Source organism: Panthera tigris, chromosome C1, assembly GCF_018350195.1.
Source record: "Panthera tigris isolate Pti1 chromosome C1, P.tigris_Pti1_mat1.1, whole genome shotgun sequence".
Taxonomy (NCBI): Eukaryota; Metazoa; Chordata; class Mammalia; order Carnivora; family Felidae; genus Panthera; species Panthera tigris.
The window spans coordinates 75,221,875-75,327,786 of NC_056667.1; the positions used below are offsets into that span (position 1 = coordinate 75,221,875).

The window sequence follows — 105,912 nt, forward strand, 5'->3', positions numbered from 1 at the left end:
ATACATATGTATAATACATAATTTCAATATAAACTCTATGTGCTAAAGGATTCACATTAAAAAAATTTTTTTTTAATGTGTATTTATTTTTGAGAGAGAGAAACAGAGTGTGTGGGGGGAGGGGCAGAGAGAGAGGGAGACAACAGAAACCGAAGCAGGCTCCAGGCTCTGAGCTGTCAGCACAGAGCCCAGCGTGGGCCTTGAACTCACGGACCGTGAGATCATAACCTGAGCCGAAGTCAGACGCTTATCCGAATGAGCCACCCAGGAGTCCCAAGGATTCACATTTTAGAAGCTGAAGTTTTGGAGTTTTTTTAAATAAAACAAAAATTTTAATGTTTATTTTTGAGAGAGACAGAGCACAAGGTGGGGAGGGGTAGAGAGAGAGAGAAGGAGACACAGAATCCGAAGCAGGCTCCAGACCCTGAGCTCTCAGCACAGAGCCAGATGCAGGGCTTGAACCCACGAACTGCGAGATCATGACCTGAGCCAAAGTCGGATGCCTTACCGACTGAGCCACCCAGGCACCCCTAGGGCCTGAAGTTTAATACAAATTACTGTATACTGAAAGTCAGAACCAGTACAAAAAATAGAAACTTTAGAAAACACATTCAACATTTAATGGGAAGCTCTGTGCTAGGTGTTGACGTAGGGATGAATAAAGACAAGGTGGTGAAACAAAGCTGTAAAGAGATAAACGGCAGCACACCATGGTAAGTGCTGTGTGAGCGCAGGGAAGGGAGCATTACCCTTGCCCGGAGCCTGCAGAGGTTTCACAGAGAAAATGACTTTTGAAATAAGCTTTCAAGGAATGCGATAGCCCAGCTTGCATTTTCTTGTAGCTAACAACAAAACAATATAAACCACTTCCATACAACCCACTAGAGGGGTTGCAGATATTCTGTCACTAGAACCTTAAGAGAAGTAGGTATTGCTGTCCTAATAGATGGATGGAGAAACTGGGTTCAAAGATTAAGAAGTTCAGGATCAGAGATGGTAAAGAGTAGACCCAGGACGTGAACCCAGGTCTGTATCATTCTAACTCCCTTACCATGGTTCTGCACTGCCCAGAAAGATCTACTTCAGCTCCCTATTGCCAACCAGTACAGGATCAAGTTGTAACTCTCTGGAGTCCAAGTGTGGGAACTCACCCTGAAAGCCCATTGAGAATGTCAAATTTTGGTCTATAAAGAATCGGGTAAATGAAAGGTCAAGGTGGTGGCTCTGTATATATGGTTCACCCGGGCCGCAGTGCCCTCTCTTTTCTCTGAGATTCAATCACATTTAGTTCAAAATGGTTTATTCGGATTCGTGTGCTGCCAGATTCCCTCTCTCAAGCTCTGTCAACACCTTGAAGTCAGGGAATGAGCCTTATACAGTAGTCTCCCCTTAAGGGAGGTTTTGCTTTCTATGGTTTCAGATACCCATACTGTGGTCCAGAAGGATATGACCCTCCTGACAATTTGTCAGAAGTTAATAGCAGCCTAACATTACGTCCATGATGCCTACATCACTCACCTCACTTCATCTCATCACGTAGGTATTTTATTAACTCACATCATCACAAGACGAAGAAGGGGGAGTTCAATACAATGTGATATTTTGAGAGAGAGAGAGAGAGAGACCATATTTATATAACGTTATTACAGTATATTGTTGTAAGTGTTCTATTTTATTAATTTTTGTTGATTTCTTACTGTGCCTAATTTATAAATAAAACTTTATTATAGGTATGTATGTTTAGGAAAAAAACATACTATATAGAGGGTTTGGCACTATCTGCAGTTTCAGCCACCCACTGGGTGTATGGGAGCATATTCCCCACAGATCATGGGGTCTACTGTACTTCTTTGAGACCCTCAAGGTCCAGCACTCACAGGAGTTGGCTGATTATGGGTTCACCTGGTGTTTTTCCTAGGGCTTGGTGAGTGTGGATGTTGATTTGAGTTAGGCTGACTGAGGCAAGTGACCAGACTTAGAGTTTGTGTTCTAAAATAAGAAAAGGTGACCTAAGCAGGATAACATAGTGGTTTGCAGACTAGTGCCTCTCAGACTTCAGAGTGCATGTGAATCACATCACTGCATGTAGACCTACCCAATGCACCCTATTAAAAAGCAGGTAGCAGACAAAAGTATTGTAGTTAAGCATCTGGGGGAGGCAGGAGCCTCAACTTGCAGGGTTCGTGTCCCATCTCCAAATCTTGTTGCTCTTCCTCATCCTTCTGATTTCAGGTCTATGAAGAGTACAGTAAGCACATATTTATTGTAAGCTACCATTGATAGCAGCTACCGTTTATTGCATATTTATAAAGTGCTTGGCACTGTTCTTGCTGCTTTAAGCATGTTATCTAATTCACACAGCACCCATACCCATATTGCCGATGATGGAAAAATATAAAATTAGCAATAACTCCCACAGGAAGAGTAGGGATTTATTCCTGGTGCACCCCAGTCCAAAGTCTAGAGTGGAGTAGTTCCTTGCCACTTGGTAATGAGGGAGCGTTTCAGGGATTCCTAAGCTTGAGGTCAGGGTGACAATGGTACAGGAGGACAGAGATGCTCAGAAAGCACTTGCAGAATGAAGCCCTGGATGGGAGGTTTGTGCCCTTAGAGTACTCGCCTCATTGAGTATTTAAATCCAGGTAAGCTATTTAAGAGGCGGAACTACCTCAGATAATATCTGGTAGTTTGCAAGGTGCTCACAATTTTAGCAATTTGCCACAGTCAACTCTGCCTTTTCCAGAGGAACTTTTCAGGAATTTTTCCACCTGCTATCTAGGAGAAAGGCCCCACCCTTTCTCCTAGACTTTTGTGTTGATTTAGGTGAATTAAGACTGTTGTTAGAGTCATCTAAAGCCTACAAGGGTTTAAGGTTGACTTCCACAACAGTACAAGAGCTGGAAAAAGTGTGATAATTCTCCAAGCAAGTAGGGGGAAAATAGTTAAAAGCTAAGAGAACAGCTTCTGGACAAATTTTCTTTTCATTTTGACTTGGAAATAGAAATGGGGTAAAAGGAAATACCTGCTCTCTTAAGCCTTCCTGTGTAAGAACAAATCAACTACTGAAAGACAATTAGAAACATCAGCCTTTTCCTGACTGCCAGGACAGAGCAATGGGTTAATTTTAGGTACTCTTAGAATAACTGATATTACTAACGCATCCCTGGAGACTTTATATAACTTAGTAATCTTGTCTGTACATTTTTCACTGGGCAGAAGATTTTCCATACAGATAGTTGTCAACTTCTAAGAAGACAGACTTTGCTTTTCAATCCTGAAATTGGGTGGGAGGAGAACGAGAAGAAAAACATGCTTCAGATCAATCAGTAAGGGAGAACCCCTCCCCTATACTCTTTAAACAACAGGTGGTTTTGACGAGCACCGTCAACACTTCTATACACAGCTCACAATTGTAGGCGGAGCGCTCAATTTCAGCGTCCCTAGAACCTACTGCTGAGAGACAGGGGAGCCCAGCTGTCAGTGTCCAGGAACATGGGGGTTCCTGCTGGAGAGGAGCCGGGTGTCCTGGGGCTCGTGGGCTTCACGGTGCACGGATACGGGCTTTAACCTTTCTCCTCCGTCTCCCTCAGTGCGCCCCTTCCCATTCTTGTGTTCTTATGGGGTCCTTCTGTTGTCACGAGGGGCGGGAGACGAGGAGGAGGCATTATCCCTACCCAGACCCCAGTCTAGTAGGGGAGTTGCCAGAAGGGCTATTTTTAGTGGTAGCTGCTCCCCTCTAACACCCAGGGGAGGAGCTGCGGCAGTGGAGTGGCCACAGAGCGCAGAAGAGCCTCGGTTTCCCGCGCCCAGTTAGCGATGGGGGAGGTATTAGACGCAGCCCGCTCCCCAGGCAGAGGCCGCCAGGTGGCCGCCTCGGAGGCCGGAGCGGCCCCGCGGGAGAGCGCGGGAGGGTTCGTTTCCCACTTGGAGAAGAAAGCCTCCGGCGGCCGGCGGCAGCCTTGCCGACCAGTCCCGGCGCGGGGTGGTCTCCGCAGGGGAGGAAGTTCCCGGGCACGGCGGCCTGCGTCACAGCGGGGCTGGGACCGCGGGGCGGGCGGCGGCGACCCCGGGGCCGGGCGCTGGGCGGCGCTGGCTGCCGCTGGCCCGGCTGCGCGCGGGGCGGCGCTGGAGGCGGCTCCGTCCGCGGCCGGGGAGGCGGAGGGGAGGAGGGCTGCGGGGCTGGGGCGGTAGCTGCGTCCCGGCTCGGAGCCCGCGAACAGGACGAGGAGGAAGACGCCGCCGTGGCCGCGGCCGCAGTGCTCCGGGAGCCACTCGCCCCGAGCAGCGGCCCCGCCGACGACCCCGCTGCCGCTGGCCGCCGCTGAGTCCCACCGGGAGACCGCTCGCCGCTCCCCAGCGCCCTCCCCGCCGGCACCCTCGCGCCCAGAGGTAAGGGCGGGGACCGCGGAGGGATGGAGAGGGGCGGCCCGCCGAGGACCGCGGGGCTCGGTCCGCTAGGTGCGCGGGAGCCACCGCTCGCCCCGCCTCGCTCGCGTCCCTGACTGCTCCCGCTCTCGGGCGCGCAGAATATGTGGTCGCCTGCCCACTGTGTGGTCCTTGGAGCCACCCGCTGCCAGGGCTCGGGGACCCGCCAGCCCCTACCCCACCCATCCCACGCCAGCCCCAGCGGCGGGGCCGGGGACCCCAGCCTGGCGCCGAGCACAGAGCGGCCGCCGCAGGTCCTGCGGACTTGGTGGGGGGTGGGGGCACCGGGGGTGGAGGACGAGGAGGAAAGGCGGCCACCACCGGGGCGGTCGTCCTTCTTCCCTACCTGAAAACCTCCGGAGACCCCACAGCCTGGCCCTTCTGGTCTGCTCTCCCCAAGCCCCTGAAGTTAGCACTTTCAGGGAGAGCAACGCGATGGTGTCCAACGCGAACGAGAGCGCGGCGCCTGCCCCTTTGCGGGACCGGAGGGGAGAGAGGGTTTAGCCGGATCCGGAGGGCCAGGTGTCTAGGCCGGCGGTTGAGACCCAAGCCAGGGTCGCCGGTCCTTCCCCTCCCAGCAGAGAGGTGGTTAGGGATGGAGTTAGCAACACCGGAACCTTAGGATGTGCTCTGTAGACTCCAATTCCTTTCTTTGCTGCTCAGACAGTTCTTTCCTCCCCCACCTTACGCCTGCCGGTGTGCATCAGATTATAGTTCCTTCAAAAGCTCACACCTTACCTAGCTCTGAATAACCACAGACACCCAGCCCACGTCCCAGGACGGATATTTCAAAGTGTGAAGACCAAACTTCACTTGGTTTCAGATTCTTTTTAAGCATTTGAAACTCGGCAAACCAGTTAGAAAAACACCTGCAAGTCCCCATCCTCCTTAAAGTAAAAAAAATAAGAATCTTTGTGGGAGTGCAAATGCTGGACAAGGGGAGGCTTGAGTGACCTTATTTGTCGCAGCTTTATGGAGGAGGAATTAGTCACATACCTCTTATAATGTAAGAAATGGAGCCTCAACCAATGGGCACATTTCCAGACAGGTATGGAGTGGTGTCCTAAGGCATCCATGAGGCTACTTCATGGACAAGTCAGGAAAATGGCATCTAGATGGGACAGGAGGCAAAGTGATGGTAACCCTCTTGTTTAGCACAACACTGCAAAATCACCCTTATGTGTGTATACATTTTTTTCTTCATTTTTTAATTATTTTTGTAAACCCAAAATGTAAGTTGAACTTCCCCAAATTTGCTCAGATCGATAAACCATGTGCTGGATGTGTGGACACAGATGTATACAACTCTAATCTAGTATTTGCATTTCTTCTGACTTGCTCAAATAATGAAGACCAAGAGTGTAACCCCGATTTACTTTGGAGTGATTCATTTAAATCCTGTCTTGAGGTCAGTTTGTTTTTGAGGGGTGGGACCAGCTTTGCAAGAATGGATATTTTTTGATGGTTCGCATGATGGATTGACCACAGATCAGTCCTACCATTTAACAATGGTATCAAAGATAGCAAGCACGTTTAACGATTTCTTAGTAACAAAATTATCAAAGTCTTTGTTAACAGTACTATTCTCTTATTTCCCAGATTGACTAAGTACTTTGTTTAATGGCATGTTTTAGAAGGGAATGCTTTTGGGGGGGGAGGGCTTATTAGAGAGTGTAAGGGAAAAGACTGAATGATTTTCCACTTATGTGAAGTTTCTCTTTTTAAAACAATACGAAGTTAGCAATTTTTAAAAATTCCTGAGGTGCCCAATTTTTACCGAGTTGTTTTTATGATTTTCCAATAGTCTGTAGCATTTTTAAGTTACAGTCACCAATAACATTATAATATAGCCCAAGTTTAGAAGCAAATAGGGCGGAAAGTTATACATATTTTTCCACGCATTGTGTTAATGATTTAATATGGTACATTGCTATAGTGTAGCTGCTCTAGGTACCTAACATACACTATACTCAGATTCTTACAACAAATGTTTAGGGAGATGGTGACTGTCTACATTTTACAGAAGAGAGTTTGTGACTTGCCCAAGACCAGAGAGCTAACTTAATGCCTGAATGAGGCCAACTCTCCTTAGCCTTAATGATGTACTTTTTTATTATCCAAAGCGGCCTTTCTTATTTCTACATAAATTTACTGTTAATTTGCCGTAATGACTATATGAGGAAACTGAGATTAAAGAAGTAAAATCACCTGTCTATGGTTTTCCATGTAACTAGTATAGAGTAGACTTCAAATTTGGAATCCAGGGCCTTCTGTTTCTCAAACCTGTGTTCTTGCCATTGATCTCTATTGCATGACTGATTAAGAACTTAAGGAAACATTTTACTCTTTTTCATCAGCTGTTCTCATCCACTTGACAATGATGTTCTCAGATAGGCTGCAATACACTCTCAAGTTTTTATATTCCATCCCTGAAGTGCAGGCTGTATCTCCAGCCCTAGATCGCTATATGAAATGTACCCATAACCAATGAGGGTGACATTACTATGGAAGTATCCTTGAATCCACTTAATTTTTCTTAAAATATAAATCAGTCTAGATTGGCATGGGGGAAAGAGCATGGCCTCAAGATGGGAAAAGCTGGCCAAAAATTTGGCTCTGCTGTCAAGGAGGAGTGTAAACTAATTCATGCCGTGGAACTTTTCTGAGCCCCAGTTTCCTTATGTATAATGAGGTTAATAAAACCTGCTTAGTTGGATTATTTTGTGGACTAAGTGTAACAATCCATATAAAGGACAGCTCCTGTCACCTGGTAGGTGTTCAGTAAGTGGTAAGGATTAACACCCCTGTATCCTAGCACTGATTGAAATTTCTGCTGTATTTAACTCCATGTATATTTTACATGCACCTAGTGATTAGTCATTGCTATCAGTGATTCATTCTTCAACTATACAAATATCTAATCAAGTGTTTAGCATCTTTAACTTTTGAATCACATCCTTTTTTTGTAGTCCTGACTTAAAAACATTTGCTCACCTAACACAGTTTTTTCTTTGCTCCATTCTGCATTTTTTTTTTTTAGAACTTCACTAGCCATATTTCAGTGAGTTGGAATTTGTAATTTTTGGCAAACACACTTTCCTGTTTTCTGCCTCTCCTGATTTCTCAGCCTTGCTTATCACTCAAGGCACCATGACAATCCCAGTATCTTCCTACCACATACCTCACCCTTGACCAGATCTCTACTAGCTGTATTTTCTTCAAGGCCCAGCCTAAATGCTGCCTCCTTCCTGAGCCCATATACCTCCCATTGCAAATCCTTTCTCAGTTGAGGGCACCTGGGTGATTCAGTCGGTTAAGCGTCCGACTCTTGATTTCAGCTCAGGTCATGATCTCATGGGAGAGTGGGGCTCTGAAGTCATTCTTGGCTTTCTCGTGTTCTGCTCCTTGCTCCAGTTCCCTGGGGATCATAGACTGGGCTTCTGGTGTTCAGTCTCAGAAGCCACGAGCATTAGAGGAGCTTGGCTTCTTTGTATATTGACTTCTTTCAGCATCTGGAGCTCATCGGCTCTGTACGCTCCCTTCCCCTCAAACAACTCATCCTCATCACCTGTAGCTTTTGCTTTGACTATAGTGTTCTTTTTCCTTTCCTTCACCCTCAAACCTCCAGTAATATATTTATTTTTCAGCATCTTTTCTCTTGATTTTTGGAGCTGCACTGAAGCCTCCCTCAGGGCAGAGGCCATATCTGCCTTGTGCATGTCTGTATCCACAGCACCTGCACAGTGCCTGAGACATAGCTGCTCAAGATACAGTCACGGGATAAGTATATGGTATATGTGACAGGAACATTTCTAACCTACCAGCTGGGGATGTATCTTTTCCACTTTCTATTGCTTTAAATTCTGATTATGAAATTTGATAGTGTAACTAGAAGTTATCCTTCTTAGGGTCATGAAATATGTATATGGAAATAATTCTATGTGTGATTGGAAATTAGGAGCAAAATATGAAGTCAGGACTCCAAAATAAATCCTGGACAAATGTCACTAAATAAGCTAAATATATGAAAGGTCATGAGTCCTATGAGTTCATTCTGTGTATTTGAAGACCTTGTCGCATCAATACAAATTAAGTAGTCTTTCTTAAATATTGTTGAGGCTTAGATAATTGAAGCCACTTTAAATATGGTTTGAGTTTTTTTTTGAAACGGGAAAAATATAATCCAACTTCTGGAAAAAAATATTATAGAGGATTAATCTAATAACACCTTGATTTTTTCAAAATAACTGTGAGAATAGCTTCATTAGGAAAACACCATCAGGCTAATTTGTATTATTTCCCTTGACCTTAGGCCCAGGATAATGTTATTATCAGCAAAGTTAGGAAATACTGTCCACCATACACAACTTTGTAGTTAATGCAAAGCTATGTGGATCTGTGTAATCAGAGAGTGGTTAAAGTTGAGGAGCTAGCCGGAGGTATGTCTAGGCTTTGGATTGGAGTTGAGGGCTTAGGCATTTTATCTACGAATCTGGATGGCATAACAGAAAACATGTATCTGATATTTCTTTAAATGGCTCCATGGTGAATAGAGTAGCTTGGTGTTGAAGCAAGGATTGGAAATGAGCTTGGCAAAATTAAAATAAAATAAAAGGAAATAGTCAAAAATAAGCAATAAAATATACTTAAGGAAAGCATACGATTATATCTTGAAGAACAATAAACGAGCCTACCATACGAATATGCCAGAGTTTTGTTTGGGTATGTTCATTTCTGTATCACCAGTATTTAGAATAGTGTATTTGTTAACGTTTTATTTTAGTCTGACATATAAGAAAAAAGGTTTCTGGTATGTCAGCTTGAAAATTCATTCTTATTTCATTTTATAAAAGTAATGGATGGTCAGATACAATTGTGAGACCAAATACAAAATGTGCGTTAAAGGTTACTAGACTCTTGACTTACAGTCAGCAATTAACTGGGTCACTGGGTAGCTGGTTTCCAAGCATAAGTCTTATCCCCACTCCACATTATACAGGAGGCTAGCAAATGCAATAGTGATGAAAAAATTAAAGACATAAAAGATTAGAAAGGATGTAGCAAAAATATCTCTCCCTATAAGCTTTGTGATTAGAAATTAGGATTCCAGAGGCACCTGGGTGGCTCAGTTGGTTGTGTCTGACACTTGACGTCAGCTCAGGTCATGATCTCATGGTTCATGAGTTCAAGCCCAGCGTCAGGCTCTGCATGACAGTGCAGAGCCTGCTTGGGATTCTCTCCGTCTCCCTCTCCCCCACCCCTGCTCATGCTCTCTTTCTCTCAAAAAAATAAAAAAAGAAGAGAAGATTCCATAATCTAAGGAATCTACAAAGCAGCAACTAACAATAAGTGCCCCACTAATCTCTAACTGAATTGCAGGTATTCAAAATTTACCAAAAAAGCTTAGAAGTAAATATGTTGTCAGTCACTATTTCAGTCAACCCTTGTACGTAAACATGTAGATGATTTTACTTGTCCTGAGAGTGTACCTAACATTATACTCACATTAATAACATTTTACCTATCAGGACGCCTGGGTGGTTTAGTCGGTTGAGCTTCTGACTCTTGATTTGTGCTCAGGTCATGATCCTAGAGTTGTGGGATCAAGTCCTGTGTTGAGCTTCATGCTAAGCGTGGAGCCTGCTTGAGATTCTTTCTCTCTCCCTCTCCCTGACTCATGCTCTCTCTGTCTCTAAAATAATTTTTTTTTTAAATAACATCTTACCTATTGACTTTTTTTTCTGCTTGATAGCTTTCCCCATAATGTGATTGCAATAAACAGAGCAGCCTACTGTTGACCTAATTAAGGATTTAGGGAGCAAATCAATTAAAGCTAATGATTGCTAGCATCTCTATTACTTATGAATGCCATAATCTGGCTTGTAGGAGAGGGAGCAAACCGTTGATGCCACCTGGGTACTGTCTAGTGTGTATCACATATGTCCTGAGTATAAAAAATCTTTATTGCTTCAAATTTGGAACATAATCTTAAAAGAACAATTATAAAATGTCATATAAGAATACAGATGCTCAGTGACAAGAGAAGCCATATTGTTGGTAGTCGTATTTACTAACAACTAAATCGGAAAGTTATACAACATGTCAGAATTTTAATATCTCTAGAGGCCAGGAATCTCTTATTACTCCGCTTGTTTGCTTTCAGTTATTTATAATTTAGGAATACCAAAAAGCAGTACAAAAGCAAAAAAGCTAATTGCCGCTTTTGAAATAATACATGGGGCTGGGTGAAGAAAAAAATAACTTGCTATCCGGGTAGGATATGTAAGCAAATGATTTTACAGCCTCATAGTGAGAAAAGGTCATCTCAAAACTAATTTTTCTTTCGGGGCACCTGGGTGGCTCAGTCAGTTAAGCGTTCAACTCTTGATTTCGGCTCAAGTCATGATCTCATGATTGAGCATGGAGCTTGCTTGCAATTCTTTCTCTCTCACTCTGTCTCCCCTCCCCCCATAAATAAAGAAACTTTAAATAATAATAATTATTTTTCTTTCTCAGTTATCAGTTATCTATTAAGCTCTTTGAAAAAGTAATTGTATCTCAGTATATGTTATTTATCATATAAATCGCATAAGCTAAGCGCTGGGGATGACAGTATTTAAAATGGGAAACTTTACTTTTTGAGATAAAATTAACTTTATAAAACGTGTTATAAAACAGTGTTTATAATCATTATTTGAATGTTATGAAGAATAAATTATGTTTGTATATATGATATGTAAATTTAAATTATCACATGATAGTACTTTGTCAAAGATTATTCATTATCTAATTGGTTTAATGTTCGTTTATTTTGAGAGAGAGCACATGTATGCACATGTGTGTGCACAGGGAAGGGGCAGAGAGAGACAATCCCAGGTAGGCTTCGTGCTCGATCTCATGCAGCTCAGAGCCTGCAGCCTGCAGCCTGCTTCAGATTCTGTTTCTCCCTCTCTATGCCCCTCCCCTACTCGCACTCTGCCTCTCTCGCACAAAAATAAATAAACATTAAAAAAAAATTTTAAAAATATATATATATCAAAGAAATACAACATCCATTGTTTCACATTATTGTAGCATTGCCTAAAATTTACAACCATCATTAGAGAAATAGTTATAATGGTTGTATGAATGGTTATACCATTGAATGGTTATAATTCAATTTTGAACATATCTACAAGCACTTAAACTTTTAGTGTAAATAATGATCTGATCTGTGAGATAAATACAAGGAATTTAGTAACTTCCAATTAAATATACATCTTATCAGAGAACATATCAATCATGCGTAAGCTAAAATACATTTTAACAACTTTATTGAGATATGTTGTATACTATAATACTTGCTTAAAGTATACAATTCAGTGGTTTTTAAGTACAGTTACGGAATTCTTCAGTATAATCTAATTTTACAACATTTTCATCACTCCCAAAAGAAACCTGTACCTATTGGCTATCACTCCCCACTGTACCCTCCCACTTCTCTTCCTCCTGAGCTGTCGAAAGACACCAATCTGTTTTCTATATCTATAGATTTGCCTATTGTGCACACATTTCATGTAAATGGTATCCTACAATATGTGATCTTTTGTGAGTGTCTTCTTTCATTTAGCATACATTTGAGGTTTATCCATGTTGTAATATCTATCAGTAGTCCTTGCCTTTGTACTGCCAAACAATATTGTATAGATATACCATATTTTCTTTATCCATTTATCAGTTGCTAGACATTTAGGTTGTTCTGAGAAATACTCCTATGAATGTTCGTATACAAGTTTCTGTGTGGACATAGGTTTTCATTTCTCTGTTGGATAGATGCATGTAGAAATAGAATTGTTGGGTTGTATGCAACTGTGTGTTTAAAATTTTGATGTAAATGAGTTTGATGTAAATGAGTATAATTTTTGCATCATATCCCAAATTAGAATAAAATCAGGGCTGAGGCATTTAACTGGCTCTTTAATGAAAATTAACAAGATAGTTTAATTTGTCTAAGTATTCATCATCAGAAGTATCCACTGAATTTTGAATTTTAATATAATTCAGCCACAGTTTGCAAAGCACTAGTAAAGTGCAACTAAAATCTCTTTAAATTTTGGAATAACAGTTCTGGTTAAGAAATATGAAAAGGCTGCTGAAGACTGACTACATAATTATTTGTATATTTTCTGGTTCCTTATCCTTAGTGACCGGGACACCACCCATTAACGCCAAACTTCCCTTTTGTGCATTTTTTTCCTCTTTTTATTGTAGGGTGGAGGGGGATATTTTTCATATTCCCTTAGTCTAGAAGTATGTAAGTGTTTATTAGCTTCTGCCTAAAAAATGTGAACTCCGTTCATTTGAAAGTCTACAGTCTTGTTAGTTTCTCTCTGGAAAGAGGGAAAGTCACCTATGAAAGTAAAATACCTCTCATTGGTTAACATTTTTTTCAGGCACTGCTCTTTTGCATGGGATGGTGATGGAGAGACTATCTTGGTAAATTGGACCCGTTCAGTCTATTCAGTACTATTCTTTTAATTCACTATCAGACCAAGACCTGGCAGAAATTTCCCCTAACCTTTTCTCTTCACACCCTTGTGAAATCACCCAGACAGATTTCCCTTTTCCCTTCCTTTCAAAGTGAATCTATTTGTTTAAACAGGTATTCTCCTAACACACAAAAGACGAACTCCTGCAACCACTGAACCTTCATTCTTAGAGATGTTCTGAGCAAGTGGGAAGCTAATGCCTCATAGGGGCCTAAAGGACTCACTCACCATAAAAGCAGAACACTATAAATAACCACTTCCAGATACAGGCAAATGAACAGAAAACCCCTGAATAAATTCCTACATGCAATTTTAACTTTTAGACAAATGTAAATATATGCACAAACCCACTGCAACCAAGACACAAAATAACTTAAGGCTTCTGTGAATGTTGTCAAAGGATAATTTTCAAAAAGTTGAACATGACTCTTAATATAGAATGAACATGTCGAGGAATTATTCAGGTTCTTAATAAAGAAGCCAGCTGGTTCAAAGAGCGTTCAAGGAACTATCTGAAAAAAGAATGTTAGAATAACATTTCTCAGTTAGATACAAAAATTAGGTAGAGTCCTTCAGGGCTATTAAAACACACACACACACACACACACACACACACCCACACACACACACACCCACACACACACCAGTGTTTGTTTGTTTGTTTCCTACTGGACAAAAATCTACAAGTCTGGAATTGAATCAGCAATAATTAGCAAGTCAAAGAAAGCTATATTCCCTAAATAACCTTTGGGTGAGCCAGTTAAACGGTTCTTTAATATTACCTTGAAAGAGTGTACTGCCTTCCCTTTGTCTCATTTCTAAGTTTTGGATACTTTGTTTCTTAACGATGCATACGTTTGCTCATCCTCAACTTTCTTTCTAAGGGCTTTGATTGTTCTTAGTAAAACAACAGACATTCAGCCATGGAGTGTGTCAAACACAAAACACTGGCCATAGAAATCCTTAAACTTCAAACATGAAACAGAAACTTTGGGTTCTACCCTTGACTTCTCTTCTAGGGAATCCTTTGTGTCAGTATACCTCTCTAACCTCATTCTGGGGAGGAGTTCTATTTTAACTTCAGCCCCAAGTGCAGCCAATTCTTAGGGCCCAAACTGCTCTCCAGGCTCTCAACTTGGATGACAAGTTATCTAAGTCTCGGAGGGTGAGATTCCTTTCCGATGGCCTTTAGACTTTCACATTGAAGTGCTTAAATTGCAGCAAAAACTCCAAGGCTCAGGAAGAGAAACATACAGGATCTCATTGGCAAACATGACTTGAGGGTCCTTGATCCAGAGGCTGCCCACAGCTCTGCTTCTTTTGAGTCTCCATTGAAACTTCAAGAACCATTCCACTAGGAATTGGCAAACTGTGACCCATGTAGTTTGAGGTCTGCAACCTGTTTTTATCTGGCTCACTTGCTGAAATTAGTTTCTACGTTTTGGAAGGTTGTTTAAAATTTTTTAAAAAGAATATGCAACACAGATTATATGTGACCTGAAAAGCCTAAATATTTATTGTCTCTCCCTTTATAGAACAAGATTACTTATCTCTTCATTTACTAAAAACAAAAACAAAACAAAACAAAAAAACCCCCGACTTCATTGTTAGTATGTAACAAACTTCTTGAAAGGGAAAAGCTCCCTTGTAGGCTAATTTAAAGATTTGCTCTTGGTAGGGACATTTTATGGGAGAAAAGAATGGTTAGAAAAGCATTAGATTCAACATCAGAAGAAAATAATATTGGTTAAAGGCTACTAAACGTGGTTGACAGCCGGTCAACTGTGTGGGTGGTAACTGATTTCCCAGAACAAGTCTTAATGTCATTAAAGTTCATGAGACTCAACTACTTAAGCATTGTATCGAGAGCACATTTCTTTCTGGGAGGAGGTTGCAAGTTATATCAGACAAACAGATTAGGAACAATTTTTCTTTTACAAGGCAATGTATTGTATATTTTAAAAGCATACCCAGGATGCAGTAAAAGAAAAGCAGACTCTAGGAACCTCTGACGCCACACTAGCTCTTACGGTTTAATTTAGGACTACACAAATAAGCAGGAAGATGAAAAATTTGGAAGGAAGTCAGAAGACCATCACAAAGAGGATTAAATTAAAACATTGAAAAACTGAATCTATGTGGAAAAAATGAAAAGAATTGGGATGTTTCAGCTCAGATTAAGAGGATGAGGAGAAATGTTACAATTATTTCCAAGGGTATAAAGGGGTCTCCAAGTGAGTGTGAAGAGTGATTATACATCTCTTCTCAAAAGAGGTAAAAATTTAATCTGCGGAATGAGGATGACATCAAGACATCAGCCTTTACATGAATTTTCATAAAGGTTGGGTCTTTAAGATACTTTAAAAATAGAGTAGCATTGGGGCTCTCTGTCATGGGTTGAATATGGTCTTGCCTGAAGGGTTAGCCAGATAATCCCTTGAGATCATGTATTTTTCATTTAAGACTATATTGGGTGCAAACCACCAGACCTGCTATCCTTTGAGGAGATTAAAAACCAGCCATTATCCCTGAAGACTTACTCTGTGGCAGAGGAGGTAAGATAAACAAATACGTGCATGGCAAAGGTAGGGACAGTACTACCACAGGGGACAAGGAATATTTGCATGTATTGAATTATCCAGAAAGGGAAACAATTAAAAATATGGCTCGGAAGGCGAAGACCTGGACTCGGGGACGGAGCCATCCACATCTGAGGAAAGAGCAATCTAGGCAGAGGGAACAGCAGGTACAAAGGTGTATCCTTGGCATGATGGAGGAACAGTGAGAAGGCCAAAGTGAGAGGAGGGCACTGAGCAAGGGGGAGAGTAGTAGTTGTTAAACGAGGATGTTGTAGGCTCGTGGAGTATCTTGTCCACTTCTTCTAAAAAAAAAAAAAAAAAAAAATTTATTTTTAAGTAATCTCTACACCCAGTGTAGGGCTTGAACTCACAACCCAGAGATCAAGAGTCACATGCTCCACCGACTGAGCCAGCGAAGAACCCTCCCCTTTTTAAAATATTTATTTTTGGGAGAATGCAAGAAGGGGAGGGAAAGGGTGAGGGGGACAGAGGATCCAAAGTGGGCTTTGCGCAGACAAACAGCAGCCAGCCCGATGTGGGGCTCAAACTCAGGAACCATGTGATCCCAACCTGAGCCAAAGTCATGACACTCAACCCACTGAGCCACCTAGATGCCCCAGCAGCCGCCCCCCGCTTTTTTTAAAAGATTTTATTTTTGTCCACTTCTACTCAGGTGAAATGAGGAGCCATTAGAGGATTGTGAGGAAATGAGGGTCAAAATCCGACTTGACTTTTAAAAGGATCACTCTGGTGGCAGTGTAGAGAAGCCCTTAGCTAATTTTTTGGCCTCAGGGCCTTTCACTCTTAAAATATTATTTGGGAATGCAAGCTGGTGCAGCCACTCTGGAAAACAGTATGGGGGTTCCTCAAAAAAACTAAAAATAGAACTACCCTACGACCCAGCAATTGCACTACTAGGTATTTATCCAAGGGATACAGGTGTACTCTTTCGAAGGGACACATGCACCCCCATGTTTATAGCAGCACTATCAACAATAGCCAAAGTATGGAAAGAGCCCAAATGTCCATCGGTGGATGGATGAATGGATAAAGAAAATGTGGTATGTGTATACACACACACACACACACACACACACACACACACACACACACACTGGAGTATTACTCTGCAATCAAAAAGAATGAAATCTTGCCATTTGCAACTACGTGGATGGAACTAGAGGGTATTAAGCTAAGTGAAATTAGAGAAAGACAAATATCATATGACTTCACTCATATGAGGACTCTAAGAGACAAAACAGATGAACATAAGGGAAGGGAAACTAATATAAAAACAGGGAGGGGGACAACACAGTAGAGACTCATAAATATGGAGAACAAACAGGGTTTCTGGAGGGGGTGTGGGAGGGAGGATGGGCTAAATGGGTAAGGGGCACTAAGGAATCTACCCCTGAAATCATTGTTGCACTATATGCTGACTAATTTGGATGTAAATTTTAAAAAATAAAATGAAGTTATGAAGCAAATCATGGAGACCCTGATAGGAATCCAGGACTCCAAGCTCATAGGCCAGGGTTCTGTCCTCTTCATCAGTAGCTACCAAACATATGAAGGGTATGGATTGTTAAAAGCACAGATTTCTCTTAACTCTTAACTCTAGAGAACAAACTGATGGTTACCAGAGGGGAAGTGGATGGGGGGATGGGTGAAATAGGTGATGGGGATTAAAGACTACACTTTTCATGATGAGCACTGAATAATGTATAGAATTGTTGAATTGCTATATTGTACACCTTAAATTAATATAACACTGTATGTTAACTATATTGGAATTTAAAAGCTTAATTAAAAAGTGGAAAAAAATTTTAAAAATTATTGAAATTTTTATATAGTTAAAAAATTATATAAAGACAAAGAGCTTTGTGTGGTTTATATCTGTAGATATTTACCATATTAGGAATTTAAAACTAAGTTTTTATTTTAAAATAACATTAATAAAGCCACTACATGTTAACACAGAGAACATTTTCTAATGAAAATAACTATATTTTCACCCAAAAAAGAGAAAATGACAGTGTTTACATTTTTACAATTTCCTCAGTGTCTGACATTCAGTCTGTTCACTATCACATATCATGTAGCTTCTAGAAAACTCCCTTGTATACTCATGAGAAAATGAGAATTAAAAAAGCAGGTAATGTGTAGTATTCTTTGAACTTACTGATTTCCTGAAAAGGCACACTTTGAGAAACAGAGGCAGAGAAGAGACTAGGTTATAGGAGGCAAGCAGGTAAGCACGGAGACTATTAGGAAGCTGTTGCAGTAAACCACACGAGATCTGCTGGTGGCCCAGGTCCTAGCAATAAGTGTAATGAGAAATGTTCCTATTCTGGAGATACTGTAAAGGTGGGACCGGTAGGTTTGCAGACACAATAGACCTGGATTTGAGAGAATAAAGTCAGAATTCAAGGTTTTGGACAGAGGAACTGAAATGTAGAAGATGTGGGAAGAGCAGATTTGGGGGTGAAATGAAGGATTGTTGGACTGATTGATTTTGAAATGCCTATTAAACACTCAATGGTAAATGTCAAGTCTGCAGCTGAATATCTAAAGCTGGGATTTAAGAGAGGGATTTTTTAATTGCCTTTACATCCCTCTGTACTTTTTTTGTTTCAAGTTATTATTTAAATTCTAGTTAGTTAACATATAGGGTAATATTGGTTTCAGGAGTAAAATTTAGTGACTTACATACAACACCCAGTGCTTTTCACAAGTGCCTCCTTAAAACCCACCCGTCACCCATCTAGCCCATCCCACCCCCACCTCCCTCCATCAACCCTGCATTTGTTCTTTATAATTAAGAGTCTTATGGTTTGCTTCTCTCTTTTCCCCTTCTCCCCCTATGTACATGTTTTATTTCTTAAATTGCACATGTGAGTGTAAGTTTTCTGAACATTTCAGAGTCTAAAATCTATTATTTATTCTCTCAGAATTGAAAGTTAGTTTCGCTGGATACTGAATTCTAAATTAACAATTACTTTTGAGGGCACCAGGTAGCTCAGTCAGTTAAGCATCGGACTCTTGATCTCAGCTCAGGTCTTGATCTCAGGGTCATGAGTTCGAGCCCTGCATTCAAAACAACAACAAAAAACTATTTCACTAAGAATTCTAAAGTTTTTTTTTTTCTTAACCATTATCTTCTGGTGTTCAGTGTTGTTACTGAAAATTCTTATGCTGATTTGAATTTTGTTTCTTTGTATGTACCCTCTAACCTCCTCTCTCACAGAAGCTTTTAGGATCTTCTCTTTATGCCTAAAGTTCTGAAATCTCTTGATGGCACAGGTATTTATATGCATTCATTGTGCTGGACACTTTAGTCAGCCTTTTTAAATATTGAGTCTCATATCCTGCAGTTTGGGGAAATTTTCTTGCAATAATTCCCTGCTCATTTATCTTTTTACTCTTTACAAATAAGATTTCCATTTTCAGCTATCAGACTCTTTACAAATAAGATTTCTGTTTTCAGCTATCAGATCTGGAATCTATATTTCTGTTTTTTCTTCCCTTTGCCTTTTTGAATTTACAGTGAATTTCCTCCAGTTGCAATCTAACCCTTAGATTGACTTTTTTATTATCTTATTTTTAATTTCCAAGTTTCTTCTGATGTGATTATGGACACAGTATCTTCTGCTAGTGCTCTGAGAATATTAAATATAGGTTGGAGTCTTTTAAATGTGATCTGTTACAATCTGCTTTGTGTGTTTCTCCTGCTTTTGGTTTTTCTGTGTGTTCGTTCACTCTTGATTATGTGTTTAGATCTGTCTTTCAGGTTGGAGGCATTCCCCAGAGATGGCTGGTAATCTGTAATGGTGTGTTCATATTTAATAATGAAGCATAGAAAGCTGTTTAGGAGTACTGCGTAAGTTGTAGAATTTTTCTACCAAAGAGCTTCATAATAGGTGTTAAGATGTAAGCAGCCCTTTTCTGGAAGGCTTCCAGTTAGACGTCATTGTGCCAGGATTACAATACCTCACATCTCACTGCCTCTCAAGATCATGTCTACATCATCTTTATCCCTCATGCAACCCATTAGTCTGTGTGTGTGTGTGTGTGTGTGTGTGTGTGTGTGTGTGTGTGTTTAATAGTGTGTATTGGCTTAACATATAGGCATGTGGTTCTGTTTTATTATTGTAACAAGCACCAGGGCACTAGGACTGGTCTAATACAGTATAGTCAGGAGTAGAGTTTGGTCTAGAACCTTGAATGTCCAGTCTAATGTTCTTTCTACAAGTAATGCTCTTCATACTGTCCATCAGAGCCTCCCTCGGGATAGAAGAGATTTTTCAGAAATCAGACTTTCAGACTTTCAGCTCGTTTCATAAATCTGGAGTAGAGCCAGAAGCGTTGTTTGAAGCACCAAATTTCATTTATTATCTTGTATTTTAACTCTAAAAAGCACATTAAACCACACCCTTGTTGGTTTCAATGTGACATTTTCTTTTCATCCAAAATCTTTGAGTAGAGGGGCACCTGGGTGGCTCAGTCGGTTAAGCGTCCGACTTCAGTTCAGGTCACGGTTTGTGAGTTTGAGCCCCATGTCGGGCTCTGTGCTGACACCTTGGAGCCTGGAACCTGCTTCCAATTCTGTGTCTCCTTCTCTCTCTCTGCCCCTCCCCCACTTTTGCTCTGTCTCTCTCTGTTTATCAAAAATAAATAAATGTAAAAAAAATTTTTAATCTTTTGAGTGAAGCCTGTGTGCCTGGAAAATATGCCATGTGGAACCTATGACTTCTCACACCCCCTAGCTGGCATGCGTTCACCTCCTCCAGTGTGAGCAGTGTCACATGCAACTAAAGAGTTAAGTTATGAATGCAAGTACTGTCAAAATCTCTGCCTCCTCCATCCCTAATAGTGACAAACAAGAAAGGACATTCTCTCTCATAGTAGGAACACAGTCATGTGGATCTATGATGTCAAGAGTTCATCCTCCACATGTCTTGATGTTCCACTCCTGCTATCGTGTATCCCTCACTGGCATGGTTGAAGATCCTGAATACTAAACCTTCATCCCAGCTTAGAAGAGGGGAGGGGGATATGTTAAGGGTAAACTCCTTGCTTTTAAGGACACAACTCAGAATTGACTATTTTTTCTCTTTATATTTCACTGGCTAGAACTAAGACACATGGTCACCCCTGCCTGCAAGGAGGTTGGAACAGGTATTCTCTATTTATGTAAAAAGGAGAGACTAGATATTGGAAGGCAATAAGTGATCTCTCCCACAATGGTACTGCTATCTTATAGCCGAAGGCACAAGGAACATAGAAGCACAGCTGCTGACCATGCTGTAGACCTCAGAAAGGCAGCTGTGTTCGTAGATGAGAGCACTCAGACAAACAGCCTTTCCAAAGTGCTGTGTTCTTCACACTAGCAGGTGTAACTACCTGAAGGTGTGGGGTAGGGATGGGCCTTTGTTCTTAAGTTCAGTTACTCAGTTGACCTTATCATTATCATTAAGATCTTCTTAAACTCAAGAGTTTCCTAAAACTCTGTGTCATACTCCAGAGATGCTAGGTGCTAAGGTCTAGAAGCCACATAGTCTATGGAGGATCTAGCAGATTTGTACACCTGAGACCTCTGCGTTTGCAGATAATCTACTTCAAGAACTGGGGCAGGTTGGCATTTTCATGGGGTTTTGTTTCACTATATCATACAACAAGGACAGATAACAAATGGAATTAGAGATGGTTGATTTGAAAAAACTGGCCTTTTTTTTTTTAACATTTATTTTTGAGAGACAGAGAGAGACAGAGCATGAGCAGGGGAGGAGCAGAAAGAGGGAGATACAGAATCCAAAGCAGGCCCCAGGCTCTGAGCCATCAGCACAGAGCCGGATGTGGGGCTAGAACCCACAAACTGAGATCATGACCTGAGCCGAAGTCGGACGCCCAACTGACTGAGCCACCCAGGTGCCACAGAAACCGGCCAATCTCGAGGCAAGGGAAAAAATTAGCAAATGTTTTAAAGAGGTCACCACAATTTGGGAGTACTTTTTAGGCACATTCTATGAACATTAGATATAAAGAAACAGAGTAAATAGGATTTTTGAGGATCCAGAATCTTCCCAAGAGAGAAGCCTAGCTAATATTTTCTTAATTAAATAATGAGGTTGATAATTGTCATATTTACTGCCAGGCACTTTTCTAAGTGCACATAATTTAAAGAGGTTGGCACAGAGCTAGATTTCAAACCCACTATGAATTTCTAGCTGTAAAATGTGCATTGTAACCAGTACATCACGTTGAACAAAATGAAAGTAGAGATGACTTTTATTTTTTAGATTAACGTGGTTGTTTATTACTAAACTTAGAGTTCTGGGAATGTGGATGTTCAAAGAGGTAATATATACATATAAGGTAATAACAGGAATATTTTTATTAGTTTTATTGTGGGCATATATTGTTTTGGAATAAGAACTTTATATCACCCTAGATGTGCACAGCAACTGTAATCACTTCACTGAGAAGGAAATTTATAGAAACTACCTTTAAACTTTATATTAAAATACTATTAAAATCATGCCGGTGTCCTGAGTAGGAGCATATCATATCTTTATATGTCCACCTGAGGATGCTAGTGGGCTCAGTAAGCAGTGGCCATTGTGGTTTAGAAGGAAGATGCTTAATATGACCGCATGCCTCTGCAGAAAATTTTAGGGGGTCTAGTCTGCTATAGAAGAGAAGAAAATTTGACACCCAAACTGGAGCCATGCACAAAGGACCATATCACATTAGAATTTTTTTTAATTTTTATTTTTTAATTAGAGAGTGCTTGCACGCGCATAAGCAGGAGGTGTGGGCAAAGGGAAAGAGAATCTCAAGCAGGCTCCATGTTCCGTGGGGAGCCTGACTCAAGGCTTGATCTCACTACCCTGGGATCCTGACCTGAGTCGAAATCAAGAGTCGGACACTCAAACAACTGAGCCACCCAGGCACCCCTAGAATATTTTATACACAAAACCAGAAATGTAGGTGAGACAGTAAGGCGTGTTATCAGTGTGAAGGTCAAATATATTTATGGTGAATCTCAGGAATGTAAGCATATGCCTGAGAGCATGTTTACGTTTACCCAGCTGCGTTGAGAGGGTTTTTTTAATCGAAATATGCTATGCTTTTCCGAAAGCCCCCTTGTGCCACATCCAAATACAAGCAGAATAGATCCCTTATATGAGGGAACCACAAATCTTGAGAACAGTGGTGTTCCTTGATGTTCTTTGGCCACACTACTGTTTGGTTTAACTAACATTTCTGGTAATGGAATTGCCCAAGTCTCCGAATTAGTTTGCTTAGAATTTTTATGTTTCTGCCAGACCTCTTCCTGTTGACATATTCAAACTGAATCAAAATTATTTGTGTGACATCATAAGCAGTGTATAGCATTGGAAAACAGTCTAAGGGTCTGATATATTAATCTATTTGGGAGTGTTTGGAAACCTGGAATGAAGCCTATTGTAAAATATATTTGTTTTTAGAATATAATCTAAAAAGTTAGAAAATTTGTAACCTCCATGATGTATTAAAACAGCCATCCACCATCTCACAGCAAGAATTTATTTAGTGGAAGTGAGGAAGGTGGAGGAACACAGTGTTTTAAAAATAGACAGCTATGTCCTCACCTTTAAAAAGATTCTACCTAGGGGTTCCTGGGTGTCTCAGTCAGTTAAGTGTCGGACTCTTGATTTCAGCTCAGGTCATGATCTCAGGGCCGTGAGGTTGAGCCCTGGATTGAGCTTTGCACTGGGCATGAAGCCTGCTTAAGGTTCTCTCCCTCTCTCTCTCTCTCTCTCTCTCTCTCTCTCTCTCTCTCTCCCCCTCTGCCCCTCCTCTGATCTCTCACTCTCTTTAAAAAAAAAAAAAAAAAAAAAAAGATTATACCTAAGCACCATCACTGTTTTTATATTAGAGTCACCTATGAACAGGATTAAAGAAATCCCCATTGTCTTTCTAAAACCAAGCTGTGGATATAAAAATTGAACCTGTATATTATTCATTATCAAGATGAACGATGTTTATTAAAAATACAGATATGCAGTATGCTGAAAATGGGCACTTTTCTAACAGGAAAATGGACTATCCATACTCTGACTTAGCTGTTGGATGAAGTAGATTTTACCCTTTAAATTCTTTAAAGTTAAGTGTTTGACCAAGAGACAGAAGAGCTAAGAGTTTTAAAGGCAGGGAGTTAGGAGCCACTGCCAATGGAAAAGCAAAGAGAAATTAAAAGAAAACACACACTAATATAATACACAGAGGAGATATTACACCTTGAGTATATTATAAATTTTAAAAAATCTCTGACATTATAATGTAAGTTAATAGGAAATTTTAAGTGATATCACTACCATTTTTAAAGAAATCTTTCTATAGAGGAAAACACCCTTTCTTGCTAACATTTCCAAAATTAAATCTAGAAGGAATTCAACTTTCAATTCTATTGTTTCTGTTGTCCATGGAATGTTAGGTTTAGTGACTTTGAAAAACTGGCTCTAAAAACAGATTCCCTAGGTTGTATTGAGGCTTCTCTGCTTACCACTGTGTGACGCCAGGCAGGATATTTAACCTTCCAAAGACTCAGTTTCATCTGTAAGAGCAAGCTAATGGTACCTAGAGCTTCGGAATGTTTGGGGATTAAATAATATGTCACATGTGAAGTGCCAGACACTGTCTAGGTGCAGAGTAAACCTTAGCTCATATTATGTTGGAAGTGGAGTTTTCCTTTATACATACAGAGATCTTTGCCAGGTAAGATCAGTACTCACCGTTATTCTAAAGTAAAACACCTATAAAATAAAAATAGATTGCAGTTCTATTTACAGTTTAAAAGTATCGTCTACATTCAGAGAATGTTCTGGAGAGGAAAATCATTGCCTTCTTGTCATGTAAAACCATTACTGCTCAGACAACCAGGTCAGAGGCAAGGCGTGCCAAGATGAGCTACACTCTGCCCATGCAGGATTTATAGTTGGGAGGGGAGATAGATGGGTGTATAAATAACCCAGGAAGGGGAGTGAAGGAGTGAGCAGAGCAGGTAGGGAAGGTGTTGATCTTGGACTGCGTATGAAAATACTCAGCCACAGGCTTCCAAAATAGGACACTGCCCTTATGGTCTAAGACCCTTGCAAATCCAGTAGCATGTATTTCTCATGGGAAGGGGGCTGCAGGGAAAGCCTGTCTGTCTTGATGTGGTGATCCGGGAAGAGAGAGGGTCTGAGGTATGTAGTAACTAAGGACGTGATTAACTTATTCCTTACAGCTATAAAATATAAATTCATAGAGTACTGGAGTCATTTTAAGTTAAGTGAATTCTGCCTTGATAGGCCCAGAGAAAGTTCTGATTTTTCTTTAAGATTTCATCTGATGCTTGGGTTTACGTTTTATCCCAAGAAGAGGAATCAAGATGTTTTCTAGGGGCACCTGGTGGCTCAGTCAGTTAAGTGTTTGACTTCAGCTCATGTCATGATCTCATGGGTTCATGAGTTCGAACCCCACGTCAGGCTCTGGGCTGACATCTCAGAGCCTGGAGCCTGCTTCGGAGTCTGTGTCTTCCTCTCTCTCTGTCCCTCCCCTGCTCGCTCTCTCTCTCTCTCTCTCAAAACTAAATAAACATTTAAAAAATTAAATTAAAAAAAAAAGACGTTTCTAGAGAGATAGGTCTCAGCCTCAGCTACTCAGCTATTAGAATCACCTGAGAAACTTCGTGCCTGGATCTCACTCCAGATATACTGACTTACTTGGACCCAAGTGTTAGTATTTTTAATGCTTTCTAGCTGATTCCAATGTGCAGCCAACATTGAGAGCCACTACTCTACCTACCCAGGGTTTTGTTTTCCCCAAGATGTTCTAATACAATAAGTTTCACAAGACTGGCTCAGCCCGGATTCTGTGAACAGAGTTTCCTATTGGCAGTTTCCAATTTCATATCAGTCCATGTGTTTTCCTTTTGGAAACACATAACGTTTTCTGCTGTTTCAGTAAGTGACATTGGCTCAGACCTTAGGCTCTATCTAAGTGGAGCAACAGAGGGCTTTCTCCACTAGCATTCTGCTTCCAGAGAGTCTTACCTATTTTCACATCTCCATGGCATGACCAACTGACAAGTTTTGTTCTAGAGCCTTCTGTTCAATCATTTAATAACAGGTTCTTCTGGTCTGCCCTAAACGTCTCATATAAGCAGTGTGAAGTCTGTTTTTATACACAGAGGTGAAGCATTGTTGTATTTGGTACCTCAGTCTGTCCATATGCTTCCAGGTTCTTGACTCATCTGTTAGACTCATTAATTCCTTTGTTTATCTCTGTTCATGTAATATTTCTGTATAGGTTCTGTTTCCACTATTTTTTCATTCAGCAAATATCTCTTGAGTGACAAATATGGGCCAGACACTCTCCTAGACGTTACAGACAAAATAGTGTCCAAATCAGGCAAAAATTCCTGCCCTCGTGGGACTTATGTTCAAGTGGGGGGAAACAGAAGAGAAACACATAATTAACAAAAATATGTAGTATGTTCAGAGGGGCTAAATGCTATAAAGAAAAATAAGGCAGGACAGGAGGCACGGAGTGCTGGGGTTGGGCCTGGGTTGTGATACTAAATTGGCTTTGCTGTGTTATCCAAGCAAGAGCTGGTGAAGGCTTGGACCAGAGTGGTAGTGACAAAGATGATGAAAACTGGTTGGAATCTAGGTAAGTTTCAGCAGGGCCTAAAGAAGGCCAGGGACTGAGCCAGGCAGATATCACCAAGAGGAGAATTCCAGGTAGAGAGTACTACAAATGCAAAGTCCCTGAGGCAGGAGTTAACCTGGGACGTTCAAGAAGCTGCAAGAAGGACCAGTGCTGCTGGAGCAAAGCGAGAGTCAAGGAGAGAGGGCTCTGATACTGGTATTGGAAGTGGGAGGGGTGCAGATGGCAGGGGACCTTATAGGCTTTTTGTAAAGATATTGACTTCTTTGTTCTCTAAGCGAAATGGAATTCTTAGAGGGTTTTAAGCAGAGGAGAAACCCGACATTCTAATAGGATCATCTGGCTGCTCCATTGAGACTAATCTGTATGGCTCAGTGGTAGAAGCAGGGAGACCAGTTATGAGACTATTGGGATAATCTAGTTGAGAGATCATGATGGCTCGGACCAGGATAATGGCAGTAGAGTTGAGTCAGAAACAATTGAATCTGGATGTACTTTTGAAGGTAGAATTTGTGGCTCTCAAATAAGTGTCTAATGTTTTTCCACATTCCTCTTAAAAGAGTCTTAAACCCCAGGAAGAGACCCGAGTAATTCTAGTTACAGAAAAGTTTAGGGGTGTCTGGGTGGCTCTTTCGGTTGAGGGTCCGACTCTTGATTTTGGCTCAGGTCATGATCCCACATTGACTCTGTGCTGAGCATGGAGTCTGCTTAAGATTCTCTCGCTCCCTCTGCCCCTCCCCCACTTGTGTATGAGCATGCTCTCTCTTTCTCTAAAAAAGTTTAAAAAACAAAAATAAAAATAAATAATAATTTTTTTTTTTTTTTTTTTAAAGTTTAACTTTCAGGGCACTTGGGTGGCTCAGTTGGTTGAGTGTCTGACTTTGGCTCAGATCATGATCTCGCAGTCAGCGAGTTAGAGCCCTGCGTTGAGCTCTGTACTGACAGTGCAGAGCCTGGGGCCTGCTTTGAATTCTGTCTCCCTCTCTCTCTGCCCCTCCCCTGCTCATGTTCTATTCTCTCTGTCTCTCAAAAATGAATACGCACTAAAAAAATTTTTTTTATAATATTTAAAAAGTTTAACTTTCTGGCTCCTGAATATACCAAATTCAGTATCCTGTTGGTTTTTTAAAGGACACCAGCATTGCTGATTTTTTCTACTTCTGATCTACCATAACTTCCTACATTTTCCTTTGCTTGTGCATTGCTGTCATTTGCCACTGAGTATTTTGACCCAAATTATCAATGATCACTATTGTACGGCTGGTACTTTTCTTCCCTTCTTCGTGGCCTTTACCTGAGTCCCTGGAAGGTAGCTTAGGCAGGAAATAGGAGTAGAGGAAAGAACATAATACTAATTTTTTTTTAATTTTTTTAAATGTTTTTATTTATTTTTGAGACAGAGAGAGAGCATGAGCAGGGGAGGGGCAGAGACAGAGGGAGACACAGAATCTGAAGCAGGCTCCAGGCTCCAAGCTGTCAGCACAGAGCCCGATGTGGGGCTCAAACTCACAGACTGTGAGATCATGACCTGAGCTGAAGTCAGATGCTCAACCGACTGAGCCACCCAGGCGCCCCAAACATAATACTAATATTTTTATAAAGGAACCCAAGGTTCAAAATAAATCAGGCCAAGAACACCTCTTTTTCCACTCCTGTCTTCTCCCAACTCCCTCAACAAAGCAGAAAAAGAAGATTTTGCTCTTTAGCCTACTAATCAATCTCTCAGTGGGCCTTTGATGCCTTCTACGCTTCCCCTGTGCCCCTAAGCAGAGAGCAGATAGCATGAGAAAATGCAGAGTGCTGCAAAAGAAATCTGGTGGTTCTCTTCCCCAAAACGAAGTGCACTTAACTCTAAATTCTGGTATTCACGGAACTATTTCTGTTACCCATTTTTAACAACTGGAAGAATTTCAGAATAAGCATACACTCGTCTTTATTTATTGAGTACTTTTTATGTTCCAGGCACTGTTTTGCACACTGGGAGACAGGAATGAACAAGACAAAGCTCCTGTTTATTATGGAACTGAGCTTATAAATGGGGAGACAGACAATAACACAAGGAAACAAGTGAATACAGTGTAGTGCATCTGACAAAGATAATGCTGTTGAGAAAAGTAACTTAGAATGAAAACGGGAGTGCTGGGCTGCTGTGCTACTGGCAGTAGCCAGTTAGGATTAGTATTTTAAATAGGGTGACCAGAGAAGGCATCTGATAATAGGACATTTGCACAGAAACCTAAGGAAGTGAGTGACTCAGTCCCACATCTGGTGGGAAAATGCTCCTTGCTACCGGAAGTCTTTAGGTAGTTTTCTTCTCTCCATGCACTTCCTAAGTGACTTCATCCTGCCCTGTGGCTTTACCCACTTCCTGTCATGTGATAACTACCACATTTGTATCACCAGCCCAGATCTTCCTAACTTGAGCCTCATGTATCCAGCTGTTAATGGAGCCCCATTGGATGTCCGATAGTGGGCTCAGATTTAACACATCTCTAACCAAGCTCATCACCCCCTCCCCAGACCCGCTCTTGCTGTGGCTTCCCTCTCCCCTAGCAAATGGCAGTTCCATTCTTTCTCAAGTCAAAAACCTTGGTGTCATCTCCCTCTCACTGAAACCCCATATCCGACCAATCAGATTGATCAGGATTACTTATACTGGAGAAAACTAGAAAACGAGGAGACTTGGAAAGTTGGGACAAAGGAATTGGGGTAACGTAGAAAGCAGAGCAGTAATAGCAGTGTCCACAGGACAGTGTTTGGTGTTTATGGAGAAAATTGAAGCTAAGGGAATGTGAGCCCTGGAGGGCAGGTTGATATGAAAGCGCATCATAAGCCAGATGAGACCCTAGGAGAGCTGGAACTTCAGAGTGGTCCACTATGTATGCATGTGTCTCAACATCGAACATTAGCTGGACTTTAGGTACCCACGACAATGTTCACGTGAAGTTCACCTGAGGTAGTTTCTGTCCCCTGCCTCTGGAAACTTTGTGAACCTGAATGGGGAAGCCAGAAATCCAGAGTCATAATTTTTAAAAGACAGTGAATATTGGAACCATTTTGTTTTAGAAAAACCAATTCTCAGGGCACCTGGGTGAGTTAGTCCGTTAAGCATCCGACTCTCGATTTTTGGCTCAGGTCATGACCTCACAGTTCATGAGTTCACGCTCTGCATCAGGCTGCATGCTGACAGTGCAGGGCCTGCTTGGGATTCTCTCTCTCCCTCTCTCTCAGTGCCTCTCTCTCTCAAAATAAATAAATAAACTTAAAAAAATTAAAAAAAAAAAAAAAAAGAGGGGCACCTGAGTGGCTCAGTCGGTTAAGCATCTGACTTCAGCTCGTAGTTGATCTCATAGTTTGTGGATTTGAGCCCTGTGGTCGGGCTCTGAGCTGACAGCCCAGAGCCTGGAATCTGCTTCAGATCCTGTGTGTCTGTCTCTCTGCTTCTCCCCTCCTTATGCTTTGTCTCTCTCTGTCTCTCAAAAATGACTAAATGTTAAAAAGAAAAAAATTAAAAAGAAAAAAGAAAAGCCAATTCTCTTTGTGGGCTTACTGCAGTAGAGCAAATACACTTTGCTGGAACATCAGGGAAGGGAAATCCTGATAATTTTATAGGGGCAAGTGATGGTTAATATCTAAGAGTAGTTAAGTGTGTTGACCAAATTAATTTGAAAAAGAACAATGAAAAGGAAGTAAGTAGCCGCTGTCCTTCTATTTTCATTTGGTATACATTTCCCAGTATTCAAGTTTTCAGTACAGAAGGTTCTTGCTATTTTGCTGCTCTGAGTTCCTGGAAATAACATGGAGATTCCCCCTGAAAGAGTTTGGAACAGTATAAAGTTGAGGACTGCATTTTCAAACCAAGGGGTTAGTGTCAAATGAAAAGTAGGTATAGTCAAAAGTAAAACATTAAAAGCTTTCTGTGGCTCTGGTAAAATTATGTCTTTCCTAGCTGTTTATGATAGACTGGTAAGTCTCTTACCAGTTACACCTTTTTGGAGAGAAGCTGAGTCCTTTCTAACGTCTAAGGAGATCTGACTTCAGAGTGGATTTCTCTCTCAGTGCCAGATTTTAGGCCAGAGTGTGCACATCACAAATATGATTGTCCTGAATTCAGTCCTCAGATACCTAATGCCTCAAATAGGTGTTGTTGCCAGTGGATGACAAGACGAATTTCCCATAAAGGAAGTTGTTAGAGACTGAAATAATTTCTCTCATGAAGTGGAATGAGCTTGGGCACTGGAATTTGACCTGAATGGGAAGTTTTGCTATGCCATTCACAGCCTGTGTAACTTTTGAGAAATTATTTGATGTCTCTTTGCACACTTCCTCATCTGTAGAGCAAAGATAATACTACCTCATGGGTATAATGTGGAAGGTCCACAGATAACACAGTTAATGTCTGGTGGTTAATAGACACAATAATATTAAGTGTTCAATGTTATTGTACTTTTACTTTGAAAGTACTTTACTTTTACTTGAAATGATTCAAAGTTCTGTTTCTTCTGTTTTTATAAAGAATTATTTTTTAGTGTGATACCTTGAGTTAGAACCAAGGCGCCAAACACCAAGGAGTTCTTATTTTGAGTAGTAAAACTCCCGATCGCACTTACCAATTTGGTTGTTCGCTTTATTGCTCGAATTAGTAGCAGTGCTATAGCTCTGCAGTTACTGTTTGCTACAATTACCTCTTACACACTCCTCCCCGCCATCCTATGAAGGAAGATACTATCCTATTCTCCATTTTAAAGAAGAAACGGGCACGTGGGTGGCTCAGTCAGTTAAGTGTTCAACTTCAGCTCAGGTCAGGATCTCTTGATCCGTGAGTTCAAGCCCCGCATCAGGCTCTGTGCTGACAGCTCGGAGCCTGGAGCCTGCTTTGGATTCTGTGTCTCCCGCTCTCTGCCCCCTCCCTCACTCACACTCTGTCTCTCAAAAATGAATAAAGGTTAAAAAAAAAATTTTTTTTTAAAGAAAAAACAAAGATTAAGCACCCTGACCGTCGTTATCCTGATCCCAAGTGGCCGAACCAAGATTCACACTCAGGCACTTGGACTTGAGTGCTGTGCCCCTAATCACTGTAATTCTAAAGGAATACTTTAAAACTCTAGTACTACATTAATATGACTATCTGTTCTTGGCTTAATCACCAGGGATGGATCACCTCCAAAAAAGTAGAGGTTGGGCATGCAGAATGTAACCTATTTTATGTTTGTCTTTTCCTATAATAAAACCAGAGCTCCAGAATGTGTGGAGGTTCCATATCGTTTGCAGAAAAGTAAGTGGGTTGGAGATCATACATATAGCTGAACTTCTAAAGTCATTTAAGATCACAGGTCACTGAAGAAAGTCTCATTTGATCCCTGTAGACCCTTTGAGAGTTAATTCTGGGAGTTAAAGAAAAGAAAGGTACAGAATGTTTATTAGATTAGCTTAGTCCTGATTACTATGGTTCTACTCCCTTGGATATTCTCTTTCTTTAATCTGTTTACATGTTTTTTGCCTGTTGCCATGGTAAAGCTCATTCCATGAGTGAGAGACCTCAGTGCTGAAGGAGGTTTTCTTAATGTTAAATCTTGCATTTTCACTTCCACGTTTTATCTTGGTGTTACTAGGGCAACCCAAATAATTTCATTTTCTCTTTGAAGTTGATGCCTTTAAAGCTGTTATACCCTCATGCTGACTCATTCATGTTCTTACTTTTTTTCTAGTTTAATTCCCGCAGCTACTTTCTTTACACAGATGTTTTCTGCTTTTTTGTAGCCATGATAGATGAGGTCCTGTTGGTATAGTAGTTAAGTATTTGGGGGAATTACAAATCCCACTGAGGATTAGAAAGGAGCTATGGACCTTCTCACCAGAGGACCAAAAAAAAGCCAGTTTAAGCAATAATGGATGAATGTACAATGGGAAAAGACAGTTTCTTCAATAAATAGTGTTGGGAAAACTGGACAGTGACATACAAAAGAATGAAACTGGACCACCATCTTATACCACACACAAAAATAAACTCAAAATGAGTTAAAGGCTTGAATGTAAGACCTGAAACCATACACTCCTAGAAGAAGGGAGATAAGCTCCTTGACATCAGTCTTGGCAAGGGTTTTTTGAATTTGACACCAAAAGCATAAACAAGTGGAGACTACCTCATACTAAAAACTTCTATATAAGAAAGGAAACCATCAACAAAATTAAAAGACAACCTATGGAATAGAAGAAAATATTTGTAAATCATATATCTGATAAGGGGTTAATATCCAAAATATGTAAAGAACTCATATAATTCAATAGGAAAATAAAGCAGTTCTATTAAAAATGGGCAGATGGTCTGAATAGTTCTTTTTTCCAAAGAAAAGGTACAAATGGCCAACAAGTACATGAAAAGATGCTCAGCATCACTAATCATCAGAGAAATGCAAACCAAAACCACAGTGAGATATCACCACTTGTTATAATAATTATTATCAAAACACTTGTTATAACAGTTATTATTAAAACAAGAAATAACAAGTGGAGAGAATATAGAGAAAGGGGAACCTTTGTGCACTATTGGTAGGAACGTAAATTGATATAGGCACTGTGGAAAACTGTGAGGTTCGTGAAAAAATTAAAAATAGAACTACCATATGATCCAGCAATTCCACTTCTGGGTATTTATCTGAAGGAAACAAAAATACTAACTCGAAAAGATACCTACACCCCCATGTACATTGCAGCATTGTTACAATAGCCAAAACGTTGAAACAACCTAAATGTCTGTGGCTGGATCAGTGGATAAAGCAAATGTGGTGCATATATGCATACAATGGAATATTATTTTTCCATAAAAAGAAGGAAATCCTGCTATTTGCAACAACGTGCATGGACCTTGGGGCATTATGCTAGTGAACTAAGTGAGACAGAGCAACACAAATACTGTGTGATCTCACTTACATGTGGAATCTAAAACAAAACAAAACTTGTAGATACAGAGAAGAGATGGGTGGTTATCAGAGGCAGGGGTGGGCAAAATGTGTGAAGGGAGTCAAACTTCCAGTTATAAAATAATTAAGTCCTGGAGATGTAATGTACAGCATGGGAACTATAACAATACTGTTAACAATACTGTATTGTATATTTTAAACTTGCTAAAAGAATAGATCTTAAAAGTCCTCACCACAAGAAAAAAAGTGTAACTCCATGTGGTTAGTGGATATTAACTAAACTTCCTTGGACAATCATTTCACAATATAGACACATATATCAAATCATGTTATACACCTAAAACTAATACAATGTTATATGTCAATTATATCTCAATTTTAAAAAGACATGGTGGATGAAAATATTGAACAAATAGTATCTCTTATCCAAATTTATTTGGGTCTTAGGTTTTGAGTGGCAAGTTGTAAGAGTTGGTATAGCAAGGGATTCATCAAAAAAATCTGTCCCAATGTATTCTGTTTCTAACTTCAGATTGTGAAAGTTAAGGCACCTGTTTATTTCTGTTTTCATTTTTACCTCATCCCAGGGCAATCTCCTGTTTGGTTTTATATCTGTCGTCTGGAAAGCCTCTTGGCAAAGTACATGCCCGAGTTAAATGGCTAGTTGGCATGCATCATTCCCAGTGGTGGTCTGGCTCACAAGCCATTTGGGTTTGAAATCATACAAAAAGCTGAGGAGCAAAGAGGAAAGATACCGTATTTTGAATCTCCTTGTTTAACAGATCTGTTGCCCACACATTTGACTGTAGCTTCTTTTTGTATTTTATCCCTAGTTCTTGACACATAATAGTTGGATAGCAAATGTTGAAAGAGGGAGGGAAGGAAGAGAGATCAAGGGGAGGGGGAAGAAAGAAAAGGAAAGGAGGAGGATATATTCAAGGGAAAGAAGAAAAGGAGGAAATAAGTAGACCATAGGAGACTATCCTCTGACCAAAGACTGAATTTCTTGTGTGTAACTTGGAAGTCAGCTCCTGAGGGGGAATTCTAGATGGATTTTGAAGGGAGGGGGTGTAGCCCAGTGGTAGAGTGCACGCTTAGCTTAGATGGATTTTGAGTGAGGTGACTACACTGCAGGCTGGCACATGTTTGGACAGGTGCAGGAGACAAGAGCAGCCCTAGGCTTTCATGCTTGCCACCTGTGCTCAGTTCCAGGAAGTTACTCAGCAGCCCCCTCACTGGTCATGACTGGCCTACTGAGATTCTAGAAGAATGTTTGCTATTTGTGGTGAGAATTTGGTGAATTCAATACCGAACATAGCCTACCCAGCCAGAACTTTGGGGCATCGTTAGACAGTTAACAAGAGAGTGAAGGCATTGTGTGGGGGATGATTCAAGAGATCCAGTGGTGGGTTGGTTCATGTGTTTAGAAGGCAGTTCAGCAGCAAGGTACAAGGTGAAGCTGAGAAGGTCTACCTTCCTCTACAAAAAGGTTGCTTTGGGTGAATTTTTATGTACACTTTAGAAAAAGACTTGGTGAGTCTTGGTGCCTTTTGGCATTTCAGTTGCCCACTTGGCCTCAGAATCTGGACCAGCTCAGGCTACCCTTACCCTGTGTCTTCAGACACGGAAAATATCAGCTCTAACCTGGTTCAAAATAAACAGAAACAAATAATTTCTGGTGAGTGATGGAAGGCAAAATGATACACCTTAAAGTGGGAACAGAGAGCCGTCATATTATAGACCTTATGTTGTGCCTGAAATGTTCTGGCCCTGGCCTCCAACTTTACCTAGATGACTGTCCCTACCTGCACTTCATCTTTCTGTGCAGGCACCACTTCCCAAGCCCCCAGTAGCTCAGGTACCTCAGTAAATATCAGTGTCCTAAACGTCCACTTCATCAGACTATCACAACTGCGATGAAGCGGTTGTATGTCATTACTTCTGTCTGTCTCTCCACCATAATGTAAGATTCATAAGGACAGGGGTTGTATCTGGCTTACTCACTGGTATGTCCACATCAGTGAGCTCAATACCTTGCAGTTTACTTATTTTTGAGAGGGAGAGAGAGAGCATGAGCTGGGGAGAAGCAGAGAGAAGGAAACACAGAATCCAAAGCAGACTCTAGGCTGTGAGCTGTCAGCACAGAGCCCGACGTGAGGCTCAAGCCATGAGATCATGACCTGAGCTGAAGTTGGATGCTTAACTGACCGAGCCACCCAGGCGCCCCAGTACTTCGCAGTTTAAAGCTACTCTAGGACTTGCAGAAAGAATGAATAAAGCTGCCAGGCACTGTGATAGGTGCTAAGGATTTAAAGCTTTCAAAGACACTACATCCAGCCTTGAGAAACTGTGCTTCTGAAGTAGGTATCTCCAATGATAATTCATCCCTCTCTCAGTTTCTAGAGGGGAAAGACCAAGGGCGAATCACAATGGTATGGCTTTTTCCACCTCACTTCCCCAAATTCTACCTCTTTGACTACAAGTGTCCCAACACAGACTCTGTTTGTATCTAAGGACTGGCATAGAAATGAACCAACCTATCTTTCTACCAATTTCTGTTTCTTTGTTGAAATGGATATTTATTTTGTTTTTGCCCAAACAATTTAAATTTATGTCTATGTAGCCATTTATTAGGTTCCTAAAACATTAGTCTGTTAAGTTTTTAACAGGGGTCATCTGAAAATAGGATCAAACATTACAGAAGGAACGAAAACAAACAAATCCCCACAGTTGTTGTTCCATAAACCTTGATTTTCCCCTGGACCTGAGCCACCTAAAAGATCATCCACCCATTTCTAAGTCCCACTTTACTTCAGAACTTTTTTTTTTTTTTTTTTTTTTTTTTTTTTTTTTGTGAGAGAGACAGCAAGCGAGCAGGGTAGGGGCAGAGAGAGAGAGGGAAACACAGAACCTGAAGCAGGCTCCAGGCTCTGAGCTGTCAGCACACAGCCCAACGCAGAGCTCAAACTCATGGACTGTGAGACCACAACCTGAGCCAAAGTTGGACACTCAACCAACTGACCCACCCAGGCGCCCCTACTTCAGAACTTCTGACGGTCTGTCAGCTTTGAAATGTTTGACTTTTAAATGTAAGTTTTTTCTTGTTTCTTCCTTGCTCTTTCCAACTAAATCTAAGGTTTTAGGTAAATTTCTGTGACCTTTCTATACAGCTTCTCATTTTTTTAATGTTGGTGATCACTACATAAAACCTCCCAATTCAACAACCACTGAACTAATTTTATTCCTTCCAAGCATCCCTAGTCCACCTTTTCATCCTGCTGATAAAACTGCCAAGCAACTTTAGGTAACTAAATGGCACCCTGCAAGTTGACAGATTGTGGGGCTTCAGGGTCTTGTTTTCTAGGTCTTTCTGCCATTTTTGAAAACGCATTTGGCAGGGCTCTCAATGTCTTTGAGATAGTTTTCTCAGGAAGACTTCCTTGGCCCCAAGCCATCTTTCTTTCTAAAATTAGCAACTGCAAGCAAACGATTTTCAAAATACTATAGTTTGTCTACAAAGAGGGCACTGCTTTGGGTCTTATTCCAAGTTGGCTAATGGGTTCTATTCCTCCCACCCCCCTGCCCCCACACCACCATTTTCTTTTTGCTGACAAAGTATTCAAATGAATAAGTCTAGGTCTCACACTTAGACTGGTATTATAACTTTCTTTTTAATTATTCATTTATTTGATGACTCTATACTGAGCACCTATGACATGCCGAAGACTGTTAGGTGATGGGAAAACAATAGAGACCAACATTAATCCAAGAACCATGCAAATGAGTGGCAAATGGAGTCTATGACAGAAGTCCAGAGTGCTCCAAGAGCCTGCGGGCTGGATTTGACCCAGTCAGGGAGATCAGGGTTGGCTCATGGTGCTAGAGCCGAGGTCTGCAGGATGCATAGGAATCTGCAAAGCAAGGGGGGTTGGAAGAACATTCCAGCTTTAGGATTAACACCACAAGGCCCTGCTATTGCTTGAATCTCCTTCATAGTGACTTTTCAAGAGCCACACAGATCACTTGACCTTTGTAATCATGCAATGTATACCACCTCATTTCACTATTTCTTTCTGGTAGTGTGTTGGGGGGGGTAGTTTTTTGTTTTCATTTTTTAACTAAAGACTATTATATTCAGAAACAGATGTACTTCAACAAGTTGATTCATATTTTCCAAGCATTTCTTTCATTTAAATTTTTGGCACATTCTAGGTCCGAGAGGCAAGTAGCCTTTGACCATGTTCTCCTAGAGCCTTCATATAAAGAAACTTTTATTCCCTCCTTCAGTTTCTAAAATGTGAGCCTCTAGTGTTGAATATCATCATGTTAGATTTTATTTAGCTTTGCTATGAGAAAATAAGAGTTGAAAGAGGGAAGTCCTGTAATGTCTAACTTGGAAAAGATAGGCCATTAAATCAATATGTTAAATTTGGAGCCAAACCCAACAAATATTTTTCCTATAGGCAAAAAGCCTTGCATTAAATATTTATTGGTTGGATGAACAAAAACCTAATATTCAAATTTTAGGTGTATTCACATCCATTTTAATATTCTGACAAAAGTATGGTGGTTGTTAATTTCTTTATGTAGAATTGTTTCTTCCTGGGGGCTGGAGGGCCTGGATTTCATTCCATCGTGGATTTTACTGAGCACATCCAACAGGAAAGACAAACCAAGAGCTGACTTTTTCAAAACAACCTTTTTGAAAAGCCCCTAAGAGGATTAACAGTTAATGTTTTTTTTACTGTTGTAAAATCTTCTCTTAAAAGAGAAATTTTAGGGGTGCGTAGGTGGCTCATTCAGTTAAGTGTCCAACTCTTGATTTCAGCTCAGGTCATGATCTCATGGTTCATGAGTTTGAGCCCCACATTAGCATGGAGTCTGCTTGGGATTCTCTCTCTTTCTCTCCCTCCCTTTCTGCTGCTCCCTTATGCTGTCTCTCTAAATAAATAAACATTTTTTAAAAAGAGAGATTTTAAATGGTAGATTCTTGCAAAGATGAGCTTAATAAAAAAGGCCATAAAAATATTCATACTACAAATCTATTAGTCTTTCAGTCTCTCACTTTAAGTCCCAATCTTTTGTTTCCTGAGCAGTGTGAGCAGTGTTACTTTGTTTCCTAGTTGTTAGATTTAACATAGCTGGAACTTTTAAATCTTACAAAGAAAGAAAGAAAGAAAGAAAGAAAGAAAGAAAGAAAGAAAGAAAGAAAGAAAGAAAGAAAGAAAGAAAGAAAGAAAGAAAGAAAGAAAGAAAGAAAGAAAGAAAGAAAGGAAGGAAGGAAGGAAGGAAGGAAGGAAGGAAGGAAGGAAGGAAGGAAGGAAGGAAGGAAGGAAGAAAGAAAGAAAGACGGAGGGAGGGAGGGAGGGAGGGAGGGAGGGAGGGAGGGAGGAAGGAAGGAAGGAAGGAAGGAAGAAAGAAAGAAGAAAAAGAAAGAAAGGAAAGAGAGAGGGAGGGAGGGAGGAAGGAAGGAAGGAAGGAAGGAAGAAAGAAAGAAGAAAAAGAAAGAAAGGAAAGAGAGAGAGAGAGAGGGAGGGAGGGAGGGAGGGAGGGAGGAAGGAAGGAAGGAAAGGAAGGAAAGGAAGGAAGGAAGAGAAAGAAAGAAAAGAGAGAGAGAGAGAAAGAAAGAAAGAAAGAAAGAAAGAAAGAAAGAAAGAAAGAAAGAAAAGAGAGGAAGGAAGGAAGGGAGGAAGAAAAGAAAAGAAAAGAAAAAAGAAAAGAAAAAGCAAGCAAGCTTAGTGGGAAAGTTTTCATAATAAGTTTTTCAGCTGCCTGTTGCACTTTTGCTGACTGTTTTTAAAAGTATCAATCTCTCTAAAGAAGACATCCGAATGGCCAACAGGCACGTGAAAAGATGCTCAACGTCGCTCCTCATCAGGGAAATACAAATCAAAACCACACTCAGATATCACCTCACGCCAGTCAGAGTGGCCAAAATGAACAAATCAGGAGACTATAGATGCTGGAGAGGATGTGGAGAAACGGGAACCCTCTGGCACTGTTGGTGGGAATGCAAATTGGTGCAGCCACTCTGCAAAACAGTGTGGAGGTTCCTCAAAAAATTAAAAATAGACCTACCCTATGACCCAGCAATAGCACTGCTAGGAATTTACCCAAGGGATACAGGAGTACTGATGCATAGGGGCACTTGTACCCCAATATTTATAGCAGCACTTTCAACAATAGCCAAATTATGGAAAGAGCCTAAATGTCCATCAACTGATGAATGGATAAAGAAATTGTGGTTTATATACACAATGGAGTACTACGTGGCAATGAGAAAGAATGAAATATGGCCCTTTGTAGCAACGTGGACGGAACTGGAGAGTGTTCTGCTAAGTGAAATAAGCCATACACAGAAAGACAGATACCATATGTTTTCACTCTTATGTGGATCCTGAGAAACTTAACAGAAACCCATGGGGGAGGGGAAGAAAAAAAAAAAAAAAGAGGTTAGAGTGGGAGAGAGCCAAAGCATAAGAGACTGTTAAAAACTGAGAACAAACTGAGGGTTGATGGGGGGTGGGAGGGAGGAGAGGGTGGGTGATGAGTATTGAGGAGGGCACCTTTTGGGATGAGCACTGGGTGTTGTATGGAAACCAATTTGACAATAAATTTCATATATTGAAAAAATAAAATAAAAAAAATAAAAGTATCAATCTATGTTTATGAAAAGTAAAACAGCCAAACTGCCTATTGGAACAGACAAGGCAACTTTCCCCCATAGGATTGCTAAGAATTTAACTCAAAACTATGGAGCATTTTGGGGCCTGGAGCTAACAATACGAAATGGAAGATGGCCTCTGCCTTTTCAGACTACTTTAAACTCCAAAAAGTGAAAACTAAGTAGGAACCTTCAGCTTTAATGTTCTGAAGGGCAGGAGCCATCCTGTCTTCTTCACCATCCTCTCCTTGCTTTTCTTTTGTTAGAAAGAAAGTTGCCTTCCAGGTAGACCTACCACTGATCCTACATGCATTTTGTCTGGACTCTCTGACCTGCACCGTATGTTCATGGTGCTTCTGCTGCTTAGAACTATTGCGCTTTCTTGGCTCAGGGGGTAAAACTGGACTGGAGATAAATTTGTTTTTGTCCATTGAAGGAAGAAGATAGTCTTCAAAACAGTCATTATGGATTTGCTCAGTTGAATCCTAGACTTAGTTTTTGGATGTCAGGACTGATAAGATGAACTGAAATCTTTTCTCCATCACATATAAATGATATCAAGAGTTGGAGGGGAAACACGCAGTCTTCTCAAGGGTTTAGAATCCTGTCAGGGAAGGGGTGGAGGCTGACATGTACAGTGTGCCTCCTGCAAGACTGTTTCTGGTTTAAGGGAGAGAGAAACGACATGAAACAGAGGTGACCAAGAATGCCAGTGGGATGCAGGGAGCTGGAGCCATGTTTCTCGGAGAGACTTTTAGTAAATTCTGAATGACAGAGATGAGTAAGGCCTTGATATCCTTTATGATCGCTTTTTGAGACTGTTAGATCACAAGTTAGTCTCATTTTAGAAAATGTTTCTGAATCCAAATTTACTTGAAATGCACATAATAAACCTTAAATTATTATTAGTGTCATATAGATGAAGCTGAAGCTCTTGGACAGAAAATCCCAAAGAAAGCAAAGCCTTCTTTTGAGATCTCACTAAGATTTAGGAGGGCACTATTCCAAACCATTATATCATAAACAAGACTATTATGTTTGGATCTGTTTTCTGTCTCTTGTTTCTTAATAGAGCAATGTTCTGATAAGGGAGTCACAAAAGTTGGCCATTGGATACAAGCTAAACCTAAGAAATCATTATCGATCGACACATCCTCTTTAGCACCAGTGACAGAACATTGTGCATTAAAATTTCAATGATCCTTAACTTTGAAATTATAAATTATTCCTGACTCTTTTCTTCTTCTCACTCTCTTCATAGTGCATGTTCTTTGAATAATCACTATTTATAATGTGAATAGTTAATGGAAATAGTCATTTATTGCAATGTCAAACTTTATAACAGGATAATAATAGAAGAAAGAATTTGGTCTTTACTACAAAATGCTTGAATGGGTGTGTGTATCTTTGAGTATGCTGGTATATGGGGACCTGGTTTGATTTACCAAATAGGAATTGAGGGTCCACTCTAAGGCATTGTGTTGTTTTCTAGAAGACACAGAGATAAACAAGATATACACTCCAGCTTCAGTGAAATAGAAATAACCTCTTTAAATGCACCACTGGCACAGGGAACACTAATCAGTCACATTTACAAAGCAGATCAATTACAATTCATGCTTTTATAGGAATTTCTTTAATACACATTCTCCCATGAGAGTCCATGTGGGTGAAGGCAGGTACCTTGTCCTCTGTTTTGTTCACTTGCATTCCCCTAGCACAGGACCTGACATATTTTACACTTTCATTATTCTACAGCAAGTGCATAAGTAAATGAAGGTAATCTGTGCTTGTGAGAGAAAAAAAATGCGCTGTTGATCATCATATATACTAAATTTTTAGTGGATTCAAAAGCTTCTGGCTACAGTATAGGTAACTGTGGAAACTATCATGTGAAGCAAAGTCCTTGAGATGTATGGCCTGAAGTACAATGATTAAAGGGATTTTTCTTTAATATGTGAAAGGTATAATGAGGAAGAGAAGATATGATATCTTCTCTTTAAGAATGAGAATTGCTAGGTAGGAGTAATTTTTGCTTCCCACCACCACTACCACCCTTAGAAAAAAGGGCAAGCTCAATTTGAATATTTTTGAAATAATGTGATTGGGCCATTAATTTAATGTATGACATTGTGGAAATATGCAAGGAGTTAATAATACGGAAGTATCCACTGGGTTCCAAGTTTCACTTGCCTCTTTCGATTCCTTCTGACTGCAAAGTTCTTGCTTTATGGGGCTGTAAGGGCAGTAGAGTTCAAGAATCATTTAAATGTATTAATAATAGGTTTTTAGAAATTTCCTGCTATCAAATAGGGATATGAAAAGAGAAGTTGAATATAGAGAACTTCTCCTTAAACTGTTTGTTTCCTAGTATATTTTAATTGTTTTGCATTTGAGTCATCATGATGTAGTTTTAACTAGGAGCTGTATGGGGTAAGGTTTGGTTAGAAGTCATGGCTCACCCTTGGCCATGTTCCTTGGGCATGAGTCACCTAATCTGTCAACTCAAGTTTTTCACTCTTAAAATGAGAGTTATGGATGAGATGACCTCTGAAGTGCCATTCAGGTTCTAAAATTTTATAACTCATTTCTTACTTCCTTTTAATTAGATATATTTCTATAGAACCATGTAATTATGATCTTGTTTGGTGGACTTTTCTAGAGATATTTTGTCATGTGTGCCACAACTACAGAATAAAATACAATCTAGAGTCACGTTCTCCCAAGAGAGAAGGGTATCATTTTTAGGAATTGGAAAATTTGGCATTTTCTCGTTTTTTATTTCCATCTTTGCACTGCTAGAAGAAAAGCAGTTTGTTTTATTTTGATGATTGTTGTTTTGAGCATATCTTGAGGACTTTATTTTGATTTATGGAACCTTTGGGTACAGCTGAGAAGAATCCCTAAATAAATCAAAGTATTTCTGTGCTCTTCCTCACTTGCACTCCTTTTCCACAGTAGCCTCAGGACACCAGCTGATGTCCTGGCCTTGCACCATGGGATCTTCCTCCCATAGCATTATCCAGAGACACCCTTTGCCTTTACAGTGATTATTTCTAAAGCTAAAGGCAATTGTACTTCCCTTTCTTCATTAAAATTACCATGTATCCACTATTTACTCAGCAAATACTGAGTGCCTACTATATGTCAAGCATTATTTTCTAAATAGTTGAGATACGTCAATGTATAGAGTAGAACTGAAAAGAAAGTACCTGCCCTCATGAAACATATTCTGGTAGGAGACAGACCATAAAGGAGCACAATATGTTTTGGTAGATTGGATGTAGGATATAAGAGACAAAGAAGAATCAAGGATGACTCCAAGGTTTTTGGCCTAAGCAACTGGAAAGATGGAGTTGCCATATTTCCTAGAGATAGGAAAGTTACAAGAAAAATAGGGCTGTGTGGGGTTGGGGGAAATAGGAATAAGGGAAGGGACCTGGAGCTGGTTTGGGACATACCGCATTTAATGTGTCTGGTGAATATCCAGATGGAGATGTCAAGTAGACAGTTGGGTCCATGAGTCTGGATTCAGGTTTGAATTTGTGTTTAGTTTGGATGCTGTTTAAAGCAGTGTGACTAGGGGCACCTTGTGTGGCTCCATCAGTTAAGTGTCCAACTTTGGCTCAGGTCATGATCTCACAGTTCGTGGGTTCGAGCCCCACATTGGGCTCTGTGCTGACAGCTCAGAGCCTGGAGCCTGCTTCGGATTCTGTGTCTCCTGCTCTCTCTCTGCCCCTTCCCCACTCATGTTCTGTCTCTCTCTCTCAAAAATAAAGTAAACATTTAAAAAATTTAAAAAAACTAAAGCACTGTGACTAGATGTGATCGCCAGAGGATGAATGACTTTGGGAAAAGAAGAGGTCCAAAGACTAAGCCCTGAGCACTCCAAAGTCAGAGGTCAAGGAGAAGAGGAAGAAACAGCAAAAGGGTTAAAGAAGGAACAGCCAGGGAAGGAGGAGGAAAACCTAACAGCTATAGCATCTTGAAAGTCAAGTAAAGGATGGTCAGATTATGCCCATGCTGCTTATATGCTCATAGAGCAAATAGGTGAGGCCTGAGCATTGGCCATTAGATAGGTTTAGCAACATAGATGAAGCATATATGTGGATTTCTTCTCTGTAGAATCCATATTGCATGTGCTCAGAAGTTATTGAACTTTTATTTTTTTTAACTTTTTTTTTAACATTTATTCATTTTTGAGAGACAGAGACAGAGCATGAGTGGGGAAGGGAAAGAGAGAGGAAACACAGAATCTGAAGCAGGCTCCAGGCTCTGAGCTGTCAGCACAGAGCCCGATGCAGGGCTTGAACTCATGAACTATGAGATCATGACCTGAGCTGAAGTCAGACACTCAACCGACTGAGCCACCCAGGTGCCCCAGGAATTATTGAACTTTTAAATTCATTTTTGTAATGGTTCACCCCCACATTACTGTAATTTGGAATTGGCTCTTGTTCCCTTGAATGATGTCTGTCTAAAGGTAATGCCATTTTCCAACTGCCAAAAAACTGTGGAACAAAGCAAATGTTGGCTGTATCCAACTGATAGGCATTGGAGAGCAGTGTTAGCAATCAGGTTTGAATCAAATAGAGTAGGTTTCATATTCTTAGAGCCAAGGGTTAATAGAGCAGAATTTGTTCTGTGTAATTAATTCTGGAGAAAATAATAAAACTCTCCTGAGAGGGAGGAGGACAGATTGTTCAGGAAGAGCCAAATAAATGAAAGAAAGAAACTCTGGGTTTGCAACTAACTTTACCAATATTCTTTACCAGAGGATTATATCATATGATGTTCTGAGAAGTAAATTTTATAAAGCCATTAAAATGACTTTCGGAAATAAATATTTCTAATAAAGGAAATGCACATGGATTTCTGCAAAAGGGCAGAGAGGCAGCTCTATAACATAATGTAGAATTTATATAATTTTAACTAGGACTCCAGAATCTCATGATTGAAATGCAATGCCATATTTCCAAAGGCATTTTTTAATTAGGTAAACTAAGCTCTTACATAATAAGTTGGAAATCAAAGTTGGACAAAATTCCAAAATAGAAAAAAGTTAAATAGAAATAAAATTATGCTGATTGATCTCTAGGGGAAAAGACTATATTTAAACCCAAGCAGTTGATTCAGTGGTGACTCCCTGAGCTTGAAACAGTAACTCTTGAAATGGTAACAAATCCATTGGAAGCTACAATAGTAATGAAAGAGAAATCCAGGGTAGCCACTGATAATGCAGGTCTTCAGAGCTGCTGAAATTTTTGAAAGAAGAATACAAAATAAATTTTTGTTTTCAATCAGCAAGCACAAGGTCCATCTGCTCTCTCTTTAGTTTTTGGAGTTGTTTAATCAACTTCTTTATCCCCACCCTTTTGTTGCGTCAAAAATAATTACAAGGATGAGCCCTGTGATATGTTAAAATAATAAAGTCTCTGTGTGTGTAGGGTAGATCTGTGTATGTACATTCATGTGGAGTATGTGTGTACACGCATATATGGCCTGGCCATAAACATGGACACATACATACACTTACCCAAAAGCGGTGAAGTGTGTTAAGAGCTCTAACAAAAGGGCTGTGTCATCTTGGCCGGCAGCTTCTCTAAAAACCCATCTTAGTTAGGTTGTGCCAGTATGGGGAGGCAGTACATACTATTTAAGTTTCTTAGATTCCTTAGTTTGTCTTTATTTTCCACATTAAAAAGACTAATGCCTATGAAGGCAATGTAGCCAAGGACTCAGAGAACATGGCCTTTTCTGAGTGCCTATGCTTTGCTTTCTCAACAAGAGCTGTCGATGAAAGAACAGTGAGCCTCTACCTCAGTGCTTCTCAAAGTGTGGTTGATGGAACCCTGGTGGCCTAAACCGGGAGTCCACAAGGTCAAAACTATTTTGTCATGCTCAGATTTATTTTTATTTTTTTTATTTTTTATTTTTGCCTTTTTCGCTTATGGTGCCAAAGCAGTGGTGGGTAATGCACCTTAGCACGAACCAAGATAGAGGTATCAGACTGTGCTGTGGTGATTACATTCTTCATTAGCATACACTTACAACTTAAATGCCAGTTTTATTTAGTCTCCTCATTGATGCATTAAAATTATTTAAATAACTCATAAGCCTTAGCTACACACTGTATTAATGTGCTGTATGATGAAGGAGAAGAATACATAAAGCATTTCTGGTACATTCCACAGTACAGCAGTTGTCTCAAGGAAAAGTCCTCATTTGAGTTGAAAGTTGAGTTAGCTCCTTTATCGTATTATGTCACTTTTACTTGAATAAAACAACTGATTACTCAGACTTTAGCCTGTGGAAGATATTTTCTTGAAATGAATGAAGTGAGCCTAATGCTTTAAGGAAAACATCTGATACCATTTGCTACCACAAACTTCAAACTTTCAGGTGGTGATTAGAATTTTGGAAAAAATCCCATTCCTTAAAACTTTTCTCATGAAAGCAGTAATGATATTAATGAATGTGATTTTTTTTTACATAATTTGTCAACATTTGGAAGATCTGCATAACTCAGCAATCCAATATTTTCCAGATAACCAAATACCAACATATCATGAAGTTTGAAAAGTTTGTTGATATAGTTTTCAGATTCCATATTGCAACTAACTAGGTCAGTTTGATATCAAAAGTTAATATCCACAATTATATGAAAAGGCTGTTAAGATACTCTATTTTCCAACTGCCTATCTATTGGATTCATAAATTTCGATCAAAATAACATTGCAACAGACAGAATGCAGAAGCAGATGCGATAATCTAGCTATCTTCCATTAAGCCAAATGTTAAAGAGATTTACAAAAGTGGAAAGCCATGCTTCTCTCTCTCTCTCTCTCTCTCTCTTTCTTTTTTTTTTTTTTTTTTTGTTACTGTTTTGGAGACTAGTTATAATCAACATGTAATGGGTTTATTTTTAACTTAGTATATGTATTTAAACTTTCTTGGTTTAAATTTCTAATACAGTAAATATTAAGTGGTGTGATCCACATAAAAAAATGCTCCCTGGGGCGCCTGGGTGGCTCAGTCGGTTGAGCGTCCGACTTCGGCTCAGGTCATGATCTCACGGTTCGTGGGTTCGAGCCCCGTGTCGGGCTCTGTGCTGATAGCTCAGAGCCCGGAGCCTGTTTCAGATTCTGTGTCTCCCTCTCTCTATGCCCCTCCCCAACTCATGTTCTGTCTCCCTCTGTCTCAAAAATAAATAAGCATTAAAAAAATAAAAAATAAATTTAAAAAAATGCTCTTTGAGGTCCTTCTACATTTTAGAGGGTGAAAGTGACCTGAGATCAAAACATTTGAAAGCCACTGCTTTACATTGGTGCATTTTATTCCTGAGATTGGTCCTCACTTCAAAGAATAAGCCCAGTTCCTTCAAAGGTGTACAGGAACTCACCATGAAGGAAACAACCACCAAATCTGTCAAAGAATGTGGACTAGCACACAGGTATACTGCCCTCGTTAGCACTGTCACTGCAGCTGGCTGGGGTCACCTCCAATCTCATTTGGGTGAGCAGAGCTCCATGAACAAGCATCTGAATTCAGTCATTCACTTACTCAACAGCAGTTGTTCAGGCCCAGCTCCTGTTTGCCAGGTGCTGTGGTCAGTGATGGGAATGCAAAATGGAATGAGACAATGTGGCTCAGCCGGTTGAGCGTCTGACTCTTGATTTTGGCTCAGGTCATGATCTTGTGTGTTTGTGAGATCAAGCCCCACATAGGGCTCTGTGCTAACATCGCAGAGCCTGCTTTGGAAGCAGAACTCGGAAGTTAAGATGAGTTAGAGCCTCTGTGACTGTCACTGGCCCAACCGTGAGTAGGAAACACTTGGGGCAGTGAGGTTGTAATGACTCACTGGGAAGCAAAGCGGTCATGAAGTGTTAGGAAATATGAACTAGTCTGAAATGTCAAGGACACTAGGAATCTGCAAAGTTCTTAATTTAGCTTGTATGGCTTGCCTGCAACATATGTTTTGAGAACACACGTGCATAGCATATAGGTTCTTCCTTCAAGAAGCTTGCAGCCTAGTGGTAGTAACAGAATGAAGTTACGGAAGTCGTGTTTTGATAAAATGAGAAAATCGTGTCAAATGCTGCACGGATGTCAAGTAGGCAGGTCACAGATGAGAGTGGCAGCAGGCAGTTGAAATTTTCAACACTGTGTTAAGGAATAAGCCTAGAAGGAAGACAGATTGCCGCTTTAGGAAGTCAGCTAAAGCAACAAGACAGAATGGATAATTAAAATCGTTTCCAAAGATAACCACCTGTGAACTCAAAGAGGCTTGGCTTGGCTTTGGGCTGTTTATTGTACAGCCCTCAATTCAGTATGAGGGAAGGGAAGATCCACAAAATAAACAAGACTTGGGAGAATAAGCAGCAAAACGCAGCCTTGCTCTTGCTCTGTAATTAGGACTGAGTAATAAGGACAGGTGCAGAGAGCTAGATTCTTGGATCCAAAGGTGGCAAAAGGGAGAGAAATTTTCTTTTTGTCCCACACTGGCTGCCCTTATTGCCATAAGAACAGAACATTCCTTCTCACATAGCAGGCTGATGAACTTCAAGTCCCGGACCATAGGAAAGGCAGTGGGACTGAGCCATGAGAAAGGACAACACAGTCTAAGAAGGATGTGTCTCTTTCTCCTTTTTCCTGGAGCCTCAGTTGCATCCTACTCATTTATCTTCTGTCGTTGAGATAGAGATAGGCGTTTCCAAGGACAACTCATTTCTCAGAGCAGAAAATCAGGATAAATGTGAGGTTCATGGTGAAATATGCAGAATACAGAAAATAGAGAAAAAGAAATCAAGTCAAAAGCACAGGCACAGGATGCCTGGGTGGCTCAGTTGGTTGAACGTCTGACTCTTGATTTCGGCTCAGGTCATGATCTTGTGGGTTCATGAGATCAAGCCCCACATGGGGCTCTGTGCTAACATCGCAGAGCCTGCTTGGGATTCTCTCTCTCCCTCTCTCTGTCCCTCCCTACTCGTGCTCTCTCTCTCTCAGAAATAAATAAACAGTAAAAAAAAAAAAAAAGAAAGAAAGAAAAGAAAGGAATGTTTTACAAAGCACGGGGACAAAAAATGGGAAGCAAGAAAGAGTGAAGTCCTTTGCAAACCATCCCCTCCCCCTACCACAACCACAACCACAGCCAATGAGGTCCTTCCATCTTACAAGACCAGGGCCAGGTGGCAAAGCAGTCTACCTTCCCAGGGGGCAAGTAAATGCTTTACAAATAGAGACTAGTAAATAATTAACACAAACCAATGCTGAGATTACATTTAAAATAGTTTAAAGCAGCAACCCAGGATGCGAAGATAAATAACAGAAGCGTTTCAAAGGCTGGGCTCTGTTCTTTCTGGCATCTTCATGTTTTGTTTAGGGGAAGGGAGGGTCCAGGAAATAATGGTCTGCTCTGGCCATGGTCTTTCTGGTCATGCGGAGCCAAAGGCAACCCACTTATGGGATAATAGTCAAGTATTTGCCATTTCCGTGTGGGGCTTATTTCCTCTACCAGTGGCGTTATTCAATGGCTTCATAAAACACCAAGGTGCCTTGACAACTCCTGGACTAATTCAGGTCACTGCTTCTCATGGGTTGAAGCAGCACGTCAAATGCTGTTAATGTGGTGTGTTGTACGTGAAGAGAAATTAATTCACAGCCTTTCCTTTCTCAGAAACATGATTCCGGTGACAGAATTCCGGCAGTTCTCTGAGCAGCAGCCTGCCTTCCGTGTGCTGAAACCATGGTGGGATGTGTTTACCGACTACCTTTCGGTAGCTATGCTGATGATCGGTGTGTTCGGATGTACTCTGCAGGTAGGTGCCTAGACTCACATCAAAATGGGAGCCAGAGCAAGACACTAAGCTGTTGAAACCTTTAAAAAGAGCTGGTGGTATGATTTTCAGCCATGTAAATACTAGTTGTCCTGCTCTACTTGTGTATGGTGTTTGTAGTCATGGAAGGGAGCCCAAAACATACTCACTGCACTTTCATATATGTATATATATTTGTATAAAACTAAATAAACTGGCCATCAAGTGTTCTACTATGATAGGGGCATCCATAAAGCACTAAGAGAGTGCAGAGGAGGGGCCCGTGGCTTGGGAATGAGAGAAAAGGTGATGGTTGTATTAAAACTTGGAGAACCAACTGTATTAAGGGAGACGGAGCCAGGGGTAGAAAAAGATGCCAGGAAGGAGACAGAAAGCTTGAAGTCATGGGTGTGAGGAAGAACATGACACCTTTGGGAAACTGTCAGTAGGGCTGGCACTCACTGGGTGTCATCAGCGTGAGAGTTGAAGCCATGCCTGTGAATGGAGTCACCAGGGAGAATGTGGAGAGAGAGATGACGTCAGGAATACCAAAGTGTGAGCAAAGGAAAAAGGGGTGCCTTTGAGGGAGACTGAGAAGGGGCAGCCGTATGGAGAGGTGGAACCCAGGAGGGAGTGGCAAGACACGTGTGGTCAACGATGGCAGGCATACAACTCACTCACGGACTAAGGAGAAACAAGTAGCACCCGGGTCGTTCGAAATCATAGTTCGAGTGGTTGGAAAAGTGAATGGAAATTAAAGACTGGCGTCAGTCGATCAGCTGAGAGGAAGAAAAGCTTGGAAGAAAGGGAAATATCTAGAAGTGGTGCAGAGTGGAAACAAAGGCCTTTTAAAATTTGATTTTAATAATGGTTAACACATAATGCTTCCTAAGTGACAGGTACTCTTCTGAATACTTGACACATATTTTAACTCATTTCATCCTCATGGCAACAGTGAGATATCGGTACTATTATTATCCCCACTTACAGAGAGACAACAAAGGCACTGAGAGATTAGGGAAACCTCCAAGGTGAGTGGCAAAACCTTTACTGAGACCCAGGCAGTTTGGCCTGCGTGTTAATCTCTAACACCATGCCCCTTTGTATTTGTAGGCTGAAAACATTTGGCCTCTCTCTACCCCCCAAAAAAGGATACCAGTGAAAATTCAGAATTTGAAAGACAGAAAAGACATACATTCATTTATAAATAAAACAAGTAGTTGTTGAAGAACCTACTGTGTTCCAGGCACTGTCCTAGGTGCTAAGAATTATCAGTGCAGGAGAAAAAAGACAAATACCCCAGCCATATAGACTTTAAATTCTATGGGAAAACAAAATAAGCAAAACCAGCTCATAAATTATATATATTAGAAGGTAATAAGGACAATGAAAAAGAAAATACAGCATACGTGGACGGTGTCAGCAGGTGATATTAGGAGTTGCAATTCTCACGTAGGAAGCCTTCACTGGGAAGGTGACTTCTGATGAAGGAAGTGTGGGAGCAGACCGTGCAGATGTCCAGGGAGGAGCCTCCCCGGCAGAGGGAACAGCAAAAGCAAAAGACACATGGGCAGAGTGTTCACAGACTCCTTGCCCTTCTCCAGGAGAACTTGACATTTGACTTCTTCAGCTTTCTAGCTCTGTTTCCCTGGAGACCTGATAAAAGTAGAATGTTAGCTGTGTTACTAGGCAACGTTGCTTGTGATATAAATGACTACTGTTTGGTCAACTGCATCTGGACTGAAAGAATGATAAATGCCTGGTAGGAAACCACACCACCGGACTTCTGTGATTGTGGTGACACCTATAATAGGGCATGTCCCTTGACACACAGAAAGTGTATCTATTGAGTTACACCAGAGATTAGTCTCTTTGGAGCATAATAAGCCTTTTAAGCCAGGGTAAATGCAGACCCCCATGTCCAGTGGATCTCTTTTCCTTGTGCCTGAGATGATCTGGAGAGGAGGGGCCTGGGGAAAGACGAAGTCCTGTGCAGGGTGTGGATCCCACACAGACAGTTAAGAAGGTTCCTCCAAAGGTAGAAAGCCTGATGCCACATTGCTGGCAAGCTGTGATTTTAATCCTGGATCTTTCTAAGTGATTCTGGTACCAGATGAGTGTTAGGATAATCTTAAAGTCCGAATGTTGAGATACACCTAGAAGGACCCCTGGTGATGTTATAAGCCTGAAGCAGGGATGTCCCTGGCATGCTGAAGAAAGCCAGGCCAGTGGGCTAGAGCAGAGTGAGCTAGGCACAGAGTAGAAGAATAAGGCCTGAGAGGCAATAGTTGCAGATCACACAGGGCTTTGTAGGTCCCTGTAAAGGTTTGGGCCTTGCTCTGAGTGAGATGGAACATGTTTTGAGGTTCAGGCACAGGAGTGTCATTATCTAACTTGTATTTCAACAAGACCACTCTAGTTGTTAAGAATACAGTAGAGGGGGCAAGGATAGAAGCAGGGAGGTTTAGAAGGCTAATTTCAGAAGGCTAGTGCAGGGGCACCTGGGTGGCTCAGTTAGTTGAACCTCCAACTCTTGATTTCGGCTCTGGTCATGAGCCAAGGGTCATTGGATTGAGCCCCATGTCAGGCTCTGCACTGTGTGTGGAACCTGCTTAGGATTCTGTCTCTCGGGCACGTGGTGGCTCAGTCGGTTGAGCCTTGGACTGCAGCTCAGGTCGTGATCTCACTGTTCATGAGTTCGAGCTTCACATCAGGCTCCATGCTGACAGCTCAGAGCCTGGAGCTTGCTTTGGATTCTGTGTCTCCATCTCTCTCTGCCCATCCCTCTCTACCTCTCTCTCTCTCACAAAAATAAACATTGAAAAACAATTCTCTCTCTCCCTCTGCCCCTCTCCCTCACTCACATGCTCTCTCTCTAAAAAATAAAAAAATAAAAAAATAAATAATAAAAATTTTAAAAATCATTAAAAAGAAGAAGAAGAAGGCTAGTGCAATAAAATCCAGGCAAGACATGAATCAGATGGCTTGCACCGGGATTGAAGCAGTGGTTCTGGATATATTTTTAAGGAAAAGCTGTAAGATTGGCTGAAAGATTGAATGTGATGTATGAGGGAAAAAAAATCATGACTAAAATTTTTAGGCCTGAACAACTGGAAAAAGTTTGTTTTTGAGCATAAGTTTGAGTTATATGTTAGATATCCAAGTAGACCTGTTAAGTCAGAAGTTGGATAGAAGACTCAGGAAGGAGCTCAGGGTAAGTGAAGGATGGTCATCTTCACAGAGGAGGAGGTGATGGATCCAGGATCCAGTGGCAGGACAACCCTTGATTTGGGGGGAGGGGGCATCTTCCACCACAATGGGAATGATGGCTACAGATGCATTTGGTTGGAGGGGCAGGGGCGAGGCACAGAAAGATGAGAGTTTGCACCTAATAGCTTCTGTGAGGTAGAAAGCAACACATCTGGAGAGAGCTTGTGAGGGTGCGGGAGGCCATAGGATGTGGCAAGAAAGGAGGCCTGGAGTAGGGTCCTTGAGGAGAAGGGCAAATATTTAGAATGGCCAGTTTGGGAAGTCACAGAGGGAGGTGACATAGATCAGCAGGAGGACTCTGTGTCTGTTTTACTTTATTACCATGGCAGGGCCTGGAATCGTTTCTCTTGTTGGCATATCCCATGGCAGGATGAAATGCAGAAAAGAGAAACCACACAGACTATCCATAAAAACTAGTAGTTAACCTGGAACAAAATGAAAACAAGAGCAAGAACCGATGAAAATATCTACAGTGAACATCCTTTAAGAAGTGCACCCATAGCAAGTTCAGAAGGGACAAGTGAGTTCAAGCACAACTGGAGCACCTGTTCCTGTGTCATGGTCAGAATCCTGTTCCTGGAGCACAGCCCTGTTGCATCTTTCTGCTGTGCTGTAGCTCTTGGAACTCCCCACCTAGCACCCCACCCAGCATCACTGCATATCAGATACTGACCTAACCTGGTCCCTTCACACACAGGCCTGTTTCATTCTCATAGTCTTTAGAAGAAAATGGACCCCAGTTATCTAGATATGGGAAGTATAGTCTGAGAAGTCAAGGCTCTAAACAATGTGAAATGCCTCAAAGGAAGATTGTGTCAGAATATGAAGGTTACCAGTCTCAGAATTCGTAGGAGGTGGACCATTTGATTCAACAACATCCCCAAGTACCCACAATATGTCAGGCATTGTGTAGAGTGCTAGACACTGAAAGAGAAATATAATACAGCCCCTGACCTCAGATTGCTAGTAGTCAAAAGACCATAGAAATCTATAAGCAATGCCACTCAGCATGTAAGCACCTCAATGGTGATAGACTTCAAGAGCATTAAACATGGTGTCATATCAGCTGCTGGAAATTAGGAACTTGAGGAAATGAAAATTGAACTCAGTCTCAATGAATAAATATACAAAACTAATATATATATGTATATATACACACATATGTACATATGTGTGTATATGTGTATTAATATATATACACATATATGTGTGTGTGTATGTGTGTGTGTGCGTGTGTGTGTGTATATATACATATACATATACATATACATATACATATACATATACATATACATATACATATATATATATATATTTAAAGGAGTGGAAGGAAAAATCAGCACAAACAAAAGATTTAGTATGATCATTTCACAAAGCCCTCATTGATGAGTATCAATGGCGTTATAGAGGGCGTCTCATGGTGGGTGGGACATTCCTGCATAGCAGAGGAATTGTCGTATCTCCAATGCTAATCGCATCTGCATTGAGTAACCGTGATAAGGGAACCTGTTCTAGAATCTGCATGTATTTTAGCTCCCAGAATGAAACTGTAAAAGTAAATTAGTCCCATTTTTCAGATGAGAATTTTTATCTGAAAGGTTAGGTGACTTGTCCCAAAGCCAAGAGGGATACAGTGGATTTTCCAAACTGCTGTTGATTCTCCAGAATGGGTCTTTCACGAACGCTGTGCACACTGCTCTGGAATGGTATGGAAGCATTACAACTGCACAGATCATATGGCCAAATTTTGGCTTGTGAAACAGGATCTTAAGTATAAAAACAAAGGCAAAATGACCAAAAGGGAAAATAGAAAGTTAGAAAAAGAAGGAATTTCCTGAATTACATTTTAGATTTTCTAAAAGATGATTCACTGTACACGTACTATAAGAAAGAATAACTTTTAACCTATAGTAAACATTAAAGAAACAAGAAATAAAATATGGTATAAATTAAAGTAAAACCATCTCATATATCCATATTACACATGAAAGTAATATTCTTTAGGGGGAGAATTTGCACTCTTATTTTAGTTCTGATATCATAATCCTCTGAAATTGACTTGATGACTGATAACTTCATAAACAAAAGGTTCTCTGTGAAGCTCAAATTTCCCATTCCCAAGGCAATAATTTAAATAATCATAAAATCTTATCATAAAATGTGTTTTTATGCCTTGGGTTTCCCTTTGTAAAATGAAAGTGTGATAATTCTTTCCGATCTTATTTACAAAACAAGTTACTCTTATGGTTCAAAAACATGACAAAGCAAAAAATCAAAGGTAGGGTTACAAGAGTGCTCAGTGGTGGTAAGAGTCTCTTTGACTCTTCAAATGGCTTTGTCCAGTGGCAAGTTGATTATCTGTTTATTCCTATAATATTGTGTTCATATAGGTTTAACACTGCATTTTGAAACTATTGGGGAAAGGAAGAAGTTGTTATCTATCAATAAGTTGTTATCAGTGTTCATTCTTTTTTGCCCTGATGTAAAAGGATTGTCGTCAACACTCTGGTCTTACTCTTCTGACAAATATTTGTCCATTTCCAAGCAAGTAGCTATTTTCAAGGCTGCCATGGAATAAGAGAATGTATAAAGAGCATTCCTTAGATTACATCCGTCCACATAAGAAGCAAATGTAAACTCATTGTGAACCGGGAGACTGTGCATATCCTATTCCTGTATAGTCATACACCCTTAAGGACCAGTAGTGTAAACACCCAACTTTTTGCTATAAACAACGCTATTCAAAAACTCAACACACTCAATAAAATGGAACAAATCCTGAAAGGTCAACACATTGCTTCCTGGAAAAATAAGATTGCTTTAGATCTCTGCTCAGTGACTCCAGGTTATCTTATTATGACCAAATCCAAAACAGCCCCCAGGCAGGCTGTTCCAAATATAGAGTTAGTAGTTAGAAACCAGAAACAGGAACTGGAAGAAACAAGCCCCCTGGAAGCCCAAGGGGACTGCTTTGTGACTGTTACACAAGAAAGACATTTCCTGCTTTCTGAATTAGGAAAGAAAAAAAAGCCAAGAGAATGATTTCAATGACTTGAAAGCACCTACAAAAAAATCCTCGGGGACTTAACCCAATCCCCAAGAGCAGTCCGGCCAGCAGAGTTACACTGGAGAAGAGTTTGGGACATCTGGCTTATTGGTGGGAATTGAGTCCCACCTTGATTTTTTGGTACATATTGAAGGTAAGTTCCACCTCTCTGAGTTACAGCCGTCCATGTCATTTGCACGACAATGGCCTTCAGGTGAAAATGCTCACAGGCAGTTCCCAGGAAAGTACAAGTGGTAAAAATTGTAGACTCCAGAATGATTTCAAAAGAGTTCACTTTAATAATGTGCCCTGAGTTCTGGCTTCTGTCTCCTTCCCCCATTCTCTGTCCCATACTGTCTGGATTTCTAGTTGATCTTTTTCTTTTGTCAAATTTGAATTTAAAAATGGAGACTCAGAAATTCTTACTTAGCCTGTTGTGTTTGGTGAAATTCAGAGTCCTGGTGAAAGAGCAGATGGCACTAATGGGTAGGCTCGAAATGAAACCCTCATCTAAGATCATGTTTTATGAAGTTTCTTTGTACCCTCATGTCATCATTCTGCTCTGAGTCTTTGGGGAATATAAACAGAAATCATTAGGTGGCAAAAATAATTTTAAAGAGCACCCTTTCCCATCTCTGTAAGATGGTGGTGGGTCCTGTAAGAGAAGCACTATTTCAAAGTCCCTGTTACATCTAAGTAACAAAAATATGCCTTAGTTAGGACTTCCTTGTTATGGTGGTTTATTCAGACTGATACTTTTGATCTTCCCTAGAACATGACTCTTGTCATCTTTCACCTTGACAACTGAATATGCAGTGAATCCCTGGCCACCAGAATAATATATGAGTGCCTTTCACCTCATCCTCTTGGGTTTAACATGGGGTATGAATCTAAATGCTTTTCTTAGATCGTCTAATGCCGTCCAATGCTAGTCAGTGAAGGAGGAACATTTCCCTTTATCTCACTATTATTGATTGTTATGATCGTGTTGCCTATTGATTGTTTAATAATACACCTTTTCCCTCAATAGCACAGCACTGATAGGCTTTAGGATTTTTTGTGGGTTTTTTTTCTTCCTATAAGAAGCAAAGGAGATTTAGTCTCTGTTGTTGAGCCTGGATTGTAATGCACCAAGACCTATGTTTAAAGGTCTCTGTTGAGTAGGTTTGCTCTGATATGGAGGGCATGATCTTGTATTTCTAATCAGGGTCCTGAACTTGGAGACCCTCCTCAGTCCTCTAATCCTCCCAGCCAAACACTGACTAGCCCTCCCCTGCCCTCACTTGGTTCCTCTTCAAGTCCCCTTCTTCCATTTCACTGAGGACACCACACTGATGACATGTGGGTCATCTCAGCCACACAAGGGCCCTGAGATCAAAAGATTTGACTACCACTGGGACGGCATTTTAATTGTAAGGCTAGGAAATTTCTAGTTTATATCTGGAGTCCTCTGTTTAAAGAGTGCTTGCTGTGCCTTCTCCCTCTGTGGTAATGTTTTCTTTATAAACTCTTACATTTTTGTTATATTTAAAATTTCTGTTTGGGAACATTTAGCCTTTGTATAGTTAAAAAAAATTACCCAGTATTATTGTTTTGTGCTCACTTTTTAAAATATGTAATAAAACACTCCCAACTAGAAGATTTAACAAAAAAATAAGATACCATTCAAAATAGCACCAAACCTATCATGTATGTAGGAATTAAGCTAACAAAGGATACACGGTAACTTCACAGAAAACTTTAAAATGTCTAGTAAATGACATAAGAGACAATTTTAATTAAGGGGAAGATATTATGTGCCCTTAGCACAGAATTGATATTACAAAGAGGTCCAGTCCCCATGAATTATTTTATGAAATAAAAGCAATATTAATAAAATTCCAGCTTGATTTTTTGAGAAATTTGATAAACTTATACCAAAATTTATATGACAAGTGCTCACATGGGGGGGGGGGGACTAGAATGGCACAGAGGAATAAAGAAAGAGATGGAGGGGGAAGAGGAGGGGAGAAAGGAGGGAGGAAGAAAGGGGCTTTGCGTGAACTGATAATATACTGTGCACTGAAGAATATGGGTAATTCAAGCCTCTGCCCTTGAGGTTCCCCTCTCCCTAACACACACACACACACACACACACGCATACACGTGCGCGTGCACACACACATTCAGCCCACCCCAACTATATAAACTAATTTATTCAAATGTTCTTTATAGAATATGAGTCAGGTGCTCCATTTAAATCTCATCCTTTTTCTTTCTTTCAGTTATAAACTTCTAAGTCTCGTACAAATATTTCTATTGGATTTCATAAGCTGGAAATTTCTTAACTCCAAGTTTTACAAATAGAAGAATCACTAACTCTAAGATTTATCATCCTTTTGTTTCAAAAGCAAAAATCTAGTTGGAAGAACTGCCTAGTAACATAAATTCCATAGGACCATGCCTCATCTGTCAGATTTATCCTATATCCCCATGACCGAGAGCAGTAACAGGCAGGTGTGAGTGCTCACCAGAACCCATCCTGCGGAATGAAGGGGTGAGTGAGCAAGGAAGAGTAGATGAGACATGTTTTGCCATGTGCTAAGTTACAGTGAGCATCCAACAGCCGTGGGAAGGAGCTGAGACCTTTGAATCACAGAGATAACTATACTCATTTGTGGGTGTTTCACACCGTAACTTCAGAGACTGTGACCAGTACAAGAGAGGAACCCACGGCCCCTGTCTGAGGCCTGATGGAAGTACACTGAGCCTAAAGTTGAGAAGATTGAAGGGAACATGAGAATAGACAGCAGACACCTGAAGGGCTGCCTTGTGGAAAGTTGAAATGGCTTAAACCATTCCGTGTGTCCTAGAACACCAAATAGAACCAATAGCAGAAGTTTTAGGAAAGACGATTTGGGCTGAGTACAAACTCAGACTCTCAAAAAGTCAAGAACTTTCTGAAAATGTCATGCAAAGTAGTGAGTTTTCTCTTCTTAGAGATGCCCTTCCAGAAAGTGAATGGCTCAAGAATCCATGTGTCATGCAAACAATGTTCCTTTGTTCTCTACATATAATAAATAGTGCCAAGCAGTGAGGTTAGGTGGTGATAAAACATGACAAGTCCCTGGCAAAAAAAATGGAAAATTTAAAGTGCAACATTAGATATAAGTGAATTGTGAAAAGTAAAGCCATGTTAGGAGAGTGACAAGTGTCCTACTCTAAATAGGGTGGTCAAGGAAGTCCTCTCTGAAAAGGTGCCATTTGAGCAGAATTAAAGGAACTGAAAGAAGGAGGTGTGTAGGTATCTATAGGTAGAAAATGCCAGACAGGAAACAGAGGAGGACAGTGTTCCAGGTACAGAGAGAGAACAGGGAGTATGGTCTCTTGCAGTTTTTCTTGCTTGGATCCTCTTTATAAGGCTTGACATCACTATTAACCTAAAGTGAGCATTACCACTAATGCCTTGGAGCACCGTGCTCCTGCGAAGAGCATGTCTTAGGTTGACGCTTCCAGATTTAAGTCGACTCCGACATCAGACGTAAGACAAAGAATTTAATCCTACAGCATTTGGAAGCTAGGACCTTATGAACTGCTAAAGCAATTAGCATGACCCTTTGTTGACACTTCAGCCACAGTGTGTGGCAGAAAATGTCAAGAGCATATCTCATCACGCCTACTTCAAGTTACTAAAAGACTTCAAGTTGCTAAAAGGCAGGGTGCGTGTCTAATTCATCTTTGTGCTGCCCACCTGCATGTCTTAGACTTGACATGCACTCAAGAAATGTGTTGAGTGGATGCATTAATATGCTTCAGCAGCTCTAAGGACTCAGTGACTGTCATAATAATAAAAACAATTATATGAACTTGCAATTTAAAACTGAACCAAAAACTGACAGAGGAAAGTTTTGTGTGGGGTAATTAATAAGGAGGTGATAAAAATCAGATCTTCCCCCCAAAAGTAGAAAAAGAAGCCAGTAGCAAATAATTTTCCTTTAGTAATATCAGAGAGTAACCACAGCCTTCTAGAACTGGGTAAGACTGGGGAGCACAATCCTTAGAATAATTAGCATAAACCCAGTGACAAAGAAGTAAGACTGGCTCTGTGTCTGAGCAACAAACTTGGGGGGAAAAAGTCCTTTGAGGATGTTTTGCAATAATGGGCTAGAAAGAGATCAACACACCCTGACTTATAGGTGGTTATGTGGCTTCATGTGTTAGAAAACTAGAGTCAAAATTTGTATAGAAAAAAATAGCATGCTGTTAGAGCAAAGAAATTTATAGAAATTGAGGCACCTCAGCAGAGCAAGTTATAGAGTCAATCCAGTGAGACCAATGGAGTATATTTTACAGACTGAAAATTTGTTATGTTTGGCATGTGTGGTGGTTTTTTAATACAATTGTAGTTGACTGTCATGGTGAAAACCAGGTTTTTCTTATCTAGACAATTGCCCATTTATTCAGATGTTGTACAGAGAAGTATACTGCCAGCATCCCAAAGTAAACCATATTATGAGCAGTGATTAAGTTCCAAAAAATATTAATACTTGACCTTCTACCCAGGGATTGGATTTTATGAGCTTCCCTAAGAGTCTAAAAACCTCCATGTTGTTTTGTGGGAAAATGGTTTCTTCATTCTAAACAACCAGTTTTCAAATGGACTTTTGAGGGGTTTTTTATATTCATTAACTCTTTAGTATACGTTAGTCTTTCAGGGGGTTTTAAAAATTAACATTTACTGGTTCTTGAGTAACGGTGATACTTCCATGATATCGGTTTATTCTGTTCTTTGAAGTTTGTAGTCCCACACTAAGTTTCTCTAAAAAATAAAAATAGAATTTCAGAATTAGAGGAGAATTTAGAGGTGAGTTAATATAAGTTCCCATCCAATATAGAAATCTCTTCTATAACATCCTTGACAGATTAATACCTAGTTCCTATTTGAGTATATGTGGTGATAGGGAGAAGTGTTTTGTTCAGTGAAATTTTTGCCATGAAACTGCAAGTAAATCAGTACTGGCTGTTGACTAGGTGCCCGGGACTGTGTTAGGTACTATGGGGGATACAAAATAATTAAGGCTCCGTCTCCTTAAGGAATAGTTGAAGAAGCAAAATAACAGACTTTCATTCTACCGTTTTGTTTGCTGTGCTGTGTTACATGCTAAGTTCTGACAACACAAAACTTGCTCTTGACTCTGAAGGTGTTTAAACTTTTGCAAAGATAAACATTCACGTACATCCTTCTAAAACGCAAGATAATTGCTGCAGTGTGTGTGCATGTGCGTGTGTGTGTATGCGTGCATGCTATATGGTCATATTTCAACGACCAGTTATTACAATGACTACAAAGCAGGAAAAACAGTTAAGTCTACCTGGGGAAATCAAGTTTGTCTACATTCTATATAGGATGATTTAAATTATATTCCTGGGGGAAGAAAGTATTATGCTGTGTTACAGAAAATAAGACTTGTGAGGCAAAGTAAAATTTAATTATATGTTTCCTTCGAAGATTATAGCAAATAAAGACTCTTAGATTTTTTATTTAACAGCACTTCTTCTTCCTAAAGAATAAAGGAGTAAAGGCTTTTCAATATGCATAGTGAGTTTTCATCAGGTAATAATAGCAAGTTCTAAACATTAGCTTTCTCTAAGAAGTAAACTTTGCTAACTGGCAAATTAGGGTCAGCTATTTTTAAATTGAGCTGTGTCTCCCTACTCAAAATATATTAGTCTGTAAGAGCTGGTGAGATTCTTTGCACTGATACCTTAAGCTAAAGCTGTGTAACTTTAAGTTCAAATATGTTAGCTTATGTTTTGCGATATTGATGTTAACTTTTTAAAGTTTTTTTTTTGGTTTTTTTTTTTTCGTTTTTTGGGGGGGAGAGAGAGAGGTAGAGAGAGAGAGAGAGACAGAGAGACAGAGAGAGAGAATTCCAAGCAGGCCCCACGCTGTCAGAGCAGAACCTGATCTGGGGCTCAGTCCCACGAACCATAATCAAGAGTCGGACACTTAACCGACTGAGCCACCCAGGTGCCCCTATGTTAACTTTTAAAATGTAGTTACTGTGGGTGATGTATGGAATTGTTGAAACACTATATTGTATGCCTGAAACTAATATAACACTGTATATTAACAGGAATTAAAATTAAAACCTAATTTTAAAAAAAGAGGGAAAAAAATTAAAATGTGGGTGTGAGATGTTGGGCTCAGAAATGCCTACGGCAAAATGAGGAAATATGGTAGAAACATATCCTTCTAGTTCACTTTTGTGCATGATCATACTGGTTAGTCATTTAGTTTTATATTTTTATAAATTCTGCACTATCAGGGCACCTGTGTGGCTCAGTGGGTTGAGCGTCCAACTCTTGACTTCGGCTCAGTTCATTATCTCACGGTGTGTGAGATCGAGCCCTGAACCGGGCTCTGCACTGAGAGCAAGGGACCTGCTTGGGATTCTCTCTCTCCCTTTCTGCCTCTCCCCTGCTCACTCTCTCTCTCTCCCTCTCTCTCTCAAAATAAATAAGTAAACACTAAAACAAAACAAAAAATTCTGCACCATTAACCACAAATCTTCTGTTTAATAAACAGGCCATCAATTACATCACCATTTTAACGGAAAACATGAACTCTCCCATAGGTTTTTAGGTGAAACACATGGTTTTTCTGAGCCTCAGTTTTATTCAATGAGCCTCAGTTTTATTCAATTGGCATCATTTCCATTTCACAGTTTATTGTGAAAAAAATGGTGGTAAAATAGAAATGTATTCTTTTTAGTCTCTTTAACTGTAGACTTCAAATGCCTTCATCTGGTGCATTTCCTTCAGCCCTAGGTGTGATTAGTTGGGTCTCTGGCAAACAGATTGAGAAAGGTCTAAGAGAAAGGACCAAATTCTCAATTCTTCCCTCTCCCAGAGGACCCTACAGGAGCTATATGGACAGAAGACAAGACCAGGCAAAAGAACATTTGATAAAAGAAAAAAAAAGAACATGTAATAAAAGAACATTTGATAAAAGCCCCACTCTGTCCCCAAACTCACTATATCAATCTCCTGGTGAGCTAAGCCAGACCTCAGATAAGTCACAAGGCCTTCCTTTGCCTAACCACTGAAGGCTATGTGATCTGGGGTAGGAGGAGGGGGAGGGCAGCTCAAGAAGCTGCCTTATCCTCTTTCCCTGCACTTTAATCCCTGCCTGTCCAGAGTTGGAAAGGGCAAGGAAGACACTGAGATCGGGACAGTGGAGGTAGGAGATTGATTGTCGATTCTCCCTAAAGCCAGGGGGAGAACTTGTCTGAGCTATCCTCCCCAGGCCCTCCGAGGAGATGGTCCGCTTCCAACAGAGGCAGTTCCAGAGCCATCATATCACATCAGCTTCAAGAAAGAAGAGAGACTTCAAAGTGGTGACCCCCAAGGGAAGCTCTAAAGAGAGTCCAGAAGAACTCATCTTGAGAGCTCATGCCACTTGAACTCAGAGCCTTCACCCCTTATGAGCACCAAGATTCACTACTTTTCCTTGAATGCAGCTATCTCTACTAACCCCATTTCTCCTAGAAAGAAGGAAGGAGGAACAAAGGAGAATCTTGAGTTCTACGCCGAGGTCAACCACCTAGATAAGTCAGAAAAAGACCCATCACTGAGATTCATCCTATATGGTAAAAGATCCATTTGCCTGGAATGTATGGAACCTTTCTTATCCAAATTAATGATATTTCTGGAGTCCAGATAGGTTAGCTTCCAAAAAGCATGATGATTAAAAAAAAATTTTTTCCTTACTATCCAACACACCTAAATGAGTAACACTTGCCTTGACTTTTGCCTTTCCGGCAAGCCTTCCAGGATGTCACAACAAGGCACAGGCATTCTCTCGTAAACTATACCATCAGTTCCCTCCCATAGATTGACCACAGCCTTGACATCGTTCATTTGATGAGCAATTTATTCTTTGATTATTAGAGTAAATTAGTTTTTGTTTAGTAAAACAGTTTTTTGTTTGTGTGTGGATGCTTCCATTGTTTAGAATTCTGCATCTTTATACTGGTTGTACATTGTGTGGACCATCCAGAGGATTTGTTTCTCTTTGGACCCCCCCCCCCCAGTTTCTCTCCTCTTCCTTCAGCTCACAGTTTATCAGAGAACTGCAGTGTGTCCAGGGATAAGTCATGTTGAGTACAGAACTAGGATTTCAGTCCCTGGAGATTGCTTTAAAAAGAGCTTTCCCTTCATTATTTCAAGAGCATAATTATAAATATTTTAAATTTCTCAAGCAACTGAAACAGTCTCCATTATGAATCATTAACTGTAAGTTCCTAATGTTTATCCACAGTTTTTTTATATTCACTAAATCTTCTCACATGGTTTTGGCTTTAAAATGAATACTTTCCACTTAAATCTTGAATTGCAGTGGATCAAATAATGCACTAGTCCACTTGGCTTATGGGAAAATGCCATGAAGCAAAATGAAAGCAGTTTTGAATCGGACCCACTCCTTCATTTTTGAATTTTCTTTTCTAATTCCTTTTGTATCCTAGAGCAGCTGACCTCAAAGAGGGAAAAGAAAACACAAGGTAAATACAACTAGGATACAGAAATTGAGAGCATCCTTGATGGCTGGAAAGTCTCAGGCTAATCAATGGTTTAAAAATATATAACATTGATAGTATATAGTCATCCTTCCCTCAAAAAGTCAGTATGTCTGTATTTACAGTGGTAAGAGAATCACCTTTGTTAAGTGAAGTGTCGAATGTATACATGATCCTAATGGAGGCGTGATGGTTTCTTTTTCATTTGGGAATAAAGGGATAGTGCCTCGCAAATCTTGGCCCCTTCTTTGTGTATCTTAAATGAGTAAGCACTTAGCTCCAGCTTTATGAATCACTAGGCAGACATCACCTGGCAATTTGGAAGATGTGTGAAATGAATTGTTTCATCTCAGAGGAAAGTAGCTAGAAGCCAAGTATTTCCTGATGCTCACTGGCATCTGATCTTATAAATGCGTGTGCTTGCCATTGTAGTTTGTTTTCCTTAGGTGAGAACATGTGTTTGTCTACTTGCCTCATATTTATTACGTACCTAATTTGTGCCAGGCAGTGTTAATAAGGATGGAGCCCACTTTTAAAGAGCTTCTTGGTCTAGGAGGTAAAATGATAATAAACAATTATGCCAGGTTTCCTTAGGTGCTATGATGGGGGAAAACCAGGGCTTGAAAGACTTCCAGTTCTGTTTAACTGTATACCCTTGTTCTGTATAGTAATGACTCAAGAAATGAGGCTTTAACTTTTTCAGTGGTTAATTCTTCCACCAGACTAGTGGCACTTAATTCCCTCAAGCTTAGACATTTCTGATAATGCTTAACTTGAGAAGATGTACTTGCTGTCAGGGATTTACTCGTGTACAGATGAACCCTTTAGCAAGTGTACTATTGCTGTACCTTACCACCGAGAGAATTCATAAACTCAGATATCCAAATTTTAATCACTCATCCCTCTGATCCCTTGGAGTTATTCTCAAATAAAATAAATTCAACTATGCCTCAGAGGTGCCAGAGGATGACCTTTTTTTCCCTTTTCCTTTTCCTGTGGTTATTGAGAAAATGAGCAACCGATAAAAACAGGCATTTCACTCGACCCTTTTGTGTTTTTAATAAACACCTTAAAACTGGGCAATTTGCTTAAGGCTGGTGTTGTTGGGATTTTTTTTTTTCCCCTCTTTTTCCTCTTACTATCTGGGTGTATACTTCCTCCATACACAGGGTATTATTTCCTGTCCACGATAGAAGTCTTAAACGCCATCCTTGAAGAGAAGGCCGGTGCCCTGCGCACAGGCAGGGAACCTCACACCCTTGCAGCAGCCACACGTCCCCAACTCCTCTGGAGACCGGGACCTGGTTTGTGCTGGTTGAGAGCGTTGCTGCCTGTGGCGCTCAGGGGTGCCTGTGTCTGTGCTGCCGCGGTCACCGCCCCACATACACACGTTCTGGGCTTGTGAACAAGGCATTTGCTGAGAAAGAAAGCATTTAGATGTTCCCCCCTTGAGAACCATCTTTTCCACCTTTTCAGTTCCTTTTCTTTCTCACCAAGATTTGTGTGTACCGAAAATATTTTCAGTAGTTAGCCCTGAAACAAAATCTACATTTTCAGAGTGAATCCTGTCACTGACAGAGGCAAATATTGCATCTCTTGAGAATAGGTGTTTTCTTTATTTTCTAGCACCTTGTTTCTGGGGGAGTAAGTGTGTGCGCTCACTGATGACTTAGAGACGTGAAAATTCATTTCCTTCCCTTGGTTCTCCATCCCTTCTCCAAGGAGGAGGTAGTGTGCCTCAGAGAGGAAGAGCTGCACTCGACCTTTGTCATCTTTTCTCTTTCCCTTCCGAAGTGCAATCCTTTATTCCTGCCTCTGCAACCACGAGGTTCTGACTTGACCCTCCCGTAACCACCACGTCCAGTAGCTTTGAGGGGCAGATGGAGGTGCTCCAACCCCATGAAGCCTTCCCCGCTGACGCCAAGCCTGAGTATTCATTGTACTTACCACACCGTTCATTTGCTGTAGATCCTGCCTTATTTGCACCCCTGCTTGACTTTTTATATGACTCTTTATGTCACTCCCGTTGGATTATAACTACTTTTAGAAGAGCAAACCTTGGTTATGTCTCCTTGATTTCCCTGTGATACTTAGCATAGAGTAGATATTCAAGAAGTTTTAGTTGATAAAACTAAAACTGTTCTATCCTAGTATCTCTGAACAAGTCTGAGGAATAGGTCTTTAGGATCTGTTTCTTGCAAGGTCATTCTTGGGTTACCAGAGATTGTTTTGATCTGTCAGAATGGGAGGAATTTGGATGATTAGCTGCAGGGTAGAACCCTTTGGAATCAACTGTATTTGAACCTACGGAGCGGAGAGAGGATAAAGTTAATCACTTTTATATTGGCTCATCTGCCTTTCTGTGGCTGCCGTCTAACTAACTAGAGCATAACCCAGTTAAAGCACTATCTCTTTAAAGAGTCAACCACAGGGGTGCCTGGGTGGCTCAGTCGGTTAAGCCTCTGACTTCAGCTCAGATCATGATCTCATGGTTAATGAGTTGGAGCCCCATCAGGCTCTGGGCTGTCATAGTGGAGTCTGCTTTGGATCCTCTGTCTCACTCTCTCTGCCCCTCCCCCCCTCTTTAAATAAACATTTAAAAACAAAGAGAAAGGGAAAAAGAAAAGAGAAATAAAGAAGAAAGAAAAGAAAGAAGAGAGAGAAAGGAAAGAGAAAGAAAGGAAGGAAGAAAGAAAGGAAGGAAGAAAGAAAGAAAGAAAAGGAAAGGAAAGAAAAGAAAAAAGATGGAGGAAAAGCAAATGAAGGAAGGAAGAATCAACCACAATCTAAAGAATATGTCTGGATCATAAGTTAGCATATTGGAATGACACCTGCCTTTTTATCACATGCATCAAATGTTCTCACTTCTTTCAGTGATAACATAGTCATAACTACGACTTAAAGTCTAAACCAGAGAAATAATTTTTGGGTTATAGTACAAAGAAAAAGAGTAATGTACTTAATTGTTGAGGTTGTAGGAAAATAAGTACTCTCGTATGCTGTGACAGTGGGAGATGTATAAAGTAAGTCAGCCTTTTTTTTTTTTTGGTGGGGAGAGGAATTTGGCATCATAGATGTGCCTTGTTTGGCACTACCCGAGCAATGTGGTTCTTCATAATGTTAGTCTTAAGACTAAATTTTTATATTAGAATGCACATACACTCTTTTCCTTCTGGAAAAGATACTAAAGCAAGTGTTATACTTCAAAACATTCCCTCTGTTGAGTGTGTATAGCCATGATAAAGTGTAAAAAGAGATAACAAAAATGCATACATGGACTCAAAAACAAGACCAACATTTGTGTGGAGCAGGAACAGAGTACTGAGTGAGGCTGAAGCAGCTGCCAGGCTGTTAGCCAAAAGCAGGCAGTAGCAGCCAGGGGCTCAGCTCCTGCCAGCAAGGGGAGCTAAAAATGCACCGAGCAAGATAAGAGACTGGAGCCTGGTCACTGTTTGAAGCCAAAGGCCCCCACTCCCAAAAGGAAGCTGAAAAGAATGGCGAGTAACGGGATGGCGGACCAACACTTCTGAGGAAACTGTGCCTCCAGCTGGGAGCTGAGCCAGCCTGCCTGCTGTATCCTGACCGGATCCATAGGATCCTGACATTACAGCGGAACGTCAAAATACCGTGATAAGACCTAATGGCGGGTTGGGGGGCTGGGGGTTGGGTGCAGGGAACCGCAAAAGAGCGCACAAGAGATGGTGGGAAACAGTTTCATCTCCCAACCAGCCTACCACCCAGAGCACAGGAAGAAAACTATGCTAAGAAAAGGCTCTCAGCAAAATTAGCCTTTGGAATACTGGTTCACCTGAGATGAAACTAAATTTTGAAACAAACAGTGAAGTTCAAATAAATATACTTACAGTGGTCAAAGAGATAAAGACATAACAATTAAAAAATGGGTACATATGACATAAGAGCAAATGGCTATAAAACATTTAGAAATTTTGAGCCTGGGTGACTCAGTTGGTCAAGCATCCAACTGCTGGGCTCAGGTCATGACCTCATGGTTCTCGGGATGCAGCCCCACATTGGGCCCTGCACTGGCAGCATAGCCTGCTTAGGATTCTCTCTCTCCCCCTCCCCCACTCACTCTCACACTCTCTCTCTCAAAATAATTTTTTTTAAATGCTTATTTATTTTTGAGAAAGAGAGGGCACAAGCAGGGGAGGTGTGGAGAGAAAGAGACAGACACAGAATCTGAAGTAGACTCCGGGCTGTGAGCTGTCAGCACAGAGCCTGACATGGGGCTCAAACTCATGAACAGGGAGATCATAACCTGAACCAAGTCAGATGCTTAATCGACTGAGCCACCCAGGTGCCCCATCAAAATAAATATATATTTTTTTAATTTAGAAGTTTTGGGAGGAAAAAAGTCACTGAGCTTAAAAATATGAAAAATAAGACTGTACTCAGCTGCAGAAAGAAGTAATGAATTAGATAAGCATTCTGAGTTTACCCAGATCCCAGCAGAGAGAGGCAGAGATTAAAAAGCACACACACACACCCATGGGTGATCGATTGAGAGACTCTAACATACCTCTAATAGGAATTACAGGAAAAAATGGAAGAAATGATGGAGCAAGTGTGGAAGTCATATTTAAAGAGATTTTGCTGAAATTTTCCAAAATTGAAGAAAGTTGAGTCCTTAGCTATAGATATTGAGCAGGATTAATCCACACACGTTCAAAATGAAAGTGAAATTGTAGAAGGCCTGGTATTAAAGGTAAAATCTTAAAAGTTATCATAGAGAAGGAGATTGCCCACTAAAGGACAAATGCAGAGTGACAGCAGACTTCACAGCAGTGAAAATACAGGCCAGAAGAAGATGGAATAGTATTTTAATGTGCTGAAGGGGAATTACTGCCAACAGAGAATTTTATAACTTACGAAACTATTCAAGAATGAAAGCAATAGAGTCACCTGGGTGGCTCAGTCAGTTAAGCATCTAACTTCGGCTCAGGTCATGATCTCACAGTTTGTGAGTTTGAGACCCACATGAGGCTCTCTGCTGACAGTGCAGAGCCTACTTTGGATCCTCTGACTCCCTCTCTCTCTGCCACTCCCCTGCTAGCTCATGCACACTGTCTCTCAAAAATAAACAAACATTAAAAAAAAAGAATGAAAGCAATAGGGACATGTTCTGACATACAAGTATATGAGTTTTCTATCCACAGACCTTTATTAAAACAATTATTAAGGGATATACTTCAACTAAAAGGAAAATGAACCCAGAGAGAAGATACAGGATCTAAGAAAACTGGTGAGCACATGACTTAATAAATATGTAAATAAACACAATCACCTCTAGGTCATTTTTTAAAATGTGTGTTTCAGAAGAAAAGTAAAACCCCAACAATAACAAAATGCGATAGTTCAGTGGGTAGTTAAAACGTGCTTGGAGTGGGATTGCAATAGTGAAAAATTTAAAAGTGTATATTCTAAGAAATTATAGGTAGTATCTTTCTAGAAATACAGTCTACACCTTACTAACCCAGCTGAGGCAGGATGGCAAATAAGAGATGTGGAAAATGTTAACAGTGCAAGGGAAGGCAGAAATAAATCCAAAGACCAGTAAATATACAAATATGAGTGAGAAAAATAATTAATGGATTTAATTCACTTGTAAAAAGAGAGAAATGATTTGTTTGGATTTTTTTTTTAATCCATAAAAGACATACCCAAAAAATAAAATCACAGACAGGGGTGCAAAGTAGATTAAAGAATAATATTAAAAAAGAAAAGCTGGTGGGACACTGTCAATATTAGACACATTTAGCATTGCCATCTTCAAGAATGCACTCTTTATCAGAACAAGATACATATGTGAGTTTTAAAAGGTGTGTAAATTCTTGTAGTCACCACCACAGGCAGGATACAGAGGAATCCCAACACCCTAAGGAATTCCCCTGTGCTGAAACTCTGCAGGGAACCCCCAGCAACTGCCCACAACTTCTCTGTCCTGTTTTACAGAATGCCGTGTAAAGTCAGATGGCACATAATTTTTTAACGCTGGCATTGGTTTCAATAGAAAAATTGCCTAAGTGCAATGTGGTCATTGGAATGTTTTTAAATTATAGCATATCCACACTATGAATTCTGGTGGTCCTTAAAATGAGGTAGAGCCCTATGTGCCAATGTGTTAAGGTCTTCAGGACGTATAATGAAAGTGAAAAGCTCGAGGTGCATGAACAGTCTGTATAGTAAGATCCCATGTGTTTATATGTCATATATATGCAAATACACAGATATAGATCTGGAAGAGTGTACACCAGACTTAGCAGGGCTTACTAAGGAATGGCACAAGGGTAGAAAGGGAGAAAGGAGGACTCTACCTTCTGTGTTAAACATAAGTATTCATGGGGCGCCTGTGTATCTCAGTTTGTAAGCATCCATCCAACTCTTGATTTCGGCTGAGGTCATGATCTCGCAGTTCATGGGATTGAGCCCAGCGTAGAGCTCCATGCTGAGCATAGAGCCTGATTAAGAGTCTCTCTCTTTCTCTCCCTCTCCCTTTGCCCCTGTCCCACTTACTCACATGCTCTCTCATGTTCTCTCTCCCAGAAAAAAAGTGTTAAAAAAATGATTAGAAAGATTTATGATAGTGAATAATAAAACTATTTAGGCATAACTTGACATTAAGTATCCAACATCTATGTGAAGAAAGCTGTAAAACACTCCTGAAAGGCATAAAATTGGATGAAAACAAATGAAAACACACCATGAAGGAGGAGAATCAATGCCATGAAGATGTCAGTTCTTCTTAAATTAATTTATAAATGTAATTTAGTCCCAACAAAAATGCCACCAAGGTGTTGTTGTTTTCTGGATCTAGACAAGTTGATTTTAAAGTTCATCGTGAAAGACAAGCATGAGATTGAGCACTTACCACACCAATTACTGATTAGTTGTCTTTCTGCTGTGCTTGATCTTGAAGGGGTTCTTTTTTTTTTTTAATGTTTATTTATTTTTAAGAGAGAGCCACTGAGTGTGAGCAGGGGAGAGGTAGAGAGAGAGGGGGACACAGAATCCAAAGCTGTCAGCACAGAGCCTGATGCAGGGCTCAAACTCGTGAACTGTGAGATCATGACCCGAGCTGAAGTCGGATGCTTAACCAACTGAGCCACCCGGGCGCCCCAACCTTGAAGGACTTCTTGTTCTTATATTCCTCACATAATATCTGGCATAAGTAGATACTCCAAGATGGCTGACCTCTCCTGAGGGCACGCATGCAACACTCCACTTTCATGTTCTGTCTGCCCTACCCCACTGCCATCAATGCCATTTATATCTGTGGCATGTAATAGATAAGCTGGCCCTTCGTCATGTTGCTCTTTGTTATTTCAAGCAGCTTCTCTGAAGCTAAGTGGTTTTGTTTTGTTCTGTTTTGCTTTTACCCTCAGCTCTTTTGGTGTCTCATTCATGCCAATATGATACTTTTTCAACTTGTTACCACAGGTGGGTTCTGCTTTGTACTGCATTGCTTTTCTAGAAATTGTGTAAGTTAAGTAGATCTTATTTTTACATTATACAGTAGATGCTATAATCCTAACAAAGTACTGGGAATCAAATTGCTATTATCAAAGGTATATCATACAATCAAAGATGGAGGAATGAACAGTAATGATTTAAAATAGTGAAAATTACTATTAAAAGGCCCCAATTTCCATTGACCATGCAGGGCATTTCAATAGATGATAAAGTATTTCAACATATTCCACTTAATATTCCACTTAATTCCACTCTTTGTGGATATAAATTTGACAATTACAATGTTAAATATTTGATTCTTTTCTTAGATATGAGCAGCATGTCAGGCATGGTTTAGATGGGTTGTTTCCTTTCCTAAGGCGGCCTGAATGTTTACTTTATTTCTCTTGAAAACACACTGAGTTCCTTCCCCCTACCAAAAACAGCTGTTGTGTTATCTCAAAATAATTTACCAGTGGGAATGTATGAATCCAAATTTCACTGAGCCCACTTCTGAAACCTTTAGGTTTCTTTTCCAGAACTATTTCCTAGATATCACAGTGATGGAAGACTTTTGCATGAATAGTTTTATTCCTCCAGGTTCTTTAATTGCAAGACCTTGAGGGTCATAGTATACATTTTTATCACCTAGATATCAGCTGCTCCTTGGGATCCAGAGCCTAATGGATCAAATTGCAGTCCATAGCCCCATGACCCTCTCCAAGTTCTACAGACTCCTGGAAGGATTTGGTTCTTATGGTTCTCATTCCTACTTCCGTGGAAACAGTTTAGATGACAGACTATTACCATCCCTGGCAAATTCTCCCCATCTATACAGTTTGGATCCAGGCATGAAATCTTCCTTTTTGTTGTGATTTTTACAAAATTTACTCACAAAAGCTGTGTGTGTGTATGTGTGTGTGTGTGTGTGTGTGTGTCTATAGCAGATTATACCAAAGTTTCAGGGAAGATTGAAAGGTATTTATATCTCAAAATAGAAATATGGGGCACCTGGGTGGCTCAGTCAGTTAAGCTCCTGACTTCGGCTCAGGTCAGGATCTCGTGGTCTGTGAGTTTGAGCCCCGTTTCAGGCTCCGTACTGACAGCTCAGAGCCTGGAGCCTGCTTCAGATTCTCTGTCTCCCTCTCTCTCTGCCCCTCCCCTGCTCACACTCTGTCTGTCTCTCTCAGAAATAAACATTTTTTTTTAAATGTAAAAAGAAAGAAAAGAAATAATGAGCATATACTCCAGCCTCCTGCCATGTTGCCTGACCTATTTTGTTTGATTCTAGCCCCTCTCTGCTTTGCTGACTCACCACTTCCCACCTCCAAACCTGTTCATCCCCAGATAAAGTAGGGTTGGCCATTGTTGTTGCCATGGCTTCACCTGACCTTTGCTCTCAGTGATCACATTCTGTGTCCCTCTCCTCCTTGTTTCCAAGCTAACTTAGATATTTTCCTTAATATAGATGATTTTATTCAAGAATTATTCTCATATCCACCTTTAGCATAGTAACTTTGTCACCTTGCTATATTTTGAGTTGGATTCTCTTGCTCATCCTGCTTTTTCAATCTTTTTCTCTTCCCCTACCCCATTTCTTCCCCCTCCAGTCTCTCTTTCCCTTCACAAACACACATTGTAGCTCCTGGTCTCAAGCCATTTTCCTCCAAAGGCATTCTGAGGGTTGCTCCTAAATAAAAATGGTAGCCTTCCTCTGCATTGTGATGTGTGTGTACAAGCTGGTGGTGATGGTCTGAGCCTTAGTGTTTCGTGGAGGGCTTTCTCCCTACCCACCCCCCAGGTGCTCTCCCTTAGTCCTGCACCAGCAGCCTGAGACCCTGATATTCCTTTGAAATTTGTGTTCTAGCCTCTCGGTAAGGCTTGTTTGGTGCTCTAACCTTTAAATTACTGGATAAAGGTAAAGAGAAGAGAGGTATGTAGATTTAAATAGCAAATTTCTCAAAAGAGCAAGAAAGGTGAAACAAAAAATTTTAAGTTCTTATAAGCTGCTGTGTTTTTACAAAAGATACCACAAAAACACCCTTTACCATTTGTTGTTTTTGCTGCTGCCTTATTTTTGTCTGTCTTTCCCTTTTTTACTGTACCTTTGAAAATATAGATTCTTCTCCGGTTCTTCTCAATGCTGTAATGTTCACAAATACTATGTCTATTAAACACGGCGGGGGTAACTTCCTCTCGCCTGTGGCCGTTTTACTATTCCAGTCTTCATGCTCTTACTGTTGGACTCCTTTACCTGCCCTGTTCCTTTTCATCCTTTTCAGTCCAGGTTCCTGGATTAGGCAACCTGCCATCACATTCTTTGGGAATTCTCCTCTAAGTTGCGTCTCTGCTGGAGTCTTCTTTTGAAATGTTCTCTCAGCAGCTCCAGCAGCTATTGTTCTTAGCAAGTGAACACCAGTATTTTTTTGACTCTCTGCTCACTTCTGAATAGTTAACAGCTGCTGAAAAATAGAACACCATCCTTACCCTCCTGGGATTTAATAAGTAGGCACATTTTCAAAATTCTGTCTTTGTGAAGATTGAAAGAGAAATAGGGCATCAGAAGGCTGAAAGGAACTTGGGGAGATCAACTGGGCTGTTTTCTGTGACGCCCTCAAAGAAGAAGCTGGGTGAGATGGGAAGATGTGTGGAATTAGAAGAACACAAGTCTGTAAACAAAAGACAGGTTTAAATTCCTGCACTACCATTTCCTAGCTATGTGAACTTGGGCGAGTCACTTCTGTTCAGTTGGGTTTCTTCTTCTGTAGAAGGGAGAGAATATGACCTGCCTCCCTGGCATGGCAGATGTTAGCCAGTCAGGGACCTTTGTGCAGAATCTAAAACGGTATCCCTGCTGTGTGACCATAGGTAGCCCCAGGAGGATGGAGCTCCCATCCTGCTGAGGGAAACACAGCAGGATTTCACCCCACCCTTGCCCCCTTAGCTCCGCACCCTCTCGTGCCCTGCATATCCTAAAACCCTACACAAGCTCCAGAGGTCTGTCATCTTCCACCATTAGGAACAAGCCTGGGGAAGCACTGGGCAGTGGGACAGTAATGGGGTCTGCTGGTTGCTTGGCAGGGAGTTAGCACTGAAGAAGGTGTCCACCTTTTTACCTTCTAACTGGTCTTGCTTTCACAAATGGATTCTCCCGTGTTTTCATCACAACACTGACAATGCCTTATTAACATACCGGCTCAAATGTGTCCCTCTTGGGGAAGGTCCTCGGGGAAGCGCTCCCTTTCCCTGCTCAGCTCTGGCCCCCACCTACTGCTTACTACACAGACCGTTACAGCGTCCAGTGAGACCACTAATGGGAAAACATCCAGAACATGACCCCAAACTGAACTGCTTACTTGTCTCTCTTCTGTATTCCTTAAGGATAGTCTGGCATTCTAGGCTTCCTCCTATTTTCGAACCCAGGGTTTTCCAAGGTGGAGTGCTTGACCCCCCAGAAGTGCAAAAGATGCTCCACTGAAAAGTGAGATAAAAACAAAAACTTTTAGACAGGCATACCTCATTTTATTGCACTTCCCTTGATTGTCCTCTGCAAATACTGTGTTTTTCACAAATGGAAGATTTGTGGCAATCCTGTGTTGGGCAAGTCTGTTGGCGCCACTTTTCCAACATTTACTTGCTTTGGGTCTCGGTGTCACATTGTAATTCGTGCAAGGTTTCAAACTTCTCCGTTATTATTATTATTTGCTGTGGCGATCTGTGATCGGTGATTATGACTTGCTGAAAGCTCAAATGATGGTTTGTATTTTTTTGACATAACACTTTCGCACTCTTCATAGACTATAGTATAGTGTAAATATGCACTGGGAAACCAAAAATGTCATTTGACTCACTGTGTTGCAGTATTTGCTTTATTGTGGTGGTCTGGAACTGAACCTGCAATATCTTCAAGGTATGCCTGTATTTATTTTAGGCTTAAAGGGAAGGGAATTAAGCTTTTCTAATATTTCACATATGAATTGACAGGACTTTATGGTTATAATTTTGAATAGAAATAAATATACCGGGTGGGCACACTCAAAATTTTTTCCCTGACCTGGGTAAGTGATAAAAATGTTCGAAGACCACCACTCCATTCCCACACCTCTGTAGCCACCAAATTCTGGTAAAATGCAGACCCATTTATTATTCTTCCCTGCTGCTTTTTTGGTTTTTTTGGGTATAATTTATTGTCAAATTGGCTTCCATACAACACCCACTGTTCATCCCAGCAGTGCCCTCCTCAATGCCCATTACCCATTTTCCCTCTTCCCTGCTTCTTTTGATTGACATAATATGTAATTGCTCCCTGCTTTATCTCCCAGGACATAACTTATAAATTTTTTTTAATGTTTATTTATTTTTCCGAGAGAGAGAGAGACAAAGCGTGAGCAGGGGAAGGACAGAGAGAGAGAGGGAGGCACAGAATCGGAAGCAGGCTCCAGGCACCTGGAACCTGATGTCAGCACAGAGCCTGATGCAGGGCTCCAACTCACAAACTCATGAGATCATGACCTGAGCCAGAGTTGGACGCTTAACCGATTGAGCCACCCAGGTGTCCCAGGACAGAACTTTTATAACTCTTGTAGAGAGACTTCCTCTCTCTCCCTAGCCTCATTCTTTCACTGTTACCTGCACAGGGTATTGAAGAAGTAACCTTTTTTTTCCCAAAACATAATTTGCATAAGGTAATTTGTTACTTACAATAAAGTCAGATTGGTATCTTTTTTGTTTAATTCTAGAAATTCAGTAAAATAAAATAAGAATGTGGGCTCTGGGTGCAGGTGGCCTGAGTGACTTAGCCTTTCTGTGCCTTTCTCCTCATCTGTGAAACAGGAATAATAAGAGTACCTGCCTCATCAGATTAAGGTGACAATGAAAACAATGATTACCTGTGACATTCTTAGAATAGGGTCAGTTGCTTATTAAACACAGCAGAAGTTTTCTGCTGTCACCCACTATAATCACCATCCATATCTTCATCCCTCGGAGAGAGATGGGCCACACCCAGACATATGGAACTCTGAACTGGAACTACCAGTGGCAGTTCTGGATTCACCCACTTTCTCAGCAAATACATACTGGTGTTCTCCTTTGTACTGGGCGCTCTGCGAAGTGCTGGATGCTCCACTCCATTGTCAGACCTCGTACTTCTCTCCGGTGGCCTGTATCTCCCATGCCATCAATACGTGGTCACATCCCCATGCCACAGCAGCTCACTGGCAACGGATTCAGTTTCTGCTTCTATAATCCATAGAAAAGGCTTTGCTGTTTATGACCAAAATCACTAAGTATTTTGCTGTTGCAGAATCACTGAATGCTATGGTTTTCCAGCCATTTGACATCTTACAGTACAAATAGATCTTCCCTGCATTATTAATCCCACATGTTATTGCTGTCGATTCCTTGGGTGGTTATTCTCCCTCTACACCGTTTGCTTGTTGTTCAAAGAGTTCCACCTACATAGACTTCTTCATAGGGACAATTCCTCCTGGTTGATTCAAAGAGTACGCTGCCTTACATTCCCTCCTATTCAGAAAGTATGCGCGCACTATCTCTTACCCAAATTTCAATGTCTGGGGCTACTGGACATTTTTAGGGCTTACTATTTTTTTCGATGAATTGAAGTATTGGTACAGGAATAAAAGTTGTTGAGGTAATATTTTGTATAAAAAGCCAGCAAGTTTAAACCTAATTATTTTACTGTGGAACACTTCTGTATTGTTCCATATCTTTCTGCAGAGAGATGAAATGGCTTTCATAAAAGCTTAGTAAATTCCCATTGTAATAAGACCATTTGCACTCCTGTGCATGCAGTCCAGGATATGGGTAGAAAGTAAAGGGGAAATGATAAAGACAAATTCTTCCACGTTCCCTCCTTCCAATCCTTTTAATTCTCATACACAAGTTTATGTCATCTCAGAAGCCATCCGATTCAAGATTGAGCCTGATAAGGGGTGACTAGTTGGCTCAGTCAGGAGAACATGTGACTCCTCATGTTGGGGTCATGAGTTCAAGCCCCATGTTGGGCATAAATCGTACTTAAGAAAAGATTGAGTCTGATAAGGGCATGTACTTCCCAGTGATTGATTCTCCCAGGCTCCAGTGAGGGAAGAAATGCAAAATTTTAAAACACACGAATATTCTTTAGATACTTATTTTGTTGTGAGTTGTTCTGAGTCCTAGCAGAACCGCTGTGTTTTATGTCATGACTTACACATGCTGAACAAAGTCAGATATTTCAGTTTCCCACCATGTGGGCTGAGGATAAAATCCTGGTGCCGGAATCGAACGTTGTATTCTCCAGGCAAAGGAAATGGACATTTATTGGATGTTATTGCTGCCCTCTCCACACTAATGACATTATCAAAGCTCTTTGAATAATATAATTTGAAAATATTACTTCTGTGTTTCAGGTCATGCAAGACAAGATAATCTGCCTTCCAAAAAGGGTTCAGCCTTCTCAGAACCACTCTTCCATTTCAAATGTCTCTCAGGCAGTTGCCAGCACCACCCCACTGCCTCCCCCTAAACCATCTCCTACTAACCCTGCCACTGTGGAAATGAAAGGACTAAAGACAGATTTGGACCTTCAGCAGTACAGTTTCATAAACCAGATGTGTTATGAGCGAGCCCTCCACTGGTATGCCAAGTATTTCCCTTACCTTGTGCTCATCCATACCCTGGTCTTCATGCTCTGCAGCAACTTCTGGTTCAAATTCCCTGGCTCCAGCTCCAAAATAGAACATTTCATCTCGATCCTGGGTAAGTGTTTTGACTCTCCGTGGACCACCCGGGCTTTATCTGAAGTGTCTGGGGAGGATTCCGAAGAAAAGGACAACAGGAAGAACAACATGAGCAGGTCCAACACCATCCAGTCTGGTCCGGAAGGCAGCCTGGTCAACGCTCAGTCACTAAAGTCGATTCCCGAGAAGTTTGTGGTCGACAAGTCCACGGCGGGAGCACTGGATAAGAAGGAAGGTGAGCAGGCAAAGGCCTTATTTGAGAAGGTGAAGAAGTTCAGGCTGCATGTAGAAGAAGGTGATATCCTATATGCTATGTATGTTCGCCAGACTGTACTTAAGGTTATAAAGTTCCTGATCATCATTGCCTATAATAGCGCCCTGGTTTCCAAAGTTCAATTTACAGTGGACTGTAACGTTGACATTCAGGACATGACTGGATATAAAAACTTTTCTTGTAATCATACCATGGCCCATCTGTTCTCAAAACTGTCCTTTTGCTATCTGTGTTTTGTGAGTATCTATGGACTGACGTGCCTTTACACCTTATACTGGCTGTTCTATCGTTCTCTCCGGGAATACTCTTTCGAGTATGTCCGGCAGGAGACTGGAATCGATGATATTCCCGATGTGAAAAATGACTTTGCTTTTATGCTTCATATGATAGATCAGTATGACCCTCTGTATTCCAAGAGATTTGCGGTGTTCCTATCTGAAGTGAGCGAGAACAAATTAAAGCAGCTGAACTTAAATAACGAGTGGACTCCTGACAAACTGAGGCAGAAGCTCCAGACGAATGCCCATAACCGACTAGAATTGCCTCTCATCATGCTCTCTGGCCTTCCAGACACGGTTTTTGAAATCACAGAGTTGCAGTCTTTAAAGCTTGAAATCATTAAGAACGTAATGATACCAGCCACCATCGCGCAGCTAGACAATCTCCAAGAGCTCTCGCTGCACCAGTGCTCAGTCAAAATCCACAGTGCAGCGCTCTCTTTCCTGAAGGAAAACCTCAAGGTCTTGAGCGTCAAGTTTGATGACATGAGAGAGCTGCCGCCCTGGATGTATGGGCTCCGGAATCTGGAAGAGCTCTACCTGGTTGGGTCTCTAAGTCACGATATTTCCAAAAATGTCACTCTTGAGTCTCTGCGGGATCTCAAAAGCCTTAAAATTCTCTCTATCAAAAGCAACGTTTCCAAAATCCCTCAGGCCGTGGTGGACGTGTCCAGCCATCTGCAGAAGATGTGCATACACAACGACGGCACCAAGCTGGTGATGCTCAACAATTTAAAGAAGATGACCAATCTGACGGAGCTAGAGCTGGTCCACTGCGACCTGGAGCGCATTCCCCATGCCGTGTTTAGTCTGCTCAGCCTCCAGGAATTGGACCTCAAAGAAAACAATCTGAAATCTATAGAAGAAATCGTTAGCTTCCAGCACTTGAGAAAGTTGACAGTGCTCAAACTGTGGCACAACAGCATCACCTACATCCCGGAGCATATCAAGAAACTCACCAGCCTGGAGCGCCTGGCCTTCAGTCACAACAAAATAGAGGTGCTCCCTTCCCACCTCTTCCTATGCAACAAAATCCGATACTTGGACTTATCCTACAATGACATTCGGTTTATCCCACCTGAAATCGGAGTTCTACAAAGTTTACAGTACTTTTCCATCACCTGTAACAAAGTGGAGAGCCTTCCGGATGAACTCTACTTCTGCAAGAAACTTAAAACTCTGAAGATTGGGAAAAACAGCCTATCTGTACTTTCCCCGAAAATTGGAAATTTGTTATTTCTTTCCTACTTAGACGTTAAAGGCAATCACTTTGAAATTCTCCCACCTGAACTGGGCGACTGCCGGGCTCTGAAGCGAGCTGGGTTAGTTGTCGAAGATGCTCTGTTTGAAACTCTGCCTTCTGATGTCCGGGAACAAATGAAAGCAGAATAACTTATTTTTCTTTAGAGCTTGACTGACACATGCTTCTACCAAATACAGTATCAATAATTAGGTAGTCTTAATGCCTTTCCTATTTTATTTTATTTTTTTTCTCTTTCACACAAAACAAAATGTACACAGAGATTGAGCAAGGAGTATGTATTTTTTAATAAAAATTTAATTGTATTTTCTCAACATTAATATTTTAAAGTTTTATTTGTCCTGGAACCTAATGTATCTATTATTGTTTTCTACTGACAGGAACAGGTGGTTCCATCTGTTTTTTGTTTTGTTTTTGTTTTTTTTGTTTTTTTGTTTGTTTGTTTTTTTCCTTTTTTTTTCCATTCTTGTGAAAGGGAGGGAATTTTGAGTTGCATGCTTTTGGTATTTTTTAAATAGTCATTTTGCCAAGGTCATTTTTAGCTTGTTTACACCTGTACAGAGTCCTTGTTTTGTTTTCATTGTGTATGTACCAAGGAATTTCAGCTAGTTTATTGTAATACCAGCTGCCTTCTCCATTGGCCAAGTCCTTCATCCTACAGAAAATTTTTCTCTGGAGTGTAAATTCACATAAGTGCATTGTCACAGACGAGTGTTTTTAAAATTTCTCCTCCTCTCCAAAAGAACCCTAAATTATGTTATTTCATATACCTGACAGTGAAAGTTATCCTTAGGCTAGGATTTTGTGAGTGAAGACAATAATCTTCCATGGTTGGCTTACTCGAATTGGTCATTTGTAATCTAACTGATCCGCGTTTTCAACGATGTTTCAAAAATATCATTTAAAAGCAAAACACAGAGGCCCTCCCCGCCCCTCACCTTTTAATCTTAATATTGCTATGTAGTACTGGTGAGCAACCTTAGAGAAGCTAGATTTATTTTAATTAAAATAGATAATTAAATTTAAAAATCAGAATCAGAAGCCTGGTTTTTAAGTAATTTAATAATCTCTGATATCTTGATATGTGGGTACATCAGATGGAAAAAAAAAAAATCGCTGCGAAAGCACTCTGTTAAAGGGCTGGCGCACTGTAGTCAGGCGCCCTGATTGCCCTGGGCGGTGTGGGGTGGTCATCTATTCAGATTCTGCCTGTTACACAAAATACCCATATATACAGAAATGGAGCTCCCTTAATCCTGCCCTTGCTGCAGATGCCAGTGATGCAAGCACAGGAACTTTCTGCTCTCTTTTGGCTTAAAATAAGCATCTCATCTAAAATGGTTCTTTTACTTTTGTTTTAAAGGGGCGAATAAATAGCTAAGCGGATGTCACTCAAATAATTTTTGCTTGATGGTCAGCAGAGCTTTTATTTATCTTTGTATTTAAACCAACATAGTATGCATCTTGGGCAAAATCCATCACTGATTCTTACTCTGTTAGAACAGGAAAATGAAAAGACTATTTGTGCCCTCAATCCAGGAACAGTATTACCAATCACGGGATTTTTGTTTTACGTAGTAAATTCATACGGACTGTTTCTGGAACTCTAGTCTGATCTAAGAAAGTTTTGTGACTTAACAGCGCAAGAAAATAGGAAGATGATTTGGGGTTTCAGAACACTGCTTTTAGAATTTGCTCGTTGGTCCTGGTGATTTTGCTCAGTGCTGTTTCGAGTCGTATACAGAACATAACTACAGAAACTCCTCAACGGATACATGTACCTCAATCGTGTTTTAAATGTTATGAGATGTCATGGAGTGAAGGATTTGGGAAAGAGATGCTTTTCATTTGTTTAATAATGAAATCACATAGTCCACAGTGCTTTACTGTTTCTGCTCTGTGTTAAAGTGTTCAAATGGTGATTTTGTATAACTGATTTATTTCCCACTGGAACTGAAATGATATGTTTAAAATAGTAACATGGTTATATTTCTTGTATGATAAAATATTCAATTCCAGAATATGGTTAGGATCCTGATTATGAACAATGTGTTGTATTTAGAAACATAGCCCTATTTTGTTTTAAGCAAACAAAAGACCTGGAAGATTCTCCATGGCCGAGCATGACAAAAATACCCTGTTGAAAGGTAAGCTTAAATAACTACTGGTAAAACACTGGGTGCACTATATTTCTGGACAAAATTTATAGTTATTTTCTATGTCACCCTTCAAAAGGGATCTATTCAGGTTAAAAATCATATTTATGCTGAAGTGTTTATCTGGTGTTAATTCATAATCTCATATGGGTTCATAACTGAAGTAAGGCACTAATAAGTAGTTTTCTCACTTGTAATAATTTGTTCACAATTCCAAGAGACTTTGACCTGCTTTCTTAGTGATGTCACAGGCTGACCCCAAACATAAATTCTAAATAACATCCAGTAAATCGGTATTGCTCTATGACTTTATGTTTTAACTAAGAAGGAAAATTCATAGATGTTTCTATTAGATTTTATAAAAATTCAAAAGTCTCAAATGTCATCTTGAGTCTCAATTTTCTGACTCTGGCCCTCCTTAATATTGTAAGTTTTTGTTCACATTTATAAGCAAAAAGTATTCAATTACGTTTAGCCTTTAAATGGGAAACTCAGGTAAACGAACTGCTGACTTTTCTAAAGTCCTTTAATGGATCAACTCAGTGTAAAAGGGGTATTTACCTAATCCCTTTCTGTATTTTACAAGTGCTCTTGCTAACAAGGAACAAACTAGCTCTATTTCTCCAACCTCTATAGGATTCATGAGAAACTGCTTATGTAAATATAAAAGCACCATATGTAATCATAACTCCTATGGCTGCTTGACGCCCATGATGGGTATGCTTTTTGGTCAGTTTTAATGGTTAAGTATCGAACAGGTTATTTGTCTGGTGATGGTCTGGTTGAAACAGAGCATATAAGTATATCCCAATGGAACTCACACCTAAGGAGACCACACCTCAGAAACTACTCATGTGTTAGGTTTTTGTTTTGTTTTGTTCTTAACACAACATTTTTAATATAAATGTTCTTGATACAGTGAAACCTGTTACTTACAATTGTAAATTTTTTCTTACTGTTCACACACCTCTTCCCTGCTGTTACATTTCCTATGTAGCTACTGTAAAGAGTTCGAACAATTCACATGGCATCCTGTTCAGCAGGCACTGCGTTTTCGGAAAGCCTTGGAAAATATGCCTGCTATGAGTATTTTGTTCATTCAGAGGTTCCACTTTATTTGCCTCTCAAGCCGTCTTCATGAAAGAGCATCTTAAACCTCCTGGATTCTTTCTTGGGCTACTTGGTATGAGGAAAGCCCAAGTTCTTGCAATATGCTATCTTATGATTTCTGATATTAAGAAAGAGAAGACAAATTCTTTACATCTCTTCTTACCATTTCCCCCAAGAAGAGTTTTGCTGTTGTTTATTTTTCTAATTCTTTTTTTTAAAAGTCCATTTATAAGTAGTTTATTTTACTTTCTAATTTCATGCCAAATACCTGATCCATAGTAATGATGTATTTACTTAAACAGTGAACATTCATGATCCATCTTTATGAAAATGGTCAGCAGTACTTAGTAGTGAATACATAAGATACATTTTAATATAATTTCAACTCGTGTTCTATTAATTCTGAAAGTGACCACGCTGGTCAAGCAGTTCACATTTTTGGTAGGATCTCAATAATTCACAGTAGGGTCCAATAGCAGCCTTAAGTTAGTAAAACAAAGGAAAAAAACAGAGCAGTGAGCAGTGAGGGGAATGCCTCGAGAGTCCGTAAGGTATTCTCATCTTTTCTTGTCTATTCAGACACGTTGTAGGAAAATTTGGACAGTCTCAGCCAGACCTGCCATTGATTTTTCAGATTTAGGCCTCACTGACATGCTTCTAATACAATTTCATACTAGCTTTCAAACTAGGTGTCCACTCTTACTCCATTCTCCCAGAGCCACACACTGACAAAAGTTAACATCCTGAAGTTCATTCTGGGGAAAGGAAAGAGTGTCCTCCCGCCCCCAAGGAATTTTTTTTTTTTTTTTAAATCAGAAGACCTTGAAAAAGGGTACTTTGAAGAGCTTAATTTGTTGGCCGTGTTAAGTAACAGTTCCTCGCATGGTTTTTAACGTGGTATAAATTGGCTTTCTGCTGAATACTAGTCTCTCTCCCACCTGATCCTGCCTCTTCAATGAATATCTTTACTGGGGTTGAAACTCATAATGCCTTATGTGCTCACTCAGTTGTTGTTTGTTTGTTTGTTCTTCCTACGACTTGTTTTCTCTCACTGTCTCTATGTGTTCAGATTGTGTCAAATGCTGGTAAACCTCTAAGATTGTCAAGGAAATGCTTGAAAGTTGATTTGTCACAGTGCAAATTCACGATAAAATGTCTTAGTGTTATTTGGCTATGTAGTACATAGGAACGGAAAATAACTTAAATAAAGACATTTTTGTAATTTAAAATTGAGATTTGTCCCTTAATCGATTGTAGAAATCATATTTATCTTTTGCATTTCTCTGGTGTTTTGCATGTTGTGTTGCCAAGGCTCTCTGTACTCTGCAGGAAGTAGGCTGCCTGGATCCTTCCACTGCGTGTCCAGCCTGTTTCTGCAATTGTGACTAATTATTTCCTTCCTTAATTCACTGCACTGCATCTACCTAAGGTGCCCCTGGAGTTTCATTTGGGCAATTAGCACATTAATATGTAATCTGGGGTGCAATTTCTGTGCATTTGCCAGATCAGATTGTACAATTGCTGTCCAGCCCAGCTTTCAGTAAATACTTTTATGGTCATGATCGTGGTTACTTAAAGGAATCAGAATGGTTCTCGGTTAGGATGCCTCCCCTTGTTAACCACGTACACACCAGGCTTATGGAAGCCCTTTTTAGGAAAAGTGAATACACCACTTATACATAAAAAAAACGTGATTGGTAACTTTTGAAGCTAATTTGTCACTTAACGTATTTTTCTATAGTCATCTATGACTCGTTATTTTACTGATGATCAACTGATAGTCCTTTGGAGAAAGACTATTGAGACTAGGAAGGATTCTGAGTTGGGGAGAGGCCCTGTGAATGTGGGCATCAGATTGTGTGTGAGCTCGAGAAATTTTGGACACAAGAGCAGAGAAATACAATAGAATAGATACAGCTGGTGATTTCAGTGCAATTTGTACATACGAAAAAGACTATCCACTGGTACCTTCTAATGTCCCATCTTCTGGTCCTTTCATTTATACAGAATAGTGAGATAAACACTGGAATTAAATAAATTCATTCACTGTTGGTCAGGCTAGTAAGATATAAGCATATTTGTTTGGGTGCAGAAGTATGTAAGAGGAAAGTCACTGAAGGCAATTTTTGACTCAGTGGGGGTACTTACATGGCCATAGGCCTCCATATTTCTAAATCTAAGTTTGAATGTTATCCTAAATATCCAAGTAGTAAAAAAAGTGAAAGGCTGAATTATTTTTGTGTGTAAATCTTTGAATGCAGGCTATACTTTACATTTCATATTTGAACAAAGCAACATACAACCACATATAAGATTGGGCCCACAATAGATGACAGTTTTTTCAAAGTTAAAATATTTTGCATAAAAGACACAGCCTGAAGCAAAGGTAATATTACCAAATGTAAACCAAATTGGCCATTCTGATTATTTTGATTTAGGGATTCCTGTTAGAAAGTTTGGGAACAAGTAGAAAATGGGCTCTCTCTTTAATTTTTTAATCTTTCAAGGAATTTATTTTATTTCAACTCAAGCTACATCTAGACATCACCATTAAAAACAAAGTGTCTTAGTAGCAGTTATCAGGTAATAATACATCTTGGGAAAAGCGACACAAAAGGGGTAGCATGTAAATTTTATGTTTTATATCTCCTCCATAGTCTATGAAAAAAATAAGAAACTTCTAGCAGTGATTTTGCTATAAAAAAATTTTTTTTGTAACGTTTCTTCAATCTTCATTGCACAGGTTCTTGGGATTCCTTTCTGATTTCATATGGTCTTTGCGGAGTAATTTTGTTAAATCATACTCTAGGGGGCGCCTGGGTGGCTCAGTCGGTTAATTGTCCAACTCTTGGTTTCAGCTCAGGTAATGACCTCATGGTTTATGAGTTCAAGCCTCCTGTGGAGCTCCATGCTGACAGCGCAGAGCCTGCTTTGGAATCTCTCTCTCCCTCTCTCTCTGCGCCTCCCGTGTTTGCTCTCTCTCTCTCTCTCTCTCTCTCAAAATAAATAAACATTTTTAAAAAATCATACTCTAACATTTGGACAGGGCTATTAACTGACAGCCTTGGGGCTGTGAAGGGACATCATCCCTGTCCAAACTGGTTCTGGGACGCACACTTTCCTTAGGGCTGCCATAACAAACTACCACACACAGGTGGCTTCCACAGACAAATATATCGCCTTACAGTTCTAGATCAAGATGTTAGCCGGGTTGGTGGCTGCTAAGGGCTGTAAGGGAAAATCTGCTCCACGCCTCTCTCCTGTCTCTTGGTGGTGTGTTGGCAATCTTTGGCAATCCTTGACTTGTAGATGGATCCCTGAATGTCTGCCTTCATCTTCATTTCGCGTCCTCCCTGTGTGTGTCTACCTCTGTGTTCAAACTTCCCCTTCTTATAAGGATTCCATCATACTGATTAGGGCCCATCCTAATAATTTCGTCTTGATAATCTGCAAAGACCCTATTTCCAAATGCTTAGGACTTTATCATTCTGAGGATGTTGAAGAGCAAGAATTCCTGTTCTCTTCCAGGTCCCTGGCCTAAGAATCAAATTGATACGAGAAAAAAAAATTTTAGAAGAAAAAAAAATGTTGATAGCGTATGTATAGGGAATACACAGACTGGAAACTCCAAAGACAGTCAGGAAAAATGAGATCTGTATGTCATCATGAACTAAGGAGAAGAGGATAGAGGTCTGGGACTTTGAAGGGAAGGAATGCCATTCACAGGGCAATAAGACAAGCAGATGTTTAGTAATTAGATGTTTGCTCTGCCATATAGATAGGTCACTCAGATAAAATTTATCTGTTAATAACCCTTACTCTGGGAAAGACCGCAATTTATATTCTTCTATTTAGTTAAAGGAGGGGCAAAAATTTTCTCTTGAGCCTGCAGGGTCTCAACTCCCTTCAACTGAAAATAATCTTCATGCCAAAGTGGCCCATCTTGGGACAGCCTGTCCTTGGCCACTGCAGGGGACACCATTCAATCCATTACTCTAGACAAGATACTTCACTTTCTTGATAAAGCTATTATATTCCAGCTTTATTAGAAACAGAATTTGGAGCCCTTAAAGATTGGTTAGTTAAGAGGTTTTCAAATAGTGTTCCAAGAAACTCTATGCTCCAACAAAGTATCTCAGGAGGATTCGGGGACTAGTTAGAGCTCCTGGTTTCATACGTGTTCCAATTACTATTGCCCTGTAACAAGCCATCCCAAAACTTGGTAGGTTAAAACAACTCTTTCATGGTACTCCCAGATTCCATGGGTATGGAATTTGGAGGGCATAGCAAAAACATATCAAACATAGCAGAGCATATCTCTGCTCCACAGTGTCTGGAATCTCATTTGGGAAGACTCAATGGCTGGGAGCTAGAATCATCTGGAGTCATCTTCACTCCTACCTCTGGCATTTGCTTCTGGCTGTTGGCTATAACCTCAGCTGGTCCTCTCCACATAGCCTGAGCCTTCACACAGCTTGTCAGCTTCAAGGGAGTCAGAGGCACTATGTGATACCCTAGGGCTCCGAAGAGACTATTCTAGTAGGCAGAAAGGATACTGTATCACCTTACTCTTGTGACATCACTACTGCCATATTCTATTGGTTGAGACAGTTGTAAATCTTGCCCAGTTTAGGAGTAGGGGAGAGGGACTACACACCCCACCTTTCAATAAGAGGTGTGTCAGGATTGTAAGAATATGTGGAACAAAAAATATTGTTGTGGCATCTGTGAAGATCACAATCTGTGACACTATCCACACCAGTTTCTTCAACCATTAAGCACCACCTCTCGCTGACACTCTAACGTTCACTAGCAACTGTATATAATAAATACAGTATCCACAGAAGCCAAATAACACATAAATTTTACACAATCCTTTAGCAGATCCAATGATTATTAAAGAAAACCCGAAAACTGAGCCAGCTAATATTTCCTTCACCCCTTTCCTCTGTTTCTTCTTTTTTTGGACAAGCTGGGAGAGCCTGGCAGAGTTGGTTATGAATTTACTGCAAGGAAGTCATCATTTCATTTTATGGAATTGCATCTTAAGAAATCATCAACTTTTGGGGCACCTGGCTGCCTCTGTCGATAGAGTATGCGACTCTTGATCTTGGGGTCCTGAGTTTGAGCCCCACGTTGTGAGTAGAGTTCACAAAAATAAATAAATTGCACAGCTCTTAAAAATATTCTTTTTAACCGTCGACTTTTTGACGATTAAAGCAAGGTGCTTTCACAAAACTTTCCTGACTATCCTAGGTCTCTCCCAATGTCAGCCAAAATTTCGTATGGTGCTGGGAGATGCACGTGTACACGCACACACCCCTGGTCTGTGACTTAAAGCAATCGGAGGAAAAGTCTCATCAGAGTCCGTGTGGAAAAGTGGAGAGACCTGGGGCGACCCGCTAGCCACGTCCCTCTCTGCCGCCCCAGCCCTGCTCCCTGCCCTCCCCTCCCGACCCACCCGCCCAGGGAGCCGCCCACCCCTTGCTTGGCAACAGCCTTGTCTTGTTACCTCGCATCCTTTCAGCTCAGGAGGGACGTTTAGGGTTGGGGAAAGTTTTCTAGGAAACAATTACTCACGAGCAAAGGGACCAGAAAAGTCCCAGAGATGTGCTCCAGCAGACAGTGTAAACTAATGACTCGCAGCTGGGCAGCCTGCCCCGTCGGGCCGATGTGAACCGAGGGTGTGGAAGGCTGCCTCGGGTCGGTGCCCTCCCTCCAGCCTACTCATCGTCAAACCACGCACCGCGGGCTCCCCTCGCTCGTGTTCGACTCGTAAAATCGTAAAATCCACCAGCGTGCTCAGTTCATCCGGAAAAAATAACTCTTCAATGGCATGCCTTCCTTCCGTCATAAGCTTGTACCGCGGAGGTCAGCTGCAGTCGGAATGGGTCTTAAGACTTGGGTGAAATTGGTTATACCCTCCACTCCACGCCCTTTGCAGCCCCTTGCCCTCCCCCAAAACCTTGACAAATTTCCGGTATGTTTATGGTTTCAGGCCACCGGCTCTGAGCCTCTGTTTCTGTGGAATGTCTTGCGCGCATCACCTCACCGTTCCAAGTGTTGGATCCCCCTTCCAGACCTGAAAGAGGAGTCGGCCCTGGTCCTTGACTTCCCCCAACACATACACCAGGGGTGGGTGCGTTTTGGAGAGTCTAGTGGAGGTTTGGGGAGAGAGCAGAGCATTCAGGAGAGCCATGCAAGCCACTTTCCAGCCTCATAGTTGTAAAAGCCCTCAGCCTGTCCACGGAATTCTTCGACCACCCCCACCCCTCCCCCGCTCTTCTCTGCCCCACCCCAAGCTCAAAGTCCTCGTCCAGAGCTGGGCAGTGTAACTTTCTCAATTCTTCCGCCGCCTTCCTCTATCCACCTCCTCGCTCATCTCTTCCACCCTGGCAGCTTGTCCAAGATTTTCTCAGCACAATTCCGTTAAAAGGAATGCTGGTGTCTGCTGTTAAATTCTTTCATCAGCCAGTTTGCTACAAGCCCTTGCTCTGGGCTGCACCTGACTATGCCTCCTGTCTTCAACATTACCTGGCCTTTCTCCAACCCTCTGAATGTGCCAAATCTCCAAGTTTCATCCTCAGTCCTTTGTCCCCCTTGGTCCTCCCAGGAACCCTTAGTGACCTCATGACTTTCAGGGCGACGTCGGCTGCCTTCCTATAGCAGCTCCCAGATCTGTGCCCCTGGTTACCACTGCTCTCTGCATCCCACTTCAGCAGCCTTCTGGGCATTTCCTCCTGTCCTGTCATCTCAGGTTGCATGTATATGAGAACAGCAACCTTATCTAAGCACAACTATTGGCAACAGCCTCCACAGGGTGCTGTCCCTCCATCCTTGCTTTCTCCTCTTCTCCATCGCTGGACTGGTTTTCCAGAATGTAATTCTGATCTTACTGCTTCCTCTGCTCAAAACCTTCTGCTTTCTTCTTAATACAGTCTGTAGACCTTAGCCTGTGTTTCAAGGTTTACCATAATCCAGGTCTGACCTACGTTTCCAACACAAGCCCCGGAATCCAGCGTGAATTCAAATCCTCTCTGTCCATTTACCTGATGCATAACCTTGGGACAGTGAATATAAACTCTTTGGTCTCTGTGTATGTTAAAAACATGCATATTTGGCCCCTCTCAGGAAATACTAAAATGTTATGTATCCCAATGCTGATAATACCTCAAATTCTGTCCTTGCTAAATTGTAAATCTATTTTCACAGTTTATCACCAGTCCTGGTCTCAATCAAGGTAAAGACAATCTGTGCTTGGAGCGCCTGGCTAGTTCAGTAGGTAGAGCATGAGACTTGATCTCAGGGTGGTGAGTTCCAGCCCCACATGGGGTGTAGAGATTACTTAAAAATAAAAACAATCTTAAAAAAAAAAGAAAAGAAAAGATGGGGCACCTGGGTGGCTCGGTTGGTTAAGCGACTGACTTCGGCTCATGTCATGATCTCAGTGCTTGTGGGTTCGAGCCCCGCGTCAGGCTCTGTGCTGACAGCTTGGAGCCTGGAGCCTGCTTCAGATTCTGTGTCCCTCTCTCTCTGCCCCTCTCCCACTCGTGCTCTCTCTCTCTCTCTCATAAGTAAATAAACATAAAAAAATAAATAAAAGACAATCTGTGCTCTTGAAATTCTACCAGTATTCTCAGCCGTAAGTCATAGCTATTTGCAGGGCCTCTATGATATGACCTAAGGTTTAATAGCAAGAGAATACAATAGGTGACTATGTAATCATATGTATAGTCAGCCAAGAGGATGGTTAGCTATATCCTGCAGCAGTTACTGGACTGTGAGGAGACATGGATGGAGTTAGGGAGCAATGACTTATTCCCTTTTCTCCAGGAGTTCAAATGCTGACAGGTAGTTGGAAATACAGGGGGTAAGGGCTAGAGCCAAAAGTCTTGCTGCCTCGTAGCATCCGAATTCAAACCAGAATTGACCTGTCACCTGTGTCACTGTCCGGATGTGTGTATTGGAGCAAATCACTTAGCTCCTTGAGTCACAGTCTCCTCCTCTGTAAAATGGGCAGCAGGTAGGGGGTATCCCCCTTAAGCGCTGTGGTGATGCTTAGGGTGTGATGCATACAATGTGCCCAGCTCAGTGCTTGCACTCAGGAGTTTTGCCAGTATCATGATGACTGTGGACTGAGCTCTGGGGAATGGAAGAAATACCATACAGTATTGTACATTTTCCAAAAGCCAACTCGTATTTGGACATGCTAGGCATTGTCTTGAAGGCAGTAAGCTTGTAGCTTTGGCCTCAAGGAGCCGGTGCATCCCAGGAGAGTCACAGGTGAGCAGTGCCAGGGGGCCACGTGACGAGTGGTGTAGCAAGTGTGAAAGTGCAGTACTCTGGAAACACACGCTCTTTTTCCACTAACCACATTTACCGAGCACACTGCAGGTAGCAGACTCTCTTCTAGGTGCTGAGGGATCAAAAATGAAGATGATCCCTGCTTTGAAGCACTTTCTAATCCAATAGGAAAAGACAACCAAGTATTCAATAGCAATAATGTGTCACAAGAGCTCATGTTACACGTGAGGGCAAGGGTGCAGTCACATTCACCTGGTGACTGGAAAGCTTTCTGGGAGTGAACCTGAGCTGAGTCTTGACGCATGTGACCCCCCAAGCAAAAATGAGAAGACTGTGGGGAAAGAGCTTTTTGCACGGGCACAGAAACCTGCAAGACCACCCAATGTCATTGGAGGGCTTAGGGCCAGGGAAGAATCATGAATCATGGCACTGATGAAAGGTGAAGATAAAGAGACATGGTGGAGCCACTGGCATGCACCCTGCCCGTGTCACCCAAGCCCGGGAGCTCTTGGGCTTATCCTTCAGGCAATGGGAAAGGGCAAAGAATTTCAACCCATCCTCCTTTACGTTCAAAGCCCAGATAATCCTACCACATCTATCTGAGAATTTCCTCCCTGTTTTCAAATCCTAGTAAAAAGAAAACACTACCATCTGGTCTTGCAGAAAACCAAAAGCTGCAAGGAGAAGCCAAGCATCGGCAGACTGACAATGCCCAGAGCAAACTTGGCTGTGCATAATGAGACTCACGAACAATGTGTTGCTTGAACTTGTCCTTGGCATTAGGACACCTCAGGGAAACCACCCAGAGGACTCATTCTCTGTCCCTGCCTCTTCCTCTTCTTTCACACCCTAGTTTCTTCCTTTGCTTTGCTGCCATTTTTTTTTAATAGCCCAGCTAATTGCAGGAAATTTGCCCTGTTGAGAGTTTGGAAAGTCATAAAGGAAACCACTCAATTCAATTGAACTCTGAGTGTAATTCTCACGACATAACTCGCCTCCTTCCTCTGCCCCTGCCCCTTAGGTTTTGGTCATTTGGAGGTAGCATTGGTTGATCTCAGGGCACACGAGGATGTACACACTTTGTATCTGCCACCCTCTTTGAAGCCCACTCCTGGGCGAGCCCAGGCTGCCTGCTTGAGTCATGTGGGCTGGATGGTCCAGACCAGGAGAAGTGGAAGAGGACGTGGCTCGGCTTAGCCAAGTGTCCCCGTCTGACCTCTTGCTCTTTTTCTGTCCCCAGAGGAAAGGTGGAGCTTTCCTGCCCACAGAACTTAATTTCCTTTTCCCGTTCTTTGCAACATTGCATTCCTGTCCTACCTCCTGGGGAGAATGGGACTTGGTGTATCCTGCGGACAGCACTCAATAGAATCCTTTTTTTCTCAAAACTGAGGCCTTTGATGGGCCTTCAGGGAAAACTACAGGTTGAAAAGCTAGAGGTCGTCCCCCCTCCTCTGCTGGTACCATTTCTTAGTGTATTTCTCACTCCCTTGCCTCCCCCCAGGGTGAGGCTTAGAATCTGGCTGGACCCCAGTGAGCCTGCCACAGTGGGAGCATCTCTGGTCACCTGCCTTCTCCCCGACCAGAGCCTGGGAGCCCCTCCCTCCTCCAGTCGCTTTCAGACACAGAGGAAGCATGGCACCTCTGAGCATCACATCGTGCTGGCAGCTGCTGTCCAGAGGGACCAGGTGATTCAACCTGGAAGTGGGGGGAGTTCATGCCCCGTGGGGTTTACTTGAACCAAAGACAGAAAGGAGACCCCAGGGTGCTAGCAATATATTCTGCTCCCTTTGTTCCTCCTATGGATCATCCCTATGCTCAGCTGTTTGGTATGCCCTGCTAGAGCATCACATGCTAGCGAGGGACTGGCTGTGTTGTATCATGAAGCTGTGACCAACCCATTAACCAGTATTCACTTTCCTCTTTCCCGGCCTTGATTGTCCTTTTCTCTCATTTTTGTAACCCTGCCATTGCACCTCCCAAAGAAGTATGAGCAGGTAAGTTTTGCCTCAGTCTGTTTTCTAGGGAACCCACTACCAGTGGCTCACTGACCTCAAAATAACACTCTGGACCCATTAATTTGGTTGCTTTACTCCTAGGTCATCCTGGGCAGGTTTATATTCACCTCTGCCCATCATACTCTAAAACCCCAAAGGAAGGGCATTCTTTATTTCTGCACTGGAGAAATTCAGATCTACAGATCTCTAGAAAACATTTAGTCAGAAGGAGAACCATCCATCACAGCACTATTAACAAGGGGGGTTGGGGGGAGACAGAAATAATCCAAGCTTCCAAAAAACAGAGTGATTTTTTTGAAATGGTACCTTTATAGAATAAAACACTAGATAGACATTAAAAATTATGTTACAGGCATGTTTATTGCCACATTAACATTCATGATGTGTTAATCGAAAAAAATCAAAGTACAGTATGATCTCACTTTTGCAAGAAATAAAAATATATATATCTGTGATTTTAAAAATTGGGGGAAGTTACATGCCAAATGCAAACAGAATATGTCATTTGGTAGTAGGATATGAATGAGTTCTCCTTAAGTCCTTATATGTATCAGTATTTTTAATTTTTTTCCTCTAAGAAATACATATTAATTGTGTTTTTGGTTTTTGGTTTGTTTTTTTTTTTTAGTTAAAAGGAAAAATGTATCCTGGGCCTGCTGTTCAAAAATGCACACTCTGCCAGCAACATGCTGTAACTTTAGAAGGAAAATGAGATGAAGACTCCAGAGAGACTCTGGAAGGCTAATAATAACAGTTAAGTTTTTATAGTATTTTATTTTGGGGTGAAAATTCTCAAGAGGATATGACTTGAAATTGTTCCAATGATACACATGTGTTCAAGTATAAAGGTCCTATGTCTATAGCTCTAACAAGAGAAAGGATCCATATTGCCATTGTAACTATCTTTTGTGAGGCAGCTCATAAAGAACACCCATGTATTTCATTATTATAGTTAATCATTGTACTATTCTTTAAAACATGGGCTGCTCCTTGAATACTTTTTTGTGTGTGTGTTTTAATTCTTGAGAATTTTAAAGAATAACCCATTGCATTTGCACAGGTTGGGGCAAATGGTGGGCAGTCCATATGGTCCACTAAGCTTTGTCTGTTTCCCAGACACTATGCTGGGTCCTGGGGAATATGGAACTGAAGACATGTATTCTTCCCTCGACGTGTTGGTAGGGGACGTGGACCGGTGAACTGACGTCTATGGCTGATAATAGTGGGCATGCTGTGGCCGGAGTTCTGTGGGCCACAGAAGGGCATGCCATCCAGACTCTAGACATGAGTGGTCAGGAGACACTTCCCCAGAGCAGGTGACATCTGAGCTGTATGTTGAAGGATGTGTGGAAATTAGCCAAAGAAAAGGAGAAGGGCCTTCTAAGCATCAGCTCAGAGAAGTAGAAGGGAGCACACCCAGGGACTGGAAAAAGTGAAATCTGTTGATCAGTGCTATCCAGATGGAAAAGTTCCATACCTCTGCTGTCCAACAGGAGCCACAAGATAACATGTGGCTATTGAACAAGAGAACTGAATTTTAATTTTCTTTCTTTTTTTTAATTTAAATTTAAATAGCCGCATGTGGCTACTGTATTTTTTACATGACTTTATTGAGGCATGCTTCGATGTGATTTAATGTGGGGTCCTGGAGCAAATGGTCAAGAAAGAACTCTTGAGATATTTTCGGTACAAAAAAGGTGGTTTTATTAAGGCACAGGAATAGGAACCAAGGGCAGAAATAGCTGCTATTTTTCTGTTGGGGTAGAGACAAATAAGTTCCCAAAAGATTTTCATGGGCTAGAGAGGCCTTACAGGATCCTGGAGACCTGACTATCATCAAGCTAAGCTTGCTTTTTGCCTTTAGAAAAGCATTAAGACAGTTGGGAGTTCCTGGAGGAATGTCCTACTCTGCCTGTCCCAAGTATTTGTCGATGGGCTGCAAGTTTTAAGGAAATTTAATTTTACTACATTTCCTTTTGCCTTTGTTCTCCACATCATGATTAACATACCAAAAAATTGTACAGAATCAATACAACTTGATAAGTTTGGAGGTAAGTATATACCTGTGAAATCATCACCACCATCTATGCCCTAAACACCTCCATCGCCTCCAAGGGTTTGCTCCTGCCATCTTATTTATTATTGTTCTATGTGTGTGATAAGAACACTTCATGGAAGATCTACCCTGGCTACAGTATTGAACAGCACAACAGTGGTGAGATCTGCTGCTAGATCTTTTACATCATTTTTTTCTGGTAAGTTTCATTTTCATTCTAAAGGTGAAAAGGAGCCACTGCAAAACTTCAAAACAGAGTAATGACATGAGTAGACTCAGAAGAAGAAAGATTTCTTGCAAATTTGGAAGCAAAGTAATTTGGCCAGTTTTTAGTATGTGTTCATTTTCCATGACCGTCGTAGAAAAGGTGACAGAAAGGAAGCATGTAAAACAAACATTGCCATAAAATTCAACTTTAGAAATGGCCTGACAGTGGAAAAGAACAAACAATTAGCTACCCACAGACCAATCAGTAAATGATAACCATCACAGTAGGAAATTGAGTACATGGCATGATGGACCATTCCCCAGAGCCCACAAACAAATGGCCAATTAAATGCATAAAACAGTGCTCAACCTCACTGGTATTCAAAGACATTTCAATGAAAATGAGATTCCCATTTTCAACAACCAAATTAGTAAAGCTTTATTTTGAAGATGGTATGTTGTTGAAGATGTAGATAAAAGTCTCAAAAGTCTTTAAGAGAATAAATGTATGCATCCATTTTTCAGTCTTTTAGTAAAAGACGTGAAAATGTTTAAGCCCTGTCAGTGAGCTATTCCATATCTGGGAATTTGCCATAAAGAAGTAATTAGGGATTCTTGAAAAGATTTATGCACAAGGCTGTCCATGTCTGTGTTATATACAACAGTGAAAAAAAAATGACAACAATCTAATTGGAATTCCCAATAGATTTATTAAATAAATTATAACACATCTACACAACTGAGAACCACATAGACATTAAATGTCCTATTCCATATGAATACTTAACTGCATGGGCAAAATGTGTGTGATATATTTTTAGTGGCCAAAAAAAAAGCATCCCTATTAGAATGTAAGCTTTCAGTTGAATATTAAAAAAATCATATGGATTGAAAAAATACTTGAAGGATGTTCACCAAAATATTATGAAATTGATCACTTAGTAGTGTGATTATAGGTGATCTTTCTTCTCTACTTTGTTTCTCTGTATTTTATAATTTTCTACAGTGAATATCTGTGACATTTAAAAAAGAAAAGGATTTTTTCAGGTTGAGGTTCTTAATTATGTAGGTAGTATTCAGTTATAACAGAAGTAATTTGAAGTATGTAACTGCCACACTTCTGTTCCATGAGATAAAAAAATTATAAAGCGGTGGTAAGCATTTGCCAGTCTAGACTTGTGGACAGCAGAGCTGTTAAAGAAGGCCAAGTGACTTTGGAGTCCTTTCCAGAAACTCTTTCCTGCTGCTGGGAGCAGCTGAAGTGCCTTAATTAATCAAGATAAAATGTTTCAACCAGAGATAATTATGTATATGAAGATGATTTTGCAGCCAGATATGTGGATGGTTTATATAAATAGGAGGGGGATTTTCCCCTCTTTAATTCTTCCTAGTATTTTAACCCTATGTATCTAGAAAAGAAGAAAGGACAAGAGCAAGGAAAGCTTCCACCAGAGACTAAACAACCAGAAACTTTAGCTAATCAGAAATTCTTCTGCCTTTGACTTTTAAGAGAGAATGCAAACTCTCAAGAAAGTGACTGTAAATTGAGAATTTCTCATAACCAACTTTCAGGATATTTCTTAAGGCTTTGCCAATTCAGACTAGTCTCCAGACTTTCTACGTCAATATTTGTCATATCTGATGAAAATAATTCCTAATGGTGAATCGGAAATTCCAGAAAGATTTTTATTATCAACTAAAACAGATTAAATGATGTTCTATATACTCTGTATATACGACTTCCTACACAGAAGGAAGGGAAGGAAGGAAGGAAAGGAGGAAGGAAGGGAGAAAGAAGGGAGGGAGGGAGGGAGGGGAGGGAGGGAGGGAGGGAGGGAAGGAGAGAAAGAGAGAGGGAGAGAGGGAGAGAGGGAGGGTGACTACATATACAAACTAGGAAGAGTGACTCCATCCAAGCCTCACATGTCGGCATCAGCGATGTGGCTTCCAAGGGCTTGGTACATCTCTGTGTAGCCTGGACAAATGTCTAGTATCCTACTCTGCCTGATAATTCCCTGGAGGGGTGAGAGTCCTGCCCCCTTACATCCTCCCTTCTCCTCTCGCTGGTCTTGGAGGCTCATAGATTTCTCCCATAGAGAGCACAGCCTCCATCAGTAAGGGTCAGGGGTGAACTTCATCACTCAGGCCAGGTGGAAGGTCCAGAAATGGCAGGGTGACCTGGTGGTTCCGTCCTTGGGAAGGGGATTGGGTTTTGCGGTTTGTGTATTTAAGCCATATCATAGGTACCACACTTTTCCTTATTGTCTGTGTATGTATTAACTTTTTTTGTTTAGGATATTTCCCCATGCCAAGGTTTGTTTACATTTTTTTTCAATGTTGAAATGATTCAGGTAATTTTTCTTCCAAAAAAAGCCATTTCCTGGCTGTGCGATTCCTCCCCCGCTGCCAGTCACTTCTCATACCTTAGTGTCACAGCAGGAACCTTCCTCTGCTCCTGAATCTCCCAGCTCTTCTGGGATTAGCTGATGAACTGTCTAGGCAATTCTGCTCACACATTTCACTTCTAGTTGTGTTTAGTGACAGGAATGATTTCTGTTTTGACATTTGGCAACTTCATTAATTAGCAATGACTTCTTCATCTCCTCTGGTTCTGGCAGATACTTAGAGGGAAAAGAAGAAAAAGCCATCTTCTATTTTCAAAGTGACTTGGGTGGATATTGGGGTTTGGGCCTAGAAGTGGAGGTAGAGGTTAGTCAATGACAGAAATGGCAACTATGGGTCTCAGCAGATTATTCTGACAGAGTTACTATTATGTGACCCAGCCTGTGTGGGGTGGGACCGGAGATTTTTTGGGTCTCAGTATGAAAGGAAAAACAAGGACAGATCTACTTACACTATTTTTAAGTGTATTTTAAACATCTACGTTTACTAGATGCTAGGACAGAGGCAGTGCAAAATGAATGAGCAATTTCACATTTTTGAGAACTCAATTTAGTAAATCTAATCCTGCCTCAGGGGGCAGCAGGACTCATAAGTACCCCCTGCCGGTTTTCCTGTGGTTATAAATAGATACATGGGAGAATTCAAATGTACGGTGTATAGTATTAATTTAAACTCCACGGAAGCCAGAACTTGTCAGTATTCCCAAGGCCTAGAGCTTAGCACATAGATGATGTTCAATAAATATTTGTTGAATGAGATGAGTGAATGAATGTGGATAATTTATGTGATCACTCCTACCTTAAATGGTTTCCCCTGCACTGGTTGATCACCTATGACATTGTTTCCAAATCATGCCTCTGATCTCTGCCTTTGCCTGAGGAAATGACTAGTTTCTCCTCTTGGATGAATAACTCAGCTCTTACAACTACCTGAAAGTTTTGTGTTTTGTTTTTTTTTTAATGTTTATTTTTGAGAGAGACGGAGACAGAATCCGAGTGGGTTAGGGGCAGAGAGAGAGGAAGACACAGAATCCAAAGCAGGCTCCAGGCTTCGAGCTGTCAGCACCAAGCCCAACGCGGGGCTTGAACTCACAGGCTGTGAGATCATGACCTGATCTGAAGTCGGACGCTCAACCGACTGAGCCACCCAGGCGCCCCTGAAAGTAGTCCTTTTAAGCAAGCCTGCATCCTGATGGACCACCCAGCTTCTTCACTGCGCCTTCTGTCTGTTCTGTCTGTACGTGGAGGCTGGTGCGGTTCTGTGGGCTTCTGTGAGTCCACTCCCCGCTGGGGCATCTCCTATCGGCAAAGTGAGGGCATTGGTGGGGGAGGGGGGCAGATTCCTTTCTGAAGGTGAGGAGAGCCCTGACCCTAGGGCCAATTTATCTACTTAAATAGAGGCCCACAAAAATATTTTAATCTTAATTTCTTTTAAAATTCTAAGGAAAACGAATATCATAATGCTTATATAATAATGGTTCTAGCCTGGATTATATTCATCTTTATACCAACACAGTTATAAATTATAATTTTTAGGGGCACCTGGGTGGTTCAGTCGGTTAAGCATCCAACTTTGGCTCAGGTCATGATCTCACAGTTTGTGGGTTCAAGACCCACATGGGGCTCTGTGCTGACAGCTCAGAGCCTAGAGCCTGCTTCAGATTCTGTGTCTCCCTCTCTCTGTGCCCTCCCCTGCTCACTCTCTCTCTCCCTCTCTCCAATATAAATATTTTAAAAATATATAATATAATATAATATAATATAATATAATATAATACAATATAATATAATATAATATAATATATAATATATATAATTTTTAATTCTTTCTTTAATGAAGGAAAGTGCCCATGATGGAAAAAAGGGAACAGGGCCCTCGAAAGTCCTAGCGTGGCCCTGGGTGTCCTGAGCAGAGCAGCAGAATTAGCCAAGCTTTGTGCTGCCCAGGAGGGTGTCCTCCCCTCAGACTCTTTCCCAGAGATAAGCAAGCTCTTCAAGGAGGAAGGCAAACTGCCACATGGAGGCTAGGACGCTCTGTAACTTCCCCAGCCTCTAATTAGCTGTACCCTCTCCCCTCACTCCTGGACCCCAAGTAAGGGACACGCAGCACGATCCCATTGTTTCTTCTCTCAAGTAAGGTAAACCCCAGTGTGACCTCCTCCCCGGACTCTCAAGTAAAGAAAGCTGGTCAATGACTTCAACTCCTTTTCCCTCAAAAGTCAAGCTCAAGCATGACCTCCCCTCAAATCCAGCAGGAGCAGGCATGATGTCACTCCCACCCTCATGCCTCTCTCCCACCCGCCTGGCGGATGACACATTTCCACCCCGACTGCTTCTCAGAAGTGGCTCTGCCCGAAGGTGTGGGTGTCTGGCTGGCCGCTGCTTCCTGCCAGCCACGGGGCAAGCCCACCAGGCTGGAAGTCTGTGACATCACTGTGACTCAGCACTCTGTGGCAGATGAGAATTTATTCAAGGCTCAACATTAAATAAGGAGTTTTCAGGCAAGTCTGGAGGACAAGCTGAGCCAACTTAGGATGAGAAACTAAAAAGCAAAAGGGGAAATCCAGGGCTGAGAAATTCCTAGAAACGAAATCATAACCTTGGACAGGAGGAGAAGGTGACTTGAGCTACTAAGCAGGCATGACCTCAGACCTGCAGCGGCTCATGGGCCTGCAAACACACAGGAACCCGACCACCTGTCTGTGTCCCCTGTGTGCCTTCTGACCTCCTCTACAGGCTCTGGTACGTCCATCTATGAGGGACAGCGGCAAGCCCCCAACAGATATGGCCGTCCAGGTATGCATGGGGGACTCAGCATCTGGGGAGTGATATGATTTGAATCTGCAGCCCAGATTTAATTCACAAGAAAGAAGCAAGACATGGAAGGAGTTAACCTTGTAAATAAAAAGTCTGGTGGGATGTGGACAGTCAGGGAGGCTGTACATGTGTGGGGGCAGGGGGTATATGGGAACTCTCTGTACTTTCTGCTCAGTTTAGCTGTGAACCTAAAACTGCTCTAAACAATCCAATAACTTTTAAAAATTGGCCAAGGGCACCTGGGTGGATTCTTCAGTTAAACGTCTGAGTTCGGCTCAAGTCGTGATCTCACGGTTTGTGGGTTCAAGCCCTGCATCAGGCTCTGAGCTGTCAGCACAGAGCCTGGAGCCTGCTTCAGCTTCTGTGTCTCCCTCTCTCTCTGCCCCTCCCTTGCTCACATTCTGTCTCTCTCTGTCTCTCAAAAATGAATAAATGTTAAAACAAATTTTTTAATTGGCTGAAATTTCTTTTTAAAACCTATTCTATGGCCACAGAACCCTGCCTAGCATCATGCAGAGGTTGATCCTAGCTCAAGAAGAAGACTGGGCAGAGAAAGACAAATATCATATGACTTCACTCCTATGAGGACTTTAAGAGACAAAACAGATGAACATAAGGGAAGGGAAACAAAAATAATATAAAAACAGGGAAGGGACAAACCATAAGAGACTCTTAAATATGGAGAACAGAAGGTTGCTGGAGGGGCTATGGGAGCAGGGATGGGGTAAATGGGTAAGGGGAATTAAGGAATCTACTCCTGAAATCATTGTTGCACTAAATGCTAACTAATTTGGATGTAAATTTTAAAAAATAAAATTAAAAAAAAAAAAAAGAGGAAGAGTGGGTAAGCAGGTCGGCTAAGCCATTGTGATGAGAGGAGCCATAGGAAATGTAACCTTTTCTCTATTTCATGCCTTTGGCTGATCCCTCATGTTACAATTTCTTAACTGTGTACAACTGCTTTGCATTCTACAGCTAGGAAGAAGTCCATAGCAAATACTTCTGGGAGAGACAGACTCCACCATATGAATAGCTAATAGATCAATTTTTGCAAGATAGTTTTTATATCCTAAGCCTCAGTTTCTTAACCTGTAAAATGAAGATAACAATATTACGTGACCCAAGAGATGTCATATGGATCAGTCTTCAGGAAATCTTCATCTAGAAGAGTCACACCCTCCCTTCCTGGACCCTCACCAGTACAACCTAAAACCCTTCCTCATTTTACTTTTCTACAAAGCATTTACCATCTTCTCCATATCATACATTTTACCTTTAAATTTCTCGTTATCTTTTTATGCCATGAGCCGAAGTAGGACGCTTAACCAACTGAGCCACCCAGGCACCCCTTCATATTTCCTTTTAAGCATCAAGTGAAATACTGGAAGTTTTTAATGCCTGTATAACTATACAGATAATGCCTATAGAAGTATAGTTGGCCCACACCAGATTCTGCTCTAAGAGTCAAGAAGAGGTGCACCAGCTGGCTAACGTGCACATGTACATTATTTTAAAGACTCTCTGGTGTAGACACAATGAACCATCCTTATACAGTGGCCCTTCGATTTATTTAACTCCTTGTTGGTTCTGCACTGACAGCTTGGAGCCTGGAGCCCGCTTCGGATTCTGTGTCTTCCTCTCTGTCCCTCCTCTGCTCATGCTCTATGTCTCTGTCTCTCTCTCTCTCTCTCTCAAAATCAATAACGTTTTAAAAAAGAAAACATGAAGAATTGTCCAAAAACCAACTCCAGTTAGCCACCCCACAACACCATTACCAGGAGGGTACCAGGCTATGAAGATCAAAGCAGAAGCTCAGAGGGGCATCAGAGCAAAAGTTTGGAAGTACTAAAGCAGGCAGAACTGAGCTGCAACAGGCAGCAGGAAAGAATCATCTTAAGTAGATATTAAGTAGATATCAGGGCATCCTGATAAGGCATGTTCCCCTTATACAAGCTCATGGAGTATGTAAAGCCAAAATCAATCAACAATCTGCCTTCCATCTTGATGGGAAGTTGGTTCTTTCAAAATACACTTGCATTGGGGCAACTGACTCTCTCTCTTTCAAAAATAAATAAACATTAAAAAAATTAAACAAAACAAAATGCACTTGCATTGCCTCAGTTCCTATAACACACACACACACACACACACACACACACACCAAATCCTTCTATAGCAAGCTCAGTTTTTTTTTTCTTTTTCTTTTTTAATGTTTATTTCTTTTTGAGAGAGAGAGAGACAGAGTGTGAGCAGGCGAGGGGTAGAGAGAGAGGGAGACACAGAATCCGAAGCAGGCTCCAGGCTCCTAGCTGTCAGCACAGAACCTGATGCGGGGCTCGAACTCAGGAAACATGAGATCATGACCTGAGCCAAAGTCAGACGCTTAACTGACAGAGCCACCCAGGCGTCCCTCAAGCTCAGTTTTCTTATTGAAATGCTCTGCTGACCCTCAAAAGGGAAAGCAGAAATTCTTCAAAGTCATGATGAAGGTCCCGTTGTCTTGATGCCTTGAAATGACCAGTGTGCAAGTATTTGTTTGGTTTCTTCATCTCAGCTCCTTCCCTCAAATGGAGATCCACCCAAGCTCCAGAAAGGGAGGACAGGAGCTGAACTAGTTGTGGGAAGTCTGCGAAGTCCAGGAGACTGTCCTGGCTTGGCTCTCCCAAAGGTAAAAAAGAAAAGTCTTGTGATCTGTAGGCAACTGATTCAAGGGGCACAACTATACGTCCAGTGCCTTTGTGCAAACCATAAAAGTTGCCTCCTCCAGGCCCATGCATTGGAAAACTTTTCATTCCTCAAGGCTGAAGCGTCTCTGAGCCTGGTGAGAGAAGCAGGGCTTATTTCAGCCATTTCCTTTCCCTCTCCTTGTTTGGACCTCTCTGTGCAGGACAGAAACTGCCTAACTGCCCCTGGGGGGGTGGCTGTGTGAGAGGGGGTATTGCAGGGCTAGAGGTACATGAAGAGCAAAATGCCTGACTCCTACTGCGTACGCCCCCACAGATGAGACCCTTTTCCTTTGCAGCTGGAGTTTAGTCTATTGTTGGATCTGTTCTAGGAGATGCTAACCTCCTAGTCTTTCTCATGCATGTTGCCCCCTAACCACTAGCTAGCCCTCCTCTAGGCCTGTGGTATCAATACTCAGACTAGGTGGAACTAGGAAAAATGTCTTTCATGGGTTTAAAGGTTGAACAAGTAACTTAAAAGTCCATTTGGAAAGGGACAACATGGTGTTATGGAAAGGCCACAGGATATGGAATCAGCTGACCTGGAATGGTGGCTTGATAGGTGTCAACTTGGAGAAGCCGAACTACATTTCCCAGAATTCCCTTCCCTGCATGGTTCCCATTAGACTGCACACAAGAGATGATCTTGTGTGAGATTTGAAGGGAAGCAGTGAGCAATATTTCATAGTTCGCACATGTTGCCACTATTCTGTGGCTCACCTCACTTGTTCCCCCAAACCAGTGTCTTTTATTGCTGGTCTTGCCTTCCCAGAGCTCTCCACTGTGAGAGCAGTTGCTGGTGCTGACCTACCTCTCCCACCCCTTTCCAAACTTCCTACATTGCATTTGTCTCTGACTAAATAAACCATCCCTGATCCTGTTAACTGACCTGCCCCTTGCAGATGAGATAGCATTTTCTCAAGGACTTTGAGAGATAGGACTTTCACACAAAGAAAGGATGTGAGTGGAGCTTATAAACACTCAACCAGCTGGTGGAGGAGGTATTTTGGGGTGGTTTCCTCCAAATCACACAGTGACTGGCACCATATACTCTATTTGGATTCACAATAAAGGTGATTACTTATGACCTTACTAGCAGAGAATATAACTACCTCAAGCCCTCCAGTGTTTAAATTCTTTTCCAGCTTTGGGGGCTTGCTGGAATATGGACTATTCAGACAAAGACGACTTTTACCACTCCTTCAGCTGTCTGCACCCTCCCCTCCCAATGCATACACCCTTCATCTGCCCACTTTCTCCCTTTCATCCTGCCATGTTATAACCCTGGCTTCCACGTATCTTGTCAAAAGTGAACAAAGGGGTATGAGCTATCCTAGGACAGCTTGACACAGAAAAGATGTCCTATCGAAATCCCAGAATGTCATGATGAACTAGTTTAGAAACAGTATGATACACTGCATTGCTTTGCCAAAGGCAGTCTCTGGGGAAAAAAATATTGAACATTTGACTCATTCACTGACAATGTGGGACAATTAAATGGGGGAAGAAAAACAGAGAAAAAAGAAAGGAATGAATAAATGGTTTCCTTTCTGCCCATAGGTATCTGATTCAGAGCACTCATGAATCTTGGACTAC

The 105,912-nt window shown here is 41.1% G+C and overlaps 1 protein-coding gene across 2 annotated transcripts; it reads left to right on the forward strand.

Moving 5' to 3' along the window:
- The first annotated feature begins 4,161 nt into the window (after window positions 1–4,161).
- LRRC8C (leucine rich repeat containing 8 VRAC subunit C) lies at window positions 4,162–80,717 on the forward strand. Of its 2 annotated transcripts, XM_042997797.1 has the most exons (3): window positions 4,162–4,389; window positions 49,488–49,629; window positions 78,384–80,717. In XM_042997797.1, the coding sequence occupies exons 2-3, from the start codon at window positions 49,492–49,494 to the stop codon at window positions 80,655–80,657; spliced, it is 2,412 nt and encodes an 803-aa protein (XP_042853731.1). In that variant the 5' UTR covers window positions 4,162–4,389; window positions 49,488–49,491; the 3' UTR covers window positions 80,658–80,717. The 2 variants fall into 2 exon arrangements, with proteins under 2 accessions (XP_042853731.1, XP_007073824.2); XM_007073762.3 differs by lacking the exon at window positions 4,162–4,389 and having other exon boundaries at window positions 48,852–49,629.
- Window positions 80,718–105,912: the final 25,195 nt, after the last annotated feature.

Coding starts and splice junctions, on each gene's coding strand:
- LRRC8C (XM_007073762.3), top strand. CDS start 49,426: ATGCTGTTAATGTGGTGTGTTGTACGTGAAGAGAAATTAATTCACAGC. Junction 49,630..78,383: donor TGTTCGGATGTACTCTGCAG/GTAGGTGCCTAG, acceptor TCTGTGTTTCAG/GTCATGCAAGACAAGATAAT.